Below are 144,179 nucleotides of genomic sequence, written 5' to 3' on the forward strand. Positions count from 1 at the left end.
TGTAGGGTAGGGGTGGGGTATAGATGTCTCATTTAGCACTACAAAATTGCTTATTTTTCACATCTTTGATCATTTGTGAGTCTTAGTGTTAACTCTAGGAGTTACTTTCATTCAGCAACTGCTTAGTACACGTTTGCTAAAGAAATGAATTGGTAAATTAAGGCTGGAAATTAAGCCCATGAGTGGTAGAGTCCTATCCCCTCTTTCTCTCAAGGCATTGTATTGCTGTACAGGTCTCTGTACCATATGGTCATTTCCACACTGTCTCGTGTATCAGTGCTATGTGCCTTTTCCCTAGGGGTATGGAACAAACATCTATTCACCTCACTTAGGGCACTGAAGACAGATCAAAGAAATGATTACACTCAGGTCTAGCTTGGTGAACCAATGAGCTATTGGGGTTACTTAAAGGAGCAAGGGTGACTCAAAGGCAAGGGAGTCACAGAAAGGCTGATCCTAGCATGGGTGACAACTCACAAAAGCTGCATACAAAGAGTTCCCTATGGGGAATTATAGGCAGATCCACCAGAGTCTCTTCTCTCCAGTGATTTTTAAAACTGCTTTTATAATCTTGAGCCCAGGCCTTGTTAAGCCTGTGAGTGTCAGGAGTTTTCTAAGTCTTGTAAGTTTTGTTTACTTCCTGTGCCTTGTATGTTCAGCTTACTTCTTGAGTTTTACAAGTCTCTTTCCTGCCTCCAGGAGAGACAGTATTCGGAGGAAATAGGTACACAAAAGTCAAGATAAATCCTGCACTGATGCTTTGTTTCATTTATCTCTTACTAGTCTTCACTGTCTTCTGCTCATCCACTTTCTTGTGTTGACTCAAAGCACATGTACATAGACTTAGATCACACTGTATGATTCTGACTCTTAAGCCCTTCCCCTGGGATGCTAATAAATGTATAAATGATCCAGAATTCAGAGAGCTGGCATTAGTTTAGGTTCTTCTTTGAAGATTAGGAGAACATTCCTTCCACTGTATTTTCTCTTGCATACCGGGAGCTTAGGCCCTCATAACATCCATTATTTTGAGCTCTAAACTATTTGATTGTGCCACATCAAGAAGAGCAAAACATGACAACAATGCCCACCTACAGGACCAGCTTTGCACTGTTGGTGATTTCTCAGGCAAGCCATGATCTTCATATCTTTACTCTGAGGCAGATGGGGCCACACTCCCAGGGCTGTGCCTGGCATCCTGGCTTTCCCAGGTGAAGTCAATGCCTCTTCTTTGTGCTGTCTGGTCCTTTTATCCACATACCATGTTCACCAAGGTATGTGGATAAAAATGTTCCTGAAGCTTCTGCTCTGGGCAGGGCTCCTCTGCGTTAGGTGCCCCTTTTCATTTGGTGCGGTTTACTTTGAACCCACCCGCTTCTGTTAGAGGCTAAATGAGGCAGGGGCCCCTGGGGGGCACAGACTCCCATGTTAATGCCCCTTAAAAGTACCCCTTCCTTTCCTTTCAGCTAAAACTTTCTGGTGCAAGCTGAGCATGCCCAGAGGCATTTTTGCCCGTCTCTTTCTTTCTTTCTTTCTTTCTTTCTTTCTTTCTTTCTTTCTTTCTTTCTTTCTTTCTCATTTTCTTTCTTTTTTTCCTTTTTACATATGATCTGAAACTTGGGCTAAGCACACACACAAAAAAATGTGTTTACTCTCTCTTCAGTTACGACTTTCGATTCAGCATGCTTAGGAGTGCACTCTTCAACTAACTATGCCTAGTGCATGGTCTTATATTTTCAGGATACTGATGCAAATTGCCCTTTGGAGTAAAAGATTTTTCAGAAGTGTTACCAATGCCACCAATAGGCAGCAGCATGGCTAGGGTCCTGGGGAGGGTTCAGTCCCACCAGGCACTCTGGGGCCCCCTCTTAAAGGTTTCATGTGTATTTGATGAGTAGCCCATACAGTGTTGCCGCTGATTCCCAGGTGGAAAGAGAAGGAGCAGAGGTTAGTGTGGGTCCACCCTATGGGAGGCAGCACCTGCAGCCACTGACTGCCTGAGTGTTTAGCAAACTTCAGTGAAGGGAGAATTAAGGACTGACTGAATCTCTTAGTAGAGTACCTGCCATTTGCCCTGCTGCAGTGGGATTAGTTAGCTGTGAGGGTGGAGAGAGGCGGCTGGAGGTGACTGTGGCCCGAGCAGCCCCCAACCCAGCCTCATAGGGTCTCTTCCTGTTTGTGTCTTGCTCTAGCATTCTGTCCATTGCAGAAATGTTACCAGCTTTCTAGAAAACATGGGGTCTGCATTGCTGTGCTGCTGCCTCTGACAATAGCTCCCTGGTGCTTCAGTTACCGGTGTGTGGAGGTTTAGCATACATTTTCAATTCCAAGAATTACAGCCTCCAACAGGGACATCCTTCCAATATTCATCAGTGGTCACCTGGCTGGCCCCTCCTGGGGTGTTAATGAGCAGGGTTTAGCTCTCCCAGATGAAACACTCCTGTACCACAATGGCCTTTTAATTAAGCCATCATTGTCTCTGGGATTTAATGACTCTAATCTCCAGTGAAGGAGGAAAAGAAGACAAGGGTTTCATCAGGTGCTGTTCCCGGGTTGACACAGGGCTGTTAATGGAAATGAGCTCAATTGCTTCGGGTAAGAAAGGGTGGGTGGTCAATTAATGTAGATCTTTTGTTAGCAATCCCGCCTGTGTTTTAGGGGTCTTCTTTTCTTTCTTTCTTGTTTTTTATTATCTTGGGAGTAGTTGTAAGTGGTGGTTTATGCACAGCATTGCAACCACGTTGCCTGGGACTGATTATTACTTTTACCACTTGATTTCTGTGTGACCTGGGCAAAGTAGTTAGTGCCTCTGGGCATCAGTTTCCCCATCTATTTTATTTCCCTGTTTTTATCTTCTTTGTTTAGAATGTCCCGGTGGTCTCCTGAATAAACTTTCAGCTGTTTAGACATGGCACAGAAGGCATTTGTCATCCTGTTTTTGTTTTTGTTTTTTTGTTGGTCTCACTTTTTTATTTTTTTTTGAGACAGGGTTTTTCTGTGAAGTTTTGGTGCTTGTGCTGGATCTCGCTCTGGAGACCAGACTGGGCTCGAACTCACAGAGATCCTCCTGCCTCCCCCCGCCCGAGTGCTGAGGTTAAAGTCATGCACCACCACCACCACCACCACCACCACCACCACCACCACCACCACCACCACCTGGCCTCACTTCGTTTTTAAAGATTTATTCATTTATTTATTATTTAGAGAAGCATGTGGGTGCCCACAGAGGCCAGAGGAGGGCTTCAGAATTCCTGGAGCTGGAGTTACAGGAGGCTGGTGAGTCTTTCTATGTGGGGGCTGGGAACCAAACTCAGGTCCTCTGGAAGAGCAGCAAGCACTCTTAACCACTGAATTGTCTCTCTGGCCCATTTCTGTCTTGTCTAATCATGGCAGGAATAATAGGACTGTGAGGAGTGGGAATATATATTCTCACTAGTGATTTGGCTTAATAGTTAAATATTTTGTTGTTTTGAGTTCGTCCTCTATTCTGGAGCAAAAAAAGAATAATATGAGATTCTTACAAGCAACTTTGTAGCAAAGTGTATGAATTTTAGAAGATGGTGGTTAGAGAATGCCTGGACCTTTAAATCCCTAAATTCAAGTGTTTGTACCACTTCTGAAATTCTAAACCAAAGCACTTCACACTGGAATGAACTATCTCTAATAGAAACAGCACTAAACAGATTCCTAAGGACTTATCATTAGAAATCATTAATGCACCTTTCAGCTTTCCCCAAGAAGATTCTGTTTACAGTAGATGGTGGTTAACACGCAACTGGCCAAGGAGCAGAGAATGAGAGATTGTGAAAGTTTCAGCCCTAAAGTGGGTGTCTATGTTATCCCTCTTGCGAAAGCTCAGGGATAATGGAGGAAGATGGTACAGAAACACAAGGAAACAGGATCCTCCAGACACAGCGAACTCATAGTGGCTATGATCTGTGCAAGCGCAAGCAAGACCAAATCCCAGCATGGAGAGGGGAGATACACATGAGGTCCCACCCCCAGCCTAGGATTGATTGGCAGCTGATAGCTGCTAGAAGAGGGTGAGTCAGTTTTCTTTAGGAGTGTAAGCCTGGTAAGTCAACCCCTCTGGTAGAAGGCCACACACCCAAGAATAATATATGGGCAGCACAAATTGGACTTCATGGGTTTAAAACAATTTAAAAAAAGAAGAAGACACAGATGGATGGATAGGGAGCAGAGTGGATCTGGGAAGAGTTGCATAAGTGTAAGGATTTGAGTGTGGCTCTTCAGCACCCATGGACACCCGGTCGTGGTGGTGAGAGCCTGTAGCCCAGTGCTGGAGGTAGAGACAGGTGAATCCCAGGGTCTGGCCAACCAGCCAGCCCAGTAGAAATGGTGAGCTACAGGACCAGTGAGAGACCTTGTCTCAAAAAATAGCTAAAGAAGATGGGCATGGTGGCACACATCTTTAATCCCAGCACTCAGGTAGCAGAGGCAGGTAGATCTCTGTGAGTTTGAGATCAAACTCAGCCTGGTCTACAGAGTGGGTTCCAGAACAGCTAGGGCTAGTAGAAAGATCTTATTTCGCAAAAACAAAAAAAAATAAAGTATAATAGTAGACAACCAGTGCCAACTTCTGACCTTAACATTCATGATCAACAACACTTGCATACACAGACACACACACACACACACACACACACACACACACACACACATACTCCCACATACAAACTCATATATGCACACACACATATACTCAGACATCCACACATGTACTAGTGCACAACATGCACACACACATACATATTTGAGCATGCACATACACACAGAAGTGGAGCTGGGATGTGGTGGTTCATTCCTGTGATCCCAGCACTTGGAAGGCAGAGGCAGGAGGATCACTAGCATTTTGAAGGCAACCTAGTCTACATTAAGTTTCACCCTAGCCAGAACTGTGCCATTAGAAGCTGTCTAAAAATAAAAACCAAACCAAACCCCAGGAAGCTGAAGAACTCATTGCTGGGAGTGCTTTTGGCCATCAGTCATACTTTCGCCTGGTGTGTGTTGGTGCGGCAGGTGGGGTTGTGGAATGCTGTCACAGAAACCATCTTGCCCCCTCATACACTTGCACACGTGTTTTGCTTTCAACTTATGTTTTATATGCAGCCATTTTATTAACAATTTAATGATTTATTTTATTCATTCTATTACTGTATTGATGTTGACTGAGATGTTTCAATGTTCAATAGTTTATGACCTGTGATTTTTAACATTTTAAATTAATTTTCAAGTTAGATGCAAAGTGATGGGTTTCATTATAACATTGTTGTAATATGTGTCATTATACTTTGTTCTAACTTTATTACCTGTTAGGTAACATATAATAGACTAGCATACTTTTTAAATACTTATCATGGTGATTTTTGTTTTTTAACTGATGTATTTGTCTCATTGACTTTTGCTGAAACTCCTGCTACAGTTATTTTCAAATATACTTTCTGTCTTTAATTGAGAGAGAATCTCTTTTATTTTTATGTGCATGGATGACACCCAAGGTTGTCTTCTTGCCTCCAAGCTTATACACATGCATGTACACATGCACAGCCACACATAGATCTGCACTCCCCCACATGGACAGGCACACACACACACACACACACACACACACACACACACACACACACAGATTGGTAATGGTACTTTTTAGATTTTGTGACTGTGAAACTTTAAAGCTTGACTTTGATATTCCTGAACCGAAGTGTTTGTTTTACACTCTGCACCTAGTCTGAAATGTATCTGGAATCTCTGGGTCTGTATCTGTTGTCTGATATTTTGGCCCAATCACGATGTCTTTTCTTTTCATCCAACCATGTTATAATATTTAATATTAAAAATATGTGTATATTAGTATGTCTGTGTTTGTATGTATAGGTACCCAGAGAGGCCAGAGGCACTTAATCCTTTGGAGATGGAGTTATAGATGGTTGTGAGCCACATGATATGGTTCTGGGAACCAAACTACGGGCCTCTGGAAGAACAGTAAATGTTCCTAATTAACAAGCCATCTCTCCACCCTCTGTGTTATCTTTTTAAAATGAAAACATTTATTTGTTTATTTATTGTATGTGCATGTGTGTGTGCACACATATGCATTCACACCATGCCATGCATATAGATGTTAAAGAAGAGGAGGACAGGTTAAAGGATTTCGTTCTCTTCTTCTATGTTTATTCTCTGATCCATCTCAATAACCCCATTATCTTTAACTGGAACAAAACTTTATTTGTTGAAATGACTCGAGTCTAGCATGATATCATACACAAAGAAGACTTACTCTGTTATGCTCTGAACATAGTTATGCTAAGTTATTTGAACATACATGTGCTAAGCTGAAGTTTTGTGAGATGTTAGGCAATGGGAGGCCCAGACCAAGGTCCATCGCAGCGTTGGCTCACTTCCCACACTGTCTTCCCAGCTGCAGCCGTGGCCACACTGCTGAGCCTAGACCGAGAGGCTCTTTGCCTGGCCTTTTCCCTTGGAAGATGTGATGTTCAGTATTGATTGGTTAGCTTGATGGGATCTAGAATCATCCAGAAGATGTGCTAATTGGCATGCCTTTGGGGAAACTTTTAGGCTAATTGAGGTGGGAAGATTCACCCTAAGTGTGGTTGGCACTGTTCCCCAGGCTAGGTCCTTGCAATGAATGAGAAGGAAGAAGGCAACTGTGCACTAAGACCCATCTCTCTCTAGTCCTGACTGCAGATGCAGTGTGAGCAGCTGTGCACTAAGACCCATCTCTCTCTCTCTAGTCCTGACTGCGGATGCAGTGTGAGCAGCTGTGCACTAAGACCCATCTCTCTCTCTCTAGTCCTGACTGCGGATGCAGTGTGAGCAGCTGTGCACTAAGACCCATCTCTCTCTAGTCCTGACTGCAGATGCAGTGTGTGCAGTCCCCACCAGTTGCTTTCATCAGATATTTTGTCCCATCAACATGTATTTAGTATGGAAGGTACCTAGTAAAAGTTCTCCCCCCATTGTCTACACATTTCCAAAGCACCGCACAGTCGTTTGGCTAACCTCTCTTGACTAGCATGTATCTTATTATCTTGTTAGTGAGGATACTTGGAAGATAGTTTTTTTCCCCTCTGTCTTTTGTCCAGCTCTACAAAAGCCCACCCCCTAGTCCCTGGATTTGATTTTCCTATGTAGCTTAGGCTAGATTTGAAATTATTTATTTTGCATAAGCATCCTTTGTTTGGGGATGCATCGTAACACTATCTATCTATCAGTCAGTCTTTCTATCTATCTATCTATCTATCTATCTATCTATCTATCTATCTATCTATCTATCTATCTATCTATCTATTTTGTGTGTGTATGTGGTGTGGTGTTTATGAACGTGTGGATGTACATCTGTGTGAGTGCATAGGAACCTGTGGAGGCCTGAGGTTGACACCAGGCATCTTCCTCAATCACTCTGCACTTTTATTTACTGAGGCAGGGCCTCCTGAAGAACCCAGCAGACTACATTCTGCTAGTCTAGCTGGCCAGCTTGTCCGGGGATGCCTTGTCTCTGCCTCCTGAGAGCGCTGGATTACAGGTGGGCTACCAAGCCCAGCTGGCATCTATGTGGATGCTGGGCATCCAAACTTCTGTCCTCACACTTGCATGGTAAGTGCTTACCCACTTTTAATGGGCAAATTAATCTTATCTGGCCCCAGTTCTGAAGACAGAAACTCACTGTGAGCCCTTAGGCAAATAATCAAATCTTTCTGAGTCCAGTTTTCTCCCAGCCTTAGTTTTCTACTGTTACTGTTATTTAAAATAGTGTTTCCAGTGACAATTATCATTAATACAGCTCTTTGACCCCTTGCTCTTAGATACCTATTATGTTATATTCTCAGAAATAAACTAATGTTTTGTTACTTAAAACAGTTTTGTTACATTTGTGGGGTGTGTGTGTGTGTGTGTGTGTGTGTGTGTGTGTAAGTTAGAGGACAATTGTCAGGAGGCAGTTTTCTCCTTGTACTATGTGGGTCCTGATGATCAAACTCATATGGCTTAGTGACAAGCACCTTTACCTGCTGGGCTATCTCTCTGTCTCTAATTTTCTGTTCTTGAGCAACTGAGCAGTAGGTCATGGGCTGGTGCTGTTTGGATGCTCTGCTGAACATTCTATAGAATATTTTTTCTTTTATGGAATCAAGGATTTGGGGGAGAGTTACTTGTACTTTTCTTTCTCTCCAATATGATGTAAAGACATGCATGGAATTTTATATGACAAATGTGTGAGCAAGATGAAGTTATTTTTCAGTCACTATTGTTAGTAAACTGTATCTGGTTGTTTCTCACAGATGAGGAAGGAAGAACACTTGGAGTTGCTGTCTGTTTGCCCATTGTGTCTTGGAATTACTTCATGTTACACTTGTGCAAATTAAACATTCAGATGGGAAACAGCCTTGAAATGTAACAAATCAGGTCAAGTTGGTTTCAAATAAGTTTCTTTAAGTTTGGTAAGGGAAAGTTGCAACCATCTTCTAACTTTGTGTGCGTAGGAAAACTATAGTAAGGTGGTTTAGAGATGGCTCGATGGCTCGATGGCTGTGGTGGTTGATTGAGAATGGCCCCACAGGCTCATGTATTTGAATGCTTGGTCCCCATCCAGTGACACTATTTGAAAGGATCAGGAGGTGTGGCCTTGTTGAAGGAAGTGTGTCATTGGAGGTGAGCTTTCAAGTTTCCCAGCAAAGCCAGGCCCAGTGGCTCTCTCTTCCTGCTGCCTGTGGATTTGGATGCAGAACTCTCAGCTGCTTCTCCAGCACCATGTCTGCTTGCATGACACTGTGCTTCCCACCATTGATAATGGACTAAACCTCTGAAACTGTAAGCAAGGCTTAATTAAATGTTTTCTCTTGTAATAGTTGCTGTGGTTATGATGTTTCTTCATAGCAATAGGACACTAAGACGGCAGCTAAAGTGCTTGTCACGCAAACATGAGGACCAGAAGTCGAGTCTTCAGAGCCCTCATAAAGCTGGCCAGTATGGTGGCTATGGGTAATCCTAGAACTTGGAAAGTAGAGACAAGGGATCCCTTGTCTAGATGAGGAAGTATCTAGATAGATTAGACAAATCAGTGAGTGCTGAGTTCATGTGAGAGGTCTTGCCTGAATTTATAGTGTAGAGTAATCAAATGAAGACACCCAACTTCAATTTCTGCTCTCCACATGTGTACACACAGGTTCACACACTCTTACATTCACACCTGTGCCTACATATGTGCAAACTCATGCACATATGCATGCATGGCACACACACACACACACACACACACACACACACACACACACACACACGCGCAAAAATACCCCCGCCACCGGAAACAAAGAAACACACTGAAAAATGACGTGGTGGTTTAGCCATGCATGTCAGTGAGGTTCTGAAACCTTAACCACTTCTAAGTTGAAGGAGAATCGTAAGTTCAAGGCCTTCCTGGGCTGGAGTGAGTTCATTCTCATGCTGGGCAGTGTAGTGAGATTCTGTCTCAATATCAAAAGTATAAAAAGCCTGGAGATACAGCTCCACAGGAAGGTGCTACAGCTCCGTGGGAGGGCGCTTGCTTAGCACACACAAGCAAGTGTTCTGAAGGGCATTCTGTGTTAGGAGGACTTTGGTTTTAAAGGTGGGAAACTTGGTGACTGTTTTGTTCTGCTCTGTTGTTTCTGGCATAGAAATTTTAAAGTGTGGTTGAGAGGTGAAGGTGGTGGTTGAGAGATGAAGGTGGTGGTTGAGAGATGAAGGTGGTGGTTGAGAGGTGAAGGTGGTGGTTGAGAGGTGAACGTGGTGGTTGAGAGATGAAGGTGGTGGTTGAGAGATGAAGGTGGTGATTGAGAGATGAAGGTGGTGGTTGAGAGGTGAAGGTGGTGGTTGGGATGTGAAGGTGGTGGTTGGGAGGTGAAGGTGGTGGTTGGGAGGTGAAGGTGGTGGTTGAGAGATGAAGGTGGTGGTTGGGAGGTGAAGGTGGTGGTTGAGAGATGAAGGTGGTGGTTGAGAGATGAAGGTGGTGGTTGAGAGGTGAAGGTGGTAGTTGGGAGGTGAAGGTGGTGGTTGAGAGATGAAGGTGGTGGTTGAGAGATGAAGGTGATGGTTGGGAGGTGAAGGTGGCGGTTGGGAGGTGAAGATGTTCCTGGAAGGATTGTCTGAACGGTCTATGGACTAGGCAGGCTAGGGCAGCATCAGCTCCTGCATTGTGTACTCTACAGTAACTAATCAAGTGTACAGATGTGGTCAACAATGCAACAATACCTGCTCTGCTTGCCTGGCCCCAAGAACACCATTCTTGGTCCCCTCTTCCTCCATTCAGGTCTTCCACTCCCTGATTATTTATTTATTTATTTATTTATTTATTTATTTATTTATTTATTTATTTATTTAGGTTTTTTGAGATAGGGTTTCTCTGTGTAGCTTTGTACCTTTCCTGGAACTCACTCTGTAGCCCAGGCTGGCCTCGAACTCACAGAGATCCGCCTGCCTCTGCCTCCCGAGTGCTGCGATTAAAGGCATGCGCCACCACCATCTGGCCCACTCCCTGTTTAAATACAAATATTTAAATAAGAACTAACCCAGACCTAACAATGTTCATTGAAGATGTGTTTTCAGAGAAAACTATTTCCTACTTGAATTTCTTGCTCAAAACTCTCTGAATAACAATTAAATTGTCTCCAACAGTTTCCGTCTTTACTTCCCTGAGTGTTTTTTAAAGTCTAAATCAATTCTTTTCATATAATTTTTCCCTCAGAGGTTTAATTCGCTGGTCAGTTTTATTATTGTAAGAAACTTTTACTGATTATGGTCTTTGCCACATTGAACCTTCTTCTTTGCTCAGTAATTCCCAAGAGTTCAATTTCTGAGGTCATACATAACAGGCACAAGTTTTGACATGTGTGACATTAGCCATTGTCCCTTTAATTATGAAAAGATCATTTCCATTGGTACAAACTGGGTAGAAGAATGGTTACTGTCATTTCTTCATTAACCTGTGAGAAGATAGGAGCAACTCTTTGCTCATAATTCCACATGTGCTCTACTGTGGTTCCTTGCTGGGGTAGCCCACATTTTCTAGCTATTCCTGTCATTTCATGTCCTAGGAATGAGCATTCTGCACTTTAGGTCAATAAGTAGAAAGCAGGGAAACACAGTTATGCCAGTGTCTTAGTCAGGGTTATTATTCCTGTGATGAAACACTATGACCAAAAGCAAACCCGGGAAGGAAAGGGCTTATTTGACTTACACTTCCACATCACTGTTTATTGTTTGAGGAAGTCAGGACAGGAACTCAAGCAGATCAGGAGCCTGGAGGCAAGAGCTGACGGAGGCCATGGAGGAATGCTGCTTACTCACTTGCTCCTAATGGCTTACTCAGCCTGGTTTCTTCTAGAACCCAGGAACATAATGGGCTGGGCCCTCCTCCATCAGCCACTGATTAAGAAAATGCCCTATAGGCTTGCCCACAGTGGATCTTATGGAGGAATTTTCACATTTGAGGCTCCCTCTTCTCTGATGACTATACCTTATGTTAAGTTGACATAAAACTAGCCAGCATAGTCAGCAATCATTCATTGCCCATTGTTGAACAGCTTGATCTTGGTCACATGACTTGATCTTGATGGAGAGTCCTGTGTGTCTAGCCCTCACACTGCTCAGCTGCTGTGGATGTCTGCAGACTCACAGTCTAGGCGAGGCTGCATTGAGAACTCAATGGTGACACAGGCAGATGTGTTTACTGAAGTGTGTGCCAGTACATCCTACTTTTTCCTTTGAGTTCTGGGCATCAAACTCAGATCCTCATGCTTGCAAGACAGTACTTTACCAACTGAGCTATCTCCCTATCTTACCTTGATGTCTGTAAGCCATAGAATCCAACTTAGTTAGTTTTCAGATAGTTATTCCATCTACCTCCAGATTATGGGGTTTATAGACATGCATGCATACATATAAATCTTTCATTTCTCTATAGCTACCTTCACAAAAAATTTGAAGAAGTTTATGAAAAGTATGAAAAGTAATTATGTGAGCAATCTGGTAAGTGGGAAGAACTGGGGGGAAAGTGAGGAAAATCTCTAAGGTCAGCCTGTACAAATTTGGGAGGAATAGAGACCTTTAAATAATGTAGACAGTGTGTTGGTGCTAAGCCTCTTGTAGCTATAGCAAAGGGCATACACTGTGCAGAAAACAGCAGCATCCATTCCTCTGAGATGTTGTGAGATCCTGTGATGTGTGAATGGTGCTGTCAGTGGAGTGTACAGTGAGAAGACAGGGTTCAGTGAGGACTGGCATTAGGTGTGGTCCCAGGGAACTGACAAGCAGAGATAAGGAACAAGGTGTGGTGAGGAGATCCTAGGGAGTGGCAAGACAGAGGAATGGTGGAGCCCACAAGTAGTGGCTATCCTCACTCTGTAGCTGATGTAGCATGCATTAAGCATCCCGGGTTCTGTGTGCAGCTCAGGCACTTTAATTCTTCAAACACACATTATACTCTAGCACTTTGCCCTTCCCAAGTCACTGCCCTGTTCGATCCCACCCTCATAGCACTTATTTACCTATGATCTACAAGATCCTAATTGTTCACTGTCTTACCATCTGTCAAGAGATGGAACTTTTTCTTTATGTTGACTGTCCCACAGAGTAACTAGAGTGATTGATTCTAAGATACTATGACTTCTAGACATGCATGGCATAGGATGGATGAATAGAGCCTTCAGCATCCCGCACCTCCCAGTACAGATCTGAGCACACCTTAGGCTCCACAAAGACTTACTGATCTGTTACCTGGATGACTGGGTTTTACATGGGCCCTGCCTTTTTAACAGATGGCAGGAGTACAATTAGGAAGGTCCCCAAGTATCTGGCATTAATAAGATACAATGGTCGTGGCTGATTTTTAGGAGCTCACCAGTGATTGCTGATGGTATTGGTGTCAACAGAAATGGCTTTTGAGACAAAGGTCACCACCATCTATCACCAACATCTCTCTTGTCAATCTGCTCTGAAAATTTATTTTTATGAAAGAGACTTTTAATAGAAATACCAGGTTTGTAGAAAGGGAGGCACAGACAAGTGCAGAGTGGTGGTGGGGTCTCGCCCATAGAGGCTTGCAATTAATTTCTTTCTTTTTTAATTTGTGGAGCAAATTCTAAAGGGGGACTTGACAGGTTTTATTTCCCTTCAATTTTTCAAATGCAATGGGTCTTGCTTCTGCAATGTATTGTAGGCTAAACCATCAATTTCCTTTCAAACAGAAATCCATTTAGTGGGGATGACCTTTGCCCCAGTCTATGTATTAAGAGGAGTATGTTGCTATAAGTCACTGGGCTCAATATGATCAGTGTGGAATTCTTTCTGTATCTCTCTTGTTCCATCTGCTGAGGGTGGAATGTTCCAGAATCAGTGAGCTTGACTCAAGGGTGTCTTCCTTTTGTGGTGTGTATGATTCCTCCTGTCTCACACTAATTGACTCCGGGGTGTTGTCTTTAGTTAGGGTTTCTATTGCTGTGAAGAGACACCATAATCACAGCAACTCTTATAAAGGAAAACACTTAATTGGGGCTGGCTTACAGTTCAGAGGTTTAGTCCATTTTCATCATGGCAGGAAGCATGGTGGCATGCAGGTAGACATGGTGGTGAAGGAGCTGAGAGTTCTACATCTGAATCTGAGGCAGCAGGAAGAGACCAAGACACACTTCCTCCCACAAGCCTGCACCTACTCCAGAAAGGCCACATCATCTAATAGTGCTACTCCCTATGAGCTTATGGGGGCCATTTTCATTCAAACCTCTACGGGTGTCCTCCTCATGTGGTGTGTATGACTCCTCCTGTCTCACACTAATTTTGTGTCTGTTTCAAGGCTTGAAACTGGATGGAAACTTCCTGTGTTACTCATCTTTCTGTCACTGTAACAAATATATGAGATAAGTCAACTTATAAAGAGAAAAGGTTCATTTTTTGACTCTCAGCTTTGGAGCTTAGTATATGGTCAGTTGGTTCTATGGCTTCGTATCTGTGTTGAGGTAGAAATGCGTGGCAAAACTATGCATGTCATGACCAGGAAGCAAACAATGGAGAGGGTCTGGGTATGGATCTGTGGATGGGTGGGTGGGGTGGACCTACAGATCAGTGGATAGAATGTTATCCTAGTATATATAAAGCCCTGAATCCCAGCACCCAATTAACCAATCACCATGGCACATTCCTGTAACCCTAGCTGGAAGTTCAGGAAGTGTAGGCAGGAAGATCAAAAGTTCAAGGTTATCCTCACCTCAGCTACATAGTGAGTAGGAGGCCGGCCTTGGCCACATGGGACTTGTTTCAAAAATCTAAACAAATAAGCTAATCAGAAAGAAGAAGGGACTGAATGTTAGCATTTAGACATTACCTGGCCAGCCCCTTGGGACCTGACAAGATGCGTCATCCCTGCAAGTAGGCTCTCGCCAGTGTTCAGGAAGCACTTGGCCTGCTCAGGGTCCTGACAACATCGTGCGCTCATTGCTTCGTGGTCTCTGTGCACATGCGCTGACCTCCCTTTAAAAGGTGGCCCGCACGCCTTCTCTCTTCCTCTCTGTTCTCACGAGGCTGCATCTGTACTCTCTTCTCTTCCCCCTTTCCATCTGTTCTTCTCTTCCTCTCTCATTCCTCTCCTCAGCCTTGATCTCCAGAGTGTACTCTGTGTCCTTTCTCCCCTTTCCCCAATAAAATCCTCCACGTGAATGCTGTCTGCATGGCGTGTCTCTCTCCCATCTGCCGTGGGGCCCCTTGGTTCCAACCCGCCAAGACCAGGGTCTGCCATTCTTAAATTATAACACTGCGGTACCACAACCCCCTTCAAGGGCCCCCAATGACCCACGGAGCTCCAATCAGGCTCCATCTATTGAAGTTCCTACCGCTGTCCATTAGTGCTCACCTAAGGGATTGGTCTTTAACACATAGGCTTTCAGAGGACATTTTAACTCCATCTGAGGCTGTGCCAGCACCCAGAACCCCAGGTAAGCCCTGCAGACTGCCAGGACTCCCTCAGTGCCCACCCAGCCTACCCCCAACAGTCTCCCCTCTCCTTTTCACTGTATCTCGGCCCACAACAATGATGGCCGCTTCTTACCCCTCTTTTTCTGGCACTTTACAGTGTGTTTTTAAATGCTTTTGCTCATGGAGGCTTTTCTCTATTACTAAGGGGCTTAGACTGCAAAGATTTTTTTAAATTTGTTTTTATTTATTTATTTATTTGTTTTTTTATTTTTATCCTAGAAAACTGCTTGATCTGGGGTTTCAAAAATGCCATGCTTAGCCATTCATTCACTGGAATTCCTGTGATCTGGGGTCCTAGTAATCTCTATAATTTACCCTAGGTAAACATGTTAGGAGCTGTCTTTAAGGGAGATGTTAGTGCTCCATCTTTCCTTAATGTCACTGATCATCATAATATAAAAACGCTAACATGAAGAGTGGGCTCAGTTGGTGCCCTGGCAGAGGACCTGAGTTCATTTTCCATCACCTATGTCCCGCGGCTCACAACCACTTACAACTTCAGCTCTAGAGGATCCATTGCCCTGTTTAGGGCACTGACACAAATTTGTGTTTATGCTCATGCGTGTGTGCACACATATATGTCTAAAAAGAATTACAAATAAAATACTTAAAATCCCCCAGTAATGTGATAGCCATTGTGTAAACCTGTTTAATCCCCATGAAAGCTGTGGATCGACAAAATCACTGAGGTGCAGAAATATCCAGTAAAACAGTCAAGGTTTTTCAGGTGGGAAATGCAGCTGAGGTTCCATCCTAGTTTACCTGGTTCCCAAGGTCGTGGGTCTTTGCCATGATGCTAGTTCCCATCTTCAAGTGGAATGATCAGTGCATCTTTCCGTGTATGTGTGTGTGTGTGTGTGTGTGTGTGTGTGTGTGTGTGTGTGTGCATGCGTGTGTGTGTGTGTGTGTGCATGCGTGTGTGTGCGTAGTGCAAGCATGTGTGTATGCATGTTCACACGTATATATGAATACTTGTGGGTAAAAGTGTATGCTTGCCTGTGCGTGTAGAGGTCAGAGGTTAACACTGGTTGAGTGTCTTCCTCAATCTCTCTCTACCTTATATGTTGAGGCACGGTCTCTCGCTGAACCCACATCTTGCTCATTCAACTACTCAGTTAGGACACTTGCTCCAGGAATCAGAATTTATTTGGGTGCTGAGGATATGAATTCTGGTCCTCATGCTTGTGTGGCAAGGGCTTTACCCTGCGGAGCCATCTCCCCAGCTCCAAGGCCAGTGCTTTTAACAAAGAACGCACACTACTCCAGCAGAGTCCCCAGTGCTCTTCACTGTAGAGATGTCTAAGGAACATGGTGTCAGTACCATTAACTAATAAAGCCAGCGATCTCTTCCAGAAAATCTACCCATTAAGATTATGAGCTTGTAAGTGACACGTTTTTATTTAATTACAAAGGCTCCAGAGAAGGAATGTAATTTCATGCTACGTCTCCTTGGCTCACTTATTACTTTAAAGTAACTTTGTCGCTGAAAGTATTTAAAAGAGAAATTGCTGTAGGGGATCTAAAAAAATTCTTGGATGGTTTGTGTCTAAATAAAGGGTGACACCGCAAGGGGTGGATAAAGGCACATTATTAAAACATCTATAATTAAAGTATTGAGTCTTTCTGCATGAATATGTAAAAGTGAGACATATTAGTTTCTGATGAGTATAATCTAAGGTTAGGTTGGGAAGATGGGCAAGTGAGGCATTCAGTCAAATAGTGAACTGTGTATTATTTCCTAATTACAAAGTTTATATTTGATGGAGGATTATGAAAAATGAAGTTCATGTTTCTGCTCAACTTAAAAGTTGAGATTACTGTTTCTTAATCATTTTTTACTATGTATTTGTGTGGGTGGGAGGAGGGTGGTACTTATGTGGTCAGAGGACAACTATGGGGTATCAGTTCTCTCCTTCCACCATGTGGGTCCCAGGTGATCAGGCTTGGGGTTAAGTGCTGTACCCACTGAGCCATCTTGCTGGCCCTGGGATTACCTTTGTATAAGAATTTGTCTCTTTTTCTTGTTCTTATCCTCCCTCTGCCCCTCTGCCCCTCTATACCTCCCTCCCTCCCTCCCTCCCTTCCTTCCTTCCTTCCTTCCTTCCTTCCTTCCTTCCTTCCTTCCTTCCTTCTTTCCTTCCTTGTCTTATTTCCATGACTCTCTGGAGCTTCCTGGAGGACTAGGGAAGCATACTGCTTTAGATGGTAGTATCCAGGCAAGTCAGCAGGTCACTGGAACAAAGTACTGGGCTCATCACTTCAGTTAGCAAACATTCAGCTGATGGACCAATGCATGCTTTCATGCTCTGTCTTCTCTAGTGGAGAAATCACCCTTTAAGGACATTTTGAAAGACTTGTTTTGTTTGTGTGTATGTGTGTAAGCCACATGACAGCCATGAGTGTCATTCCCAGGTACTGTTTACATTGTTTTTCAGACAGGGTCTCTCACTGGCCTGCGGCTTACCAAGTTGCCTAAGTTAGCTGGCCAGTGAACCCCAGGAATCCACTTCTCTTCCTTCCCAGAGCTGGAATTACACATATACACAATAAAATATTTTATTTCCTAATGAGGATAAGGGTCTGTAAGGTCTTGCTGTGTAGCAGACATCTACAGAGGAACATGAAGGAATAAGTGGGTCATAACATCCCAGATCCTTCTCATTGACCACACTGGTCACAAGAACATGTATTCAGACCCTGCTGTGAGTCACCATTATGTTCAGGGCCCCATTGTTACCTCCAGCTGAATCCTGCTTTCAAGGGACTTGTCAACCCATCAACCAAGATCTGCTGGCATCTGCTAAATATGAGATCTGGTCCTCTACCACCTTTTCATGCCATGCTTCCTCCAACCTGTAAAGGCACTTATACTTCCTTGCATGTCTCTCATTTCCCCCCGCCCCCCATGGAAGGAGCAACTTCTCTGAAAGGCTCTGCAGTACCATCATTCTTCTGGCTGTTTCTTTGGTTAAGGCTGGGGAGGGAACAAGACCATTAGGATACACAGCTCACCATCGCCAGGCGGCTCAACTGGGTTCGGAGTACTGGAGCAATCCATTTGCATGGCAGGGGCCACACTTCTGCCTCTTCCTATTACGTCTGGCCTTAATTGGCAGGACCAAGTGGATGGAGCCTCTCTGCGTGGCAGGCAGCTTGCCACCCCAGCAGGTGGACACCATGCACATGTGCCAGAGAGGAAGAGAGCTGAGGATTAGGTCCAGACACCTGTCACTGGACATCAGCATAGCCCCTGGGACTGAGCCTTGTCCATACATAATAGGCTGGGCAGGGAAGTCTGCTGGCCCAAAGCTGTTCCAGCCTCCATCACCTCCTCCAGGCAGCTGTTACTGCTGGCACCTGGTAACATTTTTTGGTCATATTTGACATTTACTTCTTTGCTTGCTAAAACAAGGCTAGCCATAAGCATCTCCTCTTGAGGGGGTTGCCAGGACCAAACACTTGCAAACCACTTGCCATTCTCTCTGTAGATGAGGAATCCTGGATCTTACTGAATTGCACAGCAAGCCATGTCTTGAATAATCCCGTCTTTAAAACACTGCTGCCTGTTCCTTCTCAGACACTCATGCTGAGGAAAGGTGTAGTATGATTAGAGGATGAGGTGGGCTCAGCATGGCCAAAACACGTGGTCCTCCATTGCTCCTACCTGTTCAGTGTATATATGCAAGTGATTGAATGCTGTTCCCTTTTCAAAACTTATATGTTGGTGCTGGGGAGACAGCTTAATTGATGAGCACTCGTGTTATTACAAGCATGAGAACCTGAATTCTACCCATAGAGCCCATGTAAAGCTAACAAACAAACAAACAAACAAAACCCTCACTGTGGGAGCATATGTTTATAATACCAGAGTTGGGGAAGCAGATCCAGGCGAATCTTTGAGGCTTGTTGGCCAGCCAGCCTAGCCTTCTTGATGAGCTCCAGGCATTGAGAGACTCCACCTCAGAAACATAAGATTGACAGTACCTGGGGGATGACAGCTGAGGTTATCATATGGCCTCTACTCATACACACATACACATGAATGAGAGAGAAAGATAGATAGATAGATAGATAGATAGATAGATAGATAGATAGATAGATAGATAGAGAGAGAGAGATCATTTGTTGATAGCTAGTCCTCAAGGTGATGGTTTTCTAAGGTAGGGACTTTGGTAAGAGAGAAGTCAAGCGACAGAGCCCTTGTGGATGTGAGATCTCAGGGAGCTACCTTCCTCTATCTACCATATAGGATCCAGGGAGGAAGCAGCCATCTTTGAATTAAGACCTAGCCCTCACCAGACACTAAAACTTCTGGTGTCTTATCTTGGCCATTTCAGCCCCCAGCACCATGAAAACTAGGTTTCTGTTGCTATGAGTTATCTTGTTCACATATCTGAAAATACTAAGATAATATTCCCAGGATCCAGCCTTAGCATCAATCTCTACCTGTGTGTCGTCTTAGGAATGGCTTCTATTGAGATCGAGGTTGTGTTTACTGTAAGGACTTTCTCATAGTTGTCTCTCTTCTTCAGTAAATGTCCAGTGTAAGAAGATCTGTGAGGGCATCTTTCTGAATCTGAGCACTAAATCTTTGCTTTATTTTTCCTCAAAGAACTGTTAAAATATTCTGTTACAGACCAGGTAAATTGAATAATTCATATACAATCCCTTCTCATTTTGACTGCCAAGAAATACAATGTCAAATTGGGAGGCTGATTATTACAACATTAAGCAATGCCCAATTGTTTTCCTGGTATTGTTATATCATTCTTCTAATTGGTTTTCAAAAATTACATTTATATAATAAATCACTAAGTTTGCATGTTAGTAAGTAATCACAAATTCTCAGTGTTTGTGTGTTTTATGGAACTGATGATTGGCCACAAATCCTTTCTCAATTTGTAGAATACATAAATATTAACATATGAAACAGGTTTTTGTGTGCATGTGTTTGTGTTATGTGCACAAGTCTATTTATGAATTTGGAGGCCAGATATCAACTTCCAATGCCTATTTGAGTCTTTATCCTCCTTGATTTCAGAGACAAGGCATCTCATTGGCCTTTGCCTTGCAGATTTGCCTGGCCAGAGAGCTTCCTGTCTTCACTTCCCCAATGCTGAGATTATAAGTGCAGGCTACCCTGTGAAACATTTTTACATGGGTTCTGGCAAAATGAGCTAAAGTCTTCATGCTCATGTGGAAAGCACTTTATCAACTGAGTCATCTTCCCAGCCTACCAGTTTCTTTTCAAGACTTGAGGGCAGTAAAAGGCCACTGTTCTTGTTTGATTATTGTTACTGTGAGGAAGACCATGGCCAAAATCAGTTTGGGAAGGGCAGGGTTTATTTCATTTACTCTTGTAGATAACAGTCCCTTGCTGAGGGACCTTGGGACAGGAACTTAAGTAGGACAGGAACTTAGAGGCAGGTCTTAAGCAGAAGCCATGGATGAATGATGATTACTGGTTTTCTCTCCATAGTTTACTCAGTCTGCTTTCTTATACAACTCAGTACCACCAGCCCAAGGGTTGACACTGTCCATGGCAAGCTGGGCCTTCCCACATCAATCACTAATCAGGAAAATGTCCTCAGAGATTTTCCTACAGGCCAATCTGATGGAAGCATTTTCCCAGCTGAGGTTTCCTCTTCCTAGATGATCTCAGTGTGTATCAAGTTGATAAAAATCTAACCAGCCCAAATACCATGCAAAAAATTAAAAATAGGCAGCAAATATTTGACTACCTCATTCTTAAAATTTGTCCTAGGGGTTCAGGATACAAAAGAGTAAACCTTGGAAGATGTCCCCATGGACAGATCTGACTTCTAAAGGATTTGCTGTATGACAAGGAAGTGTATTGCTTAGTTCCCTTTTCAAGTGTGCCTTGAAAAAAAGTGTCAACTCCTAAATGGGGTATTTGTATCAACCCATTTCCTGAGGCCATAGAACACTGCAGAAGATTGTGTGTTGTTGTAGGGTATTGTGAGGTTCCCTTGGGGGAGGGGGTGAGTGGGTGCAGAGTCAACAACACAGACTCTGGGAGGATGTTGAAACAACAAGCTCAGTTTATTCAGGAAGAGGCTAGCCTTATATACCCCCCACCCTACCCTGGGGGAAGGACTGATGAACATGCATTTGCTGCCCCTCATTGGTCCAGGTCATCTCAGATCACGGCTCAGCTGCTGTTGCTAAGGCCTTTAGGCAGACCCAGGTTGACTCTCAAGAAGTATCTTATTCCAATGCTCTCATTACCAGTTTGGGCCTGCTGGCCCTCAGGCTTGTTAGGGTTGAGTTATCCCACGGTGTGTGTAAAAAGACTGTAAGAAACAGAGAATGAGGAAGAATGCTATGAAATGCTATTTTCTAGACAGGATGTAGACAATTGTGCTCATGAATTTACTGCAGCTGTGGCGATCTGCACAAGATCAAGCCAATAAGAGCAGTTAGTAGTTCATCAGGCAGCAATTAGTACATGCAGTGAGTTAAAAAAAGGAGACATGAAATGGAAAGAATGACATGTTGAAGGTGCCTAGGGGGAGTAGTCCAGAACAGTTGGGGTAGATATGATCAAGATACATTAAATCAGACAAAATAATCTCAATGTTTTAAGTAAATTTATTATTTTATGCTGTGCAGCATTCATAGCTACTTTGGAGAATATTCATCCCACAGTTTGGACAAACCCGCAAGATGGGAAAGGTTATATGGCAGGACACAGCATGAGCTTTGTCTGTGTTTGTGGTATCAGGGGTGCTGTGACCTGCTCCTCTGCTTCTGCAGAGTTGGACCTGTATAGTCTTCAGCCACTACTTGCAACCTCACTGAAGGAGACAGGTCACCATGTTTCCAGATTATTCCCCTCAAAAGATATGTTTGTGTCTCATGGGCTAGGAGGTGAGCATCTGTAGACAGCATTATCTCAGAGCTATTTCGTGTTCTGCCTAGAAGAGTATTGAGAAGTAATTGATCTAACCAGAGAGAAGCAACATGGCAGGGCCATGTGCATTTCCTGATCGACCAAGGAAGAACCAGGTACCAACAATGTACCAGGGCCTATTTCTTAGAAGTAGAGTGAGGTTAGAAAGTACATAGCCATAAGAGGACTATACAGGCACAGGAAACCATCCTGTCTTACCTGGCTTGGAGGGCACAGAGGGGCTCTGAGCCTGAGGTACAAGGAGAGAGGTGGGTGAGACAGTCTCTCTGTGAATATTCATACCTGATCCTGATTTTACATCCTCTTCTTCTTGATTTTGCCCAGGACTACTCACTTTTGCTTTCTATGCATGTGAGACATCACTACATTAGAACATTTAAATTCCTAAGAGAGATGGGAAACCCTACTGTACAGAGCATGGAAGTCTTTGTGCTTGCAGACACACACTAGGGGAACCTGAAATGTTAAGTACACAGCATTGTTCCTTCAAAGGAAGAAATGCAAAACTTGTTTTCTTCCCAGAGGGCTAGAATGGATGTGCTTTCTACCCTCATGACCTTTGTGCAGCCTATGTGGCTGAAGGTTTTCCCACACTGGGTCCTTCTCCAGACCCTTCTCATAAACTTGTTTTTCTCAGTCAATCTATAGAACCCATCTTTGTGGAAGATGTCACATGTACTTTATCAAGTTTTGATGTAGTCACATTCTGATCCACATTTAGCATACTTTGTTCCTCAAAGAAATTTAGACATGCTCTGTTGTGTACTTAGGACTGAGTTAGTTATCACAAGAATAATTTTTACCAGATTGTGCTACATTTAAATATGTCTAAAATAAACAACTTGAGACTCCTCAAGTTTGAACTAACACAGGCTACCGAGTTGTGTTGTGCTGAATAACCTTCTTCTCTCCCATAGATCATGAAGGTCATAGAGATCCCTGAGAAACTCCATCAACATTAAACTCCCTCTGTAGCAGGGAATGTACCCCTACACTAGAGCATTTGAAAAAAGGCAGCGGAAAGCTATACTAACATTTGGTTTCTGATGATTTTTCATGGGCCTTGCATACTCTGTGTGTGTTCTCTGTGGAGGAAGGGACTCCTGGACTTATATCTTCAGCAAGTTTACCTTCAGCAGCATAGCATCAAGGGTCAATCTTAGGCAAAAATGTTCTCCTTGAGTTCTTTACACCTGGCTTGCCCTGGCTTACTCATGCCTGTTCTCCACTCTTGTGTCAGCTGTCTCTATCAGTTTCTGTCACTAGTGTACACTGGTGTGGATTTGTGCAAACAAGTTGTCTTAGTAACTTTTTTATTGCCATGAAAAAACACCATGACCAAGACAACATATGAAATAAAACATTTAATTTGTGCTCATGGTTGTATAGGATCAGAGTCCATGACCATCATGCAGGTGAGTATGGCAGCAGACAGGCGGTAATGGTGCTGGAGCAATAGCCATGAGCTTACATCTTGACCCACAAGCATGAGGCAGAGAGAAAAAACTGGGAATGGTGGGTAGCTGTTTCCATCTTTGACTTTGAAACACTGCCTCTAGTGTGGCAGCAAGTAACTGCCACACCTGCCTATGACCTACCCCTGGGATGTGGCCAAGAGGAGACTCCTTAAGACCTGAGATGCATATGTGTTTGCTCTCTTAGCTCCTTGTGGTCCTGGAGGTTGGATTTGCAGACCAAGTCAGAGTTCCCCAGAGAACTACACTGGACTGTACCTCATCTCTCCTGGATCCTGTAATTGACCCCTTATTGGTTGTAAGTTACCCCTGAAATAAACCTCTTTTAATTACCAGATAAACTATGTGGATTTGCCTCATTAATTGCCACTATAGAATGGTGTGGGCTTTTGAAACCTCAAAATCTTCCTTACTAACACACCTTCTTCAACGAGGTCACACTTCCTAATCCTTCTGAAAAAATTCCACCAACTACTGACTAAGCATTCAAATATATGAGCCTATGGTAGCCATTCTCATTCATACCACCACACTAGTTAATAGCAAGAACTGATTCTGGGCAGAGAGGGTCACATACAAGTTTCTATATCTTACCAGCCAGTGCAGCCAGCTCAGTTCCCCACTGTTTTGTAGTTTTTAGCCTCTCTCTATACCTACTGTACTTCCTGCCTAGTGTATTAATCTTGGTGTGTGTGTGTGTGTGTGTGTGTCTGGTTAGGTCAGGAGTCAATGACAGATGTCTCCTCAATTGCTTACAAACTTGTATTTTGAGACAAAGTTTCTCACTGAATCTGAAGCTCACTGGTTCACCTAGTTTGGGTGGCCAACAAGGCCCCGAGGTCCTTAGTCTCTTCTCTAACACTAGGATTATATGTGCATGCTACCACACCAAGCCTTTTTACTTGAGTTCTAGGGTCAAACCCAGTTTGTCTTGTAAGTGTTTTATGGACTGAAACACTTCCCCAGTTTCCCATCTTCATCCTTTTGGTTTCTGGCTACAAAGATATGAAATGTCTCTTTAGCAGAGGTGGTAAGGAGTCCCTTAGTGAAGCAGCATCAAGAATCAGGCTCCATGGCCAGTCTTATAGAACCTTCGTACTAGAGAGACATAGACCCAGAGTGGGAGTGGAGTGAGGATGCCTTCCTGGCCAAACATACCAACTTCACTGGGACAGTTAAGCAAACAACAGCTCAAAGTTTCAAAGGTGATGTGATTTCACAGAGCTTCTCACAGAAACTGAGGGGGCCAGGACTAGAGCCCATACATTGGGCCTCTGAGGCTAGTGTTTTATTTTTTAATTTTTAAAAAAGGCTTAATTGGGATCAATTTGGAAGGAGATAGAAGGAGAAGGGAAAAATAACACTAAAAATGTTTGAAAAAGCTGTAGGAATCGTATTGTTTTTTATGTACCTAAAATTACATACAATACATATAAGTGTATTTGTATACATATACATAAATAGCTTAAATGAAGCTACTCCACTTGTGCTAACGATGCTCCCCACAAGAGCCATGGTCTAATAAAACCCCCAGTGCCAGGCTTGAGTCACTCTTTTTCCAGTTGTTGGTCAGGGGAGTCCAAGAGACTCTCAAATCAACCCAGGCTGTTGCTGTTGCCCTTGATTACCTCCCAGAGGTTGACGAGAAGTCCATGTTGCTGAAGACATCATGCATTTGGGGTACGTACTGAGCTGGATCCAGCTTGAAAATCTTTCAAAGGACTTGCTTCTATAGCACCAGATGGTGCTATGAAAACAGGGGAGAGAAGCAAACAACAATCTTTCCTGGCTGTGACACCTATGGGCCATAGCAATGGCCAGTATTGTGAGACACCCCTAAAGGTGCAGTAGTGATGTTCGTATCTTATTGGTAACTAACTTTTTTTATTGGATGCTGGGCCTGCTCAACAGGAGGAAAATCATGACTGATACTGGAAACCTATCCAATTACCTAGGGCTAATGAGAACATGGATCTTAGATGAGAAAGTTCTACCACACTTTACTAAACCAGCAAAACTCCAAACTGTGTTTAAGCCTTATCTTTATACCCACAGATAATTATAGCTCTCATCCTTCATCAAAGAAACTTCTTGGAAAAGATGGAGATCAGAACAGAAAACCGTGACTAGTTAAAATGCAGAGAACAAGTGAGCAAGGAGTCCCCAGCCCCAGCCAACATACCCACAAACACAATTCTTGCAGTAGGGAACATCGCAGAAGAGGAGGGGTAGAGACTGTAAGAGCCAGAGGACCAGGAAGTCTGCTGTGAGACTGTGTCTCCTAGAAATGACGGGGAAGCTGCACCCATGACACTTTCACAACATGGCCCCCGAAAGAAGACTTGAACAGGACCTCAATGTCTTGTGGCTTGAATGTGAAATGCCTTCTGTGGGCTCAAGTGTTTGGACACTTAGTCTCCAGCTGGTGGCACTGTTTAGAAAGGTTGTAGAGCCTTTTGGAGGAGAGTCTTGCTGGAGGAAGCATGCCTTCGGGGGTTAGCCTTGATGTTTTGTATATGGGACCTACTTTGTGTCTTCTTTCTTATTCCTGAACGATGGTGCAGTGACCAGTCAGCCAGCCCGCTGTTCCTGCCACCTTGCCTACCCTACTGCAATGGACTCACAGCTGGAATCAACTAGTTCTTCCTTCAGCTGCTCAGGTCAGATATTTTGATACAGCAATGTGCAAATTTACTAAAATGGCTTCATTTCAGATGTCATTTACACTACTGGCTGGGGTCATCTTGCTGCTAGGCTGGGCATCAGGGGACGCTAGGCTTCTTGTGAACTCAGCCTCAGTATAGCCTGTTGGGAGAAGCAAAAGAGAATGAATCACTGAATTCCATACTAAGAAAACTTGTTCATTCCAAGACTCAGAAACCATTATTCTAGCTGAATAAATCCATTAGATGGGTCAGCTCATTGTTTTAACCAAGTGGGTAACTCTCTCATCCTGAAAGAATGATCACTTTGGACAAATGTATTACTTCACATCAAGCTCGGGGCTTACATGTTAGAGTGCTAATTAATATTTTATTACTTGATATAAATTCCTGATTCTAAGTGCCTTCTATAAATGCAGGCTAGCATTTTTTTCTTTCTTTCTTTTCTTTCTTTCTTTTTTTTTTTAATGGCCCTATGTCAGACTAGATGTTGCCCTGCTGGGATGCTAATGTTTGATTGACAGGTGCTGTCCTGAGATGTGTGTGGTGGGGGGAGACAGTGAGCATAAGGATGGATTGATGGGCTTGGTTTATGCATGTCTGTTTCTAGATGAAATGGTTACCAAGGGTAGAGGTGATAAGGAATGTTGTGGCCTGGCCAGCTCCTGTCTGGCAGAGAACCTCTTAGGGTGATGCAGCTGTCTCCACTCTCCATTTGGGGGCAAGATCACTGTCACCATCCCTATGTGTCTTGGATCAGTTCCTCTATTTGATGTGTGTGGTTTCCTGGGCTGGGGACAGGTTTCCAGAGCTGCTTGGCAGGTGTTTCCATGTGGAGAGGCATTTGAAACAGCTCAGAAATGAAGGCTATGCTGAAGCTGGCAAAGAGTGTATTTCAATGTCAGTGGGATAAAAAAGATACCCCAAGTATCTATATTCATAAAAATAATTTATTTCTGAGTCAAGAGAAGAATTGGGACTAGAACATCAGAGGCAAACCAGTGTGAGTTGACAGATCCATTTGTTTCCTTAGCATTTATCTGTTGTTAGGGCCATGCTGATCTTGTTAATACAGAACCTATGTTGTGCTTAGCTCCAGTGCTTTCCCATAATGCCAGAACCCCATTGTCAGCCTCCCTCTGGGACTTTGGAACTGAATTCTCAGGGGACTTTTTGTTGCTGTTTTGATGTCCATCTGGGCACTGTGGGTGCTAGGCAATGCATGCCTCCTGCCTGGCTGTTAAGTGGCATCCTGGACATCTCTTAAGCATAGTCCCCTTCTGCTTTTAGGCCCCTTCTATCATCATCACAAACAAGAAGTCTGCCAGTTGGAGTCAGCCTGCCTGTGACTGTCACTTGTCACATATTCTGGGAAGCCCCCCTCATCTTCTCCCGGCGAGCCTGTGGCATCTTTGGACATTCACTTGACATCTTGGCATGTGTGCGTGCCAATGTTGTGTTAGATGAATAACATGCATGGTGTGGATTACACATCATTAAAGTGACAAGCTTAATTCTGAAACAGAGGGATTTGCTATCACACATGGCTCTGTTGAATGCTTAGAATCTGCAGAGCAAAGGTTTGTATACTTACCTAGTACTGCAGGAAATCTAACTTTATACTCTTGGTACTGGGTGAGATCTTCTGGGCCATTATTGCTGCACTGTGGTTCTGTGGTCAGTGGGTTCTCACAAAGCTGTTTTTTCTCCCTGGGAGTGTTAGTGACTTTTTCTGGGGAGACGTGAACAAATCTACTTGCCCCAGATAGGGCACCAAGGATAGAACAAACAATTTGATACTAAGTCTCCCAAAGCTCAGTTTGGTGACATGATGAGTTTACTGGTGTTAGTTACAGGAGTCTGGGTGACTTAAAGGTAGTTGCATCACTGGAAAGTCTACCCCAGGCTGGATGATGACTCACAAAAGATGAATTCTTGGTGTTCCCTGCATGTTTTGCATGTAGCTCAACAGGTAGAACTAGAGTGGAGGAGAGCCAACTTCAGTCATTACTGCTTTCACAGTCTTGAGGAGGAAGGTCTCAAGAATCTTGTAAATTTGGGGAATTTCCTGAGACTTGTGAGACATTTGTTTCCTGAGTCTTAAGGAGCCTCCTTTGGGAGTGGAAAGTTTAAATTCAGAGGAAACTGGTGTACCATGGTGGTGTGGGGGTGGACTGTCTAGAATGCTGCTATACACCACCTAGTCTTTGTTCCTTTTGGGCATAGGGACATCATACTTCTTCACATATTGTAGTTAGACTGTGATCACTTCTAGGCCAAGAAATGAGGTTGGGCCCAATATGTTTGTCAATCTGGCTGAGGCAGTGACAAGGCTGTTTGTGGTTCTCATTGTCTCCCTCACTACAGTGAATCTGGAGGACTCTTGTGCTGATGAAACATCAGATAAAGCATGCTGGATCACTGGAGTCCCTGGAGGTTGCCCAGACTCACAGAGAATCAGCATGAAATGGACTTTTGCTTGTTAAACCACTGAGGTTTACTAATTACTTATTATTATGCATACACTTCTCATACCCTATGATAAAAGGTACACAAATGTGGGTATGACAGGTAGGGATGTGCCAGAGTGGGTCTCCAAAGAATATTCCAATGTCAGTCCAAGATGGTGACCCCCAAGAGGAAGGGCTTCCATTTTCAATGGGATACAAGGAAACTGGACACACATGAAAGAAAGGGGCTGGGATACCAGGTGATAAAGAACTTGCAAGCATGGGGACCTAAACAATCCCTAGAAACCTGTAAAAAATTCTACACACGGTGGCTACACTTGCAATCCAATTCCTGGGGAAGTGGAGACAGGTGGATCCCTGGAGCTTGCTGGCCAGACAGTCTAGCTTACTTGGCTAGCTCCAGGCCAGTGATAGATGTGCATACATGTGCACATGTATGCACAAAGAAATGGAGGAATAGGAAGTTTACACAGGGCAGCAGAAGCAGAATCATACATGAGTCTATGGATATGTGGGCTGAGCTGGTGTTTGGCTTGTGAGAAATGGAACAATTCCTTATGTTTCAGAACAACTCACATCCTGTCTGAGTGACCACTGCCAAAGAGGATTCTAAGGATAGATGCCCATATCTACTGGGATCTTATTATTATGGTGTGCTTTGGTTTGATTTCCAACAATTCCTCCTACTGTAAATTCCAGAGTAAACAGTCTCTTGTCAGGTGTTTCTTTGTCTTAGAGAGCTCACCCACGAAAGGCTTCAACTTCCCACAGTATGTGTTGTATGTACATGGCTTCTTAGGGTCCCTCTGCATGGTCAAGCTACACACAGAGGTACCTCATATGGTAATAAGCCTTAGAGGGTGCCTTCCATGTAGATGTCCCCAGCTCACTGCTGAGGTACTCTGGGGTTGCATCCCAGACAATCCCTTGCATTCAAATGGTTTTCTGAGGGTGTTCTTCTAAAGGGACCTAAAGTATGACAATTGTTTGTGAGGATGACTGTCCATACTTGTGGACATAAAGAGACCTAAGGAGAAAGGATTTGGCGTACTCTTACATTGAATGATACCGATTAGGGTATGAATACTGTCTTCTACTGGTACTGGGTCCCACAGCTTGTACTATCCCTCCAGACAGAATTCAAACAACTACTTATGAGACAGATTTTATCCTCTATGTGTGTGTGTGTGTGTGTGTGTGTGTGTGTGTGTGTGTGTGTGTGTGTGTGTGTGTATGTGTATACATATGTGGGTTCACATGCACGCATTGTGTGTATATGTATGTGGAAACCATATCCATCTTGTTTTTGTGACACAGGGTCTCTCATTAGCCTGGAGCTCACCAATTAGGCTAGGCAGGTTGGTCATTGAGTCCCAGGGATCCAGCCATCTCTGCCTCCTAGTCCTTGGAGTACAAATGCACACCATCATGGCTGGATTTTTATGTGGGTGCTAGCGATGGAACTCAGGTCCTCAGGCTTACACAGTAAGCGTGTAACTACCTGAGCCATCTCTCTAGTTTTTGTAAAAAAACCAATATGTTCAAGGAAGTCAATGTCTTGTCCAGACCTCTTGACGAGGAAGGGCTTAGGTTGTAAAGATTGTGGAGCTTTGGGGTCAGGCAGAGGTCAGTCAGAAGCAAGCAGAAGGGAAATACCCCCAAATGGGAGGTCCCACGCTGAGCTGCTGTCTCAGGGTGTCTCTTTCCACTGGAGAGATTCAGCCACCCTTCTCCATTCAGCTTCAGGTTGACATTTGTTGACAGCAGGACAGAAAACACACTTGTCATGTGTCTCATGCCACACAATTCAATGAATGAGCATCTGTAGGATTCCCACATGTGACCTCACGTCAAGTGTACAAATTAAGCCTTTTATCTTTCCTTAACTTTATCCGGATCCTCTTCTGGAGGGCCCTGGACTGTGATTTGGAACATTTGCTTTCTATGCTAGTCTTCTTGTGCTGCCCTAATAAGGAAGTGCAGGCTGGTTGGCTTAAAGAGCAGAAATTTCTATTCTCACAATTCTGAAGGTTGCAAGTCTGGGGTCAGGAGCCTGTTTCTCCTGAGGCTTCTCTGCTTGGCTTAGATGATGTCATTTCTCCAGGTCTTCAGACAATCTCCCTTCTGTGTGTGTCTGTCTTTGTCTCCTTCCCTTGTGAGGACATCAGTCATCCGGTGTAGATGAATTTCTGAACAGTCTTACTAAATAAGAAACACAGAGCCAAATACAGAGGTATAAGCCATAGAGATCAAAGCAATAGCTGCCAACTAACCTTAGCTTACTACCTCGCTGTAGCTTCCCAAGAGAGCCTCTTCTTGTCTAACCTGTGCCTTTATTGCCTTCCTGTTCTGTCTTTTCATTAGCTCTAAGCACAGCCACATCACTTATTCATCACTGCCTGTCTATACAGACCTCCAGGTTTCTATGGTTGGTATCAGGATTAAAGGCGTGTGTCACCATGCATGGCTGTGTCCTTGACCACACAGAGACTCTGCCTGCGTGTGATTGGATTAAGGGCATGTGCCACCACTTCCTGACTTCTGTTTATGGCTCGCTATGACCTCTGATCTCCAGGCAAGTTTATATTTTAACATACAAATAAAATATCACATTTCAGTACAAATAAAATATCATCACAATCCTGACTTGCATAGGACCTCTTCTCAACTTTCCTATTTCTCTAAGGACTCTCTATTCAAATATTCTCAGGCACTGATGCACTGGGTGTGGATGGGTGTGGATCGCAAACAGAAAATTTTCAGGGATTTCAGAACCAAACTATAACTTTGTCTGTAAATCAAGGGCCTAAAAAGTCTACCCTCAGTGGCATTGGCCATCACTTTCTCTGGTAGCCTTAGGAGCAGGAAGTTTCCCAAGAGCAGAGCCTCCGTGGTTCCTAGAGCTGCACGGGGAATGGGTGTCAACAGCCCCTGTGCTTGGAAATATCAGTTGTCAACTTGACAGGCTCTAGAATCACCCAGGGAATAAGGTTCTGAGAGTGACTGTGAAGAACTTTCTACACTTGGTTAATTGAGATGGGAAGACCCACCCTATTGTGCGTCGCACTGTTCCACGCAATGAATAAAAAGGAGGAAGTAAGCTGAGCTCCAGCATCCATTGCTCTCTGCTTCCTGACTGTGGATGTCATGTGACCAGCTGCCTCACCCTCCAGCTGCTGTGAGCTCCCTGAACAATGAGCTGTATTTTTAAACCATGAGCCAAGTAAACCCTTCCTTCCTTAACTTGCTCTTTTCAGACAGTGTGTTAAAGCAATGAGAAAACTAACTCAAATCCCCAAATGGAAAGGAAACCCAGTTGACTGAAGGTTGTGGTGGAGGGTAGGTGAAGGCGCTATGATCTCCTGTAGCTGCTAAATCTCCAACAAGGACAATCACTGGCTTTTCTTCAGCTTGGTTTTCCTTTAAGCACATTTGGTTGCTGGCCTGCCTACGGTCCTGACTGTTCTCACCATATCTCAGCCCTTTCCACTGGTGTGCCAAGTTGAGCTGATCCAAGGCTCCTGAGCTGCCACAAGAAGTTAGAAGCTGGAGAAACTGCTCGTGGGCCTCTCTAGGCGAAGCCTGAGGCTGGCAGCTTAATGGGGCCGAAGTAAGGGCTGGGCAGCAGGGTCGTGTGGCCTTAGCTCCAAGGGCCTGTGAAATATTTGCTGATGGATGGAACAGCAGCTAAAGCTTTGCTCAAAATAGCACACTGGACACGAGCAATCACAGCAGGACTTCTCCAGAGTCTACAGCATCTTGACGGAGGAGCCAAAGTTAGATATTTTGCAAAGGGGAGTTGGGCACATAGGGCTTGGAGCACTTGGGCTTGGAGGCCAGATAAGGAGGTACTAGGTAAGAGAGGAGTAACTGTCCACCATAGCTTGTGGGAGCAAGAGAGGCTGGGGTTATCAAGAGGAGTGGCCCAGACAAGTGCTCTGCAGAGGGAATGCTTCTCAGCCAAGGCTGCTATCCCAGGGGTCACAGAGGGTCATGAGCAGTCAGGTGGTCCCCTTCTGGGACTGGTACCCCAGGATAGGCCATCTGCTTTTCAGATAAAGTGGGTGCTTAGGGAATCAGAGCAGTCTCAGGGAAGCTCAGACAAGCAAGGAGAGAGGGCTGTGTGGCTACTCTCCCTGTTTTATTTGTTACAGTTCTGGAGTGTGGAAAGTCCATGTCAGACATCTAGAAGATTCCATGTCTGGTGAAGGCTCACATCCTGGTTCTGCATGGAATCTTACCATTGTGTGGTGGGTGTGTAACCTCTTTTAGAAGGGCACTGTCCCATTCATGGACACTCCACTAGTCAGAATGTAACACTAGGTTCCAGCTGTTGCTCATGAACAATTCTCTGTGGCAGCCAGTCCCCCCTCACAGGCTTCAGGCACTGACTGTGGCTGCAGCAGACTTCCAGGTGCCAGGAGCCCGCAGCCTAGAGGTGAGTTTATGTCAAAGTGGGTTGGCAGCCACACTCCTGATCCCCACTCTTGATCCCCACTCCTCTGCCTCCTGCCTGGGAATCTGAGGGCCTGGCTGGGCTTGTGCTAAGGAAACCAAACCATCCTCAGAAAGGTATAAGAAGAAACCCTGACCTCTGCACACAGGCCCTGGTTCTCCTCAGAGCCCTTTCTGAGTGTCTGTTTCTGGTGCTGGGGCTTGAACTCTCGTCACCCTCTGCCATGCAGTTTGTCTGTCTGTCTGTCTGTCTGCTCATAGGATTAAAAACTCTTCTAGTAAGTCCCGTACTCCCCCAAAATGTGTCTTAGTGACCTTGAACCTGCATTAGCGACTTTTCACCATGTCATGAACTAATCAACCCTCGTGTGTGTGTGTGTGTGTGTGTGTGTGTGTGTGTGTGTGTGTGTTGGCCTGAGGATAACCTCAGCTGTTGTCCCTCACACACACCTGGATCTTTGAAACAAGATCTCTCACTGGCCTGGAACAGTTCACCCAGCCCAAGGGATCTGGCTGCCTCTGCCACCCTGGCCCTGGGATTTCAAGATCATGACTCAGTGCCTGGTTCTTATCATGTGGGTTCTGAGGCATCAAACTCAGGCCTTTATGCTTGCACCCAGGCCCGTATGCTTACATGGAAAGCCCCTTACCAGTGGAACCATCTCAACAGCCTGGCATTTGGTGTCCTAAGCTTGCAATCATTCATTGTTCAGTGTGATCCCAATGGTTCCATGACCAGAAGAGGGTGAGGAGAGGGTGAAGCTCAGGTGTGAGAGGAGAGTGTGAGGGTGGGATGTGTGAGGAGAGTGTGAGGGTGGGATGTGTGAGGAGAGGGTGAGGCTTGGGTGTGTGAGGAGAGGGTGAGGCTCGGGTGTGTGAGGAGAGGGTGAGGTTTGGTTGTGTGACAAGGGTTGGCAGAATGCAGGCCCTAAGCATGGCTCCATCATGGTGGCACCTTCCATGTTCACGTGCTTCCATGTTATTGATGCTGTCATTCAGAATACCTCCCTCCTGGGGTCAGGCTGGGTGTGGGGGCACTGCAGGAGAGCCTAGTGCTCTTGACCCAAAGAAGACCTTTTGAGCTGGTTTCTTTGCTGTTTTCTTTCAGGGGTGACTATGGTGATATTTTATTTGTACTGAAATGTGATTTTATTTGTATGTTAATAAATAAAGTTGCCTGGGGGTCAGAGCTAATAGCAAGCTATAGCAGAGCCAGGCATTGGTGGCACATGCCTTTAATCCCAGATCTTGGGAGGCAGAGCTAGGTAGATCTCTGTGTGTTTAAGGATACAGCCAGCATGGAGTCACACGCCTTTAATCTCAATACCAACCATAGAAGACCTGGAAGAGGTCACATGGTTGGGTTTACAACCAACGAGAAGGCAGAAAAGAAAGTCTATATAAAGACAAACACACAGGAAGTAGGTCTTTTGGCTGAAGAGGATAGCTGCAGAAGTGAAGGGTAAGGCTCTTAGTTCTGACCTCTTGGGCTTTCATCTTTGCATTGGCTCTGTGTTTCTTATTTAATAAGATGGTTACTTCTACAGGTGACACAAGCCAAGTGTGGAGTATCCTAGGGTGAGGCTGCTCAGATGAATGCCACCAAATTCTCCCCATCATAGTCATGCTCCTGAACCTCAAAACAGAAAAAAAGCAGGTGAAGGACCTCTGTGGAGTGCAAGTCGGGATCTCTCTTCTTGGAGATCCAGGCTTTCATCAACTCTGAAATGGCTGTAAAAGGGAAAAATGCCCCCAAGGTACTGCATTTTAATTCTAATTTTTAATGCATGGGTGGAAAGCCCAGCTGGTATTATTTTCCATCCTGATGAGGTGCCAGAGGGGCTGTGGTATTTTTTTCCTTTTTAACGGGTAACAATGTAGGTTTGTTTTTCTTCATTTAGGTGACCCCTGAATTCCTGAGACCCTTCCCACACATGACACAGTAGTACACAGATACTTGCACACCATTCAGCACATTTGCTAAAAGTTATTTAAGAAAATAATCATCACCATCATCTTGATAAAAAGGGTTGTTGCGATGGCTTAGCAGGTAAAGGTGCTTGTTGCCAAGCCCAAGGATCAGAGTTTGATCCTTGGGACCCTGTTGGTGGAAGGAGAGGACTGACCCTGACAAGTCTACAGATTGTTTTCTAACTCCCATGTGCACATCATGGCATGAGCAGGCTGCACCCCCCCCCCCCAACTCCCCACCATACACAGTCAATATAATGTCAGTAGAATGTCCCTAAGCTGGGTGGAGACTTTGCTATCAAACTTATCATTATATTGAGAGGCTTGGGTGTTGGCAGGTCATGTGAGAAGGAAGGCTGCCTATCCAGAATTCGGATAACTACATGTCCTCATATATATGCCCACAGAATGCATCTTATGCAATCATGCACACTGATGTGCTAAAGCTGTGGCCTTCCGGGCCTGTCCTCAAACCTAGAAAGGTATGCCTTTGTCCATTCATTGTATTACACTGTTATGACCCAGGACAATGAGGGCTGGTGCAAGTCTTTGAGATGCAGCTATTTGATTATTATAAAGCATGTGATTAGCCCCACCAAACCTTTGTCCTTTAGTATGAAGCTGGGTATTTTTAACTCCTTTGCTCCTCTTTCATGAGTCCAAGGAGAAGGTATCCTTCCAAGGGCAGTGAAAGAAAACACAGAGTGAACAAAAAGGGAGATGTGGCTTACGTTTTTAAGCAGGTGATGGAATCACAAGCCCAAGGGCAGTTGGCAAAGCACTGAAGGAATTGTCTCCAGCAAGGGAAGAACACATGATAGTTTCTCTAGCAGTTAATGGAGGAAATTCGCTGTTGCATGAGGCTTGGGTGGTAAACACACTTCCCATGCCATACTAGAAGGCTCATCTGTGATGATATTTTATTTCTGTACCCCCAAAATGCTTATTGAAGATCAGAGGAAAAATCCAACCACTATATTAAACATAGAGGTCTGGCAGTGGTAGCATACACCCTTAAACCTAGCATTTGGGAGGCAGAGATGCATCCAATCTCTTTGACTTCAAGGACACACTGGGAACAGAGCCAGGTGTGGTGGCACACACCTTTAAATTCCAACATTAGTTAACCATGGAGGTCTGGAAGTCTGTAAAGACAGACAGGAAGTGATAGAGCTGGGTGAAAGAGCAAGTAAGAGGCCAGGGACAGGAAGGCATACAGGCATGGGTATACAGGAAGTAGCTCTCTCTGGAGGCTGAGGAGTTGGTGAGGTGAGGTTGGCTATGGCTTGTCCTATTCCTCTGATCTCTGATCTCTCATCCCAATATCTGGCTTCAGGTTTTTTGTTAATAAGACCATTCAGCAATTTGCCTTACACACATCTAGGCTACTTCTCAGCCAAGGAAGTGTAACTGGACCTTGGAGCTAATGCTGCCTGTCGAGGAGACAGGAAGGGAATCTTTAAGTTGCTGCATTTAGAGAGCCTGAACTCTGGGAAGCAGAGGACTAACACACTAAAAAACACTCACCTTCCATGACTGAAGAGGTCATAGACCTTAGAATAGTGGTCCTCAACCTTCCCGATGCTGTAACCCTTTAATACAATTCCTCATGTTGTGATAACCCTCCAATCATAAAATTATTTTTGCTGCTACTTTATAGTTGTAATTTTTCTGCTGTTACTGTAAATAATCTGATATGCAGGATATTTGATGTGTAACCTCTGTGAGAGGGTCATTCAATCTTTCAATGGGGTCAAGACACACAGGTTAAGAACCACTGCCTTAGCGGCTAACCTGTTACTAGTATTCTGCTGAATTCGTATAGTATCCAACTAACTGCTTTCCAAATACCTATCCTTATGCCATAGGTTAGTGTGGCTCTCATTCGCTCGCCTCTCACCAGAGAAGCTTCCTTTTCCAGTGGGTGGAGGTTAATACAGAGACCATCAAAGTGACTGGTGAGTGCTAAGCTTGGAATGGATGTTCATGTCACTTCACTACCCACAGAGCTCAAGGCAAATAGCTGAAGAGTGGATCAGAAGATTCTAAGAGCCAGAGGACCAGGAGGATTGCTGAAAATTAATGTTTTCTAGACACAATGGAGCTGCCACACCCATGAAGTCTCAACAACAGTGACAGTCTCATTAGACATGCACAAGATCAAATCAGACAAACTTCCAGCATGGATGGGTGGGACTCACAAGACCCCACCCATAGTTGAGAGTTAGTGGCAGTTGATGGCTGCTGCGGAAGTTTAGATTTCTTCAGGGATGTGGTCTCCTGTGGGTTGCTTGTGTTCCAACGGACAGGCCACATCCATGTACAAATGCTAACACTAACTGTTCTCTGTGCTTATAAACAGAAGAGGGTATGCAGTTGGGAGGGGGAGGTGGTGGTGTCTGGGAGAAACTGGAACTGGGGAGTGAAGAGGTGGATATGATCAAAATACATTGTATGCATTCATGAAATTCTCAAAGAATAAATAAGATAAAAGTGCCCTCACAGTGTGCAATACAGAAGGACTCCATGCTCTGTGAGAAGTATTGCCCCAGGCTTAGGCACCACTCTCAGGAGTGCTGTGGCTAATAAGACAGTAGGCAAAAGTCAGGAAGTATTTATTATAAAGTTATTGATGATTAGGAAAAAAAAGATGGCTGGGACAACATGGAAACAGAGTCCACATCAGTTTGGGTCCATTAGACCTAGAGGTTGGAATTGTGGCTCAGCCTCTTTCCCTCTGGAGGGACAATCTTTCTTTGGGCCTCATTTTTTTTTTCTTTTTGAATATGTAGGACACAGAATTAACTGTAGTCTCTTGACAGAGTTGAAGATGAGAAAGAACACGCGCGTGGTGTGGCTTTCAGCACAGCTCATGGATTGAAAGATAGAGGTGATTGTGATCATGACAGAGCTCTGTCTGTCACAGCATCGATTCCCAGCAGGGGATGAGTGGTACCCAGACTGGGCCCACAGAGGTGACTTCAAAGGAGGATTCATTTCCTTCTGAGGAGCAAGGAGATGAGATCAGGTCATGTCCATTTCCCCGTGGAAAAGCTTTCTGTGAGAGGCTGGGCTAGGAAATCTTTCTTTTCATTGCAGAATATAAATACGCTCACCGAAGGACAGAGAGTAGGCAGATGAAATAAAATAGCTTAAAGGTACATAAAAGGAAGATAAAGCACAAAACCAGATTAAAGAGGGACACCATTTGCTATCAAGTGAATCCATGCACGTCCCAGCCACCATTTTTCTGGTCACCTTTTGGATTTTATTGGGTCTAGGATCTCTGAGAACCAGAAGTCAGTTTCAAGGGAGGGTGGAGCAGCAAGCTCCTTCTCCTGCTGGCTTGCTGTGGTGCCACAGGGCACAGGGTTTTCAGAGATGAGGAGAACGACAGGAGAACGGAGCATCTTAGCCTCCTTCACAGCTGTCCCATCCAATGGGCCTCTCTTTCCCCATTTGCTTTGAGTAGACATTGCAGTCTATTTCTGCTCCTGGTGGCAGAACGTTAGCTCCAGGAGAGACCAACCAGTCTCCCCTCCACCTTCCCCAACAGTGGTGACGACCACCCACTGATGGCAGTTCATTCCAGCTGTGCCGTAAAGGTAATGGTGGGACCTGCTCTAGCTGGACCCACTCATTGTAAAAATAAAAAGGATTTAGAGATAATTTGTGGCAGTCAAATAGATAGGACATGAAGAATTAGAGGTGGTGGTCCACTCTAGCTGGGTCAGATAAACTGGCATCAGAGGTTTCTTGGATAGGGGATCAAGCTCAGAATGTTGTTACCCCCCCTTTTTTTTCCTCAGTGCTAATTTATCAACTTTAAGGATACTTAAAGCTCTTTTACATATTCTTGTGTGTGTGTGTTTGTTTATGTGCATGTACATGTATGTGCACGCTTGTGTGTGTGCTTGTATGTGTGTGTGAACTTGTGAGTGTGTGTGTGTGTGTGTGTGTGTGTGTGTGCATGCCAGTGTGGAGATTAGAGGAAAGTGTTGGTCATCATGTCCTGTCATTCTCTGCCTTTTGCTTTTGATATGAGGTTTTCTCACTTAACCTGGAAGTGACTATTTTTTTGGCTAGGTCAGATAGCCAGTAAGCCCCAGGGTTCCTCCCATCTCTGCCCCAACAGTGCTGATGTTAGAGGCGCATGCTCGCTGTATGTCCAGATTTCTGTGTGGGTTCTGTGCATTTGACTCAGGCCTTCAAGCACTCTCATTCACAGAGCCATCTCCCCGGTCCTCATACATATTCCCACATCTTGTAATCTACTTGTCGCACACTGATTTCTGGTAAGATGGACTTCTGAGATAAACAGGCCCCTTTTCTGGAAGGGCTCACCTTAGGGGAAGACACAGGAGTGTGTGTGGGGTAACAGAGACAGGAGAAACAGAAGCCTCGTAATTGCTAGGATGGAGCTGCTGCTGTTCAGTGAGGTCAGTTCTTTTCTAAAGGGTGGACTTTTGTCTCCTTGTCTCCCAAGTTTAAATGGCGACTGCTTTCTTGAATTACTGTGTCTCCTCTGGGTTCTTTTCATTTAGGAGCATAGGAACTGAGACGGCTTCTGTGGGGAAAACCAGAGGAAACACAATACCTCTCCATCACGGTCACATTGACCTCCCACCGTTTATGGTATTTTAGGGAGTCACTTCATGGTTGCCAGATTGTAACAGGGGTCCTGGTGGTCCTCATAAAGATCACCAAGCTTGTTCCCTGGCATGAATAAAGAACTGAATGTCTGGGAAAAATGGAAGACCAAGACTCAGAGAAATGGAAAGTGGCAGCTTTCTTCCTTCCACATGAGAAGGCCTGAAGGCTGGTGTCTGCTAAAGGAGCCCTAGACTGGGTAGTTGTAGGCCCCATGTCCTCCCCTTTCCCCATTGGTCTGGTTTACACACCGCTGCCCTGTGCCTGTCTGCCATTTCTCTTCTGCAGGGTCTCCTAAGGACAAGAAGCTGCGAACTCAGGGAGCAGGCTTTTGCTCCTCTTGTTTATCTCTGTCCCTCTAAGTCTCCTTCTTCCTAGGGCTCTCAGTTTCATTGGTAAAATAGTTTAAGAAATGACTCAAATGGGAGCTTGCAGACAATTTTATTAGAATCTAAAAGCAAAGCATTCCAGGGAAGGCAAGCTGTAAATCTCAACAGCTTTCTAGAGGAGGAGAGTGGAGAAAAGGGGAAAATAGCAATGTGGTTTGAGCCGGCATGGAGGTCAGGCACAGGCAGAGGAGCCGCCACAAAGTGGAAGGGGGCTCCAGAGGAAGAGTAAGGGAGAGCCTGCTCAGTAAGGGAGAGGCAGGAAAGAAGCAAAGGGAGTTTCTGACTTAGAAGAGAAAAGCAGGCAGAATCACAAACATGACTTTGACCCTGTAGGCTGCTGTGCTAAGACTGAAATTCTGGGAAGGAAAATAGTATCTCATTAAAAGGCTAATTATTCCACCTATCTCTTTAGCATCACTTAAGGCAAGGCTGTCTTCTAGGGATTGTCTGTTGGACAGGTGAACTGCACAACCAGAGGGGGATGTCCGGTATCCACCCAGAGCAGAATTCTATTCTCTGGACCAGGAGAGATGGTAATGGGCATTTATTGCTGCTCTGGCCCCAGGGCAGTGTCGAATGCCAACCCTCTCCCCTTCCTGTTTGTATTCTGCTTTCTGCTCTTTGACACAGGGTAGCTGCTGAGCCCAGCTTATCCACTTTTCCAGGAGAGATGTAAGAACTACTTCCTATTAAGGCTTCGGGTCCAGGGATCAGCCATAGAGAGTGCCCTGTCAATGGGGCAAAGGAGTTTTATTTTCAAAGAGGAGATTGTTAAAAAGCAGAACCAGAGGCTGGGGAGATGGATCAGTTCATCAAATGCTGCCGTAAAGTCTGAGGTCCTGAGTTCCACCCCCATCACGCATGTAAAAAAGTCGTATGTGCTAATGTTATCCTGAAATTCCTGTGCTGTCAGGGCTGAGATAGGAGAGTCCCTGGGGGCTCTCTGGTCTGCCATCTTGGCCAAACTGGTAAGTTCCAGGTTCAGTGAGGGACCCTGTGTCAAAAATCAATGTGGATAGCAATTGAGGAAGACATAGGAGATAGATCAGTGGCCTTCATGTACACACACACACATTCCCACAAATACACTTATGTATACACATACAAAATAAACAAATACACACAAATACACATACACACAATATACAACACAAATACACACAAATATACATATACACACAAAGATGTACACATTCTCATACACATATACACATTCTCACATTCTCACACAAAGGCAGGATTAACAGTACTGAGATTGTGCTATTTTCTAAATTCTGTGCTATTTGTAGATGCCGTACTTTAACATATTGAAGAGCTTTAACACTTTTCTCAGTTAGCTTTGAACTTGCTACAATCTAGGGAAAAACTGCAGTGTGGTTTAAATAAGTAGGCTATAATTTTCTTACGTAGGAAGAATTTGAGCCAGGTCTGGGGACGCAAGCTTGTAATCCTAGCTATTTCAGAGGTCGAGGCAGAAGGATCACAAATCCAAGATCAGGTTGGGGAACAGAGTGAGTGTAGAGACAAGTGGAGAAATTGTTGAGATCGTGTCTCAAGATTAAAAAAATAATAAGAAGAAAAAGAATAGGGTACAGCTCAGTGGCAGAGCACTTTCCTAGCATGCCAGGAATGTCTAGAGCCACAGAGATGAAACACAACCTCATAGCAGCTGCAGATGCCCACTGGCCTTGACCCAGTGCCTTAAATAAACCAGGGCATGCCGTGCTTATCTTGGGCTATCCCTCCTAGTGATATAAAGGCCATTCAAGCTCTACCATCACCTTTGTGAGGGCAGGGTATGGGAGGAGGGAAGGGACATGGCAAGATATGTCTTTTGATCTTTCCATGGTTGTTGAGAGTAAAGGAAAGGTCACTCCTCTCTGTCTTTGTCAAGAGGGGGTTGAGAGTCAGAGAAGCTGAGGATCATTCACATGGTGTCAGCAGCTCCACCTCCTCTTCATTCTACATCAGGAAAACCTGCTGGTGATGGCCCTGCCCACCTGAAGCCTCTGCATTCTTGTGGCATCAAGCACGAAAGTTAGCAGCTGGATGAAGAAGCACATGTGCCATGCTCTTATGCCATCATGGTGGTCTCCTGAGCTGGCACTGTGCTGAGGCCAGGTCTGCCTTTCCAGCTGGAAATCACTGACGGCAATGATGTTCTAGAAGAGGCAGGGCTTTTGGTTATGGATGAAAGACAGGAGGTGTCTAGTCACCTCTCTCCCTGCTTTTTGGGTTATAATCCATCATGGCAGGAAAGGTGAGGTGGCTGGTCACGTGACATCCAGTCAGGAAGCCGAGATGAATGCTGGTGCTCAGCTAACTTTTTCCTTTTTCCTCAGTCCAAGACCACTGTGTATGGAATGGTGCTGTCCACAGTGAGAACAGGATTCTCATTCTAATCTAGAAACTCCTTCACAGACATTCCCAGAATCGTATCTCCTTGGTAATTAAGATCTTGTCAAGTTGGAAGCCAGTGTTAGCCGTCACACTTCTCTTCTCTGAGGCTCCTGTCTGAGCCTCCATGGTGGCATCTGCTTTCTCCTCTTCTGCTTTATTTAGATCCCTTTCTCCTTCCTTAGTTTCTCCCATGACCCCTCCCCATCCAGGAGGGTTAATTCCATTCACTCCAACACATAATACTTCCTGAGCCCTACCTCTGCCATTTCCCTGAGTACCGAGGTACCACAGCCCAATCCCAGATGGGGTCAACAAACATCCTTGGAATACAAGGAGATGGGGCTTGTTTGGTTCTCTTCGAATGAAAATTACCAGGTAATAATTTTGTTGCAAAGATTTAATTTAAGTAGAAGCAAAGACCTTGAAACAAGTTGTAAATTCGAACCAAATGTGCAGAATTCGGAATAGGAAGACTGTACTTTCTGTTCTTTCATTTCTTACTGAGAAGTGAGAGGAAGGCCAAAACCAAGTCAAGTGGTATCACGGAGCTTGTGTTAGTTACTTCTCCATGGTTGTGATAAAATACCACGACCAAGGCAACTTATCGGCAAAAAAGTGTATTTTGGCTTCTGGGGTTAGGGTTGGGGTCCATGATGATGGGGACAGCATGGCAGCAGGTGGTAGGTGTGGTGGCTCTAGCTGGGAGCTGATAGCTGAGAACTCACATCTCAATCATGAAGCAAGAAGCAGAGAGATTGAACTGGAAATGGCACAAATCTTTCAAGTCCTGCCTCTAGTGACATCTTTTTCCAATAGGGCCACACCTGCTGACCTCCCCAAACAGTGCCACCAACCTGAGATCAAATGTTCAAATGTGTGAGCCATTCAAACTCTAACAGAGCAGAATCCCTTACCCCCTCTAGTGGCTGATTTTTTCTCCCAAATATAAAATTTCAGGTATGGTTTATTGGTAAGCCATTGCACTCAAGGTCACCAGTGTATTAATTACTTCTCTAGTTGCTGTGATAAAAACTATGAAAAGAAGCAATTTAATGGGGGGCATTTCAACTTCAAGTTTGAGGGTACAGTCTGTCATGATGATGAAGCTGTGGCTGTAGAAGAAGAGGACGGCTGGTCACATTGTGCCTGTAGTCATAAAGAAGACAGTAGGCATGCTTAACTGGATATCTCTTTTTATGTTATCTGCCCCCCAGCCCTTAGGGTAGGGCTTCCTGTCTCAGTCAGACTAATGTAGATACTCTCTCACAGACATACCACTGGCTTTGTCTCCTAGGAGACTTTGTGTCCTGTCATGTTGACAATCAATATTAATCATTACAACGGATTACCTGGGATGGATTGTACTGGGTACATGGGTGGTTTCAGGGAGGGGTAAAGGGAAAATACCCAGTTGTATTTTCCTGTCTTTGGGGATCCAGCTGATGGAGAGGCTACTTCTTGAGAGTGGAATGAAATCTGAGTGTGTAGCAGCCTGGCTTAAAACTCACTCTGATGCCTGTAGCTGGAGTCTTTCTCTCCAGCTCCTGCCAAGCCCCCACAGTCCCACAGCCCACTTATAAAATAAACACACAAATGCTTATATTATTTAAACTGTTTGGGCTAATTACTCAGTCTTCTAGCTAGCTGTTCTTATATCTTAAATTAACATATATATCTTGCCACATTGCTCATGGCTTACCAGTATCTAACATGTTGGTACTCATGGTGGTGGCTGGCAGCATCTTCTGACTTAGCCTTCATCTTCCCAGCATTCTCTTCTCTGCTTGTCCTGCCTATATTTCCTGCCTGGCTACTGACCAATCTGCATTTTATTTATACAGAGTGATATCCACAGCACTTTCTCTTTTTTTTTTTTCCAAAAAGGAAGGTTTTAACTTTCACATAGTAAAATTACATATAAAAAAACAATTATCAAGCAAGAATTATAGCCATAATATCCAGTAAAAACCTGTTAAAATGAATTATAAAGAAATTCAGATTCAGACAGAAGAAATTAACAGTGAAATTGTTTCAGGATTGGATTATAAGGTTACAGAAAGAAAGCCTGCTTTCACACAATCACCCTTCATTTATCTGATAACTGTACAGCAGCTACCTGGTCAAGTGAATGCACAAAATATTTGGACTCCTGTTGAAATGATAGATTTACAAAGGTTTAAGGAGGCAATAGTGTCTTATGGCATGCATTCCCCATTTGTAAAGTAAATGTTAAATTCCTGGTCAACTTATAATAAGATTATACCACAGGACTGGTGAGAGCTGGTAAATGCTGACCTGGAACCCAGTGCATAGCTGCAGTGGTCTATGTGGTTCAAAGAGGAAGCTAAAAACATTGAAAATCAATGGAGGACTAGAGGTATACAAATCTCCCAAGATCAGCTTGTTGGAAAAGGCCAATGTGCTGCAATACAAACACAATGTTTATATATAACCAAGCCCTAATTCTATGCTGAATGGCAGCCTTGAATGCAAGGGACAAAGTTGAGGAAGCAGGAAAGAAAACTGAGTCATTTACAATGGTTATACAGGGCCCAAAATAATCCTTCATAGATTTCTTATAAAGACTGACTTCAGCAGTAAAGAGAATGGTCCCAAATTCAGAAGCTAGCAAGATAATAATTGAATCTTTGGCTTTTGAGAACGTGAATGCAGTATGCAAGAGAATAATCAGGCTGTTAAAGGCAAGATCTGCACCCTTGGAAGATTGGATTAGAGACATGTTTAATGTTGAGATTCATGACCATGATGATATGTGGATAGGAGAAGCAATTTTAAGAGATTTGAGGAATGTTAGATGTTTTGGATGTGGAAAGCAAGGACATTTGAAAGGGGACTGTAAACAGAGCATTCCTAGAAACAATGATTCTTCAAAGAACAATGGCAACAGATGCACCTTCCTTCTGGAGTATGCAGAAGGTGTGGTAAGGGAAAACATTGGATCAACTAATGTAGATCAACAAGGGACAGACAAATTAATACTTTGCCTTGGTCTTTGGGAAACTACCAGAGGGGCCTCAGTCAGACCCCCACAGCAAATCCAGTTCAGACCTTTCCTGCAGTCGTAGAAGAAACCCCTACTTAGAGCAATTAAATAACCAAATGCCTGTTGGAATACACCAGGCTGCTCGGGGTGATGAAACAGCTGAGACGGAGAGAACAAAAAATTCAGAAGAAATCATAAAAAATTTTTTGGCAAACCATAGATGAATAAAGACTAAAATTAACAATAAAAATGAATGGTGTTTTGTTGTCTGGTCTGGTAAACACAGGTGCTGATGTGACCATAGTTGCACCAGAATTTTAGCATCCAACTTGGCCTCTTCAGGAGGTAAACATTCAGCTGTTAGGAACTGGAATATTATCTCAAGTGAAACAGAGTGCAAGATGGCTCGAATGTATAGGTCCAGAAGGACAGAGAGGAAAATTAAAACCATATTTGGCTAACATAGCTATGAACCTTTGGGGTAGAGACCTGTTACAACAAAGGAATACTCAGACTAATATCCCTCCAATTTCAGAAACAAATCATAAACTAGCACATGTTTCTGAGAGAAATACTGGAAGGTATTATTCTAATGAGTAGTCATCAGCCATCCAGATTGTACAAAAACAGGGCACAACAACTGATGATCTTCCAAAGACACAAACAGCTCTATCTTTAAAATGGTTAACAGAGGAGCCTGTATGGGTTCATCAATGGCTTTTAACAACAGAGAAACTCTAGGCTTTAGAAGAGCTGATAGAAGAGCAGTTAAATGCTCGGCATATTGAAGAATCAACCAGCCCTTGGAATTCTCCCGTATTTGTTATTTAAAAGAAATCTGGTAAATGGAGAATGGTAATAGACCTTAGAGCAATTAACAAAGTAATTCAGCCAATGGGCTGTCTACAATCTGGAATTCCTTTGCTTACTCTGTTACCTAAAGGATGGCCTCTTATAGTTATTGATTTAAAAGACTGTTTCTTTTCAATACTCTTACAAGAACAAGACAGAGAAAGATTTGGTGCATAATTCTCAACCAGTTAAGAGATATCAATGGAGGATCCTCCCACAGGGAATTTTGACAAGCCCAACCTGTACCAATATTTTGTACAACAGCCATTGGAAGTGAAACATGAAAAATTTCCTAAATCCATAATTTATCATTATATGGATGATATTTTAATATCTGACTCAAATGCAAATACTTTAGAAAGAATGTTTGAAAAGTAAAGAAAATTTTGCCTTGCTGGGGATTACAAATTGCTCCTGAAAAAAATACAAAGAGGAGATTCTATTAGTTATTTAGGATATAAAATAGATCTACAAAAAATTAGAACCCAAAAGGTGCAAATTAGGAGAGATCGATTACAGACTCTTAATGACTTTCAAAGATTATTTGGAGACAGTTCTCATCTACTATTGTTGGGTTAAAAAATGATGAACTGAATAATTTGTTCAAAACCTTAGAAGGTGACAAGGACTTAAATAGTCCAAGAGAATTATCACCTGAAGCTGAGAAAGAATTGAACTTGGTAGAAAAGAAAGTACATGAAGAATACATGGATTGTATCGATCCAAAGCTGGATTGCATTTTGATGATTTTACCCTCTAGGCATTCTCCTACAGGAATTTTAATGCTGAGGGAAGATATATTGGAATGGATATTTTTACCAAATAAACCAAATAAAAAAGTAAAAGCAAATGTGGAAAAAAATCTCTGACTTTATTTTGAAAGGAAAATTGAGAGCTAATAGCAAGCCATAGCAGAAGATGGACGGTGGTGGCACATGCCTTTAATCCGATCCCATATCAGGCAGAGTCTGTCTGTTCAAGGACATAGCCAGCTTGGAGACACACTCCTTTAATCTTAATACCAACCATAAAGACCTGGAGGTCATTATAGACAGGCAGTGACGAGGAGGTCATGTGGTTGGGTTTACAACCAATGTGAAGGCAGAACAGAAAGTCAATAAAAAGACAGACATGGGTTGAGGATTTAACTCAGTGGTAGAGTGCTTGCCTAGCAAGCACAAAGCCCTGAGTTCGGTCTTCAGCTCTGGAAAAAAAAAAATTCCTGGAGAGATGGCTCAGAGGTTAAGAGCACTGGCTGTTCTTCCAAAGGTCCTGAGTTCAATTCCCAGCAACCACATGGTGGCTGAAAACCATCTGTAATGAGGTCTGATTCCCTCTTTGGGCCTGCAAACAGAACACTGTATACATAATAAATAAATAAATCTTTAAAAAAAATTCCTAATAATAAATAATTAAAAAAAAAAAAAGACAGACACACAGGAAGTAGGTCTCTTTCTGAGGGGAAGGATGGCAGCAGCAGCAGGTGATAAGAAGGTGGTTTTAGTCTCAGCTCTTAGCTACTGCTCTGACTTCCTGGGCTTTTAACTCTGCATTTGGCTCTGTGTTTCTTATTTAATAAGACTTTTACATCTACAGATACCTGCCTATCCTCAGAGCCCTCCTCCCCAGGGCATTTAAGAGGAAGAACACTGGGAAGTCTTTGGACACAGCACATTCATTGAAAGGTCCTTTACCACATTCTTGTTACTATGTGAAACATTCTGCCTACACAGAGCTGGTACTCACATGCAGGAACCTGCAAGGGTATGCTGTCTCTGTCTCTCTCTGTCTCTGTCTCTGTCTGTGTTGGTGTTATATGCCCACATGGTGTATGTGCCCATGCACACACATGCAGAAGCCAGAGGAGGACAATGGGTATCTTCCCCGATTGGTCTCCATCTTATTTTTGGAGATGGAATCTTTCACTGAACTTGAAGCATAACACTTCAGCCAAGCTGGCTGGCCAGCAAGCTCTCAGGAGCTGCCTGTATTTAGCCTCTAATTCTGGTATTCTGTGTACATGAGGCCATGCCTGGCTTTTACCAGAATGCTGGGGCCCTGAACTCAAGTCCTCTTGCTTCTCAGCAAGTGTTCTTTTTTTTTTTTTTTTTTTTTTTTAATTTTTATTTTGCAATACAATTCAGTTCTACATATCAGCCACAGATTCCCTTGTTCTCCCCCCTCCCGCCCCCCTCACCTTCCCCCCAGCCCGCCCCCCATTCCAATCTCCTCCAGGGCAAAGCCTTCCCCACAGACTGAGATCAACCTGGTGGACTCAGTCCAGGTAGGTCCAGTCCCCTCCTCCCATGCTGAGCCAAGGGACCCTGCATAGGCCCCAGGTTTCAAACAGCCAACTCATGCAATGAGCACAGGACCCGGTCCCACTGCCTGGATGCCTCCCAAACAGATCAGGCCAATCAACTGTCTCACCCACTCAGAGGGCCTGATCCAGTTGGTGACCCCTCAGCCATTGGTTCATATTTCATGTGTTTCCGTTTGTTTGGCTATTTGTCTCTGTGCTTTATCCGACCTTGGTCTCAACAATTCTCTCTCATATAAACCCTCCTCATTCTCGCTAATTGGACTCCCAGAGATCCACCTGGGGCCTAGTCATGGATCTCTGCCTCCAGGTCCATCAGTAGTTGGATGAGGTTTCTAGCACGACAATTAGGGTGTTTGGCCATCCCATCACCAGAGTAGGTCAGTTCGGATTGTCGCTCGACCATTGCCAGCAGTCTGTTGTGGGGGTATCTTTGTGGATTTCTGTGGGCCTCTCTAGCACTTTGTTTCTTCCTATTCTCATGTGGTCTTCATTTACCATGGTCTCCTATTCCTTGTTCTCCCTCTCTGTTTTTGATCCAGCTGGGATCTCCCACTCACCCAAGCTCTCTTTCCCTCGACCCTCGCCCTTCACTACCCCCACTCCTGTCCAGGCTGTTCATGTAGATCTCATTCCATTTCTCTGTCGTTGGGCGATCCCTGTGTCTTTCTTGGGGTCCTGTTTTCCAGGTAGCCTGCCTGGTGATGTGAGTAGCAGTCCAGTCATCCTTGTTCCACATCTAGTATCCTGTTATGAGTGAGTACATACCATGTTTGTCTTTCTGAGTCTGGGATACCTCACTCAGGATGATTTTTTCTAGATCCATCCATTTGTCTGCAAACCTCATGATGTCATTGTTTTTCTCTGCTGAGTAGTATTCCATTGTGTATATGTACCACATTTTGTTTATCCATTCTTCAGTTGAAGGGCATCTAGGTTGTTTCCATGTTCTGGCTATTACAAACAGCGCTGATATGAACATAGCTGAACAAGTGCTCTTGTGGTGTGGTTGAGCATTCCTTGGGTATATGCCCAAGAGTGGTATAGCTGGATCTTGGGGGAGATGGATTCCCAATTTTCTAAGAAATCGCCATATTGATTTCCAAAGTGGTTGTACAAGCTTGCATTCCCACCAGCAGTGGAGGAGAGTTCCCCTAGCTCCACATCCTCTCCAGCATAAGGTGTCTTCAGTGTTTTTGATCTTAGCCATTCTGACAGGCGTAAGGTGGTATCTCAGAGTTGTTTTGATTTGCATTTCCCTGATGATTAGGGATGTTGAGCAATTCCTTAAATGTCTTTCAGCCATTTGAGTTTCCTCTGTTGAGAATTCTCTGTTTAGTTCTATAGCCCATTTCTTAATTGGACTGTTGGGCATTTTGATGTCTAATTTCTTGAGTTCCTTATATATTCTGGATATCAGTCCTCTGTCAGATGTGGGATTGGTGAAGATCTTTTCCCATTCTGTAGGCTGTCGCTTTGCTTTGTTGACCGTTTCCTTTGCCCTACAAAAGCTTCTCAGTTTCAAGAGGTCCCACTGATTGATTGTTTCTCTCAGTGTCTGTGCTACTGGTGTTCTATTTAGAAAGTGGTCTCCTATGCCAATGTGTTCAAGACTACTTCCTACTTTCTCTTCTAGCAGGTTCAGAGTAGCTGGATTTATGTTGAGGTCCTTGATCCACTTGGACTTAAGTTTTGTGCACGGTGATAGATATGGATCTATTTGCAGCCTTCTACATGTTGATATCCAGTTTTGCCAGCACCATTTGTTGAAGATGCTTTCTTTTTTCCATTGTGCACTTTTGGCTTCTTTGTCAAAAATTATTTGTTCATAGGTGTGCGGATTAATATCAGGGTCTTCAATTCGATTCCATTGGTCCACATGTCGGTTTTTATGCCAGTACCAAGCTGTTTTTATTACTGTAGCTCTATAGTACAGCTTGAAGTCAGGGATCGTGATGCCTCCAGAGGTTGTTTTATTGTACAGGATTCTTTTGGCTATCCTGGGTTTTTTGTTTTTCCATATGAAGTTGAGTATTATTCTTTCCAGGTCTGTGAAGAATTGTGTTGGTATTTTGATGGGGATTGCATTGAATCTGTAGATTGCTTTTGGTAAGATTGCCATTTTTACTATGTTAGTTCTGCCTATCCATGAGCATGGGAGATCTTTCCATTTTCTGACATCTTCTTCAATTTCTTTTTTCAGGGACTTAAAGTTCTTGTCATATAGGTCCTTCACTTGCTTGGTTAGTATTACCCCAAGGTATTTTATGTCATTTGTGGCTATAGTAAAGGGTGATGTATCTCTGATTTCCTTCTCCGCTTTTTTGTCCATTGTATATAGGAGGGCTACTGATTTTTTGGAGTTGATCTTGTATCCTGCTATGTTGCTGAAGGTGTTTATAAGCTGTATCAGTTCCTTGGTGGAATCTTTGGGGTTGCTCAAGTATACTATCATGTCATCTGCAAATAGGGAAAGCTTGACTTCTTCCTTTCCAATTTGTATCCCCTTAATCTCCTTATGTTGTCTTATTGCTCTGGCTAGAACTTCAAGTACTATATTGAATAAGTATGGGGAGAGCGGACAGCCTTGCCTCGTTCCTGATTTTAGTGGAATTGCTTTGAGTTTCTCTCCATTTAATTTGATGTTGGCTGTTGGCTTGCTGTAAATTGCCTTTATTATGTTTAGGTATGTTCCCTGTATTCCTGATCGCTCCAAGACCTTTATCATGAAGGGGTGTTGGATTTTGTCAAATGCCTTTTCAGCATCTAGTGAGATGATCATGTGGTTTTTTTCTTTGAGTTTGTTTATATGGTGTATCACATTGACAGACTTTCGTATGTTGAACCATCCTTGCATCCCTGGAATGAATCCTACTTGATCATGGTGGATAATTGTTTTGATGTGTTCTTGGAGTCTGTTTGCCAGTATTTTATTGAGTATTTTTGCATCAATGTTCATGAGGGAGATCGGTCTGTAGTTCTCTTTCTTTGTTGTATCCTTGTTTGGTTTGGGAATCAGGGTAATTGTAGCCTCATAGAAGGAGTTTGGTAATGTTCCTTCTGTTTCTATTGTATGGAACAATTTAGAGAGTATTGGTATTAACTCTTCTTTGAAGATCTGGTAGAATTCTGCACTGAAACCATCTGGTCCTGGGCTTTTTTTGGTTGGGAGACTTTTAATGACTGTTTCTATTTCGTTAGGGGTCAGCAAGTGTTCTTATACAATAAGCCACCTCCCCAGGCCCTGCCTTTCTTTTCATGGGTTTGTGAGATCTGTAAGAACAGGGAGAGTATATTAATTGCTTTCCTTATTGGGTAGCAACATGCCTGACAAAGGCAACCCCAGGGAGGAGGGGTTTGCTTTGACTCACAATTTGAGGATACAGTCCATCAGGGTGAAGGTGTCAGGGGAGCATGAGGCAGCAGGTCACATTGTATCTGTAGTTAGAAAGCAGGGAGTAATGAATGCTAGTGCTCAGCTCTCTTGCTCCTTTTTATTTTGTTCAAGACCCCAAGCCACAGCATGATGCTTTCCCGAGTTAAGGTGAATAGTCCCACCTAGAATAACTTCATCTAGAAATTCCCTTACAGATATGCTCAGAGGCCTGTCTCCTGGTGATTCTGGATCCTGTCATGTTGGCAGTCAATATAAACTGTTACTGAGGATAGCTATCTGTTCACTTCTGACTCCCTGGGCCGTAGCAATGCACCTGGCTTAAAAGGTGGACTGTTTGCTGTTTAGAAGACTGCCAAGGCTCCTCTCTGTCCACCAGAAACTGGAAGCCATGCTGGGTTGCTGAATCCTGAGCCTGTTGCAAGAATTTCATCCCTCTTAGTCCTTCCTCCAGATTGTTCTCATTTAATATTTGTACTAGACACATGGTCCCTGCTGAAGGGCTTTAATAGCCCTCTTGATATTTTCCATTTTTTGGATGATTGTTCCTATTAAATTATTGTAATGAAACAAATAAACATTACTTTTTCCCCTGTCTTAAAACTCTGCTCTAAATCGACTGCATACCAAGCCTGCCATAGCTGTAGATATCCGCTGGATGACTGATCTGGTTCCAGGAAAGAAATGGCTTCCTGTTGGTCATTAGTGCCAGCAGGGAGATCCAGCCTGTTGGTTCATTTTAGAGCCTGGGAGGTAAGACTGAACTGCCAGCAGCAGCGATACCATTAGTCTAACAACACTTACCATTTATCATTTTCCACTTTCTGTTTGTCATCCAGTGAGTTTCATTAGGGTTGTTTACAGGAGCATGGGTGAAGAGTTATGTATAGGAGCATGGCTGCTTTGCCAGGGAAGAAAATGTCTCTCCATTCTCCAGCAAACATTAACTACCTATAAAGATCCTGATAATTTGACTTACTTTTTAATTACCAGAAAAATTATATCTAAAGCTCTTCTACATGCTGAAGTAGAAAAATGAGGCATCTTCTTGCACAGAAGGATGACCGTAGTTAACGACAGTGCATATTTCAAAGTAGCCGTATGAGAAGACTTGATTGTTCTTACTACAAGAAGATGACTAATGTTGGAGCTAAGAGAGGATTTCATTATCCCATTTGAGCATTGCATGTAAACAGATTCAAAGAAAATCACACGGCACTCCATAAATATGTACAGTTTTGAGTCAGTTAAGATAAAATAAGACTTACAAATATCAATTCATATTTACAGCACTTGAAACAATACCATAATTTAGAATTACTATAAATCAGGTTTTATGTATGTGTATATATGTAACACATCTTAAGACCCTTAGTAAAAATAAAATGTATACAATATTAAGAAGTAAATGAACAGTCATTTGTAACTCAACCTCCCAAGAGTTAAGTACTATTAGCAATTTTGCACATAGTTTTTTCAAATGCTTTTTTCTCTTTCAGTAAATAAAAAGATGGAATCATGCTAGGTATCTTGTTTGCCAATTTGCCTTTTGTCACTTGCTAATATATCATGAGCATCCTTTAGCGCCAAGAAGCCCCTGTAGCCTCATTTCAAATGATTGGCTAGCAGCCCATCATATACACATGTCACAATTTATTTATCACAATTGCTATTATTAGGTGTGGGAGTTGTCCTCTGCGTTTTACGATTAGATACAGGCCTTTGATAAAATATCTCTGTCAGAGAATATGCTTCTGTGCCCATTCATTATTTTGTTAGGATAAATTTGCATAGGGGCAGATTCCAGGTCATGGTGATAGCAGTGTGGAGATATTTGATTCGAGCTTCCAAATTGCTTTCAGAAAAGCGACGCCAGGTTTCACTCACAGGGGCAGACGGGAAAGCTCATTTCTGTGGAGCCTTAGCCTGTGCCACTCAAATCTTAGCCCATCAGCACGAGTAAGCTGGTGTCTGAAGAATCAGCCATGCTGTTGGTATTTTACAATTTACTATTTTATCACTGTGCATTGTTTTATGATGAACAGAAAGGCATTGGATGTCAGTGGCTGAACTACTTCCTTATTCTTAGGACTTGGCTCAACAGAGCAGAATGCTTTAAATATATTTCAAAATGGCCACGTTTCCCCTTCCTAAGAGAAAGTGCATTTTTCTCACAGTCTTCACTGTGGAAAGTTGGGGGAGCTCCCCACGTGGATCCTTGAAGGTTCCCATCGTGTGTCCTGTTTTGAGACACGTGATTCCTTCTATCCATGTTTGTCTCCAGTTTGGGGAGGAGGTTTGCCCTGTACCCTTAGTTCTCTGACAGATCTGTTGAGTTTCAGTTTTTGTAGCTCTCATCAGCAACAGCAGCTTCCAAGTTCATGACTTTGAGGGCCCTGGGAGAAGTGTGTAGTCATCTTGCCATCTTAGTTACCTGTTGCTGTGGCATATTACCTGACAAAAGCAACTTGAGAAAGAAGGGGCTAGTTTGGTTTGGGGTGCGAGGGGAGATAGTCCATCACGGCAGGGAAATCGGAAGAGCAGTGGGAGGCAGCATTGGGTCTGCATTCAGGAAGCGGAGGTAGCTGGATCCTGGGCTCAGCTGGTTTCCTCCCACTTTCCTTTGTATTCAGCCTGGGACCCCAGTCTAGGGGATGGTGTCACCCATGTTCAGGGTGGGTCCCTCCTACCAGTTAATCTCTGGAGACACCATCATAGACATGCCCAGAAGTGTGTCTCCTAGGAGACTCCAAATCCAGTTAAGTTGTGATGAAGATGTGCCATCACTGGACAAAACACACCTTTTTTAAAAAAAATCTATTCTTTTTTTTAGGATTTAAGTATATTTCTAGATTTTCTATTTGATCACTCCCTCTTCATTCATTTTGTAGGTTTTATTTTTTTTTAATATTTTTTTATTTATAAAGTATTTTTTTTAAAGATTTTATTTATTTATCATGTATACAGTGAGTGTTCCGCCTGCAGGCCAGAAGAGGGCACCAGATCTCATTATAAGATGGTTGTGAGCCACTATGTGGTTCCTGGGAATTGAACTCAGGACTTCTGGAAGAACAGCCAGTGCTCTTAACCTCTGAGCCATCTCTCCAGCCCCTCATTTTGTAGGTTTTATATAGCTAGTTTTCTTTTAGGTTTTTATTTGGATAGTTCATGATATATCAGTTATCTTTCAGTTTTTCTTTTCTCCCCTTCTTTGGTTAATATCTTTAAGGAAATAGATTACCTATGTACAAGGAACTTGAATATATATATATATATATATATATATATATATATATATATATTAAAAATTACACTTGATTTTGTGTGTATGTGCATATGACAAAGGACAACATGTAGGCATCAGTTCTTTGTTTTTATTGTGTGGTCCCACAGGCTTCTTATGGGTCCCTTTGTATGTTTTCTTCAGATCAGAGGATACTGTGAAACTCAAAGATACTGTTTAACCCACAGCATTGAACAGGTAAATAAAGGAGTGAAGGAATCTTAGATTTAGAGCATCTATCCATCTTTTCATGTATTTAACTATGTTTAAATTTATTTGATCATTTCTTCAGCATTTAAAGTTTCTTGGGCTGGCGTGGTGGTTCACTAGGTAAAAGTGCCTGCCACTGTTCAAGCTGGACTTTAGACCCACATAGTAAAAGGAGGGAAGTAACCCTGACAGCTGTCCTCTGACCCCACATGGCACAAGATAAATAAAAAAAATGTAATTAAATTTTTAAAAAATGATAGTTAAAATGGACTTGTCTTTTTGGCTCAAATATAAGATATATGAAATTTATATTTATAAATGTAAATTTATAAATGTATACTTTTTGTTTTGATCTTTCAAGACAGGGTTTCTCTGTATATCTTTTCATGCCTGTCCTGGAACTCCTTCTGTAGACCAGGCTGGCCCCGAACTCACAGAGATCCACCTGCCTCTTCCTCCTGAGTGCTGGGATTAAAGGCATGCACCGCTGCCGCTGCCGCCACCACCCGGCTATATATACATACTTCTATATGAAATTTATATTTTAGTATATATTTATTTTAAAATAAATATTTGATATGATTGTCATGTTTCAAATAAAGTTTACATAATACCTTTATAGATTTAGCTCTACTCACTATGTGTGTCTCAGTTTACATGACTATTAACAATTGATGAAATTTGAAATATTGTCAATTATTTTTGCTATTTAAGAAAGTTACACAAATATTTATACATATGCAGTCTTTGAAATATCGTGGGGAATTTCCTTGGAACAGAATCATAGTAGGGTGACATTTTACTGGTCAAAGGGCTGAATAATGAATTGTTCTGTTTTAACAAGTAGTTTTATAAAAGGGTAGTACAGAAGTTGGCAGCCACCCGTCCTCTGCAGCTTTGCTACCTGGGGTACCAACTGTTGCTGTTTTCTTGTCCACGGGCTCCAGGGACCTCACTTAGGACATCTATTTATCTAGCACCCCAGTGTCTTAGGAGATCTTTGAAACTGTATTCAAATTCCTTGGATGGGAAGGAACTGAGAAGGAGGAAGATGAAGAATGAAGATGACACACTTAATTGCTGACTTGGCTTATTTTGTTTTTAAAGATGCTAAGATGGATTGAGCTCTTTTAAAAGTCCCAGAGGAACAAGGAGAAAATAGGCCCCACATGGACCATTTGTTACTAAGTGTGCTCACAGGTTGGAGAAGCTGAGCCATGTAGAATGGAAGGCGATGGAAGGTGAGAGGCTCACATCCTGCTTTCTGTTTCCTGGAGGTGACTACTCCCAAGCATGCCTTTGATTGTCCCCAGAACAAATCGATATACACTCATCACAACTTTATTACATTTCTTGAATCTGAGATATTTTAATTACATTTCTTGAATCTGAGATATTTTAGTGTCAGCTTTTCCTCTGTCGTATGGGAAAGAGTCGATAGATGCCGTGTGTGTGTGTGTGTGTGTGTGTGTGTGTGTGTGTGGTGTGTGTGTGTGTGTGTGTGTGTGTGTGTGTGTGATGCTGAGAGTGTCCACAAGAAGGAGAAAGCTTGGTTCTTCCTCTGTCTAAGTTCAGGGAAGTCCCCAGGGAGTGGAGTCAGAGAGGCAGGACAGACACCTCCAAATGCCTGTTCTTTATTTTGAGATAGTGTGGCGTTGTTTATTTTTACTTTTTGGGTCTTTTCAGGGGCCCATCACCCAGCGCCCAAATTACTATTTCTTATGAATGTCCAGCCTTAGTTTGGCTTGTTTCTAGTCAGCTTTTCTTAACCTAAATTATCCCGTCTATCTTTTGCCTCTGGGCTTTTCCCGTTCTCTCACTTCTGTAAATCTTACTCTTACTCCATGGCTTGCTGTGTAGCTGGGTGGCTGGCCCCTGGAGTCCTCCTCATTTTCTGACTCCTTCTCCTCCCTGATTTCTCCTTCTATATATTCTTTCTGCCTGCCAACCCCACCTATCCTTTCTCCTGCCTTGCTATTGGCCGTTCAGTTCTTTATTAGACCATCAGGTGTTTTAGACAGGCACAGTAACACAGCTTCACAGAGTTAAACAAATGCAACATAAAAAAAAAAACACACCTTAGAATAACATTCCCCAACAACAGTGTTTCCCCAGGCTGGTCTTGAACTCACTATGCAGCTCAGCTAGCATGGAACTCATTTCTTCTAGTAGGAGTTCTGGACTCTAAGGATTATCAATTAAGTGTCAACATTAATAAAGTGAATGCTGTTATCATCTTTCAAAGTCAGTAAAGCTGTTATCTTTTGATTATAACAACAGGTAAAGATTAAAAATCTTTATTTTATTTTAAAAATCTTTAATTTTAACAGGATTAAAAATATCTGTTTAGTCTGATACACAAGTACATGGGCAGGTGGCCCTTTTTGAGAATGAACAAAGTCTGCTACATGACCTACCTACTGCATGCTTGGGTGTTTTGGATGTGGGATGAGAGGGAGAGAAGGGTCAAGAATGTTTAAGAGTTTCACTCTGAGCTACAGGTTGACGGGGATGAATGTGAGACAGTCTGAGGTCAGATGGGATGGGGGTGAGCAGGGGCAAGAGATATGCATCTGGACGTCTCCATTATAGCTGAAGTTATCCTGCTCCTGCCCGGGCCCCACAGCTCTCCATATAAATGGCACTTGAAGCCATAAAGCAAGCAGAGGTTGTGTTCTACCCTGCCTCTCTTTGAGAAATAATTTCTTCTAACATATATTAGTTACATACAATAGTGGGTTTCACTTTGACATTTCATACATGTTTATATAGTATTTTGATCATATTCACCCCCCTCTCCCCACTCTTGTCCCCTGCCCCTCATTGATCCTTTTTCTTTCCCAACTAGTTTAACTATGTGTGTTGGGGGGAGAGGAGAGAGAGAGAACCAGTGGGTTTAGTTAATGTCTCTTAGAGGATCATGGGTGAGGGATTCTATATAGTAGCACAGGTGACTTAACAGTGGCCATGTCAATAAAAAAAGTGGGACTTCCTCCCCAGCAACCATTAACTGCCTATAAACCCTCCCCCTGCCCCCACCAAGGAGGGGTAGAGCCATGAGTTCCTTCTCCCATCCATTACATTCTTTCATAATCAGGGCTGACTTGTCACATAATGAAACTCTTTTTCCTATGAAAGAGGATGAGGTGCCCTGTTATCTTCACTGAGCAGACAGGACATTCAAAGACTGTGTGACTCACATGCTTATCCGCAGCTTCCCTTTAACAGACTCTCACACACTTACCTTTATGTCTTTTCAACCCTCCTTTGCCTTGCTAACCTGTTGGCAGAGTATACAGGAAGGCCAGAATCAAAGCAACCCTTGCTTTATTTTCCTCACAAGAACGCTTGTCCCATACATCTGCTTTGGGAAGAGGATAAAGAAGAAAATGTCGATGCTCTCCTGGGCCTATATCACAACACACTTTTATCTCAGCCACACCATAGGAAAGGCAGCCCATCAATCCCTGAGGAAGGTCTATCCTCCAGGAAAGTGACTTTGGTTTGTCTGTTTCCCCAATAACAGATGTGTAAGTGTATAGTTTGGATGTTGAATGTCCCCTAAATACCACGTGTTAGTGTTAAAGTTTTGGCTCCCAGGATAATGCTATAGAGAAGTGGTGTGGACTTTTAGAAAGAGGAAGCTCTATTTACTACATGGGGGATGTTCTTGAAGGGGACTGTGGAAGTCTGATCTCTCTCTCTCTCTCTCTCTCTCTCTCTCTCTCTCTCTCTCTCTCTCTCCCTCATCTCTCTCTGTATCTCTGTATGTGCATGCTAACTGTATTAGTTACTTTTCTCACTGCTATGATAAAAAGCAACATTAAAAAGAAAAGAATTAATTGGGTTTGTAATTCAAGGGTAGTGTCCATCAAGGTGGGAGAGCACAGTGGTAGGAACAGGAAGCAGCTGGTCACATGACACCCACAGTCAAGAAGCAGAAAGAAACATGGGATGGGGCTCCATTTTAAAACCTCAAAGCCCTCCTCTAGTAACCCATTTTAGGAGGCTCCACCTCCTAATGGTTCCACAATCTTCTCAAACAGTGTCACCACCTGTAGACTGAGTGCTCAAACACATGAGCTCATGGAGGGGAGGGGCAGTTTCATATTCACCCCACAATTCTGGCCGTGACGGGAGCAGTTGACTCTCCTTCATACTCCCCACCTGTACTCACCGGATGCACCAAGCCACACATCTGCGTAGTCATGGACTAGACCTGCCAAACTGTGAGCTGAAATAAACTTTCACTTTGTAGATTACTTAGCATGGGCTTTTCATTATAGTGATGACATATGTAGTAAGAATCTCAGGATCCTCTCACTTAGAGCTTACTGTGGAGCCAGGGGCAATAATTCGAATGAGAAGTGTCCCCATCTGATGACATGTAGAGGGCAAAGGTGCAGATAAAATGTGGCCAGTTAGCTTCCTGCCCCTGCTAGCCCTGCTGTCATGTACAGCTCTGTCTGTCACCAGGCTTGTCTGTCATGATGAGCTCTATCCCCCTGGATCTGTAAGACCCAAACTCCCTTTTTCCTTAAGCTGCTTTTGAGCATAGTATTTTGTTGCAGCAACAGAAAAATAACCAATTATTATTCACTGAGGTACTTTTGACTACCCCAAAAAGAGAACAAGAGTTTAAGTTGTACCTCCTGTGCACCACATAATCCCCAGAGTTTGGGGCAGACTCCTGGCCGACTTTGGCAGAAAATCTCCCCCTACTCGGGGAACCCTGGGTCAGCTACAGTCACAAGAAGCTGGGCTCACAGTATCTTCTTGGTAGATGTGGATGGGACACCCAGGAAAAGTTCTTGAGGACTCTTCAGAATTATGCCCACCAACTTTTATTTCCCAAACTTTTGGATTCTTAAAGTCATCATGGAATGGAAATTATTTTGACTAAAATTTAAAGTCACAGTTAAAAGACAAATCAAATAAGGATTCTTCATGTTGCAAGAGGGTGGTGACAAGCTCTGTGCTCTATTCTTCTGTCACAGTTTCTTTACAGTGAGTGGTTTTGTGTGTGTGCGCATGTGTGCACATGGGTTTGCATGTACATGTGTGCATGTGTGGGTAGATCCCAGAAGACAACTTCTGATGTTGTTTCTCAGGAGCTGTGCATCTTTTTGAGACAAGGTCTCTCATCCCCCTGGATCTTGCCAGGTAGGCTAGATGCCTGGAGAGGAACCCAAGGAGTTTGTCTGCTTCCCCAAAACTGGGATTACAAGTGTGTGCCTCTAAGCTTAGCTTTTTCACTTTGAAATGTGGGTACTGGGGATTGAACTCAGGTCTTGTGCTTCTAAGGCAAATACTTTACAGGCAAATACCTCCCTAACTCCAAAGTAAATGAATTATGAGTGTTTGTGACCCCCTCCTCCCCAGTTCAATTGTTTGTAATCCCCTCCTCCCCCAATTCAAACAGGAAATTGTTGTGGTTGGAAAGTGAAATGTCTCCCATGGGCTCATGTGATCAAACACTTGAACTTAGCTGGTGTATCACTTTGGAGAGTTCTGCAACCTTTGGTAGGAGGAGCTTCATGGGAGAAAGTAGGTCACCCAGGGCAGATTCTGTGGCCGGCAGATTCTGTGGCTGGGCAGATTCTGTGGCTGGGCAGATTCTGTGGCCGGGTCCCACTTCCTCTTTGCTCTCTGCTTCCCGAGTGGGATGCAGTGTGACCAGCAGCCCCATACTCCCACTGCCATGCTTTCCATACCATGATGGACTGTCCCTTCTTACCATGAGCCAAAAGTAAACGTTCCTTGAGTAGTTTCCTGTCCTTTGTTTTGTCACAGTGGCAAGAAAACTAACTCATACTCCGTCTAAAAGTGTTCAAATCCAGGCCACCAGAAGGCAATATTCTTTGCTTTCTCTCTGTGCTATCCAAGCTGGCACCATCTGCTGCCACACAAAATGTTGCCTGTCAGGACTAGGATTTATTCAATTCTATTTTTTGAGACAGGGTCTTATTATGTACCCCAGGCTTGCCTTGAACTTGTTATCCCTCAGCCTTAGCCTCCTGAGTGCTAGGATTGCAGGTGTTAAAAATCTCATTTGATTTTAGATGTTCTATCATTGTGAAATCTACACTAGATTTCAGATGCTTAGTATGTGAAAATACATAGAGTATTTGAGTAACTTTTTATATTTACAACATGTTAAAATGATTGCATTTGGAAGACATTAGGCTAAAATATATATTAAAATTCATTTTACCAATTTCCTTTTAGTTTTTATAATGTGGCTACCAGGAAATTTAAAATTATACATAATAGTGATTTTAATGTAATGTATGATTTTCATTATATTAGAACTGTGCAGTTCTAATAACTGTATGAGCAGAGAAAGGAGGCAGTGTTTTGGGGCCCCTTTCTGTTCACAAGGCACTAAGTCTTTAGATCCATTGCCTCAAGACAGACAGGGAGCCAAGACCTTGTGGAGTTCCATGATGTGATCAAAGAGAAGTAGCTGGATTGTGTTGGAGCTCATATGTCCTTTGCTAACTGAGGCCTCTCTTTTCCTTCTGTGTGCTGCACACTGCCATCTCGTGCTGCTGGTGCTCATGGGTAATGTCAACTTCTCTTCCACTTCCACTCTGCTGTTTTTGTCTTGCTCTAGGTGGTGAGGTAGACATTCCGGTTTGTTTACCTTCTGTTCCACAGTGAAGTGGGGCTCTTTCTCTGTCCTTCCATCTCTGGGTCTACAAATGAGCTGAAGTGGCTCATCTGGATGCACTCACCAGGCTACAAGTCCACTTTAATGGTCACTGTTCAGGCTCATCCTGGCTTCTCCTTTCATGCGCCAACCGCAGTCATGACTCCATCTACCATAGGTCTGCCTTCTACCTGGGGCTCTAATAACTACCTTTGGCAGCCGCCTCGCTTTAGTGATATGCACAGTCTGTCCTTTGGCTTACGCTGTGACTCTCATTGTAGGTTGTACCTCATCCATAAGTCTGCTAGACCTCCAGGGATGTGTGGGGCAATAGAGAATTACATACTGGAGTCTATATGTATAATTTTTCAGAGGCCAGGTTGTTATTTATGTTTTAAAGATTTAAAAAGTTAATTTTAATTATGTGTGTATCTGTGTATTTGTGTATAGGTTATGTGCAAGTGAGTGCAGTGCTCATGGAGTCCAGAAGAAGGCACTGGATCCTTTAAAACTGGAGTGGTTTTTGAGCCATTGGATGTGGGTTTGGGAAAGGGAACTTGGGTCCTCAGCAAGAACAGTGCTCCAATAGGGCTATTTCTTCAGCCCCAAAGACCATGTTCTATTGCTTCCTAACTGTGGCCTGATTCTGGAGACCTAAAGATTCCTGAAGTTTGAGACACTATAGCTGCATGGTTATCCCCCTCTGTAATCCTTCATGAGTGATTTCAGTAACTCACAGACAAGTGAAGCCTGAAACATCACATGGAGAATCCCAGAAATAAAGAACTAAGTTTTAAACAAAGCATCATTCTGAATAGTGTGATAAACTCTCATGTGATTCCCTTTTACCCTGAAGGACATGAATCATCCCTCTGTCTGTTGTCTTCACACTGTACACTGCATGGGCCTCCAAACAACAGGCCAAGGACTATGGACTGAAACCATGAGCAAATATAAAGCTTTCTTCCTTATAATTCTATCCCAATTTTTTTTTTGTCACAATAACAGAAAATTGAGTAACACAGCCACTTGGTAGTTGTTTTGGTTTGACACAGCATCACAGTGCTTATGCTAAGTAAGCAGAGGGTTTGGTACCAACTGCCCCTTGTTTCAAGTTTCCTTAGGGATACTGAGTCTTTAAGTGTGTCCTTCATGGATGTGGGTGAGGATGTCTGCCTCCTTATGTTAGGATGGTGAGTTCCAATACTGTGTGAATACAGCCTTTCTCTTAAAACAGTCAAGACCAGTGTTAATGGCTTTGACTGTACTTGATTTTCAGTCACTGAGTTCATTAATGTGACACCCCAGAAAAGGGAGGACTACTCCACATGCACATGTTGAATGGTAGAAATATGCATGGAATTTCAAAGGTATGTGTGCATTTGGCTATATTTGTGCACATGATGTAATTGTGTGTGTATGGCATATGCATATTGTGTATGTGTACCATGTGTGCCTGTGTATGAAACTTTGTGTGCCTATGCACATGTGCAGAAGCCAGAGGAGGACACTGGGTGTGCTGCTCCATTACTCCTCTCTTTATTCCCTTGAGTCAGGGTCTTTCACTGAACCTAGAGCTAGACTGGCATTGAGAAAGTCCCGGATCATTCTGGCTCCTCCTACTTTGACAATGTTAGGGTTACAATCATACGCAGCCACGCCGTGCTTTTTATGAGCACTGGGGATATGAACTTAGGTCTTTACACTTGTTCAGTAAGTACTCCTACCCAGGGAGATGTCTCCTCAGTCTCATGTGATGCAACTTAGATGTTATTACTTTTCATTTAGTTTTTACTTATTCCTTGAGCATTTCTTACATGTATTCAATGCATTTTACTCATCTCTACCCTTCCCTTCCTTCTCTCCAACTCCCCACAAAGTCTCTCATTACACATCTTTTCAACTTCATAACTTCTTTCATATTTTCACTACCCACTGAGTCCAATTTACACTGCCCATAAGTACATGTGTGTATGGAGCCTACCACTGGGCCACTGGAAATATGACTAGGGGTCACATCCTTTAAGGAAGCCCTCCCACTCTCTGTCTTCTACAAACCAGCAACTGGCAATAGCCCCCTGGCTAGAGGTGAAGACATGAGCCCCTCCCATAACCATACTGGAATTTTGTCTGGCTTGATCCTGTGCAGGAAACCACAGCTGCTCTTAGTTTATGGCTGCAGAGGTCCTGTAGTGTCCAGAAGACACATTTGAGGTAGTCTTCTCCAACCTCTGGCTCTTCCATACTTTCCAACCACTTCTCTTGTGATGCCCCCTGAGTCTTGAGAAGTCACTGTGTGATATAGGTGTTTCATTTAGGGCTGAGCCCGCCGTGGTCACTTATTCTCTGCACTTTGACCAGTTGTGGGTCTAAAGATACCAAAGTACAGTTATTAGATGCATTGGTTGGTCATGTGAAGTTTGAAAAAAGACAGATTCTGTAGCCTGTGCCCTAACTGTTGGATTCATATGTTTAGTTAAGCACTGAAGTGGGTCAGGAAAAAGTGGCTGGAAGACTGAAACAGCCCACATTGCTGAGGGGCCTTGACGGAAGGGTTCCTTGTCATTTATGGAGAGAATCCTTATCTCTAGAATAATCACTGGCTCCAATACTTGTTTCCCGAGCCCACACCTTACTGTGGGTGTATAATAACAGTGACTTATTGCACCTCAATGTTTGGGTGGGAAAATTCCCAGGATCTCTTGCTTTGTCATTGTGGTCTTTCTTTCCTACTTTAAGTCTTTAGCCTCTTCTTGTGGTTTCTGTCTGGTCAACGGTTAGTGGGTTGTGGCCTTCCCCCTAAGTAGGAAAGAGCTCCTTGGACCTTGGCAGCAGAGGCAAGCTGAACAGAAACATTATGGGGCCAAAGAGAGTCTGAAAGTACTAGAAGAAATCTTTGCTTTCTTGTCCATTTTTCCCTGTCTATAAGCACGGGTATGCATCCAGCATCCTCCTTTTGCTGGGGAATAAGGATAAATGGATTTAATTTCTATTTTGGGACATTCCTTTGCCTCTGTTCCTTTTGTCTGAATCCTTTGATCATTTAGAATAGCTTGACAGTGCTGTGTTTCAGAGTAAAGTGAGAAAAAATGATAGTTGATGAACAGGGCGATTCTAATTTGAAGAAAATAGATAGTTGCTTTTCAGTTCATATGTGTGTGTGTGTGTGTGTGTGTGTGTGTGTGTGTGTGTGCTTATTATTGCAGGCATGCACATTCATGTAACTTGTGCAGAAGTCAGAGAATAACTTTGGATGTCAGGCCTCACCTCTTACCTGTCTGAGTCAGATTGTTTTTTTGTTTGCACACACTAAGTAGTAGGTCTGAAAGATTCCAGGGTTCCCTATTTCCATCTTCTGGTAATACATCCTAATCTGTGTCTGGATCTTATGTTGGTTCTGGAGATTCTAATTTAGGTCTTTGTGTTTCTATAGCAAACCATTTTACCCTCTGAGCCATCTCCCCAGCCTTAGTTTTCTGTTCCAAGTACGGATTGGGCCTTCAGACACTTACATTATTAGATGTGTGTGTGTGTGAGGAGCTGTGTCCACTCCAGGTTTCCACCATGGATCTTTGTCAGGAAGGGACGATGGACCATCCAGCTGCCCAACTGTGACCAATGAGCTTCTCTTGAGTTGTTACAAAAGCAAAAATGTTGCATATGGACTCATTTCATTTTCACCTGTCCAGGAAGAAAGAGCAAAAAGGAGTGGGTAGTCAAAGTCGCCTTCCAGGGAGAGCTGGCTCTTTCCAGTGCCTCATTTCTCTTCCCTGCATCTGGTTTTGTGAATTAAATAGCAATGATGCACATCCTAGACATGATCTGTGAGTGCAATTTAATTCTGTATTTATGCCTTTCTTCTGAGGAGTATCTGTTGGAGTGGATATGCCAAAATAATAACAGCAACTGAATAAAAGAGGCACCTCAGAGAGAACAAATGCACAAGCAGAGACTGTGCTGGAGAAACAATTTTTCCTTGTCTCCTCAGCCCGGAGTCAGCAGACATTTGTTAAGAGATTTCAAATTCTGGAGGTAAAAGGAACTGATTGATTAGAAGTGGCCACCAATCATTAAATGCACAAGAAGCTGTTCTCGACATGTTATAGTCATGATCACATTCAGCACACCCACTCTGACACCCCCTGCACAGATGGAGGCGAACTTGGTTCCTAAGCAAGTCCCCAGCCACTCTCCTTTCATGAACACCATGTCAACAGCTTTCTTCTCTATGTAGTTGATGCTACCTCTCTCTTAAATTTATTTTTTTTTTATTTCTGGTAATTTTATACATGAAAACAGTGTATTTAGATCATACCTGCCCACCAATCTTCCTAGACACTGTCTATGCCAACTTCCAACTTCATATCTTCTTTTACAAACAACCCACTACATCCAATTAGTGCTGCTCATATGTGCATGGGAATAAGGCAGAGTTTAACTGGAGAATGGGCAACTTACCAGGGCTCTCCATGCACAAGACCAAAGTAATCAACACTGCAGTGTGGAGAGAGATGGGGGGACTAGGCCCTGTACCTGGCTGATATGCTATTGCTCTTGCTCCAGTGATGTCTCCATGACAGCTGGTTGATCAACAGTGGCTTCCTTTTTCTCATCTTAGGTTCCCTGTCCTATGTAAGTACCTAGAAGGCAGCACATATATAGCATTCCAGAGCACTGGGCAAGAGGGCTTGAGGTGTTCAGGTGAACAGAAGATGCAGAAATATACAGCCTCTTAGACAAATGATCAGAGCCGTCTTGGTGCACCACACTCACCACACACAGAGTGCCTTGTGTATGTAGGTATGAAGTGTCATCCATAGACTTATCTCCCTTTTATCCCGAATTCATGCTCTTCTTTTTTTTCTTGGGGTGCTTTATCTCTTAGGAACAGGGTGGTAATTTTTCTCTTTTAAGCTTTCATTTGTGCTCTCTTTTTATAGTTTCACAGACAATTTAGAGGAAGATACAGAGGTTTCCCATGTGCCGTTTGCCTCTACACATGCCTCCCAGTTGCTTATCTGCATCTCCACCAAGATATGATTGTAGTTTCATTTCTGCTGTTGTGATAGAATACTCTGAGAAAAAGTAACTAGAGAAAGGCCCATCACTGAAGGAAAGGTCAAACATGGACTCAAAACAGCTGGTCACATCACATCTATAGTTAGGAGGAGGAGGAGGAGGAGGAGGAGGAGGAGGAGGAGGAGGAGGAGGAGAGGGAGAGACAGAGAGAGAGAGAGAGACAGACAGAGACAGAGAGAGAGAGAGAGAGAGAGAGAGAGAGAGAGAGAGAGAGAGAGAGAGAGAGAGAGAGAGAGAGAGAACTGGTAATGGCATTGCCCACAGTGTTCTGGGTCTTCTTACAATAATTAACAACCAAAACAACACCTCACAGTCATGCCCATATGCCAACTTGACTTAGAGGGTGATTCTAGGTTGTACCAAATAGATAATTAAAACTAATCATCACCAATGGTGTACAAGGTTGTCCCTGGGAGCTGTTCAATCCATGTAGACTCCTACTGCACACTGGGAATTTTCCTGGGAATTATGTACATTCCAAACTAATTTTTATTCTTATGCCCACTTTACATGCAGGTGTACATTCTTTTACACCCAAAGAATGAAGTCCAAGGACATGAACACATTGGGTAAGATGATGCAGATGGAAAGACTGAAATCCAAGTGTTCCTAAGGCTTGCTCTTTCCATTCTGCAAACCTCCTATAGGGTCCCAGGGATTTTACAGTACGTCAGGGAAAAGCAGCATTGAGTAAGACATGGAACTTTTCTTCAAAACCTCATGGATCATGGGGTGTTGGGGGATGCACAGATGTTTACAGGTTGTTAGAAAACACTGGAAATTCAAAGACGGGTGTGCTGAGGATGGGAGCCAACTAAGAAGGTGTCATCTAGGGTGGGTGGACCACCCGTGGCTCTCTGATCTCCATGGAACTGACATCTATGGTCTGGGATTAGAAGCGAAGCTAATGAATGATTCAGGGGAACCTCAGGGCAGCTCCATGGAAATTCTTCAGTGATAGAAGTGTGTCTCCAGGGTTGCAGGTGAAGTTATTAGAAGTCACGTTGGAAGATTTGCATCTCATTGAAAAAGACACATCTCTCTGTGGTTTCCATCCATTTGCTGCATCTCTGTGGCAAGTTGTCTTTTTAATGGAGGATCAGAACCCATTTCTGTGCCACCTGTCAGTGTTTAGCATGCCACTGTGGCTTATTACTGCTGCCATCTGCTGCCAAGGAGAAGTGTTCATGTTCTGGGTAGCTCTTAAAAGTCATTAGAGGAAAGGAGGCGAGGCTGAGGATCCTAGGGGATCACACACTACTTGCACAATAAAAGCTTTCATTCTCTTGCCTCTTCCGGAGGATTCATCCTCCCTACCCAAGCTGCCTTCTGCTATCTATATTAGTGTGTGTGTGTGTGTGTGTGTGTGTGTGTGTGTGTGTGTGTGTGTATGTGTGCCTGAGTGTGTACACCAAAGATCAACCTCATATATCATTCTTCAGGAGTCATACAACTTGTGTTTTTGAGGGTCTTTCTTGGACCCTAGAGCTCTCCAATTAGGCTTGACTACTTGACCAGCAAGTTCCAGGAACCCACTTGATTCTACCTACCCTTGCCTAGGTTTATTTTTTTTTTATTTTTTATTTTTTTTGGTTTTTTCGAGACAGGGTTTCTCTGTGTAGCTTTGCGCCTTTCCTGGAACTCACTTGGTAGTCCAGGCTAGCCTCGAACTCACAGAGATCCTCCTGGCTCTGCCTCCCAAGTGCTGGGATTAAAGGCGTGCGCCACCACCGCCCGGCTTGCCTAGGTTTATAAGCACATGCTGCCAGTGGCTTTTTTTACATGGGTGTTGGAGACTGAACTCCAATCATCCTGCTTGCACATTACTGGCTGCCCGATCTCTCTCAGCCCTCTTCATCCCCTCCTTTATGCCAGCCTTTTCCACCATGGATTCTGTGTCTACAGCATCAAGGGCATAGTTAGCCACAGTTAGCAGTTTGGCCACATTTCAACTTTTATTTCCTGCACTGAGTAGTCAGGACAGCTTGTCATTTAAGGTCTTGAGACATCAGAATGTCCAAATATTGGACTATTGAAATGAGTGGCTTCAGATTGATAAAATGTCTCATCAGTAAATGAAAGTGCTTTGCTGCACAAGTCTGACACCTCCAGTTTGATTCCCTTGAACTCATGCTAAAACCAATCAACCAACCCACCCACACAAGACCCACCAACCCACCCACCCACCAATCAACCAACCAACCAACCAATGAAAAAACCAACCAACTCACCAAACAACCCACCAACCAACCTACCTACCCACCCACCAACCAACCAACCAACTAACCAGCTAACCAACCAATGAACAAATGAACTAACAAATGAATGAATGAATGAACAAACCAATCAACCCACCAACCAATGAATGAACAAACCAACCAAACAATGAATGAAAAAAAAAAAACAAAAAACTAACCAACCCACCAATCAACCAACCAGATATGGAGGTACTTTTCTGAAATCCCAGTGCTTTCATAATGAGATGGGATTGGGAAAGGAGAATGCCTGGGACCCTGGATAAGCCTGGATAGCTAGTATAGGTATATTCAGTATAACAAAAACAAGAGTCTCCGTCTCAACAAGGAAGAAGGAGACAGATGACTCTGAACGTTGTCCGCAGGTTTTCATAGCTTACCATGAAATATGTGTGCCCATGTATACTTACACACATGTATCATGCACACATATTAATACATTATGAAATAATTATAAATAAAAAATATCTTCATTCTAATTTAGTTGAATTTATTTATTTACACAAATCTTTCCTAGGTACCATTGAAGAGATGAACAAGGAATGGGCCCTGCTTTGAGGGACTCACAAGTTGTACTGTACATGTTCGTTGCATGTATAAGGTGATAATTACAAGTGAAGTGAGCTGTGTCTTATGCAGTAGCTCACAGAGGGGAAATGATTCCTCTTTCTAAGCTTCAGATGAAGTGGGGATGAGGGGTGGGTATACATGAAGGTAAGTCTTGATTGTCAACCTGTTAGGATTTAAAATCACCATGGAATCAAACCTGTGGTATGTCTGTGAGTGAGTTTCTAGATTAGGTTAATTAAAGTGGTAAAACCCACTAACTGTGGAAAGCACCATTCCATAGTCTGGTGTGCTAGACCGAATCAAAAAGAGAAAGCTGGGATTCATCTTTCTGTTTCCTAACTATGGATACAATGTTTCAAGATGCCTCAGGCTCCTGACAACATGCCTTTCCTAACATGAAGGATTGCACCCCTTGGACTGTAAGCCAAGTAAACCCTTCCTTTCATAAGTGGCTTTTGTCAGGTATTTTAATGAATTGGGAACATGATTAGGTTTGTATTTAGAAAAAAAAGCCAGAATTGTCTGATCCTGAAAATCAAAGGGAGGAAGAAAGGCCAGGATCCATTCTATGGAAAGATTTGCTATGGCGAAAACGTCCATGGAATATCATCTAAGAAGCAAGCAAAGGCTGCTTGAGTGGAATGATGAGTGTCAAACTTGGATCCCAGGTCCTGAGGACTAAGAGAAGGTAAATGAATAGCACTCTTTCCTGACTGAAAAGGGAATGGATGAGGTTCCCGAGTGGCTAGGCAGGCTCAGCTGGAAGTGGGGAGATGCTTTGAGCCAGAGCTGGGTCATGAAGAGAACGAGAAGGAGAAGTGATGTCAGGAGCTTGTGTGGGTGAACTCCAAAGAGCAGATGGAGGGAGAGTTGTGTTAGCTCCCATCCCATGTGGGAGTGAAGGAGGACGAGATGGATAGACTCCATTGCAGCAGATTGCGTGGGTTTGGTTGTGGGTATTTCTTGTGTAGAAGCATCTGTTTTCTCTTTGATGTAGGAGGCAAGATCATCTGATGAGTGAGAACTGTGGTCATGGCAGAGACAGAGGAAGAGAAAAGAAACACTTGGGGAAAAAACTACCATAGAACGGTGGCATGGGATTTCTTGGGAAGGGTTGGCTCCCTTGAAGGTGTGGATCTGAACATGTAGTGGTACCAGGTGCCTAGGTTGTCCTTTTCTACTTGGGCAGGGGAATGTAAAAGGCACCTGGCTGAGCTTTCCTAGGCTTGAGTTTTATCTGGATGATGTGAAGAGAAAACAAAAGATGTCTCAGAGAGAGAGCATAAGGTATGGACAAAGATATGGTTAAAAAGGATAAACCCTGAAGTCTAAGTTGACTTAATTAATGAAGAAAGGACAGGGCTGGGGGCCTCATAGAGATTGTAGTTTTCTAACTCTCAGGGTGAAAAGAAGTTGAATGAACAAAGGGAAGGAGAAATAGACCGTGACTAGACAGTCTTACAATACTGCTTCTAGAAAGAGAATGTTACATGAATGGGTTTCCTATAGATGAAGATTTTTCTGTGTCCCTCCTGGCCTGTGATTAGGACAAATCTCTCACCCATAATCCCACAGCCTTTTATAAAATAATCATATAGAGGCATAATATTAATTAAAACTGTTTGGCCATTAGCTCAGGATTACTACTGACTAGCTCTTGCTCTTAAACTCAGCCCATTTCTGTTTATTTACATGTTGCCACATGTTCCATGGCTTTACCTCTGTGCCATTACATGCTGTGCCCTGGACAGTGGGCTGGCATCTCCTTACTCAGCCTTCCTCTTCCCAGAATTCTCCTTGTCTGCTTATCTAGTCTATACTTCCTGCCTGGCTACTGGTCAATCAGCATTTTATTAAACCAGTGTACAAAAACATTATCCCACAGCATTTTCCCTTTTCTGTTTAATTAAAAGGGAAGGTTTTTGTGCTGGTATTTTATTTGTATGTTAATAAATAAAGTTTGCCTGGAGATCAGAGGAAATAGTAAGCCATTTTAAATAAACACAAAGGTCAGGCAGTGATAGCACATGCCCTTAATCCTATCACTTATCAGGCAGGGTCTCTGTGAGTTCAAGGCCACACTAAGGAACAGAGCCAAGCTTGGTGACACACCTTTAATCCCAGTACCAACCATAGAGACCTGGAGATCTGTACAGACAGGCAGTGCCAAGAAATTCCTTAGAAATTTGTCTACAATTGGTGCCCAACATGGGGCTTGAACACACATATGTACACACATGAACATATATACCAATCACATGCAAAAGAAACCCCATATACTTACATGCAATAAAGGCTCCTGATTGACTTTTTCTTTAGTACTGCTGAATTTGATAACAAGTAGACTCTCTAGTCTGGGTCCTACCCTGCATTATTTTTCTTTTTTAGAAAAGATTTTAATTAATTATTCAATCAATTAATTAATTAATTAATTTTATGTGTATGAATTATTTACCTTCATGTACATATGTGTACCATGTGCATGCATAATGCCCATATAAGTCAAGAGAGGGCATTAGGTCCCATGGAACTGGAGGTGTGGACCACTGTAGCCACATGCAATGCTGGGAACTGAAGCTGAGTCCTCTGCAAGATCAGCAAGTGCTCTTAGTCACTGAGCCATCTCTCCAGGCCCATATTATCTTTTTTCCCTGCATGTTTTTTTTCTGCTTTGGTTACCATTTCTTTCTGAAACCTCTAGCCTGGCCTACTTCCCTCTGGGCTGTGTGTGTCAATGTCATCTCTCTCCTTTCTGTGGTGTGTGTGTGTGTGTGTGTGTGTGTGTGTGTGTGTGTATGTGTGTGTGTAGGCTAGAGGACAATGTTGTCTCTTGTCCTCAAAGACAGGTTATAGTCAAAGAGTAACTGTAATTACGCTTGGCTTTATTCAGAGCAAAGATCAAGTAGACTGTATCAGGAACCTTGAATCAATGGGCGTGAGACTTTGAAGTTACTGGGGACAGTTGCCCTCAGTATCCATCTTTGTTTTCTACTTTTATCTTTAGACCAAGTCTCACTATGAAGCTCAGGCCAGGGTGAAACTTTTTTATGTAGTTTAGGTGAGGCTTGAACTTGTAATTCATCTGCCTCAGCCTTTTGAGTGTGTGCCACCATGCTTAGTTTTCATCTATTTTAGTACTGAGCACTGTGAGAGTACTGGGCTAAACAGAGAAATACATGACTAGTTTGCTGCCGTCTATGTTTATGTCCACAGTGGACATCACCAATTGATGGCTGCACTTTTCTCTATGGAGCTTGAATGGTCTTAGAATTTTCAATAGAGTGCTCTAGAGAGTCACTGCTAATGGAGTCAGATGACCTGTGAGGTGAAATCAGTCACCATCCCTATTAGTTTCCCAGGCTGCCATAACATATGACCACGTGACAGGTGACTTCAAACAACAAGAATTTATTCTCTTGTGGTTGTGGAGAAATCTCACATCAAGGTATTGGCCACACTGGTTTGTTCTGGAAGCCCTGAAGGAAGACTGTTCCTTTTTTCTCCTGGCTTCAGGAGCATGTGCCAGCCTTTGGTTTTCTTTGCTTTGTAGCTGAATGACATTGATCTCCATACTCATCCTTATGCCGTCTTCTTCCTTCTGTGCTCTGTGCATCATCCCTCCTAACCCCTCCTCATTTCTATCCTCCCCTCCCCCCTCTGTGTGTGTGTGTTTGTTCGAATGTACAGATGCACATGTGTGCTCGTGAGTGTGTTTGTGTTTGTGTGTGTGTGTGTGTGTATGTGTGTGTGTGTGTGTGTGTGTGTGTGTGTGTGTATGTGTAAAGGCTGGAGGATAATGTTGGCAGTCACATGACTTCACAATGCTGGCCAGCTCATTTTTTGCCACTGGGTTTCTCATTAGCCTGAAAACCAGATAGAGCTGGTTGGCCAATGGGCCATTGCTGTGGGATGTTCTGTATGGCAAATGTGTTGCTAATTAGTCAACAAATAAAACACTGATTGGTCATTGGCTAGGCAGGAAGTGTAGGCAGGACAAGGAGGAGAATAAAGCTGGGAAGTGGAAGGCTGAGTCAGAGAGACACTACCAGCCGCCACAATGACAAACAGCATGTGAAGATGCCGGTAAGCCACAAGCCATGTGGCAAGGTATAGATTAATAGAAATGGATTAATTTAAGCTATAAGAACAGTTAGCAAGAAGCCTGCCATGGCCATACAGTTTGTAACCAATATAAGTCTCTGTGTTTACTTGGTTGGGTCTGAGGCTGTGGGACTGGCAGGTGAGAGAGATTTGCCCTGACCGTGGGCCAGGCAAGAAAACTCTAGCTACAGACCATGGAGATCTGCCTGTTTCTGTCTCCTCAGTACTGGGATTTTAAGATGATGTCACAAGGCCAAGCTGTTTTTAAACGTAGATTCTGAGGCTCACAATCAAGTATCCATGCTTGCAAGGCAAAACTGTCCATTGAGCCATCTCCTCAGCACCCTCTGCTTTCTTTCATAAGGACACCAGCTGTTGAATTCTGGGTTCACTTTAAATCTGTTTTGGCCTTTTCCCGACATCCTTATTTAATTTACAAAGACTTGTTTCCAACAAACTCACATGTAGAGATACTGAAATTAGAACTTGAACATGTCTTTTTTGGAGCCTCTGTTGAAGTCAGGGGTACTACTTCATCCACTATACTGTCTTTGTTAGGCAGAAGTTTGGACCCATTCCCTGGCTCTGGACTGTCTTTCCTCCTCATCAGTAGGGTTAGCTGAGATCACGAGGGCAGGACATCTTGATGATATTATAGTAGGAGGCATCAGAGGGTTTGCCCTCTCTTTCTCTACTTCCACGAATGGAGAGAAGGCCACGTGAGGACACATGCAGAAAGTGAGGAGGTTTCGCATCCTTCACTTACCTTTATGGTAGCATTTTTAAGTGCCTGCTTTTAACTTATGCAGTTGATGGCATTTTGTAATGACAGTCTGAGCTGATGAAAAAGACATCCACCCCCAGCCTCAACTAATTACTGGGTAAATGGCAGCCATCTGTGACACACTGCGCTAAAGCTCGGCTTTTCCTAGGAGTTTGGAACTGGACCAGGAGAGAGTCAGCATCTCTCCAGGTAGCTAGAGCCTAAAATGTAGACTTTGAAGATCTTGGTGTTGAGGTGCTGGGCAATAGAAAGGGCAGGGTTCTGAGGAAGCACACGGGTACAGATATACCAACAAAAAGGCAGCTAAGAGGCTGGTATGATCTGGGATCTAGAACAAAACCTCCCTGATGCCTCTAACCTTTCTGGGATATGTTTCTTTGCTCTTGAACTTCACAGGTTAAAATGTTAAATATTTTTCATAGAAAAACACTGTTGTCTTCTTGTTATTAAGGCAGTGTGAGTTCATTTCTGGCATTTGAAAACACACAATGAATGTAGATTTAACCAACCATCTTATTAAATAAGAAACACAGAACCAATGCAAAGAAGAAAGCCAAGAGACCAGAGCTAAGAGCCTTACCCGCCTGCTGCAGCTAGCTTCTTCAGCCAAGAGATCTCTCTGAAAGTGACCTACTTCCTGTCTGTTTGTCTTTATATAGACTTTCTGTTCTGCCTTCTCATTGGTTGTAAAACCAACCACATGACTGCCTCATCACTGCCTGTCTGTATAGACCTCCAGGTCTTCTATGGTTGGTATTGAGATTAAAGGCGTGTGTCTCCAATGCTGGCTGTATCCTTGACCACACAGAGATCTACCTAGCTCTGCCTACCAAGTGCTGGGATTAAAGGCATGCGCCACAAACACTCAGCTCTGCTATGGCTTGCTATTAGCTCTGACCCCAAGGCAAATTTATTTATTAACATACAAATAAAATCACATTTCAGTACAAATAAAATATCACCATAAAGGATGCTGTCTTTTCCGTTTTCAATACTTACCTTTTGGAACTTCCTAGTCTTCTGTGAGCTGTCCAGAGTCCTCTGACAATGAGTAGCTAACAATCACAGATACTTCCCTCTGAAGCTGGGTAACTGCTGCTGAAGTAGATCACAGCCAGTTTGATGCCACAGATAACACCAGGACAGGGCTGGGAGAAGGTCACACCACAGAGGTACTGGGGGTTGACTTGGAGGTCCTTCAGTGGTATGAATCTTTTTCCTGTCACAAAAGGAAATCAAGTTGTCCTTTTGGACTTGATTTTATAGGATATTATTACCTTTTTTTAGTTTGCTCTTGTTTTGCCTGGAGCTGCAGATTGGTGTGTTATTTGAGCCTTCCCCCAACTCAGAACACACCAGAAATAGTTTCAATCACTGCTCCCAACAATCACAATTGCTGTTAGTGAGGATTTATAGATGTCCTTACATTTCTAAATATCCTTTTATGCCTTTCCATTTCTATGATAACCTAGATAGCCTGCTCAGCACACACAGATACCTCTCTGGAAAAAATCTGATAGAGGAAAAATCTGAATTTACAGACAGATCAGTAAGAGTGTGGCTATTCACATGGTTTTGTAGAGAATTCAGATAGCAGCTTCCCCTGGTGCCTTCAATGTATTCCCTATTCTCTTTACAGATCACCAACAATGTTTTACACATAATAAGCTCTGAATGGAAATTCTGATGATTGATTGATGAGCCTCTTGGGGTGGATAGCACTGTGAAGCCTGGGCTATAGTTTGGTGCTGCCAACTGGAGATAAATCATGGAGGCAGGGAGAGCGACTATGAGCAGATAGCCACAGTCAGTAGGGAAATGGGACTCAATTTAAAAAAAATGTGATTCACACAGTTTTTACGAAGCTGCTTGCTGCATAAACTAAACTATGCATGAATTTTTCATGTCAATGTCCCCGAAGACTCAAGGGAACTCTTCCTAGAACAAAGCATTGGGCAACCAAAGGAGGAAGTGTGTACCCATTCCACCAGTATTTTTGCAAAGAGGAATTAATTTTTTTTCTCTGTCTCTGTCTGTCTGTCTGTCTATCTGTCTGTCTCTGTGTGTGTGTATGTGTGTGTGTGTGAGTGTGTGTGCAAGCACGAACGTGCGTGTGTGTGCGTGCTTGTAAGTGCACATGTATGTTCAAATATATTCATGCCTGCATGGAGGACACAGGATAACATCAGCTCTCATTCCTCAGGGTCACTCATATTTTTTTTTTTTTTTTTAAAGAGAAAGTCTGTGATCTAGGCCTGGAGCTTACCAAGTAAACTACAGTGGCTGTTCACACTTCCGATGGTATCCTCCTGAATTTCCTCCCTGGTGCTGGAATTATAAGTCTGCATTGCATAACTAGCCTTCTAAATGTAAGCTTTAGGAGATCGAACTTAGGTCCTCATGAATGCCAGGCAAGCACTCTACTGACTGAGCCCAGCCCTCTATTTTTCATTTTCTGATTCTAGGATCATGCAGTGAAGAGGCCACATTTGCAAACCTGAGCCCTTAATCAGCATAGGAAGCAGAGGCTGTCTGTCTTCTCCCTCCTGGGGATCTGCATTTGGAAGGACTTCTGTTGCAAAGAGCAGCTGTCCAAGGGGGCTGGGTTGACAAGAAAGGAGAATTGATTATGAGGAAAGAGAATTACTTCCTGGACATCAAGGGCAGGAATGGTGTTGACCTGGAAGATGAGAGTGTCATGGCACAGACAGCCTCCCTCTGCATACTTTTTGTTCAGGTCTGTCTTTTATCCACCTCTGTGTGCACATTGTGGGCCATCATGAAAAAGGAGACCACTGACAACCAAAGATGCAGAATGGTGTTTTGTGGTAGTATTGTGTTCCCCAAAATATTGTGCACCCTAATAAACTTATCTGGGGTCAGAGACAGAACAGCCACTAGATACAAAGGCTAGAAAACAGTGGCACTCACACCTTTAATCCTAGCATTTCAGAGGTAGAAATCCCTCTGGATCTCTGTGAGTTCAAGGCCACATTGGAAACAGCCAGGCATGGTGACACACATCTTTAATCCCAGAAAGCAAGCCTTTAATCCCAGGGAGTGAGGCAGAAAGCAGAAAGATATATAAGGCGTGAGGACCAGAAACTAGAAGGATTTGGCTGGTTAAGCTTTCAGGTTTCTAGCAGCACAATTCAGCTGAGACCAATTCTGGATGAGGACTCAGAGGCCTCCAGTCTGAGGAAACAAGACCAGCTGAGGATCTGGCGAGGTGAGGTTAGCTGTGGCCTGTTCTGCTTCTCTGACCTTCCAGCGTTCACCCCAATAACTGGCCTCAGGTTTGATTTTATTAATAAGAACTGTTATGATTCCTGCTACAGTGTTTACTCCAACCTCCATGAAACTCTGAGACAAAGTACCTTGAAGCTACCAATGAGCTCTGAGAACTGTAGCTGAAATGGGCTACTAGTATATGAATTGGATCAACATAAATTCTCCAAGTACCCTTGTATGTATCACCTGTGATAAGTGCTAGAAACTAAAATAAAAGACAACTCTAGTGTTCACTGTTTCTCTCTTTGGGGGAGAGAGAGAGAGAGAGAGAGAGAGAGAGAGAGAGAGAGAGAGAGAGAGAGAATAAGAAAGATATAAATTAAAACTGGGCATGATGACATGGGCCTATAATCCCAGCTACTTGGGAGTCTGAGGCAGGACGATCACATGTTCAAGGCTAGTTTAATATATGGAGTCCCAATATTGAAATAAAGAAAAGGTCTGAGACTGTAGTTCAGTGGTGAAGCACTTGCCCAGCATGCACAGGGCCCTGGATACCCTCCTCAACATTGGAAAAAGTCACTGGGAGTCTTTCTATGGTACCATCATCAGCTAAGATGATGGAAAGTGAGAAAGTGATGTGGATGTGGGAGAAATAACAGACAGCAGTGTTTAGTAGTAAATGATAAAGTTTTAAATCTGTTAAAGACAAATACAGGAGTAGTAAGGGAAGAATGGGATGCTGGGATTGATAGCTTTAGGTGGACTCTGGTTTAGATGTGACATCCAGGAGACCCTCTATAATGTGTCATGCCATTCTGAAGAGACATGAAAAGCTCATTTCAGACAGAGGGAACAGAAGTACAAAGGCCACAGAGCAGAGAGAGCTTGAAGTTGGTGTGACAAATGCTGAGAACATGGAGAAAAGAAAGTTGGACATGAATGTAGAGAGGTGAATAGGAGTCGGACTACAAAAATATAGTAACACCTTGTGCTGTGCTCAGGACTTGGATTTTAAGTGCAACTGGAGGTATTAAAGTTTTTGTCAGAATTGGCCTTACTCACATCTAGAAAAGATTATTTTGCTGTTAGGTAGAGAAAGTGTGGTAAGGTCAAGGGAAACAATGGAAGACCAGTGTGCTGTGTTCTGTCTTATACAGTGAGGGTGATGTTGCCTGGAATCAGTGTGACAGAATGGGAGACAGGTGCTATTGTGTAGCTGTTTTCCTCCCAGTGGAAACATCTCCTGGGTAGAGAGAGAGAAGCTCACAAATCTCAGGAAGTAAATGAAACATACAAGGCCCAGGAAGTAAAGCAAACTTACAGGATTTAGGAAGCTCTGAAATTTATAAGATTCACAAAGTCTATCCCCCTGCCCCGCCAGGGTTATATAAACAGTAACAATTCCTGGAGAGAAGAGACTCCAATTGTCTTGTCTATCTACTGTTTGTGGAGGGAGCTCCAGCGATATAGATTTCATGAGTTGTCACCCAGTTGGGGAGAGATTTCCAGTGATTCTTTTGCCTTTGAATCACTCACACTGCTGTAGGTAACCCCCACCTATACTACTGTAAGTAAACACTATAAGCTAACTGGTTCACTAAGATAAATTTGAATGGAGTTGTTTCCTTGGTCCGTGGTCAGTTCCCTATCTGTGGTGAATAGATGTTTTCACGTCTTCCTAAGAAAGCGCCCATAGCCAAGCTGTATTTCAGAGGATGAACCACTTGGCCTTGCAAATGAGTTCCACGTGGGGCACAGAGGTCAAAGATAACTTGTGCTTTCATTCTTCAGCTTGTAGTTAAGCATCTAGGGGAACTGTGGTGGAAAAATAAGGGGGAGACAAACATTTGTACCAGATGTGATGAGGGAAGAGTGACAGCTACATCTGGTCCTACTGAGAGTCAGGTCTCTCTGATACGCCAGTGGAGAAGGAGCTAGGCCAAGGAAGACCAGAGTGGTTCTCTGGATCATATTACCTGTGTAAATACAGCAGAGGACACACATAAAACTTTAAAATTCACAGGAAGCCACATTTAGCAGATAAAAAAGAAAACATATGAAGTGAGCTTTAAAACATATTTAATTTAATATCACATTTCCAAACATTTTAGTGTCAGCATGCAGTCAATATGAAATAGCTAGTGAGATATTACACATCTTCTGGTATGACATCTTCAAATTCTGGCATCTCCCCAGCCACTTACACATTCAGCCAATTTCAGTTCAGGCTATCTGGGATCACATAGCTTAGGGCTACCATATGAGAAGTAAATCTTTAGAGAAAAGTGAGGTATAGACAGTTACAGTTGGGGATCGGAGCTAGAGATGGCACTGTGGTTAAGAGCACTTCCTGTTCTTCCAGTACCCATGTTGAACATGTCTCAATCATGTAACTCTAGTTCCAGGGTATCAAACACTCTCTCCTATCCTCTATGGAAATGGAAACTACACATAAGCACACACACACACACACACACACACACACACACACACACACTCACTATATGTTTAAAAAAGGAGCAAGACTGCCTAAGAACTAGGGGATATACCTGGAGAATCTCATGAGTACAGGGTGTAACCCAGGGCACCTTGAAATTGACAGATGAACTCTGAGTATTTACCTAAAGAACTGTAAGTCATTGAACAATAGTGATGCTTGTGTACCTACAATTCTGCAGAATTGTTTATAGTTGTCAAGTTATGAATTCAGCCTATGTGCCTATCAACTGATGAATGGATAAAGAAAACATGGCATGCATATGTATTTTATTCAGCCATGATGAATAAGATTAAGCAGAGAAAAAAAACTAGACGTCAATATGTTATGTGAAATAATTCAAATTCAAAGAGACAAATATCATGTATCTCTCATATGTGGAATCTAGATTAAAAACAAAAATGTGAGATTATAGGGGGCCTATGGGGAAAGAGAAAGGAGACAATCAGGAAAGGGGAACAAGAGAAGGAAATGGGGCATCCAGGTCAGAGTGCATTAGATACTCACATGAAAATGTCATGATGAAACACTATTATTTTTTATAATGAATACACATTAATAAAAGGCCTAAGAGGGAAAATATCAAACCAAAGTTTATAGGTAGGCTAGAGGATATAGATCTGGTGACAAAATTGCAGTTCTCACTTCCTCTACTCCGTCCCCCACAGGTCTGCTCTGAGTGCCATATACGGCGGCGTCCCAGACATCGCAGTTGGTACAAAGCCTGGGTCCAACGTGCTCTTCTCCACAAGCATCAGCGACTGCCCCTTCATCATGAGCAGCTCGGCTTCAGCAGCCAAAGGAAGTGATAGCAAGAAGTTCAAAATGACAAGAGGAGCACAGGGGTCCCTTTCAGAGTCATCCATGTCCTAAAGCTACCCAGTGACGTTACTGAGGGCGAGGTCATCTCCCTGAGGCTGCCCTTTGGGAAGGTTGCCAGTCTCCTTATGCTGAAGAAGATGAACCAGGCCTTCATTGAAATGAACACAGAGGAGACTGCCATCACCATGGTGAGCTACTATCCATCAGCACCCATGCTACATGGACAGCCTATCTACATCCAGTTCTACAACCACTAGGAGCTCAAAACCCACAGCTCACCCAACCAGGCACATGCCCAGACAGTCCTGCAGGCTGTGACCTCTGTGCAGTTCAGAAGCCTGGCCTTGGCAGCCTCCACCGCTGCCATGGATGCCAGAATTGACAGGCCAGAGCCTGGTGCTCAGGATCATTGTGGAAAACCTCTTCTACCCAGTGGCCCCGGATGTGCACAAGATCTTCTCTGAGTTCAAGACAGTCCTGAAGATCATCACGTTCACCAAGAACAACCAGTTCCAGGCACTGCTGCGGTATGACCCTGTGAGCGCCCAGCATGCCAAGCTGTCGCTGGATGGCCAGAACATCTACAATGCCTGCTGCACACTGTGCATCGATGACTCTAGGCTCATCAGTCTCAATGTCAAATACAACAATGACAAGAGCAGAGATTACACTTGGCCCCACATGCCTTCTGGGGACAGCCAGCCTTTTGCTGGACCAGACCATGGCTGCAGCCTTTGGTGCTCCCAGCATAATGTCAGCCTCTCATTATGCAGGAGCTGAGTTCCCGCCCACATTTGCCTTCCCTCAGGCCGCAGGCCCCTCTGTCCCTAACATCCACCAGAGTGCTGCCCTGTCCCCTCCCCCATCTTCTGCTGCTGCAGCTGCTGCAGCTGGCAGTATGACCATTCCAGTTCTGACAGGCTGGAAGTTCTATCCTTCTGGTTAGCAAACTGAACCCTGAGTCATACCCTGAAGCCTCTTTATTCCCTTCCGCGTCTATGGAGAGGTGCAGCGGGTGAAGATTCTGTTAAATAACAAGAAGAATGCACTTGAACAGATGGCAGATGGCAGTCAGGCTCACCTGGCCATGGGCCACTGAATGGACACAGGCTGCATGGGAAGTCAGTGCACATCACACTGTCCAAACATCCGAGTGTGCAGCTGCCTCATGAGGGGCACGAGGACCAGGGCCTGACCAAGCATTATGAGAGCTTACCTCCGCACCTCTTCAAGAAGCTGGGCTCCAAGAACTTCCAGAGCGTTCCCCTGGCCCTCAGCCACCCTCCACCTGTCCAATCTCCCACCCTCTGTGTCAGAGGATGACTCAAGAGCCTCTTCTCCAGCAATGGTGGTGTCATCAAAGGTTTCAAGTACTTCCAGAGGGACTTCAAGATGGCACCGACCCAGATGAGCTCTGGGGAGGAGGTGGTGCAGGCGCTGATTGAACTTCACAACCATGACCTGGGTGAGAAGCACCACCTGCATGTGTCCTTCTTAAAGTCCGTCCACCATCTAGGTGCCCCAGTGCCTTGAACAGCTTCCCCCGTTTCAGAAAAGCCATTTTAAAAAGCAGTTGAAGTGGCCTTCCAGATCACAGATTTTATTTTTTTAAAGAGAGATCAGTTTGTCTGTTTTTTTTTTTTTTAAAAAAAATAAATCTAGCTCACCTTGCTGTGGTGGGAAATGGCTTGGGCCACAGAGGCTCAGTCAGGCTCGGCACCATGCTTTGAGGGGCTCAGGTGTGAGGCCACATCTGTGCTCTGAATACAGCTGCTTTCTTGTGCCAAACGAAACCAGCCCACCTCGGAGCTGCACACCCACCCTCTCAGGCCACTGTTCTGTCTCTAGAGCTGAAGGGGAGCCAGGCGGCCTGCACCACAGGCTCCCTATGCTGTGCAGAAGCTGGGGCCACCGTCCCCAGCCTTATAATCAAGTGACATGATTCTCCCATGTCCCTGGCCAGCCCAGGGGGCCCAAGTCACCCTCAGCTGCCAAATATCATGTGACTTTTGTATTCTATTCTGTACGGTCACAGACACCTGTGTCTAGCAATATTTCCACTTGACCAAATACCCGAATCTTTTTCCATTTATATACAAGAGATAAAGTTTTAAGTAACTTTTTAAAGCAACGATACAATGGTATGTGTGTACTCTAAGCTTCTGTGTCCCTGTGTTTGTCCCCTCCTTCCTGGTGACCAACTTGCAGGTGGGCAGGCCAGTGCTGCTTCTGCCTGGGGAAAACAACTCTGAGACCAGTGGGTTCCTACCTTCAAATTTTGGACCAGAGTTTGTTTTCTGCCTGCCTCTGACTAGGCCCACGTAAGGGGCTGACCTCGAGGCCTTAATGCCCCTCCTAAATGCCCACCTCCATGGCTAGCATGTCTCTATGAGAGGGTTCCCTGGACTATTGTTCCCGGGGCCAGCCCTGGACACATTCCACCCCGTCCCGGATGGTGTGTTGGGGGGAGTTTCCATTAAAGCGGTGTTCTAACCTGAAAAGGAAATTGGAATGAGAAGAGTTGAAAGAGCTCAGGGACAGTGATATGAATGTGCTGGAGGTTCTATGGCTGAGTCTTAGGCATTCTCTGGCAAATGAGAGGCCGGGACTTTTTAACACAGGGTACACAAGAATAAGAACTAAGGGGATGTGCAGGGCACCAGACAAGTGACCTCAAGTGAGCTGAGGAAGGCAGAAGAGACAGGTATGGGCTGGAGCTCAGTGGGTCTTGTGTTCCTATTGAGGACTCAGGGATATCCTTTAGACCTGTATGTAGTCTTAGTGACAGCTGCAGCCACCGGGTGAGAACTATGGTCCAGTGACTTTGTCTTGTCATGTTGGCGTCCAATGACCTGCCATGTAGCAATTTATGAAACAATCCCTTCAGGAAGGAGGGGGAGGTCACGAGATGAACTTTACACATCTGAGAAATGAGACTTATTAGGATTCCTGAGAGCCCCTCCCCAAGGTTATGGAAACAGTAAGCAACTGTATCTGTAGGTAAGGACAAGGGAGCTGCTGAGAGCAGATTCTGGAACTGTTGAGGTGCCTGTCACTCCAGCAGACAGCCCAGAGTTGCAATTTCAAGAGTGGTCACCTGTGTTGCGGTGGGCTTTTCTGTGATACGATGCTAGTTGGGTTGCTTCTGCTCCCTGTAGTAACTCCTTCCACACTCCCGTTAGTAACCCTAAATAAAAGTTCACTGGTTGGCCACTGGTTGGCCACGGTGGCATTTGCTGGAACCATTTACTTTGGTCTATCATGATTTCCTCTCGAGGTGAGTAGACTGTGTTGTGTCTCCCCAGGAAAAGTCTCACACAACATCCTCCACCCACTGCGTTCCCTGTGTGCTCTCCTACTCAAGAATGCAGGATGTGAGGCAGTGGTCTCTTAGGGAGCATGCTGTTGCTTTAGAGACAGAAATCTCAGTTCTAAATTTGAATTTCTGTTAACAGTAAGTTCCTTGCAGCACACCTCAGGGACACCTTTGGCACACCCCAAAGGAGCAGCTGGGACCGAACTTCTGCTGTGGGCCCTAGGACAGCCTTTAGAGTAGTGGTTCTCAACCTTCTTAATGCTGTGACCCTTTAACACAGTTCCTCATGTTGTCATGACCTCCAACCTCCAACAAAATTATTTTGTTGCAACTGTAATTTTGCTACTGTTATGAACTGTAATGTAAATATCTGATATGCAGGATATCTGATATGCAACCCCTGTAGAGGGTCATTTGACCCCAAAGGGGCTGAGAACCACTGCTTTAGAGGGATTTAAGCATCAAAGACAGAGAAGTTCTTTGTTTACGTTTGAGAGACTGGCAGCAGCTGTGTGCAGCAGGGCTCTGGCCTGCCTGCGTTGGAGATTCAAGTCCTCACAGTTCCTCCATCTCCTCTGTCTCTTTGCATCCTTTCATCTTTCACCTCACCTTGTAATGAACGAATCATAAACTACACCCTGCTCTACTGCTCCTGATCCTCAAGAAGCCTTCTTTGTAGAAAGATTATTAAACAGCACTTGAATATGCCAGACACATGTATTTCTGATCATCCAGAGAAGAGGGGGGAGCTGAACTAATCAGTAATGATCTTAGCTCTTAGATGCACTTAGGAATGTCTTTCTAATTGGCACCAAAGCAGAGGCATCCTGCAGGCCACTGTGGGCACTGCTGACCAGATTAGATGTAGACGTAAAGGCTAATGGGGGCTGAGAAAGATGCTGAAGGGGTATCAAGATGAAGGTGAATACAGCATGTTTGTCAGATTTGGTCTTCTCTGCACATATCTGAATCTCATGTGTATGTGTGATGTGTGTGTGTGTGTGTGTGTGTGTGTGTGTACATGGAGGTTTCTGGGTGTCAATGAATATATGTATTGTTGTGGATATCACTCTATATAAATAAAATGTTGATTGGCCAGTAGCCAGGCAGGAAGTATAGGTGGGACAAGCAGAGAGAATTCTGGGAAGTGAAAGGCTGAGAGAGAGACACTGTCAGCCGCCGCCATGACAAGCAGCATGTGAAGATGCAGGTAAGCCACAAGCCACGTGACAAAGTATAGATTTATAAAAATGGGTTAATTTAAGATATAAGAATAGTTAACAAAAAGCCTGAGCCATTAGGCCAAACAGTTTAAATAATATCTGTGTGTTTATTTTACAAATGGGCTGTCGAACTTCTGGGGCTTGGTGGGACCCGGAGAGAAAACTCTGCAACTACAATGTATTGTATAGATGTATACAGAGGCTAGCGATCCTTCCTTAGGAACTAGCAAACTTGTTTTAAAGATAAGGTCTCTCATTTGGAATTCACTGAGCAGGCTGCGTTGGCTGGCTGGAGAGCTTCAAGGATTTGTCTGTCTCTGCCTCCAAAGCATTAGTATTACATGTGCATGCCACCAAACCTAGCTCTTTAATATGCGGTGCTGGGGATCAAACCCAGTCACTTACACTTGTGCAGTGAGCACTTTACTGCACAAACCATTTCCCCAGCTGCCTGAACCTCATCCGACACCGTATCCATAGGCTGCATGATGGTCTTTGTTACTTATTTATTTATTGAGTTATCAATGTGGTGAGGGCTTACTCTATGGCAGGCATTGCTTGTACAGTGTTTACCCCATGAAAGGAACACAGTACCTACTGTTACAAAGCATACAGCAGAACCAGGAGAAGATAAATGCTAGACAAACATACTATTAGATAAATATATCATTTGGAATCAGAACTGTCATAGAAAGGAAATCCTGGAAGAACTCACTGTAGACCCACACTTTTGCCTGTGGCTAGCTGTCATTGGCTCTCCAGCAGATTAACAGGCTTTGTCTTGGAAACTACTGAGTTTCCCACAGTGGCTGGTGTGGAGTCTGCCTATGTGAGGAGATCTCTGGAGCTGAGGACTAGTAAGTGGCTTTGCCCAATTATCGCCTTCTCCAAATGGACACTAGAAGGACATGTTGCACAGAAGGGGTCTCACCAGCCAGGCAAGTCCTTGAGTCAGGCACCTATGCTCTGACCTTTCCTTTTCAAGTGGTAAGAAAGGTAGTCTTCCCCTGGGGGTCACACAAGACCTAGCCAGCAAGCTTGCACTGAAACCCCCTAATGTCACATAAACATAAGGTACTCCATGTATATAAATTTTATTCTTGTGCCAGCTGCAGATGAAGAACAGGGTGTGACTTAGTAATTTCCAAGTTGGAAGCCTTCCTCAGAAGCCCTCCAGGCAAGAATCCATATGTGGCAAACAATGACTGCCACAGGCTCCAGAAGCAGGGAGAGCCAGGGGACAGCCTTCCTCCAGAGCCTCCAGAACAAACAAACCCAGCACATCTGAAGTCACCTCCTGCACTGTCATATGTTACAGCAGCACTAGAAAACTAATAGAAACCGCAAATGACTTCTTCTCATGGAACATCCATGATTCCCTTAGCCCACAAACCTTTCATGCTCTCTGCTCTAAGAAGCCAGGGCTCCTGTCTTGGTCAATGGGATCCCTAATCTTGGTGACAGTTGTCTCCTGCAGGTCCCACTCCTTTGAGCCTCTACTGTTCTCCCTGTCTAACCCGCTCACACCATGGGTGGTTATTCTTCTTCTCTGTGCTAAGCACTTTTCTCTGACTTTCCCCATTGTGTGTACTTACCTGGCACAGTGCTCTTTGTGTGTGCCTGTGTGTGAGTGTTCATGTGTGTATGCATGCATACAGATGGCAGAGAAGGATCCTAGTTTTTTTTATTGTTGTTGTTGTTGTTGGGCACCTTCTACCTTGTTTTGTAGACAGATTTTTCTTTGGGCTGCCAGCTCTCAAATAATGACACAGAGGCTTCCTATTTATTATGAAAACTTGGTCTATAGTTTAGGCTTGTTCCTAACTACCTCTTATAACTGAAATTAATCCATTTATATTAATCTATGTTCTATCATGTGGCATTACTTCTCTTCTATCTTGCATCTCCTGTTTTCTCTCACTATCTAGGGACTCTGATTGCAAGCCAAACCTCAAAAGGCTGTATGAGCCACCACCAATCAGCTGTGGTGGCTGGCTCTGCCCCTTTGGTTCCCTGAGAGCCTAACCTCATGCTTGTGAATTTAAGGCAGCAGCTTTGGGACACTGCTGTGTCTAGGATGCTGCAGGCATTTTTATCCAGCACCCTGGCTGCTCAAGTGCTCTGCTGTAAAACAGACCTCTTAAAAGAGCCTCTGAACCTCTGTATGCCAAACCTACCGGAGAGACCAGTTTCTCAGGTCCTATGTTTGGATATGCATGCCCCATGTTGGGCACCATATGTAACGTGAGAAAGTGGTCTCTTGGGTAGGCTCCCTGTACAGAGGTGTGGCTCTTTTAAGAGGCCCTGCTGTGCAGCAGAGCACTTCAGCAGCAGCAGGTGTACTAGGTAAAAATGTTTGCTGAGGAGGTAAACTTGCCAGCATGATTTTAGGCTCTCAGGGAACCCAGGGGGGCAGAGCCAGCCTCCAGATCCCTGTGGCAGCTGGCTTGGCTGTTTAAGGTTTGTCTTGAGATCAGAGTCACCAGCCAGACGTGGAATGAGATAGAAGTAAAAGCCACATGGTGGAATGTAGATTAATTAAAATATGGGTTAATTTAAGTTATAAGAGCTAGTTAGGAACAAGCCTAATGTATAGGCCTAGCTTTCATAATCAATAAGGAGTCTCCATTTCAGTATTTGGGAGCTGGCTGGCATGACAGAGTGTGACTCATTGCATTGCTTTTTTCACTAGCCTAGACTGGCTGGCTCGTGAGCCCCTGGAATCCTCCTAGTTTTGCCTCTTCAGTATTTGGGTTACAACTACATGCTTTGCTTGGCTTTTTTTCCTTCTTTTTAAACATTGATTCTGGGGATTGATCTCTAGTCCATAAGTTTTCAAGATAAGCACTTTACTGAGTTAATCATCACCCTGTTCCCCAAATGTTTCTTAATGTCTAAAGAAGATACTTTAACAAGCCCTGTTGAGGGGTCTTCCTCACAGCCTGTCCTCCATCCCCAGTGACACAAAGCTGTCCTGGCAAAGGCTCTAAGTATGAGTGTGAGAGGGATCCTGAAAGCATCTACTATTTCGATGTCCAGAGCAGCAGAGCTTCTCAGTTCTGAGTGGGGATGAGACTGGCCTGGGGACTTAGAAGAAAACACGATTTAGGGCATGTCCTGGAACTGTGCTTGACCAATTATGACACCCCAGTGGCATAGTTTCAGAGTTAAGTGTAGATGTAGCTTATAGAAATGCAAAGGAGGAAGCCTGTGGTCACTCGAATCCAATAATACCAGCTTAAACAAGTTGAAGACCAAACCATTGTGAATGCTCTGGCTATTCTTACGGGCTGAAGAAATTCAGAAATTTAAGAAGTGACCCCAGGGAACACAACCCATTTCCCTGGGATTGTCCTCAGGGCTTGCTCTCTCTCTCCATCCTTGCTGGTTTTCTCCACCGGTCTTTGTACTCATGCAGACACTACCTTTGGTGCCGACAAGGCTGCTCTTTGCGGTCGCTGATGATGTACAGTTGGTGGAGCCCATGCTTATTGTACAAGACCAGGGTTACATCCCAGCACTATGTGAGCAGGTCATGGTGGCTCATAACTCTAATCTAATCTCAGCATTCTAGAGGTGGAGACAGGAGGATCAGGAGTTAAAAGTTGTCCTAAGTTACATAGAGTTTGAAGCCAGCCTGGGCTACATGAAATTCTACCTTTAAAAAGTAGAAGAAAACAGGCCACTTTTCCACCAAGAGTTCATACAAACATCTGGGATGGACTTGCATAGAGAGTGCAGGAGGGTGGCTAGGGGCAGTATGAGTTATTTGGGTGGGTGGCACGGAGGATGGATTGCAGACCTGGACTATCGAACACAGACCAGGATAGTCCTTTCTATGAGATAAATTGACAGTATTCCTTATACCTTGAGCACAGCTGGTCAGTTTCCCCACCTCTAAAGTTTGTTTTGAGACACCAGCTGTTTTAAAACCTAACACTGAACTTACTGTGGCCTGTAAGCAAGCAAAGGGCAGCGCAATACAAATTTCCCACGACACACTTCTTTTGAGTAATTGGTGCAGATGGGAATCCACATTTGAAATCGATATTTTGGAAGACTTAATGGTAGCATGACAATTGCACATTTGTGGATCTCAAAGGGCAGTTCTGTGCAAATCGGGGGAGATAGAGCAGAAATCTGCAATTTCACATCTTGCTTGAGAACAAGCATCCACGGGGAATTTTAACAAGGAAGGAAGCTGTGGGGAAGATTTCTCTCTATGCTAGCTTTTCTTCCAAGACTCTCGTGGCAGATTTGGGGTACATCTGTTGAAAAGAGGGTTCATTAGTTAAAAAATTGCAACAACTTTCCTTGGTCTATGGAAATCAATTCTTAGTTTTCATTAGCTATGCAAATCCAAACTTGCGCTTTTTTGTCCACTTAGCAACAAATGTCCATTGCCCTTCGGACTTTGCTGGTTTCTGGTATTTATCCATTCTATAAGCATTAGTGGGCACATGCACCAGACCCCGTGTTAGGCACAAAGGAGACAGTGGTGACTAAACAGTACTCCTTCATCTGATTTTTGCCTTCTTAATACCATGGAGGATCCAGGCACAACAGCAAGAGCTGGATTTAGGCTTAGACAGCTGTGTTGGAAGCTAGACACAGTCATATGTCAAATGCCTGTAAAGAAATCGCTGCCCTCTGCCAAACCTGTTTATCTTCTAGAAAATAGAGTATGACCACTTTCGACTCTACCTTCTCCTTCCATTTAAATCCCCAAAATCCCCACTTTGTGTGTGTGTGTGTGTGTGTGTGTGTGTGTGTGTGTGTATGTGTGTGTGTGTGTGTGTGTGTGTGTGTGTGTGTGTGTGAAGGATCAAACTCAGGCCATCAGGCTTGGCAGCAAGTACCCTTATCTACTGAGTCACCTTACCACTAAAGAATACCTTCTTTGAGGTTGGATACCTGGAGTAATATCTACCACTATCTCTGTGCTCTGGACACCGATGCAGCCCTACAGCAGGGCCAGAAGAAACTCAGAGAATCAGAGCACACCTCTGGAACCCGCAGTGGGAGTTTTGTCTCTTTTTGTGCAGCAACGCCTTAGACTGAAACCCCATGTATTGGAGTCAGGGTTTCCTGCTGCTGAACAGAGCCTGACTGGTTCTACTTTGTACCACATCTTAGGTTCCGTGATTGCAGGAGTCTCAAGCATCTTGTTTACCCTTGAACACCCGAGGCATAGAACAGTGATCAGCATCTCTCTCTCTCTCTCTCTCTCTCTCTCTCTCTCTCTCTCTATATATATATATATATATATATATCACACATACACACATACATGTATAGAGAGATGTGGTTCTGTATGTGAGAATCAACATACCATAGGTATTTGTTAAATTATAGGATTATACATATTTATATATCATTTATATTCACACATAAATATTTTATATAAATTTATATATGAATAAATGTATACAATCTATACATAAATATGTATTATAATGTTAAATTATAAATAGTGGAATCATTTGTAACAAAGGTGGCTACATTATGTTATTAGTAGAATGATGGGATTGACTAGGTAAGAAATTAGGTACTTATTTCTGGAAGTCATGGTTCTACAAGGGACCCAGGATATCAGGATTGAGAACCATGTTCCAATACAATACAATAGTGGATTCCATCTACTGTCACTACAGTTCATTCTTCTGGACCCAATGTCCCAGATGATGTTTCTCCAGCACAGGTGTACTGCATTCCCTCCATACTACTTATAACCTCCCATTCTATAAAACCTCAAATCCACTTCTGTGCTGCCAGTACAGATTCTTCCTGATAAAAATGCCCCTGGCCTGAAACCATAAATAACACCAATCTTTCATACATGTGTATAAAGAGATGTAATGTTTTTGTGTGTAGTACTGTGACAGCAGAGTATGGTTGTGTGGTGGTATCTAGACTAACATACAAAAGGAAGACTGGAAACCACTGATCAGGAGCTGCCAAGGACAGAAGATTCACAGGAAAAGCCCACAGTCTCCAAATGCCAGCGAAGGTGGGCAGTAGGGAAATGACCCATAAACGATCATTACTCTCTTGGCTGAGCATCATTGAGCTTTTAACCTTTCCTAGCTCTCTGGCACACTTTCATTCTCAGGAGTGCACTTCTCTCCTTTGTTATAAGCTGCTTCTATTTCTATCACTCTCCATGAGCTCTTGATCCAATTCTTTGTTCCAGGATACTACAACCAGAAATGCTCAGCAGGTGCCCTCTGGATTCAGATGGATGCCTGTAACAGTACTGACTAGGCCTTGTGCCTTGTCTTAGTTAGGGTTTTTATTTCTGTGAAGAGACACGATGACCACAGCAACTCTTATAAAGAAAACATATAATTGGGGTGGCTCACTTACAATTCCAGAGGTCCAATCCATCATCATCATGGTGGGAGCATGATGGCATGCAGGAAGACATGGTGCTGGAGAAAGAGCTGAGAGTCCTACATCTTGCAGGCAACAGGAAGATGACTGAGACACTGGGTGGTGTCCTGAGCATAGGAAACCTCAAAGCCCACCCCCACAGTGACACACTTCCTCCATCAAGGTCACACCTATTCTAACAAGGCCACACCTCCTAATAGTGCCACTCCCTATGGGGGTCAATTACATTCAAACTACACAGGCCTCATGCATGCAAAGCAATTCCCAAGATGGATAACCTCAGTCCTATATATAATATATATTATATTAAACATAATACATACAGTTCTTTCTCTTATTCCTACACACCTATGATGAAGTTCAGTTTATAAAATTAGGTACAAGAAGAGATTAACAATAGCTAACAATGGACAGAACATTAACAACATTCTGCGGTAGCAGTTCCGTGAACGTGATTCTTTGTGTGTTATGGAGACAGCACTCTCTGTGAAAATCAATTGAGACTTTTCCTAACCCACTCCAACCATTTGCTTTGTTTAAGTGTAGAGAGTCATTTTTGAGAAAACTGAGGAAATGCGCTCACAGTTGTAGGCTGTGCAGTGTGACTGTAGTGCCACCACACTTGTGCGTTTTCTGGCAGTCACGTTACAAAATGGAAAACAAGCCAGTGCAAGTCAATTTAGTACGATTTTATTTAAACCACTGCAGCTAAGATGCAGTTTCAGTATGTGCTTGGCATAAGAGGATTCAGCCACCCATCCTCAACAGGCCAATTAAATAAACAAGTAATGGTGGAAAGGAAAGACATGAGATTAATACAATGTGGCCCGACTGAATAAAGAAACAGATGAGAAAGGCTAGTAATCCCCATGTCCATCCCCAGGGCCCTGACAAGGTTAGGTTTAAATAGAAGGTAAGTGGTAAGCCTTACTAAGCAGTCACAGTCAGTGAGTATGGTCCTGTTCCTCATTGACCCATCATTCTCTGCACTCCAGTCTGCCCTGCAAGGGGGTTAGACTGCTGTCAATACTGAGTGGAACATCTGCCTGGGGCTGGGCATCCTCCTTTTCCTTCTCCCAGCACGAGGTTCCTGGGAAATTCCATTCTTGGGGAAATCATTGTCTCCATAATCTGATACTTGAGGAGAGGGTACAATATCTTCCACTTGATAGGAATATGTTTAATATGCATTATATGATATATGAAAATTGAAACACACACATACATACATACACACACACACACACACACACACACACACCACTTTACTCCTGCTACACTAGTAGCCTGCTGTGCATTACACTGGCTATTTATTTCTTCTCTGGGTCTGTCTTATTTCATCCATTAACAGGCTTGATGTGCAGAGTACTTTGAAGCTTTCCAAAAAGTCTTCCAAGTCGGCATGTGTAACTTCAACTCACCTGGACAACTCCAAGCTCCTGGCACTTGGGTATCGTACAACAGGGCAAAGCTTAGCCTGGATTTCCTGACCGTGCATGGTACTTTCTGGACCCCTCCCCACCGAATCCTCTCTTTTCTGGCCAGAGAACATTTCATTGTTCAAGGGGCAGAAAACTAAGGAAATTCAGTCAGATTTTTTCCCTTTGAGTCTTCTGGAAATAATCTGAAGAAAGCAGGAGGAAGAGGGAGAGGTGGATGGGCAGGTGTGATAGCAAAAGCCCCTCTTCCCCAAAAAGTTCTACCTTAGAATGCAAAGGCATTCTTTCTTCCCCCGAAGAAGAAAGCACCCCCCAAACACACATTTTGCGGACAGTCTCATGCATTCTTAGCTAGTCTTGAACTCACTATGTAGATGACGGTGACCTTGAACTTCTGACATCCCTGCTTCTATCTCCCTCATGCTGGGATTACAAGTACACCATACTGTCAATTTCATGTGGTGCTGAGGACAGAGCCCAGGGCTTCAAGCATGCTAGGTGGATAAACTAGCAGCTGAGCTATAGTCCCGGCCTGTCTGCTTGGTATAAACAGTAAGGAGTTCTGTTCACTGTCAGCAAGACTGTCTTCACGTTTTTCATGCTGCTGGATGCTGGGAAGAATACCTTTGCTTTCCATCGAGAGAGACCCAGATCTCTTCAGCCTGGTATGGGACCTCTGTTCTGTGCAGAGCTTTACCAAAGACATTCAAAGGCAAAATTAGCTTGAGCTTGCTGACTCAAATCATTTCTTCTTAGCAGAGCAACCAGAATATAGTAATTTAGCAGTTGACAACTATTTCCAGCAATAACTGGAATAATAATTCATAATTAAAGGAGGTTATAATAAAGGACTGCATTCAAACCAGACAAAACATTTACCCCCCACCACTACCTCTCCTTTCGTTCCTACTGCTCCATTAGAAATATTTCTGATTTCTTTTCTTTCTCCCATAAAAGGATGAAAAGGACCATTTCACCTCTCAGTAAAAATAAATGCGGTTTTCTTCCAGTGTGCTCACCAGCAGCTCACCATTGATTTAGCACAAAGGCCAATTAAAAGCCAATCACCCTCATTTCCTAATCCCAAGTGGATATAATTTAAAAACGGAGTTGATCTAAGAGAGTCTGTTGTTGGCCTGAGTTATTTTTTCTCCTTCGCTAGAACGTAAACAACTGCCTGGGGGCAGGCTCTAGAGAGGCAGGTGGCAGGGTCCTTGTCAGCCTATTTGCCTCTGTTCTGCCCACAGAGATTTGCTGAAGTCTCTAAGAGGTGGCAGCCGCAGCTTTGGAGGTGCCTGTACTTAAGCTCTGAGGTGCTCCGAGCCTCCTGGGGTGAGCCTAGCTTGAGCTCAAAGGGCCTCTTTGCAGATGGCATGGCTGTGGGGTGGTGTGAGAACTTTCTGTAGCAGTTAATGCTAATCTAATTTCTACGACCACACAGAGATGCGAAAGGCACAGTGTCTTGGGAATTCATTCTCAACTTTAATGGAATAATTTTCGAGAACCATTTTCAGCTGTCCGTGTTCATGGCCTCCGCTGTTTTGCACTGCCAACACCCATTTCACTAATCATTTTTATAGCAGGAACAACTTACCCTGCAAAGTGAACAAAGCCATGTGCTCAAGGATGAGGGAGGCAAGCGCTTGGTGTCTCTGGGGTCCTAGCTTCTGAGAGCAGAGGGGCCCTGGCTCCTCTCTTCCTCACACACTCACCTCCTGCAGGGTATTGTATTGTTGGGAAGGAAGATATTCTAAAGAGTCACTCTGTTCCTCCCTTTGGATATCAGATTGAAACAATGGTCCACAAGAAACTGTAATTTCCCCAGGAATCGGAGATGGAAGTATCTGGGAGCTTGGTGCTAACCAGAGGGGCATCATGTCTTTGAGGAAGAGGTTTCACACAGCTCTGACGACTCTCAGAAGCCTGGACAATGAGGGGTGCGTGGGACCTGTCTTGCTCTATTTAAACCTTCATGTCAGTGAATAAAAAATGAGGATGTGACCGCTCCCAGGTATGGCTGAGGAGAAAGTTTTATTGTAGGTAATAGGGAGAAAACAGCCAGAGTCATCTGGAAGAGTCCAGACTGAGCCAGGTCATGAGAGGAGAGAGGAGGGAGGGAGAACAAGAGAGGAAGAGAAGAGAGAGCGGCCAAGTGGGTTAAAAGAAGAGCTGCAGACCAAGTGGCCCAGAGTTAAGAGACCAAGAAGGCACCTTGCCAAAATGGCTGCATTCCATAGGGATCAGGAGCTGGGGAAGGGAAGCAGAAGGCCAGGCCCTGGGTTGGAGAGGTTTAGGGAAGGTGAAAAGTGCTGGGAGGTGCCACAGGTACTGAGTGAGTTGTCCTGGGTTTCTTTTTTTAAAAAAATTTAATTTATAATTATTTATAAATTATATTTATAATTAATTTAATTTTACATATCAGCCAAGGATTCCCCTATCCTCCCTCCTCTCGACCCCCGCCCTTCCCCCAACCCCCCCCCCCCCATTCCCACCTCCTCCAAGGCAAGGACTCCCCTGGGGATTCAGCACAGCCAGGTAGATTCAGTTGAGGCAGGTCCAGTCCCCTCCTCCCTTCACCTAGGCTGAGCAAAATGTCCTAGCATAGGCCCTAGGTTCCAAAAAGCCAGCTCATGCACTATGGGTTTCTTTGAGACCTAGCAGTCAGGGTCTTGGGGTGGGGGAATCTCTTTGTTCCTCTTTGGGAATTGACTCCATTCCTCTTCCCAATATTGCCACATTGAATAACCATCCTATTTCTGATTTTCATTATTGCTTGTTAATTGGCTGATTGAGGATGAGTGCTGAGCCTCAAATGTTAGGGTTGCCCCACCTAGACTCTGACCTTAATGTTAACAACTCTCTTAACAGCAAGGGACCCGAGAGTGAGCCTGAGTTGTATCTCCAAAGACAGAGGCCACTGAATGTGGGGATGAATGGTATTGGACAGACAGCACAGAGGTGAGGTCCTCCTTCTGTATCAGTATTCACTGGGAGCCACCAATGGAAAGGACGTGAAATGAAAATGAATGGTTCCTTCCAGTTTCCCATAATGGCAGCCTCATTTCAAGTCAGGTTTGCCAGCTAGAAGCTCTTAGACTCACAAGCCTTTGTGTCCCAGTCCTTGTGGTGGCTATCAGCGGTGACCTTAGAAGCAGGTGATTTTATATTCAAGTACTTCTCCAGCAGAGGTTACAGTTGCAAGCCTTGTAAAAGTATCATATAGAGGGAGATCCAAACAGAATGCAGCTGTCCCAGGAACAGCAGTGTCTTTAATCTGTACGATGGAGGAAATCGAATCATGATGTTAGACAGAAAGTTTGCTCCAGGAGGGACTGACCAGCAGGTCCCAGAGGTAAGACATAAAGAACAATGGGTAGGCCAGTTCAAAGCCCTGAAACAGGGTGTAAAGTGTTATTTACACTTAACACTATTAAGTGTTAGTCAGCTGGTGGTCAAGGTATAAAGATAATGGCATTGATGAACTTCAGATGAGATCTGTGTGCCACAACCTCACAGCAGGGCTGTTAGGTTTTTATAGGGATAGATGGCAAAGATGGATGCAGCTTGATTTCCCCTACGCTGCTCTATATGGTTTCTTAGAGCTCAGGAACCCCAAAACATGATGTAAGGGGAACTGGTGATAGTGGTCCATGCTAGTCAGGTAAGAATAAAATAATTTCAAGACTTCTGCCCTAGGACAAGCCTGAACAGAGTGCTGTCACCCTACTCCCCAGTAAACTTTTCAGCTTTAGGATGCTTAAACCCCTGGGCATATCCCTGCACTTTGTACATCTACCTAGACTGAACTCTGGTAAACTGGGCTGCCTCTGTAGCACACCGATATCCTACAAGTGCTCACCCTGGAGGAGACTCAAAGGAGGGACAAGAGGAGGAGGAAAAGCATCATCCCCTGCATATCAGGGTCAAAGCCAATGCAGCTCAACTTGGCCTGCTCTCCTAAGGAGCACACGCTTGTTCCTTTTTCCTTTCATTAAATTATTGACTGCTTCATTTGTTAACGTGTCCTTTAAATTTTTTCTTTCAGGGGCACAAGAACCAAGACTACTGTTGGGTTCATGATCAGAGAAACTTCTCTGAGACACTGGTATGGCCATGGCGTAGTACACAGGGTGGCCACAAGGGAGGAGAGGGGATAAAGACCTGGATAAAGAGACCTATAGTTTCTGCCTTCTGTACGGCAGTATGTTAAATAAAAAAGGCAAAGCATAGGGAAGGCAGGCATGGGAGATTACTGTGAACTCCACAAGCAGAGAAGGCATTTTTTGAAAGGATACTGAGGGACAGGGAGGGGGTATAGTATAGCTGAGGCTGGAGGAGCAGCAAATAAACAGTTCTCAGGCAAGAGCATACTTGTCCTGTTTACAGAACATCAAGGTCAATGGGAGTTGTGTTGAAAGTCTCACTGGCACTCAAGAGTTGTTGGGCCACAAAAAAAGGAAATTATTATTAAAAACTAGAGGGCTATAGAGATGGTTCAATGGTTAAGAGTGCTTACTGCTCTTTCCGAGGACTCAGGCTTGGTTCCTAACACCTACATGGTGACTCACAATCATCTGTCCCTCCAGTTCCAGAGATCCAACTCCTCTTCTGACCTCTGAAAGCCCCGGTACATAGGTGGTACACATGTGTACACTCACATGTACACATACAATTAAATACTGGTCAAGGACTAGAAGAATGTGGTGTCAGTTTTGGGATATGGCTTAGCTTTGGGGATAAAATGAGATGGGTGGGATGAGGCTGAGAGGTAAGCCTGGCGCTACGAGTGGATAAGGACCCAGGTTATATGAGAAGATATGATGAAATTGGAGCTGGTAAGTTTTAGTCAGATGGTGGTGGTGGGACTGCGGATGCTGTTGTAACAGAGAATGTTAGATGTGGCAGGCTGAGGGAAAGGACTGATACAAAATTACACTCCAGAATGAGCCTCATAACCATGGAGGGGTCTTGATTGGGCTTTAAGTGTTAGTGGCAGTGTGTAGGGGCTTTGGAGAGGGAGAGAAAGGAGAGGGGAAAGAAAGAGAAAGGAGAGAGAGGAGAGGGGAGAGAGAGGAAGGAAGGAAGGGACACACATGCACACTCGTGTGCACACACACACACTGAGAGAGAGAGAGGGGGGGGCTGAGCCTGCAGAGTGTCACCCTCCCACAGAGCTTAGAGACCATCACAGATCAGATGAGAAGACTGTAAGAGCCAGAGTTGAGGAGATCATAGTTGACAAAACTATGATGGCCTCCTAGACATCTCTTTTGTGTTGTGATTTTTTTCTTCAGGGAGAATTTCCCACCAACTTTGCTGCTTAGTGGAAGATGTGAGTTACCTCCTTACCTGCCTCTTTCCCTCTTTGCACAGAATCAACCTTCATTTCTTTTTGGAAGCCTTCCCAGGTGTCTGAATGAGATCATGTGTCTCCCATGATGTTCACTCTGCTGTGTCCTAGGATCTTTCACTAGCAGGGATGACCACAACATCTGCTCCATTGTTTGTTCCCTTTTACTCTTGCTCTTCTGCAAAACTTCCCTTAGTCAGTTGCCATGGGGACCTTCCTTATCACACTCTAAACCAGTCCATTGGCTGGCTACTGATTTGAAGACCAAGTACTAGTTATTTAGTGTGTCTTTCAAGGTCTTTGCTCTGTTCTCTCTCTCTCTCTCTCTCTCTCTCTCTCTCTCTCTCTCTCTCTCTCTCTCTCTCTCTCTCTCTCTCTCCCTCTCTCTTCCCCTCTCCATTTTGTTCTCCCTTTCCCTCCCCCTGACCACAAACCAAAGAAACAATTCCACTGAAGTCCAGTTTGGACAAACTGATGAGCTTATTGGGGTTATTTATAAGACTATGACTCAATGGAAGCTGCAACACTAAAAAAGACACACTAGTTTGAGTGACAGGTCACAAACACTGCATCACTAGAGGTCTCTGCATGACTTACAGGGAACCCAGCAGGTCAGCATGTTTTTTTTCTCCCCATCTATCCTCACTTCTTATACAGCACTGGGGGAGGCCTTGTCAGTCTTGTAAGTTTCAGGAACTTCTTGAGCTTTATGAGGTATTCCGATGAGCCTCTCTCAGATGGAATGTTTTAGTTGGGAGGAAATTGCTACACAGAACCTTCCTTTTCCTTTCCATTCATTTCCTTTTCTTCCTCCTTCTCCTTTCCTTCCACCATTTCCCTTCTTGTCCCCCTTTCTTTCTCTCCCTTCTGTTCACTTTCCCTTTCTCTTCTCATTGCATTTTTTTCCCCCTGGGCATTAGTATATTTTTTTTAGTACCTCTCAGCGATTCTGAAGTAGGAAAGAGCTATAGCTTCCCTTTGCCCTCCACATTCTTCTCTATGATTTTTATTTTTTCTCAGGGCACTTGTTATTTATTACTTAGTATGTTTATTCATTACTTTGTCTCCACTCATGAGAAGGTAGCCTGATTAGTACCTAGAGTGTCTGCTTTGATTCTGCTGTGGCCCCAGAACTTAGAACAACATTAAGTGCAGGAAGAGAACTCAGTCAACAGGTCTCATGTGCTGATTTCCAACAGCAGGCACACTGGGCTCAAATCAGACAATTTATTGGCTCTTGTGACGGCTAATCTTCACTGTCAATGTGAAGTGATTTAGAATCAGTTTGGAAACACATATTTTGGTATGTCTGATTTTTCAGAATGATTTAACTGAGCATGGAAGACTCATCCTAAATATAAATGGCACCATTCAATGGGCAGGGTCTTAGACTGATTAAAAAGGAGAAAGTGAGCTGAGCACCAGAATTCATTATTTTTAGTCTTCTGATTTCAGATTCAACATGACCAGCTGCCTCAAGTGCCTTCCATTGTGACTTCTCTGCAAGGATGGTCTACACTCTTAAATTGTGATCCAGACATAAAACTTTTTTCTTAAGTTATTTTCGTCAGAGTAATGAGAAAAGTAATTAATATAGCTACTATAGCCAGATGTTTATAAGTGAAGTATGTCTCTCTCTAGCTAAGGTAAACCCTTTGCAAGAGATGAGTAAGATAGTTTCTCCTAGCTACATCTTATCTTGATTTTTAGCGGGACTTGTGAGTAACTGCTTCACATGCCTTTCTGATGACTGTAGGGGAAATTTGCAGGAAGAATTTGCCGTCAAGGACTGAGAAAGGTCTGGTGTGTTGGTCATCTGTGATCCTGGTAAGGAAGAAAGCTTCTGCTGGGATGCTGGGCTCTTCCTCCCAGAGGGTGGATCTGGAGAAGGGAGTTAATAGATGACACAGACTTCTCTGTAAGTTCTATTTTCACTCTGGCTGTTGGATTCACAAAAGGAAACCCACATCTTTATCAGGGAGGCAAGGGAACATTTGTCAGAAGGCATTCGAAAGATGCATAGAGACATGTGTAGGAAGCTGTGATAGTTTGACTGATAGCATCATTTGCTTATCAGTGTCAAAAATGTATCTCAAAGACACAAAACACTAACATCCTCTACTAATAAAAATAAATTAGGTTCAATTAAAATAGCTGTTGTTGTTTCTCAAATGTAGGGCCAAATTCCATAAACCAAAGGTTCTTATTATTCCCAGAAGAAAAAAAAATGAACAAATGTGTTAGAAAAACAATTTGCAAAACACTCATTAGTCCAGAAGTATCCCTGAGAATTCTCCCTCCAGACCTCTAATGGGCCATGAAACCTGAATTCAATATAAAATGATTTAACTGTCAAGTGGATGAACTGGATAGATTCTGCTGTTTTGCTTTCTCATTATGGCATTGTTTTTTGTAGAGGCTGTTTGTGTAAATACTATTTGTTTTACTGAAGTTCAAAGAAGCTTTTCATTGGAAATGGAATTTGCCTTCTCGGAGGAGGTTGGTGTGGGTTGACCAGTTGCCTTGTTTTTCTGCTGCTCTTCTGTTCTCACCTTGCTCCTGTTGGAGTTCTCCTGGTTGCCTCATACCCCTCAGACCCCATCACTGACATACCCAATGAGCTCTGTGAGTCTGCCACCCTGCAGAATTTTGAGAGCTCGTACATTAGATTCTTACTTTCCAATCCATTAATTTTGTTGTTCCAGGCCCATTGGGAGTCCTGTTGCCGCTTGTAAAGATAACAGATTGCTGTGAATGCTCTTAGCATCTGGTATTCAGGATGGGTGATTTGCAGGTGCTCTGTCTTTCTACTATACAGCACTGCCGGACTTTTGTATGTGTGTACACAGTGGCACAATTTTACAATAAACTCAGCAGAAGCAGATAGGCTTCCCAGTACAACTGAATGTGTTCTCTTCATGTATGGTGTCTTGAGACACTCAGGTGCTCACTTAAATCTTCTCATGGAAAGACTCATTTTACCCTCTGGGGATAGTACAGAATAACAGAAATACTTCCTTGGGCTTGGATGTAGCTCAGTTGGAAAATTGCTTCAAGAGCATATACCAAGCCTTGGTTTTGATAAACATAGATAAACCTGGCATGGTGGTGCATACCCGTAATCACAGTATGATGGAGTAGAGACAGGAAGATTAAAAGTTCAAGGTTACACTCAGCTATACAGTGATTGTGATGTAAGCCTGGAATTCTTGTAACCCTGTCTTAAAAAGAAAAGAAAACCCTTCTCTACATTTTACAGAGAATATGAAGCATTTTGAATAAATGACACTTCGATTTTTTTTTTCTGTTTGGTTTGTATCAGGGCTGGTTTTTATTTTTATTTTTAATTTGATACAACCTGGAACCTCAAGGAAGAGGGAGCCCTGACTGAGGAAGTTCCTTGATCAAACTGGCCTATGACCATGTCTGTGAGCTATTGTCTTGATGGATGAATGATGTGAGAAGGCCCAGCATTATCTCCAGACACGTGGGCTCTGAGTGTATGTATAATAAAACAAGCTGAGCATGAGCCAGCGTGTGGGCCAGTAAGCAGCATTCCTCCATTCAACCATAGCTTTTGCTTCAACTTCCTGCCTTGGTATCCTTCAATGACGGGTTAACCTTTATGTTGAAATAAATCACTTCCTTTCATAAATTGCTTTTGGCCAGATTGTTTTTAATCACAGCCACAGAAAAGTATCTACTAGAATTTGTATGTCTTATCTTTTAATGAAGACAAGCAGTGGTGGGCAGGATCTTGCTTTCACTGAAGGGATTGGAGTGGCTGGTGGTAGTCACAACCAATGCAGCCATGTCTATGGGAGCTGGGTACCAGCAGGTTAGTTACAGTGGAGAGATGGGCACTGATAGGTAGGGATGAGAAGAGCTGACGAGTCATGTCTCCATCTCTCTGGTTCTGTAGGATCCAGGGCTTGATCAGAACTTTAAGGCCTTGTAGTCACTTGCTTTTGCTGGGGTGACTCTTCTCCCCCTTTTCAGTTGTATCTTTTCTGTCCAGTGCTCTCTCAGGAGGTTGGACAGTCAGAATTGGGCATCAAAGTCATACAGCAGAGGAAAAAGGAGACTGGAATTCAGTCCTGCTATCTCTCAGCAGGATGGCACTTGGAAGTTTCTTTAACATCTCTGAGTCCCTGTTTCACTCAAAGGGAATAAGTATACCTACTCCATTGATACGTTATAAAGGTTTCCTTCAGTGTGAGCTGGGAAGAGAGCTCAGTTGATAAAATGCGTTCTATGCAAGCTTGATGGGGTAGTTTGAATGGAATTGACCCCCATAAGCTCATACTGAGTAGCACTACTGGGAGGTGTGGCCTTGTTGAAGTAGGTGTGGCTTTGTTGGAGGAAATGTGTCACTATGGGAGTGGACTCTGATGTCTCATATATGCTCAACCCACACCCAATGTTTAGATCACTTCCTATTGCCTGCAGGATCAAGGTGCAGCTCATTCTCTATTCTCAGCTCCTTCTCCAGAACCATGTTGGCCTGAATGCCATCATGTCCCACCATGATAATCGACTAAACCTCTGAAACTGTAAGCCATCCAGTTAAGTGGTTTCCTTTATAAGAGTTGCTGTGGTCATAGTGTCTCTTCAGAAATAGAAACCCAAAGTAAGACACTTGAGGACATGATTTCCTTCTTTCGTACTCATGTAAAAATCTGGGTGTGGTGATGTGTGCTTGCAATCTCAGCACCAGGAAAGTAGAGACAGGCAGGCAGTTCCCTGGAGCTTGCTATGTAGTCAGCTGAACCTACTTGTTGAGCTCTAGGCCAGTGAGAGATCCTTTCTCAAAGTGAATGGCACGTGACAAATGACATCTGAAGTTGTTCTCTGGCCTGCAAACACAGACCCCCCCTGCGCACCTACACACATATGAATACACACACACACACACACACACACACACACACACACACACAGATTTTCTTAACCTGAGTAAACTCAATAGTTCTTGGCAGCAGGCCCAGAACGTGGAAGCTAGCCAAATATTAAGTTCTTGTCCCTGGGCTCCCAGTGTACTCCTCTTAGCTCTAGCACATGGAGCTGGGTCTCTGCAGACCATACTTCTGCACTGCCAACTTCTACCTCCTAGGATCGACCCTTAGCAGGTTCTGGAATGGACAAGTCTTACTCCCTATTTCTTTTTGTTCCTGTGTCCCTCCATGCAGTGGCTCATCCTCTATCTTCATTCGCTACTCCATTGGTTCTTTCTCTCAGCTGCTAGTGGCAGCCCAATAGCTCTTCGCTTCAGAGGACTGGGTCAGCTTCATGAGAATATCTTTTACCCTTCTGACTTCTGCTGCCTCCATCTCCTTCTGCATTTCTTCAGCTTCAGGGGATACAGAACAGCTAGAGACATGCTATGCTGCTGGCTTGCAGGGTGGAGAAAGGGCCCCAAGCCAATGATCCAGGTAGCTTTTAGAAGCTGAAAATTATAAGCAAAGAAACTTCATTGCAGAGTCTCCAAGAAGGAATGTGACCCTGCTGATATTCTGCCTTCAGCTCAGAGAGCCTTGTGAGAAGCTTCTGAATGATTTCTGGGTTTACTGGGGTGACTATGTATAGGTGACATAAAAGGACTTACTTACACTTTAGGGAGTACTCAGTGCTGGCTCTTTGAGGATGCTCAAGTCTGTGTTCTACGAGCCAGACTCATGAACTTGTGCTGTGGTTGTTGAACCAGTTTCTGAATTTTTGTTTTTGTTTTTTTGATTTTTTGAGACAGGAATTCTCTGTGTAGTTTTGGTACCTGTCCTGGACCTTGCTCTGTAGACCAGGCTAGCCTGAAACTCACAGAGATCTGCTTGCCTCTGCCTTCCGAGTGCTGGGTTAAAGGTGTGCACCACCACTGCCTGGCTCCAGTTTCTGAATTTTAATAGACAGAAATACACATTGGCCTATGGAGTGTGGGTTCTTATGGCAGGAAGTCTAAGTACACCCTTGTGACATGCCTTCCTTACTAGGTGTCATCTCAAAGCAATCACTTCCTCTAGAAAAGCCACCATTCTCATAGAGCAGCCATCAGAAGAGGAATGTAACTGTCCAGTGTCCATGTAAGGAGACACATGGGTTATGCTGTGATTTGAATACTGATATATTTGTCACAGGCTCACTTGTTGAATTTCTGGTTTGTAGCTGGGGGCTCCATTTGATGAGGTTGTGGAAACTTAGGAGCTGGGGTCTACCTGAGGAAGTAGGTCACGGTGAAGGTGGGGCTGTGAAGGTTATTCCTGGTCCCAGCTTCCCAACTGTTTCTTTGTTTCCTGGTTGTCATGATGTGACACGTGGCCCCACATGGCCTCCCCTCCATGATGGACTCAAACCTCCAAAACAAAGAGCTCAAATAAATCCTTCCTTCTTTACCTTGCTCTTCTGTTAGGTATTTTCTCACAGCAAGGAAGAAAGCCATGAATACATATGCTTTTCACCTGGAGCTGATTCTCAAGGGAAAATCGAAACTGGTTGTGAAGAGGGTGAGAATGGAATGGGCAGTGCTGTGCTTGAATCGACTCCATTGCCTGGACTATGCAAAAAAGGTTGAGGTTTTGTTTATGTGTGTGTTCACGTGTGTACTGATGTATATATGCACACATGTATTAGAAGCCAAAGGTCAACCTTGAGTGTTGCTCCTCAGGTACCGTTCATCATGTTTTCTGAGACCAAGTTTATCTTTACCTGGAGCTTGCCAAATTGGTTAAACTGGCTTGCCAGTGAGCTCCAGGAATTCCCATCTCCACCTTTGCCATGCTGGAATCACAAGCATGGCTGATTTTCAAAATGTTGATTTTGGGCTTGAACTCAGGTCCCCACATGCTTGCTTGGAAAGCACTGAGCTATCTATCTCCCCAGTCCCTGGAACTTCAGATACTTCTCTCTCTCTCTCTCTTTCTCTCTCTCTCTCTCTCTCTCTCTCTCTCTCTCTCTCTCTCTCTCACACACACACACACACACACACACACACACACACACACACAAACATACAAAATCAGAAAGCTTGTTAGGTAAGAAACTCTGAGAGGGAGACTATCCAGATTCAAATCTGGTCTCCCTTTCTTAACTTGGTACCTGTGTTTGGCTGGGCACGCCACTCAGCTTCTCTGGGTTTCAGTTTCTCTCCTTACAGTGAAGTAGCATGGTGTTTACTTGCAGCTTTTTATGAAGGTTAAATGAGATGATGAGTATAATGTGACATAAAGCAAGGTCGCAGAAGGACTGTGTTAATACTGCTGTTTCAATGCTGTAGCAGCGAAGAGCGTTGAACAAGGGAGAAAGCAGATGGTTTTAGATGAGAGGCAATGCATTTGTGTAAGACCTGGCTATGATGCTTTATCCACTGAACAGACTGTTCATGAATAAATAGGTGGACAGCTAACTGGCTTGTCACGCACATGCGCATGATTACACTGCTCCAGTTCTGTTTTTCCCAGGGCAGAGTGTCAAGGATGACAGGGAGAACTATCTCCTATAGGGCCTCAGAGGGACCACTGGTAGTGAGCAGAGGTGAGTGGGAGGTATGTCCTGTGACATCAGGGACTCCTGTGGTGTTAAAGTGCATCCTGCATGTCTTAATGTTGCCTTCAGCCTGCCTTGTGCTGACATCTTGTCTGTTGACACCCACTACTTTGCTTTCTGGGGCTGTGATACATACCATAAGAGAAAGAAACATGGGCAGGAAAGAGTTTATTTCAGATTATGGATTTTGGTCCATTATTGAGGGGAGCCAGGGCAGGATTAAAGCAGAGACCATGGAAGAAATGCTGCTCACTGTTTCATTCCCAAGGTAGGAGCTCACATATCTTTCTTATACAGCCAAGGTCCACCTGTGCAGGGCTGGCACTACCCACAGTGGGCTGGGCCCTTCCACATCAACAATAACAAAGAAAATGCCTGCCCCACAGGCATGACCACAGGCCAATCAGATTGAGGCAATCTCCCAGTTGAGACTCACTTAGATAACTCTAGACTGTGTCAAGTTGACAGCTGAAGCTGACTATGATAATGCATGTACTAAATGACAATTTCCACCAAGTGTTAATATGAACAACACACACACACACACACACACACACACACACACACACACACATTTGTGTGGAGAAAGGCAGTCAGCAACTCCTCAGTGCCTACTAGGGACCTATGGGGTACTGGTATCCCAGGGTAACCATTTGAGGTTGTACTGTTTATTTTACAGAGACAAAAAGAAGGTGAACAATAGTTACTACAGCAGCCTCAGTGCATGCAAGGACCTTGATGGCCATGCCAACTCAGAGGTGGCATGTGACACACGCCATACTGAACATCTCATAGGTTTTAGGCTATTTCAGCCCTCCAGTGAGCCTGTAGGATTATCATTCCCATTTGATCCTGAGAAAACTGAGGCCAGGAAGGATCTATGGTTGATCTATAACTGGTGCCGAGCAAAATGGGTGCCATAGCTGGGCTTAAATCTCTGATCCCTAAAGCCTATACTTTTCCATGTTAATTTTATTTTGCTCAAGAAAGAGCATTCAAATAACTGTGCTAACAAGGAAAAGGGCAGGGCTATGGTGGCAAACAAGGAACTGGAGAGAGATGTTTTGTAGGGCAGTCTACTGTCTGATCAAGAGGGGAAGGAGGGGATTTCCATTCCTTCCCTTTCCTTCCCTTTCCTTCCTTTTCCTTCCCTTCCCTTCCCTTCCCTTCCCTTCCCTTCCCTTCCCTTCCCTTCCCTTCCCTTCCCTTCCCTTCCCTTCCCTTCCCTTTCCTTTCCTTCTTTCCTTTCCTTTCTTTTTATTAAAAATAGATTCTTCTCTCATATAACACATCACAACCATAGTTTCTCCTCCCTCCCTACCTCCCCTTTTCCACAGATTCACTCTCCCTACATTTCCTCTTCAGAAAGGAGCAGGCCTCCAAGAGACAACAGCCGGACAGGACAAAACAAGATACAATGAGACAAAAGTCCTTGTATGGAGGCTAGACAAAGTAACCCAAAAGGAGGAAAAGAGTCTCAAGAGCAGGAAAAAGAGTCAGAGATTCTTTTCAACACAAGTCATTTGAAGTAAACAAAAGAGACATTCTCTGTGTTGCTATAACTGATCTTGCAAGAAGGAGGACATCTAAAAAGACATGGCCTCCCTTGGGCTATCAAAAAACAACAGACCCTGGAAACTGGAATTTCCCTAAGAGTCCTGTGTAGAGAGAAGAAAAGGCTGAGGTCCTGGGGACAGCTAGAGGAGAAATTTGTCTCCCTGAGAGAAGATTTACAACCTATCAGACCATCTTGCAGGAGAGCCTGGGCCTGGACAATGATGAGTTGCTTATTGGTGGTGTGATGACATCTTGACCCATGCTGCTTAGTATGCACACCTCTTGCACTACATTTAAACCTAAGCCTCATATCAGGGCCTTGAGGATGGATGTGGAGACCATTGGCCCTCTTTTTCCCTCTTCCATATCAATCTTCTTTTCATGTTTTTCCTATTGTTTCTTTCAACTGACCTTTTGAGGATAGGTGGCCAAGCCTGGAATGTGAGAGCTGAGGCCCAGACTCTGACCCCAAAAATGCAGTAATATTCCTCCTAGTTGGCAGCTGGGGTAGAGGCTGAGAGGCCTGGCCTTTAATTCACCAGGCTGCCTGTCAGGGCTGTTTACGATAGCATCTTCCAGAGTTCTCTTTGCCCCTCAGCTCAAGGCAGTACCAAGTGTTTGAAATATGCCAAGTGAGTACTAAGCCAGGACACACAGTATCTTCCCATGCCTTCCCTGTCAACATCCATGTTGAGATCCCTTCTTGTTATGAGTCTGTTGCAATGCTAGATAACTAGGAACTTTTGGCAAATGGGCTGATGTGTATTTACAGCCTTTAACCTCTGAATCAAGGTCTCTTTCTGGTTGTTGTGCAATTTTTCCTGGTCAGATGTGGATAAATGTCTTTTCACCCCATATACAGCCCCAATGGCAGACCAAAGAAATGAAATACCAATCTAGCTCATTGAGCCAGTGCACTTATTGGAGTTACTTACAGAATCATGGATCACTCAAAGGTGGCTGGGTCACTGAAAGGCCTACCCCAGAATGGGTGATGACTTGTGAAAGCTGAATCCCTGAAAATCCCTGCATGACTTGAAGAACAGATACTCCACTGGTCAGAGATTCTTCTTCTCAGCAATTGTTGCTGCAGCTATATCCATGTACACTTCAGGGACTTCTGGAGCCTTGTAAATTTTGTTTACTTTTTGAGCTTTCTAAGTTTTTTTACTTCCAGTGTCTTAAGGAACAATCCTTCAAGTGGAAATGGTTCAATTCAGAGTAAAGAGCTCCACAGCAGTCTAAGTGGCTGGAACCTATGTGGAGTCATTTGATTGGATGCTCCCCATGTTGTGTCTTCTCTGTTTGATTCCAAGGCTCTTCTGTTAGAACTCACAAGAACATGCTGGGCTAGTAAGTACAGTGATGATGCTTCCCTGACAGCAACTGTCTTCATCAAGGAGTCAGCTCAGTGCAAGACACAGAGAAATCTCTCAATAAATGTGTTGCCAGTGAGTTAACACTATAGTCTGTCTAACATCACCCAGGGAAGAGTCAAGGCACGCATATACTTTTAATATCACTGGGCTCATAAGGGTAGGACAAGTGGCCTGCACTTTATAAGGAGAAGGAAGACAGAGGAAGACTTGAACAAGGACAGCCAAGCATTGTCATTAATTATGAAGCAATTCCACTGTAGTCTTATAATGGTGCTATAATCACAAGAACAGACCACTTCTGTGCCCAGGAAACCCATATTTCATCCAGAAAGTTTTCTCTTTTTCTTTTCTTTTTTGTACAAGTCTCTGTCTTGAGTTGCCAACTTATTGAGGACATCACCTCTGAGAATGCTCTGACCCCCCCCCAATGCCTAACTCATCCCATTACCATTTCAATTATAGAGCTCATTTTCGCCCATTGGTCTGAAATAGTCAAATAAATTCTCTGTCTGAGTGCATTTTTTAAGTGGCCATGGTGTTAGCTTATTTATTCTCTCCCTTAACACATAAATGGCTTCTAAAAAGAGGAGTTTAATTTTGCAGCTCACTGGCCCATCCTGTGCATCAGGCACTCTGGTGGCTGCAGTATACTGTCTCCTGTCATTTGCTGTCAGGACCAGGGCTGCCATTTGGCTTCCAGGAGTGGGATGGACGTGGGTAACAGACCATGTCCTCCATAGAAAGGAATATACTTAGAAATGGTAGTTTACATAAAGATCCGTGATTATCAGCCCCGATTTTATTCTTAAAGGAGAGATGCTTACCCCTAGTTGCATGTTAGAAATACTTCTTGCAAGATAACCAGTCTCAGATGCTGATTCCCATGGTTCGAGTGTTGGACTATTTCAAAGGATCAGTTAAGAGCCATTAGAAGAAGGCATAGCTAGGTGGGGAAGATTTTGCTGACATTTTTAGTGTGGCTGAGAAACATAGTTTCTGGCTATCTAGCTTGGCACAAAGGCTACATTCAAAACGCTTTGGGATTGAAGAAGAATCCATGACCTTAGGGCTCCTTTCTCACACACAATTTATCTTACATTCACTTAAAACAAGATGTATTTCATTTAAATTTTGTGCTTATGGTATGTGCTTGTGAATACAGGTGCAGAAGTTCCACAGATCTCACCCTGGAGCTGTACTGGCCATTGTGAATTGCCTAACATGGGTGTTGAACTTGGGTCTTCTGCAAGAGCAGTATGTTCTCTTAACTACTAAATTACTCCTTCAATCCCTCTTACATTGTATCTTGATGAGACCTGGAGAGCAAAGATTTCTCCATGGTAGTTGCTGGTGGAGCTATGGTGTGGAGTCCCTATAGGATTCATTGAGGAGTCAAAGGTACAGTTGGCCATCACTTTTCTTTTCAGTATCTTCTGTGATCTTTGTCCTTAATATGTGGCCCCACAAATTATAACCACTATCAGAAGCAGCATCATTGGAAAAAGAGAGTGAATGATGACAATTGAGAAAGCAGGAACTTCTGTCCCATTTTAACTCATTATAGTTTCTAAGTATCTTAAACTGTTCAAATTCTTTCCTTTTGGTGGGTCTTACTTAGTTCTGAAAACATGTCTTTAGCTTGCCACAGAAGGCTGCATGTGACAGGACACTTGACTCCATTTCTAGTCATTTTTGCTTCCTGTTCCAATGGTCCCAGAGCAATGGGAGCCATCAGCAGCCTCCCATGTGCACCAGAATCTTTCACATGTTGTGATGGTTAATCTTGTTTGTCAAATTGACTAGTTCTGGGATCAACTAAGAGACAGGGCATTTCTAGGAAGGATTACTGAGGGCCAGTAAGTGGGTGGAACCTTTTGGAAGCTTCCAGCTACAAAACTCTCAGGAAAAAGCAGTGCTGCCTGAGTTGTAAGGCCTGAACCAAAGCTTGGCACCTATTCATAAATAAAGAAACACTACTCACTGCAGCCAAGTTATGGGGACCAACCCAGGTGTTCAACTACAGAGGAACGCATAAAGAAAATAATGTGGTACATGTGTGTAGACATACATGAATTGTTTGAACTGTAACAAAGAATGAAGTGATGTCATTTGCAGGACAATGGATTCAACTTGAGATAATTATAATAAGAGAATTAAGTCAGTCCCAAAAGACAAATGTCTTATTTTTTCTCATTTGTACGTCTTAGACCTCACAGATACACAAAATCATACCTGTATAGAAGACAAGGAAGTAGAAGCAAAACTGACTAGAAGAACTAACGGGAGAGCAAAGAGTCAGAGGGCAGGGTAGTGGGGGATGCGGAAAATATGCTCAAAGTGTATTACTTACAGTCATGAAGATGACTTATATAGTCATATGCAGGAAGGAAAGGGAAGTTTATTTAGCCCACAGTTCTGGAGGTTCTGGACCAATGGAGCTGGCCTCTGCTCAGCCCTGGGGAGGACCTTGTTGCAGATGGCATCATGGTGGCAGGAGTACCTGGAATAGGGGGAGCTCACACTTGAAGACAGGAAGATGGAGAGACCAAGGGTCCAGTCCTGCTCTTTTACAGACAATGACTGGGGTTGTACAAGAACAACTCTATTAATCCTGGAATGACCTAATTACCTCCCACTAAGCTCACCCTCTTAACGGACCCACTACCTCTCCCACCGACACAGGGGGACCAAGCTTCTAACACATAAATCTTTGGGGTGACAAACCAGATCAAGATATGGAACTGTGGAATGGTAATGGTGAGAGGGATGAACAGAGAGGGCTGGGCAGGAAAACTCAGAGAAGAGAAGGCCATGGATGATGTGTGTAGGAGGCAGTCTCCAGCTCTGACATTTAAACTTGGCAGCCACATCTTTGAGGCGTGACAAGAAACAAGTCACACATCTTGAAGCCTGTGGAGGAGATGAAACAAATTAAAATAATTTAATTGCCAAGTAATTTCATATCATTATTTTTATATTAACCAAATACAGATACATTAAGAACTGAAATGTGAAAGAAATCTGCGTGAATTATTAAAAGATAAAACACTAGAGCACAAAAGAAATTTTGTTCCTGCCTCAGGCTGCTTCATGGCACATCTTCAAACATGCAGGGATTCACTCTCCTTGGACAATTTTTCATATTTTTTCACCAGAAACTGAATTTATAGAGCAAAGAACAGAAAACCCTCTGGGACCATGAACTGGGGACCAATTTTCTACTTCTTTTTAGCTGTGAAAGGAAAGGCAGAGGAAATAACCTGTGATAAAATTTTAAAAGCAATTAATGTGCATATAAAATTCTAAGAGAACTCCATTAGGTCCAGGGAATGGTCTTTTTCATCATTTTGAAGGGACACAAAATGGACCTTCTCCATGGGCTGTACAGCTGAGAAAAGGGAGTGCAGCTGTACCATTGAAGCTCTATCTCAGCTCACCACTCACCATCTACAAGCAGCATCCTCTACTTACCCTCCCTCCCTCCCTCCCTCCCTCCCTCCCTCCCTCCCTCCCTCCCTCTTCCCTACCTTCCTTTCTTTCTTCTTTCTATTTATTCCAAAAAGACATTAAATCTCCATCACATAGGAAGACCTCAACCGTGGTTGTTCTCAATCTGTGGGTCACGACCCCATTGCAGTCAAATGACATTTTCACAAGGGTCACCTAAGACCATCAGAAAACACAGATATTTGCATTACAAGTCATAACAGTAGAGAGATTACAGTTATGAAGTAGCAGCGAAATAATTGTATGCAGGGGTCACTACAACATGAGGAACTGTATTCAGGGGTCACAGTATTAGGAAGTTTGAGAACCACCGCTCTAAGGCCTGCATGTGGATGTCAGAAGAAAACCTGCAGAGGTCAGAGATCACAGTGTGAGGAAAGTTGAGAACCACTAGTTACTAGGTGCCATAACCACAGAGAAGCGGGTCCTCTACGTGTGCAGTGGGCATTCTAGTGATGCCGTGTGGCAGCTGCTCCTCCATTCAACTCACTGGTTCACTGAGCTAAGGTTGGGTGAAAACATTTCTTCAGTCTGTTGTCAGTGCCCTGTCTGGGGTGAATAGACATTTGTTCACATGTCCCAGGAAGAGTGTGGTGATATTGTGTTCCCCCCAAATGTTGTGCACCCTAATAAACTTATCTGGGGTCAGAGAACAGAACAGCCACAATATTAAACATAGAGGTTAGGCAGTGGTAGCACATACCTTTAATCCTATCACTTGGGAGGCAGAGATCCACCCGGATCTCTGTGAGTTCAAAGCCACACTGGAAACAGCCAGGCATGGTGACTCACACCTTTAATCCCAGGAAGTGATGGCAGAAAGCAGAAAGATATTTAAGGTGTGAGGACTAGGAAATAGAGCTGGTTAAGCTTTTAGGCTTTGAGCAGCAGTTCAGCTGACATCCATTTGGATGAGAACTCAGAGGCTTCCAGTCTGACCAAACAGACTCAGCTGAGGAATTGGCAAGGTGAGGTATCTGTGGCTTGTTCTGCTTCTCTGATCTTCCAGCATTCACCCCAATAACTGGCCTTGGGTTTATTTTTATTAATAAGACTCTTTAAGATCCATGCTACAGAAGAGTCACATAACAGTTTCCTACACACGGTTTTTAGGTGACGCATCCATGCCATGGCAGAATCTGACTGTATTTGTGCTTCTTTCTCCATGTGTAACATGTAGACACCATTATTTCTGCTGGCCTGTCCTTTTCTCAGGATGTCCATGGAGCTTTCTGGTCATAGGCAAGGGCTTCATCATCTGTACACATCCTCCTGTGTTAGTGAATGATAAATGATAAAAACAGTGATCTCAAGTGTTAGTGTTATAGTAATTATGCCATTACAATTAGCATTTTCTCAGCTGGGAGACTAATAAGGTCAAGGTGACAGGGTGTCTTTGAGAGAGAAGCTTGGAGAAAACCCTGAGCAACCTGAACAAGTCACTGCCTGGGCAGTCACGCTGCCATGGCTTGCAGGTTTGGGGGTCGAAAGCCAGAAGGAGGGTTGCAGTTATTTCTTTAATATGTGTTCTAACTACTGCCCCACCTCCTGCTGAGTGGCTCAGAGCTGGGAACTAGCCTGGTGTTTAAGAAACAGAATCCTCCCAACCTCCTCTCAGCCTAATTAGCTGGGAGAGTAGGGTCATCTTTCTCCAGGAGATGCTGTTCCCACCAACCACTCTCCTTCAAGGAGTAGAGAGTTGGTGTGACCTAAAGAGGATGAGGTAGATGGTTCTACCAGAAGAAAGGGCATGGGGGCTGCCTTTTGCCTCCAGTGGTTCCTTATTCCCCCTCTGCTCCCTACAGACCAACTACCAACAACAAATTCAAGGCCCTGTCAGCAGCTCCTCCCAATCTAGCTCACTGAATCCTCACCAAACCCAAGGAAGGGAATTTTACTTTTATCCCCATCACACAGGGAAGAAAAGGGAACTGTCACAGTCACATGGGTCACAAGTGTGAATAAACCTGGGTTTTAAATAGCCATATCTCAATATTCATTTAACTGTTCATTTTATATGTACATATTATACACACACAAATATATACTTATACATAATACACACATAAATACATTACGCATTTATGTATATATATAATTTAGCTCTCTTACTAATGGAAGACACCATGATGTTTTACATCTACCTGTCTGTTTGTTTGTTTAATCTATATACCTATGATCTGTTTAATCGTTAAGTCAGAGTACTTTGAGTGGATAGATGGCGAAAGCCCCACACTCTTTGGAATCAGCATCATCTTGATCTATAGGCCAGCTCGCATATGTAAATAGTCTCCAAAAACTTTAGTTTAATATTTTTATCTTTAAAAGCTGACAATAAACATTATGCATATTAATGGCTGAAATACTATGTCTTGATCTATGTACAATATTTATTATAATTGCAGTAACACTGTAGAGTTGGAAATACTACAGCCAGGCCTGTGACAGAGGTCTGTTATCCTGGATACTTTGGAGTCCATGGCAGGATGAAAAGGTCAAGGTCTTCCTGGCCTACAGGGTGAGTTCAAATTCAGGCTGCTCAACTAAATGTGATGCTGAATCAAATAAAAAGTAAAAGGGGCCTGGGGATGTAGCTTAGTGTAGAGTGCTTGCTTAGTGTGTGGGCAGCCCTGGTTTAATTCTCAGTAATGTAAAAAATAAGTAAACCAATGAATAAGAAAGAAAGAAAAGAAAAAGAGAGAATTGTCCTAACACCCTCCAGGCCAAAATAAATTCTTCATAAATGTTAATTCTAGCCTAAGTAGAGAAAGGAAAAAATACTCAGCTTGCTGTCTGCTTCACTGATTACATCTGAATGTAGCCAGATGTATGCCGTGAACACAAAAGCATCATCAACCCAGCTCACCTGCTCTCCTGATGGATGTCAGAGATGGCCAGGTAGCTTTCATGGCAATGACCACAAAATGGAACAGCCAGGGTAGTCTTAAGCTCTGCTGCTCCAAGGGAACTGTCCCATGTGAGAACCTAGTCAGGCTAGTGCAATGGTTTAACAGAAGGCTTTGCTTTCCACAGTCTGTCATATCTCTGGGATGATACAGGTTAAACCATCACTTAGTTATACCATCTGTGACACAGTTCAAGACGTAGGATGCCGGAGTGGAGGAAGAGGATGCTGTGAGTCTTGCTTCTGGAGTTAAATACCTCAGACTGGAAGCAATACCTACCACTTGAGTTCACAGCCAATAGGCCTTTCTGGTCCTGCTTAACTTCCGTGAGCAGACAATTCTTTCTCCATGCATGCAGAGGAGAAATGGATTTTGATGATTACTCCAAGATGGTTCTCAGGTATGAGCTTGTTTCCCTTCAGCTGGCCACTTCTTTTTAGCCTAGATGTAAACCAGAGCGGGGTGCCTTTTTGCTAAAAGATCTCAAAAACAACCCATCTTCCGCACTGCAGACAGACAGGAAGCCCCAAAAGGTTATATGGCACAAAGCACTGAACGCTAGTCTGAGAAAAAAAAAAATCTCTTCAAGTTTTTCAGAACTGGAGGTCAGAAAACTCAATTTAAGAGCAGCCTGTCCCACCTCCTTACAAGGCAAACCCTAACCAGGTATCCCTGGTTGCTTTCAGTACAAAAATCAGAGGCCACGGTTTAGAGATTTGGAAACAAGAAATGTTTGGGTTGTCCCATGGGTCTACTGCCCTTATATGGATGAATTTGATCTCTGACAATATTTGTATTCATGTGATAATTACTATTAACTGTCCACTTGACAGGATCTAGAATCAGCTAGGAGATAAACCTCTGGTCATTTCTGTAAGAGGTTTTATTGATTAAGTTAATTGAAGTGGGAAAATGTATCCTAACTGTGGGTAGCACCCATCATAGTTGGGAATCTTGGACTGAATAACAAGGAAAAAAGGGGCTGAGCACCCGGGTTCACCCCTTTCTGCTTCCTCGTTGAAGATGCAGCTTGACAACGGCCTCAAGTTCCCGCTGCTATTATTTCCCCGTCACTGTGGACTCTACCTTCAACCTCTGAGTCAAAATCAGCCCTTTCTTTGTTAAGTTGCAGCTGTCAGGAATTTTGCCCCATCAATAAGAAATTAACAAACAAAGAATGCATAGTAAATGTAGATAGTAGTATAAGGAACACCGCCCCCCAAAAAAAATTATCCTTTCTCTGATAAGCTAACAAGTAAACTTCATGGTACTCTTGATGCTTTTGAGAGACACATGCTCATTTGGATTGTTTCCCTTCTTGGTTCAAAAGGCCTGGTGTACAGATGGAAGAAGGCTGGATGTGAGATCCTGACTTCTTACTTACTAGCTGCTTGGCTTGAGATTCAACTATTTACAGTCCCAGTTCCCTCACTGGTAAAACAGGGTCATTATAACCCTGATCTTGTCAGGTTGTCCCTAACAGAATGAAGTAGAACTTTTCAAGGTGCCCATGAGGCCCCCAGTCATGTTGTGTAAACACTGCATGCAATTTTGCTTCCTCCACTCACCCACCCCAGTTAGTTGGGACTCTAGTTTTTGCTCTTCGTGCGATCTTCTAACTGCCCTTGGATTCTGACTCTGTGAAAAAGTACTCTGCTCACTCAAGAATGGCGTAGGAGCAGCAGCACTCAGTAGTCCCACCCTGTTTTGTCAAGTAACTACCCTCTTGTCTTCAAAATAAACATGGTACTATCACTCTGTCCTTGCTATCAGGTCACCTTAAGCCATCTTCCTTTCACTTATACTGTGAGTGACAGGGTTGGTCAACCCTGTCTCCAAGGTGGAGAGCATATTCTGGAAATGACCATCACTGCCTAAGATGTGGATGTGGAAACCCAGAAGAGAGACCAAAAAGTAAAAGTTCCTATCAGTAAGCCAGTACAAAGTTGTGTGTGTGTGTGTGTGTGTGTGTGTGTGTGTGTGTGTGTGTGTGTGTGTGTACTCATGCATGTGGAGGTCAGAGGCTGGCACTGAATGTCTTTTTTAATCACTTGCCACTTAATATTGTTATTTTTTATTTTGAGACAAGATCTTTCTCACTGAATCTGGAGCTGCTGATTCAGCTGGACTGGCTGGCCAGCAAACCCCAAGGACTTTCCACCCCTGACTTTCCAGAGTCCTGGGACTATAGGGACGTTTATGTGGGTTCTTGGAGACAGAACTTAGGTCCCCATGCTTGTGTGGCAAACCCTTCACTCACTAAGCCATCTCCCCAGCCCAGTAAGTAGTTTTATTTTGCAATGTGTTGGCAAATTTGAAAAAGAGATTTATGTCCAAAATGCAGAAATAAAGCAGCCCTTGGCCTGCCACAGACCCTGCATGAAGGAGATAACACAGGTTGCTATCTGAACACCCCTTCCACGTGCACACAGGACACCTTTCTTGGCTCAGTAGGAGGGAAGTTCTATTTCTAGCACATCCCATGCACTATCAGTCTCTGCATAGGCAACTGCTTGGCGGATCATATTTTCCAGTTCTGATGTGTTTGGGTAATTTGTAGGGCTGCAAATGAGAAAGTGATTGGAATGGGAAGGGCTTTGGCGAGCCAGTCAATCAGAAACTTTATTGTGCCCCCAAGCTGTCCCTTGTGGCAGTGTGTGCCTCATTACAACAATATTTTCTGTTGGATTCATCTATTCAATAGCAACATGCTGAGTGAGAGTGAAAATAAAGATCTAATCCTTATTAATTACTCACTCATGTGCCAAATCCCATGACCAGTGCTTTACACTAATTTCCTTATGGGATAACTGTGAGGATTTGAATCTGAAAGGTCCTCATTGAATCCTGCTTTGGATATTTGGCCCCCAGTGGATGGTGTTATCTTGAGAGGCTGCAGAACCTTCAGTAGGTAGGGTCTAGCTGGTGGAAGTAGGTCATCAGAAATTGGTGGGTCTTTGAAGGTTATGCTCAGCCAGCCCTAATTTTTACTTTCTTTCAGTTTCTTAAGCAATTGTGACATGAACACATTCCCAGCACCATGAACTTAGTGGCTCCACCCTGCCTTCCCTATCATGATGAAATGAAATGCTTTGAGACCATGAACTCTTATATTTTTGGTTGTGAGCCTAGCCTTTAACGGCTGAGCCATCTCTCCAGTCCAAGACCATGAACTAAAATCTTAAGTTTTATGTGGTGACAGCAAAGTAAATGTGATGTCAGTATGGCTGGAGGGTGACAACTCCTGTGAACAATGTGACAGAGACAGAGGGGAGAAAGCAGGTTAACTTTTCACACCCAAGGAAGACAAGGGAGCTGGAGTACTGACTTTGAGTAGAAGGAAACACTGAGAGTTGAGGGAGCAGTGTTCATCAGGCAAGGTGGCAATGCCCAAGTCGTCTACACAATGGTGGTATACAGATGAGTTTTAATCCTGAAGGATTGCAGATGAAGCATGTTCTGGAGACCTTAAGTGCCATACTTATAGTCACCTAACTGCTAAATGATAACGTCATGGTTTATATTGATCCCATCCAGGCCTAATTTGCTTGTAGGATGTTGCTCTTCAGGACAGTTGTCACTAGCGAAGTCTACACATCCTGTTGACAGCTCCTGGAATACCTGAGTTTAGTTCCAGTCAGTTAGGACTTTCAATCTGCTATAAATTGTGTGTGAGTAGTCATCTCTGGTGGGCTCCCAGTAACATTTCAACTCTAGAAATGAACTCAGTCTAGAAACATGTCCAGAGGTGTGTTTCCTTTATGGTTCTAGATCCCGTCAACTTGACAGCCAATATTACTTGTCACAGCTGGTTACCAGGAAGCATTAAGTAAACTGTGAACCTTTAAAAAGTCACAGGTCCAGCTAATGGGTGATGAGGCTGGAACTTAGTGACCCTGGGTCATATGTTCTGTGTGCTAAGAAATCCTGTAGGGGATGGTGAGGGCGGCTCTTTCTTCTTTCCCACATCTCTTAGTTTGGATGGGGGAAGTGAAGGAGCACTGTTGTAAAATTGCATCCTGTTTCTAATGGTCACTCTGGTGATGATGCTGTGGCCCTTTCTGTCAACTCCAGTGAGTTATTTCCGTCCTTATTAGCATGTCTATGTACACAGCTTGCAACCACTGGCACATGCAGAGATGAGATCTATACATTTGAGTGATGTTTTTGGGAACAGTCTCCTTATTATTTTGAAAAAGAAGAAAAAAGCCCTCCAGGAAATATGGTATTTTTCTCAGAATGCCAATATAAAAATTGATATAAAGATTGGTGATGTGTAAGCTTTGACATTACATAAATATATATAGGCAAAATTGTAAAAGTTAGTGGCCGTTTTATTTATAATTATATTGCAGATTGCTATTTTTATATCTACATTGTCAATGGTAACCTTTTTGTGTTCATTTCAGTCTTGGCCCAAAATGTTTGTGTGAGATTTTTATGTCTGTATTTTATGTCATAATATCAGGACACACGGTGCCTTGCTTTAGCCACGGTAGAATTGGTGTCACTCACCCGTCCCTCCAGGAAAAAAGAATTCTCGTCTCCCGAGACTCATCATTCATGGCCTTCTGGCTCACAGCTTTGCATCTCTTTTTCACAGAGTACATTCTCCCCTCTTTGCATCCTTACAATAGCAATCCTGATGCCACATCTATCTTCTGAGATAGAAGAGTTATATTTGATTGACATGTGAGCCCCTGGATAAAGAAGTGCCTCTTGTTGGTTTCTTCCAGATTTACAGGAGTGCTCTTTCAAACTGCCCTCCTGGCCTGTGTGTGAGATAGACCCTCTGCCCAGATCTGCTCTGGGGTAGACAGTATCTCATTTTCAACATTGACCTTCTCTACAAAAGCTCTCCCACTGAACAGGCAGCAGTAGGCACAGCTGGCAGAAAGCCACCTTGTGTTGCCACTTAGCAGAAAGGGAGAGGGATGTCTCTATACATGGATGCACTTCCTCCCAGATCCACACTCTGATGGTTCATCTCCACTACAAACTTACTGAAATTTAGAACCACTGTGAAAACACACCTCTAGGTGTATCTATGAATGTGTTTAAAGAAAGGTTTAGCTGAGTAAGGAAACCTATCCTGAGAATGGCAACACCATCCCATAGGCTGGCATGCCAGACTGAATCAAAAGAAGGAAGTTAGCCAAGTGCCAGCACTCACATTTTCTGGCTTCCTAATTGTGAAACAATACCACCTACTTGCATCATGCTCCTATAACCACGAGCTACACCTTCAAACACTGAACACAAATAAAGACTCCTTTCCATAGTATGCTTGTGCAGGAATTTTGTTATTTTCTTTCTTGATTGATTCCACGTGGAACAATCCCTAGATGAGCCCAATGCACCTCCTGGGGGGGCATCTCAGTGCCTGCAGAGAGAACACATTGGGAGTGTGGCTTCAGACTTGGTGATGGGTTGTTCTTCCTGCTAGCTCTGCACCCTTTTTGGGCTCCAGTTTTTCATCAAAGATGAGATACTGAAGGTTTCCTAGTCTACCACATAAAGTGATGCACACAGAAGTTTCATGTAAGCACAATTATGCCTTGTTTTTTCAGAATTTAGATCAACTGAATTCTTTGGCTAAATTTAGTCACTTGTCAGTCAATCAGCACTGTGTGTGTGTGTGTGTGTGTGTGTGTGTGTGTGTGTGTGTGTGTTTTCAGTGTATATATTTGTGTATTTGCATGGGTATAAATTTGCACATTTGGTACTCATGCATGTGTGTGCACAGTTATGTGAAGGTCAGAGGTTGACATTACTATTTTCTCCAGACACTTTTCACCTTATTTCTTTAAGGCAGAGTCTCTCTCTATCTGAACCTGGAGTTCACTAAGTCAGCAAACCCCAGGGGTCTAACTGTCCCCGCCTTCTGTGTCACTGGGATTACACACAATGCCATTCTGCCCACTTTTTTCCCCTTCCATTTTCTGTATTTACTTTCTGTATGTAGTCAGTGTATGTAGGTATATAAGTGTGCATGTGGGTGGGTATATGCCATGGTGTCTGTGGGAAAGCCAGAGAACTTGCTGGATCTATTCTCTCCTTCCATCACATGGGCTCTGGGGACTGAACTTGGCTTATCAGATTTGGTCATCAGTGCCTTTACTTGCTGATCTATCTCTCTGATACTGTGATTGGCCTTTTTATGTGGGTGCTGGAGATCTGAACTCAGGTACCCATGCTTGCATGGCAGGTCTTAGACTCTATTCAACACATTTTAATCAAATTAGTGTACCAAGACTTAAACCCATGTCAAACAATGTCGGGGGTGTCCACGTGGTGAGCCTATTCCGTTGGTTGCTGTCACCTTGTTTCTGGTGTGTTCACTCCATCAGCATGCCTCATCTCAGACCTTTAATGGTTTCTCATGAGAGAGTCTGGCTGGGTCTTCTAGGGAGAGATGTCTCCCAGCTCTTGGCTTGAATGAAACAGAAGGGGCCCCAGGAGGGAGGTCTGCACCAAAACTCTTCTCTGATTTTTCTCACATGCGCTCTTCAGGATGGAGTTGCTGGGATTTACCTTTATTTCCAGGCACCAGGATGAACACACATTCAATACTAATGGGAAGTTAGATGCTCTGCATATGCTCATAAATATTGTATCACTTCCCTGTGCCTGGCAGTCATTGAAGATTGGAACTATGGCCATGAATAACATGAAGTTGCTTCCACAAGGAGTTTGAGTGGCATCTTCTGACAAGCCCTGCAGGAATGTGTTACCAGTGGTCCCCAAATGGGTGCGTCTAGATTCTTGGTTCCTTCTTCAAATAATTGGAAGAGACCTACATAGACAAAATAAATAAAGTAACATTAATTATATTAAAAGCAAAGTAAAAGTACGATTTTTGTATGCATTGCCAAGAGACTGTGGGCCACCGGAGCATTTTCATGGACCCTTGTTCTTGTCCTGGGCTTCTTTTTGTGGTTCCAAAAGAATGATGAGCAGATAGCTTGGATGGTTCTGTTTTAATTGACAGATTTGGGTTATGTAAGTATTTCTCTACTGCGCATGTCCTTTTCCATATTCCATCTGATTTTAAATCATATATAGGTCCAGTTATGCCTAGGTAAAAGATGTCACTAGGAGATTACTACTAAAAGTTCACTCAGAGGACACAGTTTGTCTTTTTTTTTCCATACACCCTGAAACAGTCCAGGTTGGATCAGCCCCTGATATGTCCAGAAACATGCTTGAATAGAAAGGGGAATTATTAAGAGGATGCTAAGTGGAGAGACTTCCCTCTGTTGTTTGAAGTGGAGTGCACATACAGCTCAATGAAGGTGTGGGGTCCCATGTTGCTAACAGGTTACTAAGTGCATGGTTAGGAAAGGGGTGTCTGTGTGCCAAGCAAAACAGAGTCTTGGGTTGCTAAGATGTTTCTCATGCTCCCCTGCCTTAAACTATTAGTATTTTATTTTACCCACGAGGAAAATGAGGTTCTCAATTGTAAAGGGGCCTCTTTAATATCACATAACTATAGAGGTTAGTGTTGTAAACCTGGCAAAAATCTAGAATCACTTAGGAGACAAGCCTTGAACATACTTGTAAGAGATTATTTTGATTTCATGAATAGATATGGGAAGATCCATGTGAACAGTGAGAAGGACCACTACCTGGACAGAGGATCATGGACTATATAAAATGGCATGGATGTCTCTCTTCTTGATCGTGGGTGTAATGTGACCAGCTCTCTCAGTCTCCTGATGTTGTGACTTCCATACTATGATTGTACCTTCAACTGTGAGCCAATGCAAGCCTTCTCTGCCTGAAGTTACTTTGGTCAGGGTATTTTGTCATAACCACAGGAAAAGAAACCAGGACACTTCGCCATCACCCCTGGACCATGTGTGAGAGAACTAGACTCTGACTCCAGTTCTGGCATTTTTATCTACATTCCTCCTTTCTTCAACACATGCATAGCTTGTGCTGAGTCAAAGTTGTCACCAGTCATCAAATTGTTCTCATACCAAGAAAGAAGACGCCTGTAGATTTGGAGGTGCCACCAGGAACGACATTGTCGGTGACTATATGTTAACGGTGGATTAGAGATGGTGGCAGCCACTCTAACAACACGATCCAGAAAGGAGTTGATATAGACAGTCTGTAATTGATGAGGCCACAGATGTCACAGACATCATCATTTCCTGGATCTAAGATGAGTACATTTGAATAGCACCAGTTTAAATCCCATAGGGTGGGTTTAAAGTTTAAAGTTTTAGCCCTGGGAAGACAGGGCTCCAGGATTGAAATTTTTTTAAACTTTTTTTTAAAGATTTATTTATTTATTTATTTATTTATTTATTATGTAGACAGTGTTGTTCTGCCTACATGCCAGAAGAGGGCACCAGATCTCATTATAGATGATTATGAGCTACCATGTGGTTGCTGGGAATTGAACTCAGGACCTCTGGAGGACGAGTCAGTGCTCTTAACCTCTGAGCCATCTCTCTAGCCTCCCAGGATTGAAATTTTAAGACCTTTTCTTTATGCACCATCTGAGCAAAGGGGTGACTAAGACTTTCAGACATTAGTATTTACATCATAGCAAGCATTCAGACCAACTGGAGGAGTAATCACCTTCTATTTGTCTTGGCTAAACTCCTGTATCCATTCTCTGTGACCAGAGCATCATCTTCAAGATTTATCCCATCTCATGCTTCTGAGCTAACAGACTTTCAGACTCTGATGGTTAACCACCCCCTCCACCTGGTGTGTGTGTGTGTGTGTGTGTGAATGTGGAGGCTAGAGGTCAACCTCAGGTGCCTTCCTTAGTCATTCTCTACCATGTTTTTTGAGCACAGTGTTTCCCTGGGACTTGGAGCTTGCTGACTAGGCTAGGGCTGGCTGGTCAGTGAGCCCCAAGGATTACTAGTGTCTGTAACTAGAGCACAAGTGACTTTTCTGATCCTTTATTTAGACTTTGCAGCCAGAGAGTCTGGAGGCCCAGTTACCTCAAGGAAGACTAGGATACTGTAGGACATTTAATCACTGGTCTTGCTTGGAGAGCTTGTGCATCAGGGACACCTTTGAATCTGAGTCTACCACTGCTAGAAGGTTTTCTAAGGTGATGCAGGGAAAAGCCACTCCCACTTAGGCTCACATCTCAGGGGCACCTCAGAGCTGAGCGGAGCTGCTCTTTGAAAAGTACAGATCAAAGGCAGAGACTCTGACTTTCAGACGTTGTTTCAATTGCTGCCATTCTCCTCCAATAAATGCAGTTTTTGTGCACTTTCTCCTAAAAGTTACCTTAGCAATGACTTTACTTAGTGAGATGGTTGCCTATTTGGGTTCCATGTGAGAACACAGCCAGATGAAATTAGCATGGCAGGCACTTGACAGTTGCTTTATTAATTAGGTTGCTTTATTTAGCAGACACTTTCCCTATCATTCCCACTCTTGCATATGCAGAGTAGTCAACTACTTATGTGCTGTGAATTAAAGAGTGATGGGATGGGTGCCTCATCCAAAAATAGCTCCTACTAGCTGTTGTCATATCTAGCATCTTTTGCAGGTAAGTTTCTATTTGACCTAGCCAGGGACATAGCCTAGGAGGGTGTACTTTGGAAAGAGCCAAGCCTTTTCTTTGTCCAGCCTTTTAGCTGGTCTGATAATTCTTTCCAGTTTGGAATCATTTTCAGACCTGGTCATCCAGTTATTGTGTGGACACTTTCAGTAGTCAGAGATTCCCCTTTTGTGGTTAGTTGGCCCTACTGGCTAGAAATCTCTGTGTTTTGGAGAGCTCCAACAAGCTTCTCTGGGTTTCTGAATATCTGAAAAATTAAAACAAAACAAAACCCAAAACTATAGAAAGGGCTCGGAGTTCTCCTTTCTCAAGATGCCTATCCTTGCAGGGTCCACATTTCTCCATCTTTTCTCAACTCAAATTAATGGTTATCACCATCCTACCAAGCAAACCTGAGCTTTCCTTCTCTGGAGATTTCTCTTTAATTTTAAATGTTCTCTTAACATTAGTTGCTCTCTCATTTATCTTTAAAACAAAATTCAAAACCGTCAGTTGATCTTACTTTCATTAAAAATTCCCTTTGGATATCAAATTCCTTGAATATACAATATAGTCCTTGTTTTAGCTTATATCCACCCAGATATCCATGCATCCCTTTGCCCATCATCCATCTATGGATCTATGTATCCATGCATCCACCCATGATGCATGTATGCAAGCATCCACCTATTCATCCTCTTTTTATCGACGTATTTCCTTATGTATTCATCTACTTAGAAAGGTATTTTCTATATTTTTGATAAAGGACAGAGATATAGAAGGTTTGTTCTATGTTTGGGGTCACTTAAAAGTTGAAGAAAAGGACTATTGTTCTCAAAAAACAAAGCCCATTTGCATGCTCCAACTGCTATTTGCCTTCTAGTATCACTGGAGATGCTACTCTTGGCAGAATCTCTGTAGGAACCACATGAAGACCATTTGGAAAACATTCTTCTGGGACAGACATCCCTTGACTTCAAGAGGCAAGTGATGGTGCTGACCATCTATCATACCCAGCACCATCTAGAACAGACAGACCACCCTTTGCCTTCACGCATTCATAAACAAATCTATGCTTATATTCAGTCCTCCAGAGAATAACCCCAATGCTTCTACCTAAGGACTCTCCCCCTCACAACAAAGGTGTTCTTCTGTCTGTGATAGGAGAGTGACGGAGTCCTGATAGGAACAGCACCTAGCTCCAAATGATGTCCACAGTCTTAGTGTATCAGCAATAATTCTTATTTAATATCTTGTCACTTCAAGACTAAACTCTCATCAACCATATTACATAAAATAAAAGTGAGTAAAAGGCTAGAAAACTGGTTGATATATATATATATATATATATATATATATATATATATATATATTAAAGAGTTTAAATAACTGTAACACTCTAGTTGACAGACTTGGTTAAAATCATACTTGGCTTTTGTAACTTATTATGGTTTTTCATTATCCACTCCAAATTCCCTTTGTTTTCAACTAACACCTGACCTGATCAACATTCTTCAGCAAGTGGGATGACTTGAACACATACTTTTGAAGAATTTGCTTCTGACTACATTGGGTCTTTGGCCACTAGGCATGGAATTACTACACCCTAGGGAATACTCTAGATTCTGTCTGGTTATGTCTTTTTTGCCTCCATTTTTAAAAAGCATTTCTATTTCTCCTTTATAATCAAGAAATACCATTTAATTTTATATAGTAACCACTGTTCTCACCTTTTGGCTACCTGACTGGCCAGGTGCTCAGATTGATTTAAAGTTCAGTAGAGCTTCTGCTGTGTACCTCAGGAGAACCTTGCTGTTCAGAAACAAAGACCCCTTCTCAGGGCAATCCATGCATCCCTCTTTGGGTCCTTGTTAGCTAGCTTCTCTGGAGCTGTGAGTTATAGTTTGATTATCCTTTGCTTGACATCTAGTATCCACTTATGAGTGAGTACATGTTTGTCCTTCTGAGTCTGGGTTACCTCACTTAGGATGATATTTTCCAGTTCCATCCATTTGCCTGCACATTTCTTGATATCATTGTTTTTTATTGCTGAGTAGTACTCCATTGTGTATATGTGCCACATTTTCTTAATCTATTCTTTGATTGAGGGGCATCTAAGGTGTTTCCAGGTTCTGGATATTGTGAATAATGTTTTTATGAACACAGTTGAGCATGTGATTGCCCTGGAAATGGGAAATAGATGAGATCTCCATGAGTAAATTGGAAATGAGGGATGGGCAATGGAGGGTAGGGGATGGGGGGATGAGAACACAAGGGAACAGGATGGTCAAGCTTGAACAGGAATAGAGTGAGAGAGCAATGAAAGAGATACCATGATAGAGGGAGACATCATGGGGATAGGGAGAAACTGGGTGCTAGGGAAGTTCCCAGGAATCCACAAGAATGACCCCAGCTTAGACTACTGGCAATAGTGGAGAGGGTGCCTGAATTGGCTTACCCCAATAATCAGATTGGTGAATACTCTAACTGTCATCACAGAGCTTTTCTCCAGTAACTGATGGAAGCAGAAGCAAAGATCCATAATCAAATACCAGGCGGAGCTCCAGTAGTCCATTATAAGAGAGATAAGAGGGATTCTATGAGCAAGGGCCATCAAGATCATGATGGAGAAACCTACAACCAAACCAAACTACTTTATTGCTGGAAACTTCCACCTTTGTATTTGAATGTCAAAGAAAGGGTCTCTATTGGTAGTTGGTTCACAGACATTATAAAGATCGCTTTTAAATTCTTCATAGTGGCTTTTCCAAGGTTGTGCTGCAGTTGAGTTCCTATTAAGCCAGTGAAATATTCTAGAAGGCTAGTGGTTTCTGCATAATGGGGAAAGTCATAATCGTGAGTTATACCAAGGGCACAAGGCCATTGTCTTACTTCCTTTTTCCCCTCTGAGTATGTAAGTGTGCACACTTATTATGTCTACGTGTGCATGCGTGTGGTGATACTTTATTTGTGCTTTAATAGATAAAGCTTGCCTGGAGATCAGAGGAAAAAGCCAGCCACAACACAGAAGTCATGCAATGTTAGCACACGCCTTTAATCCTATCACTTGTCAGGCAGGATCTCTGTGTGTTCAAGGCCACACTGGAAGCAGAGCCAGGTGTGGTGGCACATGCCTTAAATACCACCACTAATTAACCATGGAGGTCTGGAGGTCTGGAGGTCTGTACAGACAAACAGGAAGTGATATAGCTAGGCAGAGAGAGCAAATCAGATGGCAAAACAGCAAGGCATGTGGTCATGGGTAGACAGGAAGTAGCTTGCATTTGAAAGCTGTAGAGCTGGTGAGGTAAGATTCGCTGGTGGTTTTCCCTATTTTCCTGATGTCTCTAAGGCTTTCACCCCTGTATTTGGCTCCATATCTTTTATTTAATAAGACCAATTAGAAATTCATCTACACATGCATGTGGAGGCCAGAAGACAGTCTGAATTGTTCCTCAGGTGTTGTCTACTTGTTTTTGAGACAGAGGCTGTCATTGGGTTAGAACTAATCAAGTAGGCTAAGCTAGGTGGTCAGGAAGCCCCAGATATCTGCATACCTCTGCTCTCTGCCTCTTCCAAACTAAGATTACAAGTGTATGCCCCCACACACCATGTATTTATGTGGTTTCTGTGGATTGAACTCAGGTTCTCAACCACTTTATTGACTGAGATAGTTCCACAGCCACATCTTACCCTTTCTGCTGAAATGGACTTCACTTTAAGAAACCATGTTTCATGGATATGATTGTTTAGAAGTAAACACATTCAGGAATGATGATTCATGAAAGTGTTAGGGTCATAGAAGTCAAGTCCCAATCTAAAACAACTCTATTCAAGTGAGGAAAATTGATGGCTTTGCATTAGAAGGAGCCCAATATAAACACCAGGTTTATGACTGCTTCTCTAAGGAATGATGTCCTATTATGACATGACTTCCCTTTCTGAAAAGGCAGGGCATTTGACAATGGTAAGAGCCTGTGGAAGTCAATGTTGACAAATTCATATATAACTTCAATCTATGTCCTGGATATTCTGGTCAAGCTCATTGGATAGGCACTGGGGCAATTCAACAAAGAGGCTAGCATGTTCTGACCATAGTGTCTTCTCATTTTATTGAGACTGATTTCTTAACAACTGTCCTTTGGGAAATAGCCACTCCGCACACAAATGTCTGCCTGCTCTGTGTTCCTTCTGTGATCCCTCTTCCTTAGAAATCCTGATAGCAGTTCTATGACCACCTTTTGTCTCCCAAGCCTTCACTCATGTAGGCTAGCCATTGTTTATCACCAAGGACTCACTGGAGACCTACACCTCTCACATGTCTCCTGGTCCATCAGCTTGTAGTACTACAACTCAAATAGATTTCACAGCCTGACTATATATTTTATGTAGCAGCTACAGGACATATTGAGCAAGAACAGGATCTGAAAATGGAATAGGGATGTTTGGTATATTCTTATGAGATTGTTTCAAACTTAACTTTGTGCTGAGTTGTGTTTGTTTGAAGAGGCTGGTCCTCATGCACAGAGATGCTGTGATGTCTTCAGTGGGATGCTTTACCTAGAAGGGACTGTGAATGACCTCATGTTCCTTCTTATTGCCTTGTAGCATCTTCAGACTCGTCATTCTAGGTGGAAACTCAGCAGACCTCAGAGACACAAGAAATAACTGCTGATAGTCTCAGCTGCTCATCGTCAAAGGGCCTGATGCAAGGGTGATTTTCTAGGCATCTCCATAGTACCTCATCTCACCCATTGGCTGCAGGAATAGCAATGGCTCTTTATGGAAAGTTTATAAAGAAATCAGGCTGGCAAAGGGTCTGTGGGATGTAGTTTCTGTTCCCTTCCCATGTGCCATAGGGGCAGCTTAGGGTAATAGAAAGAATGGCAAGTGTGGGCACAACTCTTCAACACAGTATTGATATGACAAAGTGCATAATGAAAGCAGCTTAAGGAAGGAAGGTTTCATTTTGGGGGTGCAGTATTCATGGTGGGGAAGGAATGGTGGCAGAATCAGGAGGCAGATGCTGACTCTGTAGCCACAGTCAGGAAGCAGAGAGATGGATGCTGGTGCTCAGCTCACTTTCTCCTTTAAGTCCAGACCCCTGACCATGGGACAGTGGATTCCACAGTTAGGGTGGGTCTTCCCATCTTAATTACCTCAGTCTACAAATTCGCTCATGGATACCTCCAGAGTTTGGTCTCCTAGGTGACTTTAGAACCTGCCAAATTGGCAATAAATATTGACCATAATGCACCAGAAAGACCTAATAGTGGAAAGTTGAAGGGTATGAGCTCAAGAGAAGGTGGTGGCCTTGGGAAAGCAGGAGGGAAGGGGATTTCTATGAACTAGCTGCTTGGGAGTTGAGAAATGTTTGAAATGAAACACCTTAAACTGTACAAAGGTCTCATAATTGCTCTTATTTGGAAGAGAGTTTCCAAGGTCAGAAAAAAAATAGTGTTGGTTCTTTATATGTGGCTTATGTCTTGGTCAAAACAAGTTGCTAAAAATTAGTAAATTCCTGAAGATTCCTTGAAAGCTATTAAAAACTGAACTCTCCTGTGCAAGGAAGCAATTTTCTATGGGCTTTGCTAGAGTAGTTTTTGTTTATAGAAATGCTGAAGTCTCTCTTGCCTGAAGTCTTTCTCTTGCTGATGTGTTTTCTCCTGGGCATGAAATGTGTTTCAGCCGAAGTCAGAAGAGTGATGAGACCAAGGAATGAGAGACACATGCTCACCGAGAGGTTTTGGCAAAGTGTCTGGATGGGCATCTGTTATTAACGGTGGGAGCAGAGTTACACTCCTATTTCTCTCGTCCCATGCAGAGAAATAAGTCCAAATGTCCCTCTTGTTAAGACTACTGAAATGTGAGCTCTCTGGACAAGAACAGAGTTTAGCGTTGGAAGAATGTGAATGTTCTTGGCACCTGGACTCAGAATTTCTGAATAATAAATGATGTATACATGATTATTCCAGATTAATATTTCACCTTAAATATTATACCAACATTGGGAATGATATAACTACAAGAACATGGATTCTGATACAGTGATTATAGACTAACTCAGCAATATCTGCAAGGATCCCTTACACCAAGAAAAAGGAAATGCATAAGAAGAATGATGTGTGGTGCAGGCAGTAGGTCAGAGTGAGAAGTTCTAATCTTCCCTGTGGGCAGGTCTTGAGATTGCTTCTACAAGTTTATCTGTATGGGTGGAGTTGGAGCATCATGGCAACATTGTCAGGATTATTAAATTATCAAGAGTTGGCCCAGGAATTACACCACTGTGCATCTCTGAGGTACAGATGATAAGCATTTTCTGTGGTGGATAACACTGATTGTTCACTTGACTGGGTCAAGAATCACATCCGAGACAAACTCCTGAGCATGTTTGTGAGGGAGTATGCAGATTCGTTTAGATGAGGTAGAAATACCCACCTTACATATGGTGAGCTCATTCTGTGGGCTGAAGGCTCAAATGGAAGAAAAAGGAGAAGTGAGCTGAGTCTAAGCATTCATCTCTCTGGTCCCTGACTGTCAGTGCAGTATGACCAGCTGTTTCCTGCTCCGGTTACCATGACTTCCTAGCCATCACGGACCGTACCCCCAAAGTCTCAGTCAGAGGGAACCCTTTCTTCCTCCATGCTTTTTTCTGATATTTCATCACATTTTTGGTCTAGTCTTTCCTTTCCCCCACTCTTCCCTTTGGGAATCAAAATGTTTACTTTGCACCACTATGTATTGGAAATGTTTAAGCCATTTTTTTTTTTTTTATCTCACAGGGGCTTATAATTAAGAGTTTGTATTGAGTTTCTGGATGCTTTGGACATTTGAGCAGTATTGGAACTATTAAAGACTATAGTGACTTTTAGCAATGGACTAAACGTATTTTGCATCATCAGATGAACAATGAGACCTTGGGGGCCAGGGGTGGAATGTTACTATTTAAAGTGATGGTTTAGGGTGTTGAGTTTACAAGAGGTGGAGTTGTGATGATTGAGTTTCATTGTTTCCTTGACTGGATTTATAGTCAGTATGAAAACACATCCCTGGGCATGTCTTGAGGGAGTTTGCCAAGAGTTTTCACAGAGGAAGAAAGACTCACCATTCCATGACATGGGTCTTGGATTGCATTTGAAGCTGGAGAGATAGTTCAGCTGATAAAGCTTTTGTCACACAAGCATAAGGACAGGCGTTCAGATCTCCAGTACCCATGTAAATGCCAGGTAGGTGTGGAGGTCACCTGTAATCTCAGTATGTAGGAGGCGGAGACAGGAGATTCTTAGAGAATGCTGGCTAGCTAGACTAGCCAAACTGATGAACTTTGAGTTTAAACAGGAGATCTTGCTTTAGTACATAAGGTGAAGTGTGATCAAGGAAGGCACTCAGTATCAGCTTATGCTTTCTATATGCATGCTCACACATGTGGATCTACATTCATTTGAATGTGCATACACATGCACATCCACCATGCAGACAGACTGATGTAGAAGGAATGGAGGCAGTGAGCTAGGCACCAGCATTCTTTCATCTCTGTTTCCTGACCAGATGTAATATGGCCAGCCACTTCCGACTTCTGTTGCCATGACTCCCTCACTACAGTACATTCAAACTATGAGCAAAAACCCTTCCTCCCGTAAGTCGCTTTTGCCAGGTACTTTGTCACAGCAATGGAGAAAGTAACTAACACAGTCTCTGTGTGTAGATGTCTCTTCTTCATGGTGGCCCTCCCACGATGGTTTCCTCTTAGGTACTAAGAGAGCTGGGCATTGAGTCACTGGTTGTGGGTGTCTGCATATGGCCCTGGCCTGTAATTGTTGGGCCTTGACTCACCTCATTTAGGTCAGGGCTGAGAACACTTTTATTACCTTACCCCCTCTGGAGTCCATTTCCGACCAAGGGAATGGGCACGTTGAAGAGTATTGTCACTGGCTCTGCCTCAGTGGAACTGATAATAATTCTCAAATTGACTTCAACTGCTTTTTCAAAATGAATGTCTTGTCTGGGGAGATAGTTTAGTTGGGGATGCACTTGCTACATTATTGAGAGGATCTGCATTGGATCCACAGCATCTGTGTAAAGGAAGCTGGGCATGGTAGGTAGCATGTTCATGTAATCCCAGGGCTGGGAAGCTGGAGACAGGTGAATTCTAGGATTTGATCCTAATTGGTAGCCTCTAGGATCCAGTAAATGATCCTGTCTTAAAAGACAAGGTGCAGTCCATGTGACAAGAACAGCACCCAATGTTTTCTTCTGGCTTACATATACAAATGAGGGAGTCTGATTTGCAGTGCTCTTACCAAATTGCCTTATATTATAATAACTAATATGGATGTTGACAAAAATCATGTACCTTTCCCCACTTCGATAAAGACAACATGAGCCTGGAAATACTTTATTCGCTGCTGAAGATGAGCAGTATATTCAAGCATCTCTTGCTTTGAGGAAGGTCTTGGACATCCTGCTCTCATCATCTCTATCTAGAAATGAAGATAACATGGAGAGCTTGGCAAGTATTATCAAGATCTGAGTACAAGCACAACAGTGTCTGGGGAATGCTTGAATGCATTTGCTTCTAGCACAATTACATTGTGAATGAGCCAATTGTGCAGAAGACGTAAAGTGTTTTCGAGTGGATTTCTCATCCTGACAAACTCTTCTACTAACCACCAGGGAGCACTGAGCTCTTTAGCAGTTGAAGGGAACAGACATTAAGGATGAGAAGTTGGGACACTAACAGCCTCAGCTCTCTGTATCACTCTCCACAGCAGTGATATGATTCATCAGAGCTGATCCCCACATACCCCAGCTCCCCCTGGCCTGGTTATGTATATTCTCTGTGTCCACTCTCCCATGCCTCACATTTCTTCTTTCATTCATCTAACATTTCTGAATGTCAGACATTTAACTTCTTATCACTGTCTTGTGAACTCTAGTTAGTTTCTGTGGACACTGGAGCTTCCAAGATCCCCAGTTACATGTGATTGCCAGAATTTGGGTGCAGAGAGATGTCTTGGGGGTGTGCTTTCCAGAACTCATTTAGCAAAACCCCTCAGCATCAACATTGGGTATCAGCATACACACAAACATCTCCTGTTCCTACCTGGGACCAGTAAGTGTACCAGCAAAAGACAGACTCCATGATTAAGTCACTCACAATATGGAAAACTGAGTTCAAAGTAGAATGTGAGATAACAACAGAATGGAGTTGAAGCAGTTGCTAAGGAGCTGCAATACTGAGTAGGCTTCTACTGTTCCCTGATACTCACCATGATCTTTGAGGTTGGTAGGAATTGGATTTATAATCATCGTCCTTGTTCTCTGGACAGGGGAGTCAAAGTTTAGGTTGCATGTCCACTCACTCATTCACCCACTGGTTGTCAGGTACATTGCTAAGCCCTGGGAACACAGAGATGAAAATGTCCTTGCTATCCTTGATGTACTTGTGTTTACTGCTGAACACAGAAGGCTGCTCAGCCATTGGATCTGGGAGAAAGAACTCTTCCTTCCTCTCTCATCTATGGAGTCTCTTCTAGGACCCTGTCTTAGATAGAATAGGACTTCCTTTCTCTCTCTCTCTCTCTCTCTCTCTCTCTCTCTCTCTCTCTCTCTCTCTTTCTCTCTCTCTCTTTCCTTCTTTTACATATCAATCACAGTTTCCCCTCCCTCCTCTCCTATTGTTCCCTCCCCCAACCTCCTTCCTTCCCCAACATCCACTCCTCAGAGAGGGGCAGGCCTCCCATGGGCATCAACAAGGCATGGCATATCAAGTTGAGGCAGGACCAAGCTCCTCCACCCTGCATCAAGGCTGAGCGAGGCATCCCACCATAAAGAATGGGCTCCAATAAGCCAGCTTATGTGCCAGGGACAGGTCCTGGTCCCACTGCTAGGGGCTCCACAAACAGACCAAGCTACACAACTGTCAGCCACAAGCAGAGGGCCTAGGTCATTTCCATGCAGGCTCTCTAGCTATCAGTCTAGAGTTTGTGAGCTTCCACAATTTCAGGTCAGTTGTTTCTCTGGGTTTCCCTGTCATGATCTTGACCTTCCTGGCTCCTACAATTCTTCCTCCCTCTCTTCAACAGGACTCCTTGGAGCTTGGCCCAATGCCTGGCTGTGGATTTCTGCACCTGCTTCCATCAGTTACAGAATGAAGATTCTATGACAATTAGGGTAGTCACCAATCTGATTATAGAAAAAGGCCAGTTCACAGGCATCCTCTCCACTATTGCTAGGAGTCTTAGCTGGAATCATCCTTGTAGATTCTTGGGATTTTCCCTGGCACCAGGTTTCTCTTTAAACCCACAATGGTCTCTATCAAGAGATCTCTTTTGTTGCTTTCCCTCTTTCCCCTGACTTGACCATTAAAATCCCTCATGTTCCCATCCTCCACTTCCTCCATTCTCCCCCTCTCCCTGCCCCCAGTTTACACAGGATATTTCATCTCTTTACCCTTCCCAGGGTGATCCATGAATCCCTCTTGTGCTCCTTGTTACCTAGTTTCTCTAGGGCTGTGGATTGTAGTCTGGTTATCCCTTGCTTTACATCTACTATCCACTTATGAGTAAGTACATACTATTTTTGCCTTTCTATGTCTGGGTTACTTCATTCAGGATGATTTTTTTTTCTAATTCCCTCCATTTGCCTGCAAATTTTATCATGTCATTGTTTCTTATTGCTGAATAATACTCTATTGTGTAAATGTACCACATTTTCATCATCCATTCTTTGGTTGAGGAGCATTTAGATTCTGGCTATTACAAATAATGCTGTTATGAACGTAGTTGAGCAAGTATCCTTGTGGTATGATTTAGTATCCCTTGGGTATATACATCATTGGGTCTTGAGGTAGATTGATTCCCAGTTTTCTGAGAAACTACCATACTGATTTCCAGAGTGGCTGTAGAAGTTTGCATTCCCACCAGCAGTGGAGGAATGTTCCCCTTACTCCACACCATCTCCAACATAAGCTGTCATCAGTGTTTTTGATCTTAGCCACTCTGACAGGTGTAAGATGGTATCTCAGAGTCATTTTGATTTGCTTTTTACTGATGACTAAAAATTTTGAGCAATTCCTTAAATGTCTTTCAGTCATTTGAGATTCTATTGTTGAGAATTCTCTGTTTAGATATGTACCCCATTTTTCAATTGGATTATTTGTTATTTTGATGTCTAGTTTCTTGAGTTCTTTATATATTTTGGCAATCAGCCCTCTGTCATATGGGGGTTGGTGAAGATCTTTTTTCATTCTGTAGGTTGCCATTTTGTTTTATTGACTGTGTCCTTTGCCTTACAGAAACATTTCAGTTTTAGGAGGTCCCATTAATCAGTTGTTGTTCTCAGTGTCTGTGCTACTGGTGTGAGTAGTTTCCTGTGCTACTTTGTCTTCTATGATGTTCAGTGTGACTGGATTATGTTGAGGTCTTTGATCCACTTGAACTTGATTTTTGTGCAAGGCAATAGATATGGATCTATTTGCATTCTTCTACATGTCAACATCCAGTTATGCCAGCACCATTTGTTGAAGATGCTTTATTTTTTCCATTGTACAATTTTGTCTTCTTTGTCAAAAACCAGGTGTTCATAGGTGTGTGGATTCATATCAAGGTCTTCAATTCGATTCCATTGATTCATGTAAATGTTTTTATGCCAACACCAAGCTACTTTTGATTACTATAGCTCTCTAGTAGAGCTTAAAGTCAGGGATGGCGATGCCTCTGGAAGTTCCTTTATTGTATGGAATTGTTTTTGCAGGATAGGACTTTCTTAAATGACTTTTTCTTAAAAGTATGTCTCACTTATCTTTCATGTGCATGTGAATGTACGTGTGTGTGTGTGTGTGTGTGTGTGTGTGTGTGTGTGTGTAAGTATGTAGAAGTCAGAGATTAGTGTTAGATAACCTGACACCTTTTCAATTGCTTTTCTAGCTCTATCTCAGTTTCTGGAGACAGTCTTTCACTGAACCCAGAGCTTACTGATTCATTTGGAGCAGCAAGTTCCACAGATCCAGGTTCAGTGTTCTGCATCCCCAGAGGTGGAGTTACAGGCATATGCTGCTGGACCCAGATTTTATTTTTAAATGGATGCTGGGAATCTAAACTGTGGTCTTCCTGCTTGTGTGGCAAGCACTTTATAGACTGAACTATCACCCCAGGCCCAAAGTAGGCTGCTTTTATATAATCTTACAATTCTCTGAGGCTCTGTGCTGAGAGCAGAAGGTCTCTGACTATAGGGATTCAGAGGAAATCTACTGGTGGGAAGCAAATAAAGTAGACTATTTTCCTAAAAATCTCTGTTCAAATGGCTGTTGACATATCTTTAAAGATTTTAAAAAGAATGGTCTATGTTTGCAGAACTATCTATTGCATTTACAGAGATCTTGAGACAGATATATTTGGACTCCACACAAACCCTAAGTGCCATCCTTGGAAGCTGCATAAAACACATCTACACATCTGCACTGTACCTCAATGAAACAGGGAATTCCTGAGCCACTGCTTCAGACTTTTGCTGAGCACCACACAGGTGCTTCTCTCATTCATTCATTCATTCATTCATTCAGAAAGGCTTTGGAAGTGACAACCAAGTTCATTTTCCACAATCACCTAATATAGCATTAATGTAATAATTTGTTCAGAGACATTTTTACTACTTCCTTGAAAAGTTGTTGATAAAGATATTTTCAAGTGGTAGTGAGAACATTATGACATTTTTTCTTTACAGGTGAAGCTGTTCTAGTTTGACACAGGAAAAGAATGAGGTAGCTTAGAATACCCTCTTCCAAGGGAAGAAGGACTGTAGGAGCTGAAGGGGTTGAGGACACCATGAGAACAGGACCCACAGAATCAACCAAGGAGGGCTCATAGGAGCTCACATAAACTGAAGCAGCAATCTGGGAGCCTGTATGGGTCTGAGCTAGGCACTCTGCATATATGTTGTGGCCATGTAGCTTGGTGTTCTTGTGGGACTCCTAACAGTGAGAGTGGGTGTGCCTCCGACTCTTATACCTGCTCTGGGGACCTTTTTCTCCTACTGGGTTGCCTCATCCAGCCTTGATGTGAGGGTTTGTTCCTAGTCTTGTTGTATCTTGTTATGCCGTGTTTGCTTGATATCCCTGGGAGGCCTGCTCTTTTCTTAAGGGAAATGGAGGAAGAGTGGATCTTGGGGAATGGGAGATAGTGGGGGAACTTGGAGGAGTGGAGGGAGGAGACATTTCAGTCAAGATGTATTCTGTGGGAGAAGAATAAAAAACATAAACAGGAAAACCCTCTTCTAAGAGTTCTGGAAGTTTTTCTTCATCAGTTCATAGCACTGGGAAGGACAGATGCGTGGGTCCACGGATGCTGTCCAGAGAGCCTGCCATGTTGCACAGATGGCTGTCTGGATGACCTGTCCGTGCTTCTGTGAAAAATAAAATCTTGTCCCAGGATTTGGTGAGGCAGAAGCAGAAAGACCTTTCATACTCCAGCTCACTCTTTCCCCCTTTATTCTCTCCCATTGAGTCTTTTCAGGGAATTTGGAGGACAGAATGAATATCAGGATGGATAGAGATGGAATGTGGTTGTGGGATCCATTGCTCTTGGACACATTCACACTTAATAAATCTATCATGCAAATTGGGGGAGGGGGCAAAGAGCCTCTCAAACAAGGATGTCACATTGCTCTCTCCTTGAGACAGAGCTCATTTAAAAAAATATTTAGGAGCAAGTTATGTAAAGCCCACCTAGGAATGTATTTATGGCTCTGAAGATTAAGCCTAAAGTCTTGTGAATGCTTGCTAGTATCCTGCCACTGAGCTATACTTTAGTCCCATTAACCATTTTTCCTTTTAATTGACTTTTTGAGAGACTGTTCCATGTATTTCAGGGTATCTTCTAAGTTGCTATGTAGCTGAGGATGACATTAAACTTCCAATCTTCCTATACCCACCTCCCAAGTGCTGGGACGCAGGTATACCTCACCACACCCAGTTTGTGCAGTGCTGAAGATGGAACCTGTGCATGCTAGGCAAGCACTCTGCTAGCTGAGGTACAAACTCAGCCCTCTTTTAAACTCTGAAACCCCTCTTGAAGTTATGCTTTTTGACAAAGGATAGGCAAGGGGATAGTTAATTTCTTCCCATAATTTTAAATGAAGTTCAATCTGATAATAGGCATGACATTTCTGCCTTTTCTGCTGCCCTGATCATGATTGAATAGCCATGAGACCATTGCACATGCCCAGGAAGAAACTATTTCCAACATCCCCTGGAGTGAGACCTACGTGAAACAGTGATCAGTGAAGATCAAAGGCTGTAGGAGTAGGATTCTGGTACCCATGAAGCCTCATTCCTCTGGTGGGCAAGCCTGTGTTAATAAGGCAGTAAATCAACACAATAAGAGACAGTGCTATACCTGCTCCATCTCTTTGGGTTAGTATTATTTTTGGTCTCTTATAATGTGTGGCTTATTCATCCCAACATTGGGACTCTAGGTGCTTTTGCTGATTGGGGTTAGAATGGCTGTGTCTCTTTGGGGGTGGGCATAGCTAGATTTTTTAAATTTAGTTTTTAAGAATTGTTTTAAGGCTTTCATACATGAGTCCTGAATTTAAATCATTCCTACTCCTTTCTTTTGCCCCTTCAACTCTTCCCATGTCTTCTCACTCTCTCTCCCTCTCAAATTCATGACTTCTTTGTTTATTGTCACACACACACACACACACACACACACACACACACACACACACACACGATGCTGAATCCACATAGCATTGCTTGTTTGTTTAGAGTGGACCTCTTGGGCCTGGATAACCTATCAGGAGGCTTTTCCTTGGAGAAGCCTGATTCTTCCTCTTTCAATAGCCATTAGGGGTAGGGCCTTGTGAGATTTCCTTCATCTATTCTGTTACATCAACTGGCATTGTCATTGTGCAGGCCTTGTTTAGGGGACCATATTTTTGAGATTTAATGGCTGATCTTGTCAGTTTCTGTGCTATTACAATTGGTGTCTGTTTTGTAGCAATTCCCTCTGAACTGAAACATTTCACCCTGTAGTGAGGCTCATTAAGATTCAGGAAGTAAATGATACTTAAAGACCCAGGAAGTAAATAATGCACAAGTCTCAACAAGTTCCTGAAACTTACAAGATTCAGTAGTCCTATTTTCAATGTTTTGTGAGCAGTAACAATTGATGAGGGGAAGGAGACTTTCCTATCAGCCGAGTTGCCAGTAAATAGTTCAGGTAGTTCAAGGATACAGCTTTCGTGTCACCCATTTGATTGTGGGCTTTCTGATTATACAATACCTTTGAGTCATCCATACTCCTATAAAAAACTTACCCATGCTCTGTAAGTAATCCCAATAAACTAATTAGTTTGCTAAGTTGGACTTTGATTTGCTGTTGGTGTCCTGTTTGGGGTGAATATATGTTTGTTAATGTCTTGCCAGGAAACGTCATATAAATGTGTCCTCCCTCTGGGCCTGGTAGACACTAGATTCTGATTTCATCAAGGAAGCATGATCAAAGTCATCAGGTATGGTGCTGCTCACCACTTTGCAGCATCTCTGAGTCATGGGATCTGCTCCTTCATTTCACCCTTGGGCTGTGCAGTCCACAGTTTCTGAGTTGGGGGCATGTGTTTCACTGAGCTTCCTCCAGAACCACTCTGTCTAGTCAGTTTGTGTCCCATCTGCCTTGGTGACCATCTCTAGCTCACAGGGCCCTTGGGAAATCTCTGCTACACCAACTATTATGGGGAAAGTCACAGAGACATCTGGCCTGCTCTGTCTGATGGTAGGAGGTGTGCCATGCTGGTGTGATTTTTTCCCCAGGGCTCCTGGAAGCTCACCTCTTGCCTATGAGGAAGCTCAGTTTTCTTGGAATTCTCCAGAGATTTACTGTGATTCTGCTTTAGATTCGGCTTATTAAGTTGATCAAAAGTAAATAGGAGAGATGAGATTGCAGATAAGGGAAGAGAAGAGAGAGAAGAGAGTGAGGAGAGGTGAGGAGAGGGAAGGGGAACTTGATTAGATGAAATAAAGAAGCAAGAAAACATGTTTTATAAAAAAAAAAGAAAAAGAGCCAGCCACGATGGGCAGCTGGGACCCTGACGCTGGTAGGTATGAGGCTTATATCTCTTCTCTGTTTTACCCCCTCCTTTTGCTTCTGCCATGGTGGACACTTCCAGCAAAGGAGTGTGATCTCCTCAGGAGCTCAATTTACCCAGAATTCAGTGCATTGTAAGTAGATGTATATGGTGTAGGGTTATGTACAGGGGTTTAGGTACTGCTAAAGTTGTAAAATTCCATAGGAAGACAGATAGTAATAGCATTCTCCCTTGGGGAGGGAGTCAAGAATTCACTTTCATGTGACCAGTCCACTATCATCACCTAATGTGTTTTACATCCTATTTAGGAGCCTGAGCCGGCCCATCTGGATTCTACAGCTGTGATTGTCCCTGTGTCCTGACCACCATTTGACTTCCAGCATTATCTTGAAATCCTGTTTCACGGATCTGAGCAGTCCCACCCACTGTACTTTGTGTCCTATTTTAGAGAACCTGTCGGTTAGGCTTTCCTGGAGCTAACTTCCTGCCTAACAGCCCCGCTCCCTTTCTGTGGATGGATCAGCTCACCTTGCTTTGAGCTCACACCTGACACTGGGGATTTTCCCACAGGGATGTTAGCTATCATCTGCCAAGCATTCTTTCCACAGACCCTATGCACAAATGTTTCCTGTCCCTCATGATCTGCTCTGAACATTGAATATTACTGTGTTCAAAGAAATCTTTTCTGGAGCATGAGCTAGTTTGTACAAATAGAAAAGACAGAGAGAGCTGGGTTCAAATGTCCATTTTGGGGACGTTGAGCAAGGGCTTTACTGGGTCTCTGTGCCTTCCAGACAAAGGTGGCGTGTAGCAGTGAGCTACTACACATTCTGCTTTGATGTGTGGCTGCTGCAGGCAAGGCAAGGGGCTGGAGAATCTCTTTAGCTGTGAATCTGCTCCCTGGCAAACTGAATCAACTGTGGCTTCTTGTTTTGTAACCTTTTACTTTATGCCACTTTTTTTCGACAAAGGTTCTCTCTCTTCTTAAAAGATGATTTTCTCCTGGCATTTTGTCTTGTGAATCTTTCCTTATTATTCCCTCCACCTGCCATTTCATGCTGCCTTTCCGCAGGTGTACCCAGGGCCCGCCGCCATCCGTCAGAATGATTGCCTCTGAATTTGTCTCTAGCACAAGCTCCCTGGATGTTCTCCTTTTCTCATATCTTGACAAGATGACTTTAGAAGCCAGGTTCCCACTGTCAATCCGTGTAGAGGATGTGGGACCTTCTGATGGATTCTCTTTCCTCTCCCATAGGGAGATTCCACATGTTTGGAAAGTCAATCTAACATATTGGTGTGTATATATGTTCATGTGTATGGGAGTATAAATGTGTGTGTGGGTACATGTGTCCATGTGTCCACACATATATGGAGGCCAAGGGTGAAGCTCAGGTGTCTTTCAACATCTCTTTCTATCTTATTTTTGAAGTAGTCTCTCTCTGAACTTGGTGCCCACTGACTTGGGTAGTAGTTATCCCCCTGTCTCTGCATCACCCCTCAACTTGTTTTGTTTCCTGAGATTTGGAGCTCAAATTCAGGCCAGTCCTCATGCACTTTACCCTGACCATCACATAATTTTGGTGCTGCTTCACTTCACAAAAATGGCCTAAAGAGTGGTTAGGTTTCCTCTGTCAAAGTTCTAGAAAGAGAGCGGAGAGACAATTATGCTACTGGACACCATAGCTGGCCTTAAAGCAGCTCCAAAAGTCACAGGGAACATTGTCCTGGAGACTCACAACATAAAAGAAAACCCAATAGCTCATGAGATCCTTGGAGAAGGCTCCACAGCAGCTGTGGTACTTTAATCCTCCAATACTTTGTAAGTTGTCTCTTTCTAAGCATCATAAGGATCCTGGAATGTCTCTTTTTCTTTCCCCTTCATTCCTTGGAAGTAAATGGTTATCAATACTAATAAAATATTAGCTTTGATGACAATGAAATTGATGGTAATAATAACTATGACTGTTGGCCTCAATGATGCTTTAGGCATCTACGTGTGTCATTATGCTTAATAGTTGCAGGATATAAGTTATTATCTCCAGGGTACATACAGGGAAAACAAAACTTTCAGCAACATAGTTACTTGCCCAAGAATACTAACCTAGCAAAAAAAGAATCCAGACTCAGAGCTTAAAAATTATTATTATTTATTTTATGTATATAGCTGCTTATGCATGTGTGCAGTGCCCTCAGAGGCCAGAAGAGTGTGTTGGTCCCCCAGACTGGAGTTATAGACAGTTGTGAGTCACCATGTGCTGTGTGTCAAACACAGGTCCTTTGGAAGAGTAACCAGTGCTCTTAACTGCTGAACCATCTCTCTAGCCCTTCAGATCTTATGACTCCTGAAATTCATGTGTGTGTGTGTGTGTGTGTGTGTGTGTGTGTGTGTGTGTGTGTATGTATGTATGTATGTGAGTGTGTATATGTATTTTTGGGTATGTTTGTTTATGTATGTGTGGGTGCATGTGT

General features: G+C 43.5%; 1 pseudogene; it reads left to right on the forward strand.

The window, feature by feature from the left end:
* Positions 1-81,104: 81,104 nt before the first annotated feature.
* LOC131924973 (polypyrimidine tract-binding protein 1-like) lies at positions 81,105-83,037 on the forward strand (annotated as a pseudogene).
* The last annotated feature ends 61,142 nt before the right edge of the window (positions 83,038-144,179 follow it).

This window comes from Peromyscus eremicus, chromosome 15, assembly GCF_949786415.1.
Source record: "Peromyscus eremicus chromosome 15, PerEre_H2_v1, whole genome shotgun sequence".
In the NCBI taxonomy this organism is placed as follows: domain Eukaryota; kingdom Metazoa; phylum Chordata; class Mammalia; order Rodentia; family Cricetidae; genus Peromyscus; species Peromyscus eremicus.